General features: G+C 39.2%; 1 protein-coding gene across 1 annotated transcript; it reads right to left on the bottom strand.

Moving 5' to 3' along the window:
* Nucleotides 1-5,305: 5,305 nt before the first annotated feature.
* Nucleotides 5,306-83,350, bottom strand: TRPM1 (transient receptor potential cation channel subfamily M member 1). Its single transcript, XM_065641360.1, has 27 exons — nucleotides 83,228-83,350; nucleotides 47,582-47,661; nucleotides 46,574-46,769; nucleotides 45,166-45,379; nucleotides 43,279-43,403; nucleotides 42,421-42,592; nucleotides 39,126-39,300; nucleotides 36,889-37,012; nucleotides 32,647-32,719; nucleotides 31,698-31,798; nucleotides 30,847-31,020; nucleotides 29,661-29,795; nucleotides 28,658-28,708; nucleotides 27,005-27,145; nucleotides 25,727-25,756; nucleotides 22,978-23,267; nucleotides 22,251-22,479; nucleotides 20,638-20,760; nucleotides 20,161-20,292; nucleotides 18,027-18,155; nucleotides 17,226-17,477; nucleotides 16,358-16,532; nucleotides 13,790-13,810; nucleotides 11,962-12,106; nucleotides 9,727-9,926; nucleotides 8,456-8,588; nucleotides 5,306-6,578 (listed from the first exon to the last, which is right to left on the bottom strand). The coding sequence occupies exons 1-27, from the start codon at nucleotides 83,348-83,350 to the stop codon at nucleotides 5,306-5,308; spliced, it is 5,016 nt and encodes a 1,671-aa protein (XP_065497432.1).
* Between the last annotated feature and the right edge of the window lie 43,202 nt (nucleotides 83,351-126,552).

Raw genomic sequence — 126,552 nt, 5'->3', positions numbered from 1 at the left:
ACATCTCTTTCCTGAGTGTCCTTGATGAAGAACCAAGAGAAGAATATTTAAAATGTGATTATTTAGATAAAACAGAAACTTTGACAGTCTTGGCCAAAGATCTACAAAAACTATACAAAGGATTTAGTTTCTTGAGGTATCTCAGGAAAAAAAAAGCTGCTTTTTCAAGGCTCATCTGTGAAGTGGAAGTAGTATTTGCAGTGTGGAGATTTAATAATGTTCAACTTCGCTATGTTACCATAGAGTATTTTCCTTGTTAATCATCATGTAGGTATTACTTGCCTAGAGTTATTTGGAGCTATTCATTGGTATAATGTTCCACCTTGGCCTGGGCTATTTTACATAGCTATTGTGATAGTGACTATCAGATTACCTGTGCTCCTAAAATAGAAGCCAATTTTTTTCCATGGCCATTTCTGAAGGCTGTTGGTCTGCTCAAGTAATAACTTCCTGAGCATAGCAGTCCAATTAGTGCAACAAAAGCGAAAAGCTTGCATCCAGAATCTTACAGGATGAAGCACTGCAGTTTCGTAAGGGGTTTAATGTTGTAGAGACAAAAGAAAAAAATATGCAACTCCTTTTTTCATTAACTTTAGCACCAAGCGGAAGGCGATACAGGCATTTAAATATTTTGGCTGAACAACTGCAAAGAATGATTTAAAGCCTATTATCAAGACATACCTTATGTCCATTGTAAAGATACAGGGCATCAACCATAAAGCACCACTTTGTCACATCAAATTTTGTTTCTGCAGATAAGGCTAAAAGTTGAAGAAAGCAAAATAAGATTGCAGTTTTAAGGAAAGCTGTAGTTCTTAACTTCTCCAAAGGCTTGTGGTTTGTCACCTTGCAATCCAAGCCACTGCTGTGTACTGGTTTTTGACTACCACAATACCCCCGGGCCCTGGCACCAGCTGAAATGGGCATTAAAAGGCCCACGATTTGACTGAAGTATTCCGCTCAAGTGACCACTGCAGGCAGTAGAGCATTTATCTGCAGTGGCTGTAGTGAGAGGAAAACACCTCTAGGGCTAATGCAGCCTTGCAGCCCAGTAAATAGAGGACTGTCACTGCTCGTAACAGGCCACAGGCTTTATGCTGACTTCATAAGGCCTGAGGACAGAGGCTTGTCAGGACTGCTTTGTCTGAACTTGCCTTAACCTACCTCAAGCAGGTTTCGTTTGCGTAGCTGTGAAAGCAGTTTTTCTAATGACTAGGAAACTCAGGTGTAATTGTAGGATTTGAAGGCTAGTGAAGAAAAACAAGATGTAAAGTTGATAGCAAACATTAAAATGTCCATAAACAAGCAAAAAATAAGGAAAAATAAACCAACAACGTCATGCTCATCTGAGCAAAGGACCTGGGATGGTGACAGCTGGCAATATTTCCTCACTACCCCCATTGCAGCCACTGACCACTACACCCAGAGGATCAGTGCAAGTGTGAGCGTAACATCCAAAAAACGGGTGGATAGTAGGAAGTGTGCATATATTGGTTTTACCTTATTGCTTTTTTTTTTCTGTAGTACTATAATATTCTTTGCTCTCCTCTCTTCTCTTGTAATTAGATCTAGACTAATAATAATTCATATATTAGACTGTTAAAATTTGTTACACTAACAATAAATTTCCTGAATTTACATGCAAGGTGTATCTCCTTTTTGCTCATTACAAGCTTTTGAGTGTAACACTAGTTCAAATAGAAGCGACCAGTCAGACAGGACAGTGGTGCAGAAGTGATGTGCTGGCAATGGCACTACTAGGTGGGACCCCAGCAACGTGTCCAAGTGCTGATGTCACTCTGAAAACTCACCTCCTCCATAGCAAGTGCTTGGCAGCAAGCTAGCTTTGCGTCACTGGATTGACTACGCAGCACACTCGTAACGGGGCACTATCCTGTGGATCTTGCAGATCTAATGAAATAATCCTGTTGACATCCTTGGTCATGCACTCTCCTCATGTTCCTGTTTTCTCACAAGGCCTTACAGATAATCGTATCCTCTTTATTTAGAAGGACAGATACACTTTTTGCCAAAGATGATAGTCAAGCCCAGAACCTAGGAAAGCATCCAAAGAAGCAGTATGGAGAAATCATAGTTGGAAGGTTTCAGTGGCTACGTTAAAATTAATTACTAAAAAATGTGGAAAATGGACTTTTCTTGGTTCTCAGGTGTTGAAAATCAGTGTCTAAAATGGAAAGAGTGACTCTGCAATAGGAGAGGCTTGCAAGAGCGAAGTCAAGCTAGTCCCAGAATGATGCAATGTAAAAAGGGGTAATTCGTGGAATCAGAACCTGCCTATGTGAATATTACCGTTAGTTGCTGTGTTTAAAACATTTGCCTTGAGGGAGAGGGAAATGTCTGTATTTCAAGATACTATAAGGTGAACAAACTTCAATTACCTCAGTGTAATGTCTCTGCCTTAAAGTACATACTCTTTAGGCTTGACCTGGTTCAGACAGGTCAGGCACATACTGAAAAATGGTAAGTGGAATCCGCAGTGACACGGCTGTGGAGTCACCACGTACTTACCAGTAGGAGGGATGCATCTTCCTGAAAAGCAGCATTAAACACGCCTCTTCAGAAATGCAAATCATGTACTTGTATCCTCTCGGCATGTAGGCAGAGAGGTAAATGTGTTGATCATTATTCTGTTTAGTGTGCTCCAAATCTACTGTCAGTGTCCTATGCACATACGGAGCCACATTTAAATCTTATTAAAATGGCTGTATGTCTAAAATAACTCTGCCAGTGTCAGTGTAGTTAATTCACATTTAATGGCAGAGGGGTTACCATTTCGGTTCATGCTATTCAAGAGCACAGAAAACATCCAAGCCTTATAAAGTCATCACTGTATAGAGAACTTTATGGAAAATTACTGACAAATATTAAAAAAGAAACTTTGCTTAGAAAATGTTTGGCCCATGCATAAGAAGAAGCCCACTGCATAAGAAGAAACAGATAAGTGAAGTGGTTTGATATCATTATAGTGAAAAATTTGTTATACTGAATTAATTTCACATCTTTTTCATATGTTTCTTTATAAATATTTTTACATGAAGGAAGTAAATAAATGCAAAGGTAAAACGTTTTTGTTTGAAATCTACATGCTATCTGATAAATTTGCAATCTAAATGCTAAAAAAAACCCTGGTCAAACAGAGCATGATTTAACACACATTTTATAAAGACCATGTAACAAGAGGTATGCAACCCACTGTATTCCGTTCCAAAATGCATACTGCTTGTTTAGCAAAGTGCTGAAATGCTGCATCCCTTTGTGTCTGTTAATGACAGTTTCTGGTGAGTGTGCAGGCAAACAATAAAAAGGCATTATTAACCACAGATACAAAATGGCTATGTAGTTGGAGAGAATGGAAACACAGAAGTAAACATGCAAGTGAAACAATTTCAAATGTCATTCTGTTTTTACAAAATGTCAGGTTCCCTAAAGTTGACTAAAAGAGAAACCCACATGAAAAGCAAAATGTCGACTCTTGTTCTGACAACAGTGAAACCAGTAAACCTGCTAATACAACCACGCTAGCAAAAATCCATAGTAAACAATGACTGAACTTTCAGAAATGTCTATGCCATTACCATGATCATTCAGTATGGCAGCAGTACTTCAAGGTATAAGTATGGATGGAATATGAAACTATAATGCAAACAATAAAAGCTGATGCCATCAATGCATTTGTAGAGTCTTCCATCAGTCTCTGCATTTCAAAATGCTGTAAGCAGCATCATCAAGGGGGTACCAAGACCTACATACATGGAGCTGATGGTGGGGGAAAAAAAGAAATTATGTATTTTCAAAACAGTATATTAATAAAGTCCTGATGGTAAATCAGTTAAGCATAAACTTTTGACCAGTATTCATTGAACAAGTAACATGCCTTTAACTCATTTTCTTTCTTGTCTGTTCAGTGGTATGTATCCTCTGCAAAGAGAGGTGCTGAATATTTGGGAAAACAAAATTCCTAAAAGGTAACAGAGAAGAATGAGGAAAATAACATCATACTATTATGAAGAAAACTATCAAAACCTGGTACTTAGAATGCTACTGTTGGGACAGGTGTGCTGGGCAACTGTAACTATAGATGTGGATTTCCAGTGCTAATCATTGAGGAATAGAAAACACTTTTGCTGTAGAGACATTTTTCCCTTTGTTTTTGAAATTTACTGAGGACAATGCATAGAATTTCTGTTCTTATCTGGAAAATACATTTTTTTGTTTAGACTGACTCCTAGAAACTGTTCCTTGTTCCTCATGTGTTGTCATAATGAAATTGCAAAATGAAAGATTAATTTGTCACAGTAAATTTGCTTCAAACACAGGTTGGCTACATTTTGATCTCACCTGATCAGAATAACTTTCCTGTTTCATTTTGTTTTACCTTGTGGGCATCTAAAAAAAAAAGCCAGATTCTCACTCTACATGGACTTTGATGGTAATCTCCATTTATACAAAACACTAATGTGGATCTTGGATTAATATTATTCAAATCTCCATATACTTCATAGACTTAAAATCTCCCTAAATATTTTGAAACAATGATCTCTCTTTTTCAACAGTTTAAGGCTGTCAGCATGCTTTGGGGTTGGGAAAGATGTGATCCTGAAAGCAAGATTATGTCACTGAAGTTCAAAGACAGGTCAAGAATATGTTTACACATTACTTTCTGGGTCAGGTTTCTCCAAACATAACTGTATTTTGCTGCTCAGACCTGTTTTAGTGCACGAAAACCGCTATGTTGTGCCTTTCTGAAAGAGGAGCTAAGCAGCATGCGTGAAATCAGAAGTGAAAGAGGGGACTGCATAATTTTTCCTTGCCTCCAACATTTTTGTTTTGATCTGAAAAACACAATGGCCACAAAGAAACCAGCTGCATAAGTAAGGATAAAAACTAAGGCTGGTTAAAATTTTGTTCAGTTTAAGAAGTCTTCTAATGAAAAAGAAGAAAAAACATTTTCTAAATTATTACATTATAATATTGTCCTTCTTTCAAGCGCTTTTATAAGACCTTGTCAGTAAATGCGCTTATGAGAGAGGCTGAAATGGAGCAAAGGAAGACCTATACTGTTGGCATGTGTGAACTGTGCCTACTTTTTATCTGCCCCTGAGAGAATATCTTCCTTTCATCTGACCCAGCAAGCATTTAAGAACCAAACATATATCTATTACGTTTAAAATGAAAAGAAACAAATATATGTAAAATGCTTCTTTAGAAATTAAGTTAAAAATCTGTAATTCAAGTAGTCATGCTGCTTTCTTGACTGCCAATAAAATCAGGGCCATAAGCCACTTTAACATTCAGTTTCTGTGGATGCATTTTCTTGCCTAGCTTTCTGTTCTTCTGTTGCACTGCCAAATGCTACCACCAAATTAGTTACGCTGCTGGCATGTCCTGGTCTGTTTAATTTGTCCTTTACAGACTTGGCTTTCCGAGAATGGCTGTGCAAACTCTTTGACCGTACTGACGGGAACCCAGAAGTTCTTTCTGGCTTTACTGATAGTAAATTCTCTTTCTCAGCCTTGACAGTGGCAGGCATAGGGGTGTAAGAGGCACTCATACCTGCTTCTCCAACATCACTGTCATCGGTGTCCATCTGTAACTGTTTCTGCTCTGCTTGCCTTTCTGCTTCAGAGATAAAACCAGGGTATTCTGGAGGACGTTCCTGAGAAAGTTGCTGCTCAACTTCATATTTCCACTCTGTGGCCCATTGTTCAATTGTAGAAGGGCACACCTGATCCATGATAGTACTATACTCGGCGGTCCAGTTGTTAACTCCTCCAACCAGTTTCCCACTCTGTGCAAATATAAAGCTCCTTGACTTCGTCATAGTGGTTTGACAAGCACTGAATGTTTCAGGAGGAAAATAGCGCATTGCTTTAGATTTGTCCAAGGGATAAGAGATGGTTGCTTCTAACTTGGTGCGTTCTACTTTTAATTGAGTGTTCTGAAAATCTGATCTTGGTACTGACTGACTATTGGTAACAGCATTCATCTGGTTTATACTTTGAGGAACAGTTCCATCACTCTTGAAAATCGCCTGCTTTTCATCCCCAAAACCGGAACCGGAACAGGGTCTGGAAACATTCTGTGCAGTTTCTAATGTAGATTTACTGTAATCTGCTGTGGTGACTGCATTAGCACTAGAGGTATAATGGAGACCGGTGTGGTGTTCCGGAACCAGCATCCTTGGGTCTGCTCCATCTTCTTTGGTACCAATAGAATGGGCTTTTTTACGCAATCCCATGGCTGGTGACATAGGAGTGGTACTGTCATCATATATTAACTCATCACCACCAACATGGTATCTGTACATGCTATAGCCATCAGAGCTGTTAACACTGCTTTGCCTTAGGAGATATGCAGTATCACACTCAGACGAAGCCCGTGAACGTGCATATGTCAACTCAGATTTGTCAATACCTGCCAGCTTCTCAAGAGCATTCACCATCCGACCAGAGAGTTCTTCCAGCTGAGAGAGTCGAAGGTCAACTGTTTGAAGAGAAGCTTTCATAAAATGTTCTCTTTCATTCACTTCTTCTAGCCTCATAGACATATTTTCAACTCTGTTGGGTACAAAAGAAGAAGCATAGAACAGAAGATGTGGAATGGTGCAGTAACCTATTATAGGCACCCACCTACTGATTTGGTATAAGGCAGAATTTTGTGCTACAAATCATGCTTCACTCTTTTTTCCTATGTGTAGCATCAAAGGCATGTGCATTTTCTTGTTATCTATGCTTTCCATACACCATATTAGAGGACTATTTGCTCTTACTTGCATGTCAGGAGAGTACAAGAGTTGCAGCCCTTAGGGGTAGCCTACAATTAACACTTCTGCGTGTACCGCCCACTTCACATTCAGATGTCCTCTCACTGTGAAGCATTAATTAATCATATGAAAAGCACTTTCTAATGACATGCTCACAGGATGACTTAAAATAGCACCAAGGCATGTTGTAAAACAGTTTTTGTAGCTCCATGAGAGAGAACGTACGCTGGTGTGTATGCAATTACTTTAGCTCTTGAAATATCTTTCAATTATGTACCAGTTGAAGGGAGTGGAATTATTGCCTAGTTCAATTAAAATAATACTTTTTTCCGATTTTGTTTTATCATTTATATCATAATGGAAGCAATGGTACCAGAAGAATGCATATAGAAGTGATGCATTAGAATGTAACTTAGAGATCATACACTAGTAAATGAACTGTGGAAATTAAATTAATATTCTTTTGCACTCACACACAAAAGATGATGAAGCAAGAAGTAATGAGAAATAAGAAGCCATGAGAAATAACCAGATCTGCTTTGTGGCCATAGACCATAGTGAATCAGTGAGGCTTACCAGCCCTGCTTTATTCTCTGCCACAATACCTAGGATTTTGACAAATTGCCATGGATAAATGGTGCAATAAAAACTACTCGAATACACGTAGCAATTTCATTTACTTCTCTGTTCTCAAACTTCTCACGTAATAATGCAAGATGTTCAGGGTCTCCCTTCAAGAGAAAGATGTTTATCCATTTAAGAATTACATGGCTCACAGTGCTACTTCATAAGAAATGTTAAAAAAAAGGTTATCATACAGAGAGATACATATATACATGGAGTAGTTCATCATAAAAATATTGTAAGGTAGATGAAGGTGAAAGCATGTTTAAACTGTGTAACATTTTCATTACAGGGAGAAGTTTTCATCATTTCAAGGAAGTGACAAAAGACCCGGTCCTTTGACTGACTTAGAACTACTAACAGAACAGGCAGAGCCTTTGGGAACAGTCCTGCCAAGTGACCGACTAAAAAAGTGCTGCTGCCATTATCACTGTGTGCTTACACAGCAATATGCAAACATTACCTAGTCCTCACAATAGCTTAATGATTTACATGTGAATATTCCCTCTCTTTTAAATGGGGAAGTACATACTGAAAAGCTAGATGCTTTGTTCAAAGCTTCCAAGAGAATCTGTGGCAGAGATTAAAATTCAGCAGTTGTGAGTGCTGGACCCTAGTGCAAACCATAGATCCAAGGGAAGAATCCTCAGTGCTTTTGTCATTCAGCTCCAACATGTTTCTCATTGTTAGATGAGCTATTGGAAGCTCAACAAGTAGTAATTTGCTCAAACAGATAAAAAGGGTAACTCCGATCTTCAGATGGGTGAGAGGGGAAAAATTCCGCATGAACAAAAATGTTCTTACACCAAGGCTACCCAAACCAGCAGCCTCAGTGACATACCAGCAGGAATATCAAAAAACTTGCTCTTGTTAGAGATACACCTGCACAGATAATTACACAGGACTCAGATCAGCTTCTGAATGGGTGGTGGTTTTCTTCAAAATCTAAATCTTTTGTACTTTAACTTAACTTCGGTTATAATGAAGACACAAAAAAGCAAACATTGTTCCAGATAAGTGGTGTGGGGTTTTTTTTATAATAGGTACCTTTCAGAGGTAACTCTGATACGTTCATCATTAGATGATTGCTCCTCATCTTCTTTTTCCTGAAAGTATTCTTCTACACACTGCTCTTCAAACTCATACAGTTTTTTTAGCTCTTCATCATTCAGAAATAACTCTGTGCAAAACAGAAGAACAAAATATGAGTTTCCTTTTTCTGAACTTCTGGCAGTCAATTTAAATCCAATTTAGCAAATTATTTTGGACATACGGATACCGCAGATTCTACTCCTGCACTAAATGAACAGATGATTTTGTAAACAGGGAATGAGTACTTAGCCAGAGATGGCCGCAGCCCTGAGGGCAATGTGATCCATTATGATCATCATCTATGACCATCCACCAGGGGCTGTATTTTTTCAGTGACCTCTGCACTTTTTAATAGTAGTGCTATGCATCGAACAAACTGACTAGATTTTACAGGACAATCTCTGCCAGTTTGACTGTACCTTCATTCAAATGTTGTTCTGAAAAGGATGCCAGTTATAGGCAATAGATAATCTAATACAACAGATTGTTTCCCAGACATTCTCTGGATAACAGCTTCAAAACCTGATAATCATGTAAGGAAAACCCAAGCTCTTGGGAACATTTCATCCTTTTTTGAATTTTTCTCTTCATATTCAGAAGGAGTGTTACTTTTATTTTTTTGCCCTTTTTTGTTTTTTTTTTAACTCAGAACCATATTGTGCAGAAATAGAATTACTTACAAAATACGTTTACTGTGAAATGTAGAAATACGGGGATAATTGCGAGAATCTGATTATTTCAGTGAGTCACGTAATGAAAATAATCAACAATTACAGAGTATGTTAGAAGAATCCTCACAGTTGCCCTGTGAAACGACAGGTGAATCTCTAACATGCAGATGTGAAAGTGAGAATACTCTTAGACACAGAATCCTCACAATCACAGAGCTGACACTACAGATGACATTTGAAACTGTGATCCCTTCTTAATTTCCTGTTTGCCCTCCCCAACATACAGACTTCACCTAGAACTTGGTAAAAATGGATTAAGCACATGCCATCTCACTGTTCTAAGAAAGCATGTTAAAGAAGGTTTCATTAGCAGCACAGCACTGCATATTCTCTGGAGCTCAAGTGCTGTTAACTCGACGTAAGTTTTGTCCCATACTGTCTTCTGCAAATACACTTGACTGTCAACGTGAACAAAATAGTTCAGCATTGGAAAAGCTGCTGCTTTCAGCTAATATGGTGCAAAGAGGTTAATTTAGAGGAAGATTTTTTGCATACTCAGTCCCCTGTCACGCTCATCCTGGTCTCCTTCACCCTTCCTGCAGCGACAGCAGATTCTCTTGATGATTATGTAGATGTGGCTGAAGATAATCATTGGTGGTGGAAGGACAGGTCTGTCATGGAATGTCATGATCAGCTGGTACCGCTGGAACTTCCAGACTTGGTTGGATATTGATTTTACCTCAAAGAATGTATTGCTGAAAGGGAACATAGGTACAGTTTCTATTAGGCCCCTACTTATCATTGACTAAGTACTATGTTGAAAAAAGCAGCAGCTAAATAACATGAGGCCACGTTGACTTTGCTTGGTTCAGTTTTAAGTTGATGCTGCTGAACTTCCTGAACTGATGATTAACCAGATCTCAGGATTTCACTGCTCCTTCCGAGTGCAGCAAAGCCGAAGGTGCTCTGCATCCCTTATGTGCCACTCTGAACAAGTTTCCTCTTAGACTGTTTGCTCCTACTGTATAAAGTCCTTTAGGTGTTAGTGAAAAGAAACTTGCACAATTTATAAAGTATTTCTTTGAACACATGCCAGTCTTTGATATTACACAAAGTATTAAATCAATGCAAGATATTTTGTATGCTAAACCCAGAAGCTTCACATAGTTTGCCTTTAATATGCTAATCAGCTTGACCTACATAGACGACTTTTCAAGTTTTCACAAAATGTCCTAAATTCAAACTTTATTCACTCAGACTTGTGACTTGAAAACATAGTCCATATTCTTGTAAAGGAATTTGTTCTTGGAAGCCATGGCCTCATCATTTCTACACCAAAATTAAGTGCGTTATAAAGATGTTTTGTTTTGTAATTCAGTGGGTATGAAGGATTAGAAATGATAGTATTTGATCCAGAGATAACAATAGTCAAGGTTATGAAATACCAACTAACAGAAAGCAGACTTGCTGTTCTGTTTTAGATAAAGCTTTTCAAGCTATCTTAAAGTATGCTCAGACAGCTCACTCCTATGATGATGATATTGGCATTTCCTTTTTTATATTTTCTGTCCACTTCTTTTCTAACTTTCTGTGCTTTAGAATATCTACATTCACAAAAACAGTTAAAACATCTCTTTGAAACCAGAGGATTCTTGAGTACACATAGCTTTTGGTTTCTTTTAGCTAAGTACATGAAATTATTTACCAACAATAAATTACAATCTGCCTTCATTCTGTGTCTCCTGCATAGCAGGAATTCCTGCTTGCAAGCATGCTGGGATGGCAGGAGTTAACAGCATGACCTACTTCCCAAACTTCTGATTCTTTGGTGCTTCAGCCAATAATAGCTAGCATTGTAAGACTCTTCCCATTCCCTCTATCGATGTGACCAGCATTTGAGCACTTGAAAATTCATGACCTTTTAAACTACATACATCAAATGAAAGACAGGCTTTGTGAGCTGTGGATTTCTGGGCACACGATGAATTATTTTTGCGGTTGTGACAGCAGCTACCTATGCCAACAAACCCTCCAACACTTCATGTTTATGGGCATCAAAAGTGGATCACCGGGTGTGTTTGGAAGTCTTGCTAGCAAATAGATATTTCAATTCTTTTTTTTTTTTTTTTAACCCAAGGTCATGACAGGAAAAGCATGCAATGTCACTTTGGGTAGAAAGAACAAGCAGTAGAAATTTTAGACTCCAGAGAAATCTAAATATAGATTCCAGGAATAACATTAAGAATGTGCACAGTGCTCATTGCTTGGACTGGCCACAGATCTTGGAAACATGTAGCCATCCTTGGTTCAAGGCAATATAGACTCGTTTTCTGCGTCATATAAGAAGGACCTTTTTTTTTTTCTCCCCTAAATGAAAAGCAAAACGAGAAAACAAAAAGAAGAATAAGCCAGATTTTCATTCTGCAGCTCTGTCGCAGACTCATGTATGCTAGTGGTTACATGGGCTTCCATCATGCACATAGCAGGTTTCATGGATTCTGTTTTTCATCTTTCCAGAGCAATCTTGAGACCTGTCACTATCCACTAAATGGCAATTGGAAGCAGCCAGATTCTCTCATATTCATTACTGCAATTGCCGGCAAATTCAAAACAACCTTTCCTCCACTCTTTCCCAGTGTATACAGAATTCCCAGTACCTGCCAGTCACATTCATAGGGTAAACAGATTCTGAGTGCAAATGCAAACCCTTGCAAAATCAGATGATGGGCTCTCACAGAAACTTTATCTTGGCAACAAGAAAGTAATGATAGTGCATGATGATTTACATACTTGAAGACAGCAATCAGCAGGTTTACCAACAGAATATTTGCTACCAAGAGGTAACAGGCCATAATAGCAGGAGTGAGCCAGGCCCCTGGTATACACGGAGGGAGGCGTTTACCATCATCATCATAGAGATTGTCCCCACAAGGAGCTGAAGAAAAACAAGAAAATTATTTTTCACAAATTGCCTGATACTTAAAAACACTATTCACATTTATTTAATGACATATGCATAAAATTTGCCAAGCTCAACAAATTTTGTCAGTTTATTTCCAGTAGCAAATATGTATAATTTCTACTTCAAATTCTGCATCTAACTACAGCATACAAAAATAATTTCCCATACTAGTGAACAGAGAGGCACTTCCAACTTTACTGCTGAGTGTGGCTTTATCTTCAAATTCACATGGATTGTCTTTTTCTCACAGTAACAGTCTAGGACAACATCTTAATGTGGATACATATGTTTCGATACTGGAATTTAAAAAAATTTCCCCAGCCAAACTTGTGTGTGTACCATGCCCAAGATAGAAAAGGATTTACTTAGTGGTCCCAGATTGCTGAGCATAAAATTAAAATTAGACCTTTATCAGGGACCTGAGACGTTAATGGTCCTGACCAGCTTCGCCTGGGTGTACACCTACACACCTACGCAGACTTGGCCCTGCCTGAGCTGTTGAGTGTGCAGGTCTCAGCTCTGAAGGACCTTGGAGCTGTGTCTGTCCCTGGATGCACCCTTCTTCTGTGTCTGGCCATGTCTCCTTTTGCCCCTAGCTGGACTCTAGACTCTTACTTGTCCTGTCTGGGGCTGCTAATGGCACCAGCAGGTGGCCCTACTGCCACTTTCAGGCCAATTTCTGTTTGCCTTGTTTTTCACAATAATTCTAAATTTTAGATAAAATTTTAAAACAAAGAGATATAATTATAAAATCAAAATTATGTAGTAACAGCAAAATAGACTGTTGAGACAAAAAATGAGAATATTTATCAAACAGATCAATACAGATACAAAATAACTGCCTGAAGTAATCCTGAGAATACATACATTGTCTTGGGGATAGAGCTGTCTTGGAGCTGGATAAATGCAAGTGCAGTGCCAGTGTATCTGATTTCAAATACAAGGCTAACTTTTGGAACCATTTAGTAGCAGGTAAAGTGTTTATCCACCACAGGTTCTTTAGCTGAAATCTTAGTAAATACTAAGTCTGAGAATGAGTTCATTACAGATTTAGTTTACGTGACTAAACAAACCATTTTTTAAAGCATTTTGCAAAAAACTCAATGCCTCGACCTCACCTGAAAAATACTTCAAATTATTTGAAAACAGATCAATCTTATTTGCTGTGAACTGAAAGAGACATTTACGCTATGAGTAATAAAATATATTTTACTTGCTTTTCACACATCAGACCTACATTTTTCCTGTTTATCATAAGAAAACTGTAACAGAAAAGTCAAGCATAATATTATTCACAGAGACCAATGAAAATACTGCCGAAGAAACACTAACATTGTACTAGGTAATCAAAGGGATCGAGTTATACCATGACACTCATGCATCATAGTTTTAAAAAATTATTATTTTACTGTCAATGTATTATACTAGAAACAAGTCATAGCAACCACATAAGCTCAGTTAAAACTTCTGTTCTGCAATCTGTATTAAAATAAAATATTTTTCCTCTGCTTCAAATGAAACTATTACAGTAGAAAACCAAGATTCACACCTGAATATTGGATGAGCCCTATAATTAGAATGTCAGTATCTAGTGAAGAAAAAGATTAATGAATATATTCAGCTAAATGAGATAATCAGCTCTCCACATAGACTTACGATTAATTTCCATGGCATAGACTGAACAGCATTCCAAAGGAACGAAATAGAAAAGGAGGCAGGGAGAGAAAGACAGAAAACAACAGGAATATAGGGAGAAAAAAAAAAAGATTATTGAAAATACAGTTTTGCTGCCAAGAAAAGATAAGCAACTCAAATGTCAGAACAGTCAAGACATGCTTAGAAAGAATGTCTGTTAGGAATGCATTGCATTCTGCAATTTCCTTTTTGTGTTTTCCGCAAACGTTACATATGGCAGTGAATTCATGATATTAATAATAAATCACAAAATGCTTCTGGCAGATGATCATTTAAATATACATGATATTCCAGGCAAGTAAGCAAAACTGGTGGTCACCACAAACACAAAACATCTCAAAGTTATCACACAAAATCATTCATTTAACTATTATGGAAACGTTTCCTCCATTTCTCTCTTTTTCTTTTTCTTCTTCTTTTTTTTTTTTTTTTTTTTTTAAGAAGCACCCTGGCTTTGAGTCTGCCAGCTGTTTCTATTGAATAGCCATGTTTCCGTTAATAGTCATGATACTGATGTTATTGCAGCGTACAATACCATTAAAGCCCATTTTGACTACCAGTTTGGATACTTGCTTGCCAACCCCTAAATGGTGATTGCAAGAAAAACCACACTACTGAAAGAAGCTCAGTCAGGCTCCTCTAGTGTTTAAGAGTATGTTTCTGTTGAGTACTAGATGCCACTAACTTCTTGCTCATGGATATCTTCTAAACTGAGTGAACCTGACAAGAGCATCCTGAGCAAACTGTATCTGGACTTGTGTGTCTAGTCCTGGACTCCCCCATAGAAATCTGACATGGACATACTGGAAAGACTCCAGTAAAGACATTAAAAACCTGACTGGACAGTCCCTGAGCAACCTGCTCTAATTTACCCTGCTTTGAGCAGGGAAATTTGAATAGATGATCTCCAAAGGTCCCTTCCAACCTCAGCAATTCTGTGATTTGTGATCTTCATCTTTAGGTGACAGCCTGTCCTTGGTGAAGCTATTGACAAAAGTCCAACTACCTTGTTTCAGAGGGAAAATCTGATGTAATACCCTTTCCATAAATTGTTTGCACTCATGGGTCTTGGCAAAACTATGCATAAGGACTTGACACAGAGTCAGGTTAGACTGCCCATAGCAATCACTCCCCAAAGACTTCTGAGGTTGCCTTTGTGGTGTGTTTACAGAGAACCACAGAAAGATCAGAGTGAAAACTTCTTACTGAAAGCAAAAAGATCTTCAGAAGTCAATCCATAGACTTCTAGACATAAGAAATGTACAGAAGAATTGTAATGCAGTCTAGTTGTGCCAGCACAACTCCTTGCATAGCCACTTCTATTTCAATATTAAATCAACAACAAAACCACCCATTTTCAACTTAGCTTATGTTTAAGCTACTGACACAGCAAAGCTTCTGACCTGGGAAGGTTAGTGGAGCAAGGAGTCAGACTGAACTTGTGTAACTGGAAAGCCCAAACTTTCTTTTCCCAAAAATCTTTCACACTGCTGAAGAAAGATTACTAATATAACTGAGAAATGCCTGGAAGTACAAGAGAAGTTGGGAACACCACCTACCCTGAAGAGATCAGTATTGTTGGTGAGGTGTGAGTTTTGATTTTTAAAGAAATCATACTGTATACATTGGCAAGCATTTGTTGTTCAAAGCGAAGTAGGATTTCAATGCACATTATGAGGCACAGAGGTAAGGGATACCCTGTTACAGTTTATTCCTCCCCACAGGAGAATTAACCCACTTGAGAGATCCTTGGCTTACCCTGGCTCACATGCACTGAAACTGCAATACTAGACAACAAACACATACACGATGCTGAAACAGCAGCTTATATTATTTCAGATAAAGTACAAACTATGTGATACACACTAGAGGATGCCAGCTGCATGTTTGTCTCTACAAATTTCAAATATTAACACAAAACTAGCAGTAACATGACAGTTTTCATCTCCTCTAAAATACTGACTTGCTTTTTTTAAACTGTGCAGCTTTTTAATAAGAAAGGCTATTTCCACACCCGAAGCTAATCAAGCCGAATTCTCCTTTTTTGTTTTGTTTTTCCGCAGGTGTAGAAAAGAAGAACGTGAGCGATTCACGAAATGGAAACAATTCTGGAAAGTAGATAGATGTGTCAATGGGAGTAACATGTATTAGCTCATTGCCTGTGCTGTGAGCTGGAGATGAAAGGATATGTGTATTTCATCTCCTCTGCAAGGTATTTCTCTTTTTCTTCTTCTGTTGGAACTGACTATTAGTAAAACATTGGCTGAAAAGAAGGTTTCAGAATGATCTCTGTTGATCCCTGCAAGTAAACAGAACACTTAATACAGTTATACTCTTGGATAGGAGACTATTCCAGACTGTATCACTCTCAAACAGAAAATTGTTCAGTCTCTGGAGTCTGTCACAAGAAATCAACAACAGTATACTCATAAGGACAAAACACTACTTCCAAATTAAAATCATTAATTTGGATCTGATCATCTGCCTCAGAAACAGGAAACAGACTCTTACTATGAATTCTACTCTTACGGTCTATCTGGTCTGCGAACACCTCTCCATAGATCATCCAGTAGGGCATATAAAAGATGTTGCGAGCTAGTCTCCAAGAAGGCTCCTCATCTGGGTGCAGGATAGCTTGGCGGGCTACTCCAAAACTCATCAGAACCACAAGCATGATGACCACGAAGTAGAGCATGTCAATCATCTGCACAGAGAGACCACACAGAGGCTCTTACCATCACCAGGTAAAACAGTAACACCAGCATGTCTGTCTGCCAGCATGCAGTAAAGTAAATAAGAAAGTATCAAAAGAACGAACACATTCCCCCAGATAATTTTCTTGATATTATTCTTCGTATTTAACTGCTGCTCATGAATTAAGCATACATAAATATGCAGTAAAACCGATCATTTAAAGGAATACTACATTTATATTTAAAAATATTTAAAATGACAAAATCTTTGCTATCCCTATTCTCTGTTGCATCAAGTGCACTATGCTGTGTTTCAGCATGGACCTCTTCTGTGGCTGCAAAGAGGTGATATAATAATTGCTGTATCATCTCCTGCCCACAACTAACGGTTTTGTGATAATCCTGGTATATCAGCAATCTGTTATTGCTATGGCTTTGGGAGGCAGAAGGCAGGCAAAGTCAACACATTTCCACAGGGCAGTTCAAAAAATAAAATAAATTTTTTTTTAAAAATATTCCCTCTTGAATAAAGAAATTATTAGCAAGAGTATTGTACCTCGTGTGTCTGTGAAATTCACACAGCAACTTTTTCACAGCCTTTATTCAGTCCTACGTGGATGGAAAACCCCTTTTAAAAATCAGAACTGAATTTAGTTTCCCATGAAGTTCTGAAATACATAGTTTACAGCAGTTTAGGCACTAACCATCTTTCCAATCATCATGACGTAAGGTCCCAGATATTTGTTCACACCAAAGATATCTAGTACTCTAATGTACCAGAAAATAATATCTACGCAGTAAATCACTCTTCCATAACCCATGTAAGGCTGATTCTGTAGGCGAAGAATTGCTCCTATCATAAATACTGAAATAGCCACTAGGTCAGTAATATTCCAGTATTCCTGGAGCCAAACTTTCACTTTTTGGCTCAGCTTGCCAGGCTCTGACATCAGGATCTGAAATGAAAAAAAAAAGTAGATAAATAAATAAATAAATAAATACGTTCGTTTGGTTGGTTTTTTTTTAAATAAAGGAAAAACTCCAAGTTATATTTTTGAAGTAATGGTCATGAAAAAAGACCAATATTGTAATGTTCAATAGGTGTCTGAGACCCCCTCCACTTCTAGTAAAATTTGTCTCAAGCAGCAATATTTTTAGTTACTAGCAGCCAAAATTTCCTTTTCATAGAAACATAGAATAGTTTGTGTTGGAAGGGACCTAAAAAGGTCGTGTAGTCCAACTGCCCTGCCGTGGGCAGAGGCATCTTTCACAGATCAGCTTGCTCAAAGCCCTGTTGAAGCCTTTTACATTTTGAAAGAGAAATTTTAATGTATGGGAATGGGTTATAAATTAAACTCTCTCCAGCAATGAGCATTTTGGGACTCTGTGAAACCTTCTCTCTCATATATGGCTTCTCAACCCTCTGCACAAGTTCATGCCATTATCACCTCTAAAAGCAAGCTTTATTTTAAGGATTATGAGATGTTGGTATGATCGGACTTTACCTCTCTGACTTTCTCTAAAGCCAGAGTCACAATGTAGGAGATGACAATCCATTCCTGGACTGATGGCCACCGTTCCATCCGCACCAAGATGATATAATTAAATAGCATCAAGTATCCGAGGTATGATATCTACCAAAAAAAAAAAAAAAAGTCCTTTATGGACCTTAGGTGATGGATCCTGGGATCCTTCCACAGTTAGGCAGTATTCAATTACTTGAGATGACTTACACACACACAAATCAGTCTCCACTTATTTCAATTAGGAAGTTCTGGACTATTAGCTTAAGTCAATAGAGGTATCACTCAGTTTTCTGTAACTACTAGTGTAAATGGGAAACAGGTGATGCTGGTGTCTCTATGCCTCACAGCAGTGTTTGGTGACTGGCCAAACTAAAAAATTCAGAGATTTTGGAAGTCCAGAATTATTAATAAGAAACCAAAATGGATTCAATGACTTTCCAGAAAAAATACGTAAGCAGTAATAAACGAAAAGATTTTCCGGGGGAAAATGGAGTTTTCTAAAGAATAAGATATTAAATGTGAAATGTTTACCCACAGTCTCAAAACAGATCTCAAGCAGGATGGGGAGGCAGGGCTGTGAGCAGCACCAGCCAGGAGGGGTAGGGGAAATGAAGAGCCACAGAGGCCACCTGTTCCTCACCCTGTCATAATGTGGTTGAGACCATCTAGGCAGAATATACTCTTTATGTGAAGTCAGAGGCATGCAGACTTTAGATATCAGTCCCTACGACACCTCTTCCTATACTTGTCACTTAAACCCATCTGTGTGAACAGTAGGTTTGCAGATATTTTGCTTGCTTTAAGTAGGCCGTAGTCTCAGGAGCAACTTTATTGCTGAAGCCTAATTCAGTTAGAGCACAAAAGGCTGCATCACCATATCAGAGAAGAAACACCAAACAGTAGGCAGTAAAATCCTTTTAGCTGAGGGGCCTGCGTAATGCATGAAAGCACAGCCTGCCCTAACTGTGACATTCATATGAACATGTATCAACACCTACATTGAGGCCATGGGGAAAGATTCAGGTGTTGAAGACCCTTACTTGCATTAGAAAGATTTTCTTCTCTGAAGGAAGTGGGCCTGCTGCAATGCCCTCCCTACAGCTGCCATGCACACTGGCAGAGGCCACAGGCCTCCAGCAGTGGAAAGAAGGACAGATGCTGTGGAACATATGATCCAGGCAGTTGAATTATCTCATTAGTTGAAAAAAGCAAAACAACAATTTCAAAGCACTCTAAATCAGGCCCTTTGTGCCTGGGGCTTTTTTAATCTACTAAAATGTAATTTCTTTACACTGTGAAACCATGGTGAATATTTTCTTTGAAATGAAATATGAATTTTGCTTTTAAATTATTAATACAGGCAGCAGAAAGGCATCAGTATAGTCTTTAGTGATTATGATGTGCTAAAACGAAAACTTACATAATATTACAACATACTAAGTACTGGAAATTCTAACTTTGAATCCAGTATCCTTTTTACAGGGCACACACAAAATTTATGAGCAGTAGCATGAATACTTTTTCTGTTTTATTAGAACAGAGCTTAGCACCATATAATTCTTGCTGCACTAAAGAGAAAATGAGATGCTTGTCAAAAATAAAGCTTTTAGTTTAGATTTGTTTTAATTATTTAAATAAAAGTACCTCTTAAGTCTTAGCAGACTGGGATCTGTGCTTCCATCTAGCTTGCACTCATCTGAGCCTAAATGTCAAGAGAGCAAGTGGAAGCACTGGTACTTACGGCACTACTTCTTGGGTCCTAAAGCATATTGGAATGTAGAAGAGGAGCCAGAGCCTTTAGAAAGCAACAGAATCCAGCCTAGTTTGGACTGAGTGACTGGACTGTGGCGCTTGCACTGAATTTGGCAGATGATTAGCCAGACAGGGCCTCCTTCAAGGTGTGTAGATTTAGAGGCTGACAGCATAAGCTTCAGTTATTCATTCTGTTTCATTGTCTATGCATTTTTCTCAGAATAAAGGGAGTGCTTTACTCATCAGATTCCACAAACGTCAGTACTGTTTATTTATTACTTGGTTATTATTTTTACACTGGAATCCTTTAAGTCAATGTGCAAGAAAAACAATGACTATCGGTTTAATCGTCATGACTTACTGTGTAGAACCAAAATTTGACAATAGGTGCATTATAGAATTCATAGATCTTTGTTCCAATTGGAAGGCTCTTTTGTTTTTTCTTTCCATTCTCTTCATCTCCTTTTCGGGAGCCTGTATCCGCATTTGCATCCTGGAAGACCAAAGCTGTCAGTTTTCAGAAATATACAATAGTAAAAATAGCAGCTTTTCCTCAACTGCAGCCCCAGCCAACTGTTAACTACATGATGCTTCCTCTGAGCAACAGAGCTCTTTTTAAAAGTACAGAGATACAAATTACGTAAATCTGTGCAACTACACAGATAATTTACACACCCTAAGAATGCAGCCCCAAATACACTCCCAAAACTCTTCACTGATTTTAATCCCACAGAGGAAGTTGAGATTTTAACCTGAGGGAACTATAGCATAATCAGAGAAGTTAGAAAACTGAGCACTCTTGAGATATTAGAACTTCCCAATAATCTCCATTACTGACCACATTTTCCTCCTCCTTTTCTCTGCCTTCTTCATTTTCTCTTGATGTCTGGTAAGAATAATCATCGTAACTCCGAAACTCTAGGAAAAGGATGGTAGGAGGGAAGAGAATCCCCATTATAACCTGTACAAAAAGAAATAATTCAACTCAGATGACAATATTTGTTTACATTAATAGGTTGCATAACAGGGCAAATCCCATAAACAATATTTTCTTTTGTATAGTATCCAAGATACTCTGCTATCCTCAAATCTACAAAAATGAATAAGTAGTAGTTATGAAGTGTTGGCAATAAGGTCTTGTTGGGAAAGATGGGGCACCCTGGAAAGTTTCCCTTCTCCACGAATACACTGCAATTAAGAAATTGTGCTCCAGAATTAGAGTTGTGCAAAGAAATTCCATGGAATGGACACAGTGGTGGCTGGAAGAAGGCTTCAGGTTTGTTGCTGGAGTATATAGTTACTTTAGTTAGCTACTATAATTAGTTTTAATAATTAAAAAACTTGTGAAAGGTAAAAGAAGCTTTACAGATAGCACTGGCAGAGTTCTTTTACTACACGAGACTGCTGAGACACAGAAACACAAGCATGAGGTGCCCAAGTACAGGAAAAGGGCAAAGAAGAGAAGAATGCAGGTAATGAAATTAGAACATTAGCAGGTGGATTAATGCTTTTGAGAAAAGAAAGAAAATCAATAAACAGATTTAGAAAGCACCAAGATGCAATCTGAAAGGCAGGACACTAGCCTGAAGATTTTAAACAGGTTTAAGAGGGAGACATGAGTAAGCAGAAATAAACTGAGAATGACAGTGCAATGTGTGTGTCAGCAAGCTTGGGAGTATGAGCTGGGAAGACAGACATGGAAATAAGGAGGTGAGACTGAAGGTGGCACCATCACAATGGGCCTCCATTTGGGTGACAGCAACTGCATTATATAACAAAGAAAGGATTATATTCACATGAAAACACACACACGCAAATTCTGCTCTGCTTACTTAACATTGGCTCGCTCACATTTCTCTTTTGTGCCGGCCTCCTCTCATTACTCGTTTTTTTGTAAATCCAACAATTGGGAAATATAAAAATCAGTAAGAGAGACCAAATCATCAAATTACAGATGAGGGAAACAAAAATGACATAGTTTCACACAATGTAATTGCACAGATTTCACTCTTTTCAACATTGAGTCTTGACTCTGTATCTTCTGGTACAATATTTAGCAATGTAAGAAGCATGTGTTCATATCTGGTTCATTTTCTCTCTATTCCGATTGCATGGACCCCCAAAAGAGATCTTTTTGCTTGTATCCAACTAATTTTTAATAAAAGGTGTTAGGTTTTCAATTAACAGATCTCATTATTCTTTGAAAGCCACAACTTTGCTCTCAGATTCCAATCATGCTAAGCCTTCTATGGATTTATACTTTCCTTTCTCATGGGGTAATGTTCCTTAGATATCCTGAATTTGGAAACAAAAAAAAATAGCTTTAAAACAGGTATGTTCCTAAAAAATCTATAATTAGTGAGCCGATTTGTTCTATGCATATGCCATGTATAGTGTAGTGTTAACATGCAACAACCTATACCTTTGAAAACAACTGCAGAACAGAAATACCTTAAGGCCTGGGTTTTTCCGCATGCGTAGTCGCCCCATCCACATATCTGTTAAGAGCATCTGGCTGCATGTGTGAGCAATGAAGTCCCTGTGTTTAGCTGCCACAGCCAATTTCAGGCAGGTAGAATTACTCCAGTTTTTCAGTTCATAGGTCAGTAGTTTCATGGCAATCTGCTCATCATGTTTATAGGACTGATCCAAGAGTTCAACAGCCAGCTGGCCAAAATCTCTGGAAAATGCAAGATAAGTCCAGTGAAGTTTCATTTAGAAATCATTGTTTGCTTGCATTTGGGAGTTTTAATTCCATTCACAGGGGATCATGTTTTTCCACACACAAGAACAACTGAGTCTCAAGCTTAACTTGGGACAGTCTATGAAAGTTCCAAACAAATTTTTAATGACCAGAGAGAATTGGCTTAGACTGATAACATCTTAAGGCCAGTTGAGATATATCATCAGATACCCCTTAATTTATATGAATAAATCCCCAAAACAACTTCGTGAAATAAAACTAGCTAGTCTTACAGAGAGAGAAGCTCAAGAAAGACTGCATTCTGTAAGAAAAAATGTAAGTCTTCTGCTAGTGTTGTCTTCAGATTCTGAGACCACATTTTGGCTTGTTTACTGTTGATAAATAGGCTCTGAATGGCATTCTGTGAACTTATATTCTAGAAGTAAGTTGTACTTTACTAGAAGTAAAGCTTCTCAGAAAGTCAGGTCTACTAACTTCGAGTTGTTGTCCAGATCCTGAGAGATGTCGTCCACCAGCTCACTCTCAGAAGACTCATGGGCCATAGACTTGTACAGTTTACAGGCCACAAGTGCCTTGGCCATGGTTTCCTCCCCTCGCTGCCAAAGGAAGAGTGCCATCTTTTGCCGTTTCATCAGCACAGCCCATACCATCAGTTCATGAAAGGGATACTGAAACCGGCTGACTTCTGGGTCATCCACATCAATATCGATCTCTTCCTCCTTTTTCTTCTTCTTCTTCTTCCCTTTGGTGGGAGGCTCATCATCCTGGGAAGAAGAAAAAATGTTCCCATCAATTTTTAACAGCTTACCTGACAATGGCACCATGTACAGAACAAGTTTTGAGATGACATATTAATAGCTAAAGTTCTAATTCGTTTTTGCTGTTTGCTACAATGAATACCAATAGTGATAAAACTACAAAGAACATGTGACAGCGCATGCACTGGGTTAACACACACAGCTTAATATTTCATTCAGAGAACCGTTTCTTGCATACTTAATTACAAGTCACCCATCTTGGATTAGTAGAGTAGAACCCTGTTGTACTGAAGGCATCACTTTACACTGCATTGTAAGTAGATGTCTACCGCACGTGTAATTGCAAAAGTTGATCTGCAATGAATTAATATTTAATGAATTCCACTGCAGTGTCAATGGAGCTTTATCAAACCTGAATTCACTATGAATAGGTTCCACTATGATTTCCAATTTGATATGTCTGCATCTATTCCTGAAGAACAGTGCTGCTTATCTCACAGGTCTCAAAGCAGGTTCCAGACTGACATGCAGGTGGAGGGTGGTAACATGCACATGGAAGAGAAAGGCAGATAGTGCCCTTAAAAACAGCAAGATACTAAAGGGAGTCTTCACCTTTGAATAAGCAATCTCCTCTTATGTATGCAGTACAAATGGAAGGTATAAGTATCCAATTTCTTAAAGGGATAGAGAGGATTAGCCATTACTACAGGAACCAACATGGAAGTAACTGAAGGAAAGTACTGACAACGAAGCAGGATCCTGAAGGGAGAAAAGCCATGATTGGGAAAATTAGGGTTTAAATAATGTAGGAAGAACATTGCATATATAAGTGTAGACAGAGCTCATCATCATTGCAGACCTTGATTCCAATCTCAGAAGTGGATTGCAAGTAAAATTCTACATTCTACAAAACTAGTTCCCGTTCAAGCAAGCTCCATGATATGCACCTTTTTTTGACAATATATGAACTTAAATCCTATTTCCAAGTTCAGCCTCACACCTCAGGTTTCCAGAGATGACTCTTCAGCTCAACTATTAAGTATGTATTTCTATTCCCTCAGTTTTAAGAACTGCAAGTGATGACCTCTGTCTCCTATGGAAAATTCAGGGGTCATTAATTGCATGCACATAAAGAAAGTGTTGAGCATCTCTGAAGCACAGGGCATAAAATCTCAAACGGAGGACCAAAAATTAGGTCCTCTCCACACCAGGAAAATCAAATCAAAACAAAACCCTGGTTAAGAAAGACAAAGAGCTAAGGAGTCTAAACTTCCTGTTTTAGAGCTGCTAACACTGGAAAGGAAAAAAATCCCAAACACCTGGAATCACACCAATTTACTGACCACTTCAGGAAACGAAATGCTATTTTTTCTTTTCACCTTTTCTTTCTCTTGGAAGAAAGGAGTGGGCTACACCCACTGTCAAGTGGAGAGAACACTTCAGTTTGTGACACATAAAACATTTCTCACTGAAAGAAATAGGAAAATCAAAATGTTCTTTTGGAGAAGCACTAAGCAACCTCTGTATGATCACCGCTGGTTAAAAAAGGGCTGCACCTCTGAGGGGCTGAGCTTTTGGCCTTGAGCCATTTGAAAACAGGAAGCTGATCAGAGATTAAACATAACCTCTACTTTCTCTGTAGAGAAGAAAGCTGCTTATCTGCTTGGGGAAACAGAGGCTTTTGTGTGTAGATACAGTTCCCATCAAATGTACCACAAGCAACATGTACATCTCCTGTGTTTGAATACTATCACAGCATTAATAAAAGTATGCTTCACGGAGAAATGTACCTAGCCTCTTTGGGTAAATGCTTCCCTGGTCTATATTAATATTTTTGTTCAGAAACAAACTTTTAGAGTGAATTTTTAGGCAATATTCCAGACTTTATTCTGATCAATTCAAAATTTCTGCAGACACACAAGTAATCGAGGCAGGGGTTAGACTCAAAATTCTGGTTTACCTTCATCATTTACAAAGCATGGTGCCACCACGGTAGAAAGGATGTTTTAGAGGAGAGCACAGCATCCAACAGGTCATACCACCTTGTTTTTTCGGTCCAGTTAAATGTTTTCTCTGATAAAACCTCATTTGCGCATAAGTTATTACTTTCTGGTTAAGGGGAATTTGATCATAAGTAGCGTTGCTGGATCACATTCTCTTTTCCATATCATCGATGTTCACATCTGAATGATTAAATCTACAATATGCTCCGACATGGAATGTGTTATTAAATAATAGTGCTAAAAACTGCCTGAAGACTATTGAGCAAAGATTTAAGCAGCTCTCAAGACCCTACCCATAAAACAATGTCAGAAGTATTTCACAGGCTCTTTGCAAAATGGAAGATCCTGTCTACTTGGAATTTACTTTAAGCCACAGTAATAGTGAAAAAGCTAAGAGCAAGGGCACAACTGTACCTACAAATGCTCTGATAAAAACAGCATTTTACAATATATCCAACTTACCTCCATTCCTAGTAGTTTAAGAGCTTTCGGCTGAATATTAAAAATAGAAAGGAAAATCAGTTAGATAGGAGGGAAAATTCAAAGATCAAACAATGCCAAGGAAAAACACATTTTCATTTACAAATGTATAGTATTTATTATAAAACTTACTATTCTAAATAATTGTAACAATAATGGTACAATTAATCTCCCTCTTAATTGTATCTGCAGGAAGGCAATGGGTTAGAAAATATTTTCTGTCCTGCACTCAAGTGAAATATTTTGATTCAGATAGAACAGTTAAATGAATAATTCAATAATATACTGCTTTGAGAATTAAAATCACCACATTAGTCACAAAAGCTCGAAAAAAATAGTGCTTCTAAGCATACACAGGGTAAAGATACCTGTAGGAAACAGTAAAAAATAGAATAGGTCTTCAAGCCTCTCACAATTTCCCGTTGAAAAAAATCCCTCTGTTCTATTGAGACATCTCTGGTTTACATTTTATGTAAAAGGTTTATTTGTTTGTTCTATCAGATAGTACTACACTATACATGTATTACATATTGACTACAGAACACTTGGGCTTTGAATGGCCCTGGGGTTATTTGTAGGAATAGTTTCCTACTGTGTTTCCTGTAATTAGGCAGTGAAGCCTCACTTGATCTTCAAAGCTGAACCAAGCAAACGTATAAGCTAATGAAGAAAATTATTCTATTTGCTTTGGACAGACTTTTTAATAAAGCAAGGGCCATGCTTCATATTCTCAGGCTTGGTACATGACTATGAAATGCTTTACTGAGATTGCAGTGGCTTCCGTAAGATAAGATCTACACTCAGAGCAGTTCTGAGAGGTTCACAGCACTTTTCTGCATTCAGGCTAAACACTCTGCCTTACCCAAGCTAAGGTTACTGTTGGTTATAATCACTTGATCAATAGGCCTGGCTTGACCAATACAGTTTACCGGTGTAAGAGAGCTAAAAGGTCAAGCTACAGCTTCAAGTAGGAGTAAGTAAATATGCAAACCCCACGGTTAGAAATGCTTGGATTGTAAAGTACTGAAATAAGTGGAAATTAACCTCCAGATCAATGCATTTACCCCCTTTTGGGTCCTCCCATCCTTTAACATAGATGTTTTTACAGGTTCCTTATATAACTTCACTGCCAGAGTTCCAACTTCGGTCTTGCAGCATTTCTTTAAAATTTAACATGCAGTGTTCCACAAAGACAGAGGAACACAGCATTGTTTTTTACCATCAGCATGATAGCCACATCCAGAATAAACTCATTCTTACCCTCTTTGGTCCAAATAAATTATTATAAAGAGTCCGAAAACTTTTTCGAGTGTAGTTGCAGCGATAAGCTCCACCCATGAGATATTCAAGTACAAGACCAATATCTATTAGGCTGATATGATAATCTGGTGGAAGATTTCCCTACCAAAAAAAAAAAAAAAATTTAAAATAAGGACTTAGGTTAAGAAAACATACATTAAATTGCCTAGCTAGACATATCATGTTTAAATTGGCACATGGGTATTATTTACATCCACTGGTTTCGGTCTCTGAATATTTGTACAAAATTAATGATAACTGATTCACACAATGAAATTGGGGGGGCGTGCATTTTTTTTGTTTTGTTTTGTTGTTGGCAGTAATTCTAGTTGACAAATTTTCATTCAATTTACTTGTATAATGTGTCAGTGTCCATACAAGCCTGAGTTGTTTGCAAGGGTTATACTGATGAAATTAAATAACTTTGTACTGATCATCACTAATCTAGAATAAAAGCATGACTTAATTTCATGGTGGATATCAGGCATACTTTGCCTTTTATGGAAACTTATATTTCATCATAATATTACTTACACAGTTTTGACTGCAATGCAGAATATGATTCAGATTAATGTGGAGCCCATAATCAAAGAAGAAGGCAGACAATAATTCCCACTGTCACACTTAAAAACTGGATAGTGGTATTGACTCTGCTGGACTGTGCCCCAAGCTACATCCTACAACAATAACTGATTCTACAGCACCACTGAGCAGTTTCTATGGTGAAACAACTATATCCTAAGCAAACGCATCACCTCCATGTTAACCCAACCGAATCCCCGAGACTGCCGCTGAATGAGTGAGCCATGAAAATGCAATGAAAAGGAGACAGACAGAAAGCAGAATGCAGAAGAGCATTAGTAACACTCAAAAAGACAAACACTGAACAAGAAAAGTGTTAAACTGTGAAGCAGATCAATATGAATTATATATTAACCCGGTACTGCATAATTCCCACATCTAACCCACAGGGGAATAAATGGCAGTTTTCCTTGCAAAAAGGAACAGAGGCTATTTCACATAGCTAAATGTTACCAAATAAAGGTCCAAAGCCTCAAAGAGAGCAAATACAACAACAAATCTTACAATGATCCTATACACGTCTAATGAATGGATTTACATGTAATGGAAACAAACGAATAACAAATTTAGGACTTGTAGCACTGAGAAACAGAACAGAATTTCTCCCAAGTAAAGGTAGGATTGCTTGGGAGAGAAGTAACTAAAAAACACAGAAGGAAACAAATAAAAGGGAACAAATTCTGTGCTCATGAGTGGAGCTTCCCGTTAAACTAGCAGTCATTTCTTTTCTTTTCCTGCATCGGGAGCTTCTTGTAGAGAAGAAACAGTTATCAACCTAAATGTCTAATGATATATTACACTATTAGGAGCTTAACTTTCCTCTCCTTAGTTTTTAAATTATTAGCGGTGCAGTATAGCCATACCTAATTTAGACTGACATCACTGTTTGTCACAAGAACTAATTTAACTTTTCTTAACAGCTATCACCTAATTTCAAATGTTTGCTTTTCCCCGTGCTATGTTTGCTTTTACTGTTGACTCACGTGGTAAATATAATCATGCAAATGTAACGCTGCTGTTGGTTAAGCTTACCTTTTTCACATCTCTGACGAGTAAATGCAGCGTATTTGGTGGACCCAATCTCTGAAACAAAAATCATTCACGGTCCATTAGAGCTTCAATTCTGCAGGTTTTTTGCAAACACAAATGTAATAAATGATCTGGCATTGTAAACATAATTTTAGGCAACCATGTGCCATCACACTGTGCAAGCGTGAAAAGAAGGAACTGGGCTGCAATGACAAACACGTTTCTACCAAGAGCTGTGTAATCCCTTTCTTACAATCCTTTATGTGGTGATTCAAGTCACAGCAGTTTGTAGTATTGTCTGAATCTGTACTTGCTGCTGGAACCATAAGGGGACTGGAGGACTAGACTGAAGTTATATGTTGTATAAATGCTGCCCTAGAATACCTGCCTCTTAAACGACGGGAAGAAAAACAGTCTATAAATAGTTATGTTCCTGATTAATTTGCTGCGGGTTGAGTCAGGGAGAATTTGAATAAAAAAGCATCATGCTCTTTGGTTTTGGGGAAAACATTTTGCTTTGCTGGGCCACAAGGAAAAATGATACTGGCTTCTGCAATGTGCTAGGAATAAAAATTGCTCTGTAAGTACTTTACGGGCTTATTTCAATAATATTAAAGTATATTTACAGGAAAAGTAATTCAGATTTAAAGTAAATGATCACTACTGTCTGGTATTAAATTTTTACTATCTACATTAGTTCTTTAAGTGTTCTGAACATGCATTTTAAATATAACACTATATTTACAGGAAAAACTGCAACAGCTTCTGAAAGCTGCTGTAGGCTTATTAATTAGGAATGCGTATATGCAGGGAAAGAAGAGGACAATACATGTAGTAACAAAGCTCCCTTTACTGCTGTCTAACTTCTGTGTAGTGTCAGGGCTCAGAGCTTTTTGGAAAAACAAGCATATCCCAGAAGGAGAAGAAGAAAAAGGATAACCTGGTTACATAGAGTAGCAAAGACATCACAAGGTCACAGGGCATTTTATCATTTCTGCTCACTCACAGTATTATAAAGTTCTTCCAGTCGAGGAATGGTGAGGAAGTGCTGCATGTTCACTCCATTTTCAATAAGTAGTTTCACAAAGTCCACTCGATCCAGAACCAGTGCATCCAGCATAGCCTGCTCCAGGGAATTCACCTGAATGGCAGAATGGAGAATGTGAGACTATGCAAGCACAGAAGAGCTGGTTGGCCAACGAGCACAAACATTTTCACTACCGAAGACATTCCCAAATATGTTGATAAATCTGTAAGTGAAAAGGAATTTAGAAAGTGACACTTTACCCATGTGCAAGTCAATACAGATGGTAGAGTTTCCCTATGAGGTCTTGGGCGAGAGAATAGCAGAAGAAACCTTTAGCAACACAATTGTAGCTTTCAGTCATCTTCATTAGTATTTTTAACTAAACCAGGCATGCCACGCTTGACACATTATGTGAAAAAGATATTTACTTGCTCAACATAATAAGAACAAGTTAAAATTTAAGAAAAACACACCATATACAATTAGGAAAGACTGACATTATTTATCCTGATAACTCATATGTGTATCATCCACTCAAACTGCTGCCTCAGAAAAAAGGTAACACATAATGCCAAAAGACTCGAATCATTTGGGAAGAAGCACTTCCTTTTCCTTCACCAGCTCAGCTTTGCTTTCGGTCAGGAAGCCTCTTCGTATGAGTCTCCTCTTCATATGAGTCTCCTCTTCATATGATCTAAGGGGTTAGAACCCAGTAGGAGAGAGGAAGATGCCTCAAGCAGCAATCCCCTTGACACATGAACTTCAATCCAGACAATAGAACAATCTAAGCTACTGCAACTGGAAAATGAAGCACTTAAAAATGGAGATGTTTAAACTGTCTCCACTGGATAAATAACATGTACAAGGAAGGATTAAGATATTCACTGGTGTTCTTATTTCCTTCTGACAAGTGCAGGGAAGAAGATGCAGCAGATAAGCACTGCCATGTATGGTTGTGAGATGGCTGCCTGTGGTGCAGATGGGATGAGAGGGATTTCTGGTTCAAAGATGGAACTGCATCCCTGGAGAATCTACTGCTGATCTTGTGAGAACAGGTAAATGCGCATTCTGTAGAATGACCACGTGTATTTTCCTTCTCTTTTTGCCCCCCAGGATGAAAAAAATGAATTCTTCAACAGTTTTAATACAAATACTTTCATCTCACCCAGTTCAAGAGTTCAAGCTTTCTTGGGTCTGTTTCTTCTTCTGGCTCTTCTTTTCCTTTTCCTCCCTTTTTCTTCCCTTTTCCTTTCCCTCTGGCTGCTTTAGTCTGAGCTGCTGGAGATTTCTTTTCCTTCTCAGGAGCTGTACCATCAGGAGCTGTAAGGCTTCCTAAAGGCTGCATTTAATAATGTATTAGAAGTATTAGAAATCTGATTAATCATACAGTGACTATTTCATTGAATACAGTGCTGTTGAACTTGCTCCCCAGTGACCAGTTCTCATATGCAGTCAACTAAGAATGATAATTTCCTTAAGGACCTTTTAGCATAGCCACAGCTTTATACTTTTTTTAAAGCTGTCACATCTAATTTAGTCAATAACACTGAAAGACAAAGTAATGAAGTAGGTAGGCTGTGGAGGATTTCTCTTGCAAAATAAAATCAGTGCAAAAGGACCAGAAAGAGAGACTACTCAACTTCATGACACTTAAGTTTCGGTTCCGGATTAAAGTTGGTTTAAGCTTATTAGTCGTTTGGAGTCATTTTGGGGTGCCTCCATAACATTAAGGCCACAGATTGTTTCCAGTAAACATTTGTTTGTTTGTTTTCTTTCAAATCCCATAAGGAACCTTTATTTCACAGAGTTTAAATTATTGCTAAATATTTGCAAACAGCAGTATTAGGAAATTTCAAAATAAATAAGTCATTCTTAATTAATGAGATATCCTACATCAGTTCAGCATAAGACAGAATTCAATACTGTTTCTCATGCCAACAAAATCCAAGGTGTGAATATTCCACCACTTATTTTAAATTGTTAACAAACAGTATGACTAGGAAAACTTCGTCTTACAGGCCAGTGGTGTCCAAAGACAAAGATCTGGCTACGTGCAATGTCTACACGATTCCAAGCCAAAGCCAAGCTGAGCTGGTCTGGAGCAGATGCATTGGTACCTAAAGAGAAACACACAGATGTTTAGTATTTCATGCATGATGAAACAAGATTGGACAACCTTCTGTAATTCACTTCTCCAAGAATTAGAAAACAGCAAGTCTGAATCCATATCATACTACCATTAGAATAATTCTATCACAAAGCAGCAGATTCATCAAATCAATTTATAACATCTTCCACTTAACGCCATAATCCTAATTTCAAAAGGATTAACCAGATTATCTCCTTTTTTCCTTAAAGCTCCCATATTGACTTCATATTCTGAGGCTAAAGATAGACATCTAACTGTTCTAAAAGACTCCTCCTCTCAGCTCCTCTGGCTGATGCTGTAGATATTAGTATAGTAATTCCTCTATTTCTTAGCTGTAGTGATCCTATATTGAGCCTGTATCAACTACTATATATATGCAGACAGAAAACAGTTGTTTCAGCAAACATAATAAACTCTGAATAAATAAGGAACTAATCCTAAATTTTGCCCTAAGACTTAAAAAGCACAGTCTGAGACTTGGAAAAATCCAGATAGTCTTTTAATCTTCCCACCTTTTTTCCTAGCTTTATTAATATATGCTAGAACTTCAATATACTTCAATAAAATGTATTGAAATATCAGTATAATAGTTGTTGCAGCATTCTCATCCCAGGCTTTCAGGTGAGGAAAGCCACACAAAACTTTCAGTCTAGATTTTATGCTTCAAGCTATTCTGAACCTTAAGCCAAGCACGTTCGGGTTACTTGTTAGAATCCAAGCGTATAAATCAAAGACTTAAACATCAAGAGTGAACCTCAGACAAGTGTATGGGACTGTCTTCTCAGGATCAATTTGTGCATTGCTTTCAAAACCCACCTTTGAGGAGCGCAGTTAAGATAGACATCTCAATGTCCTGTTGCCCTTCAGACCCCATGCGGAACACAGTAATCTAAAGGACAGCATAAAACCAAACACACACAATTACAATACATGAGAGAGACTAAACACGTAGCTAGAAAAAAGAGAAGAATGGTGAAGCTTTCTTATTTTCTAAGATTTGAGATGTTTCAAAAAGTAGAGTTCCACTAAATCTTTCTTTGAAATGTAATTTTCTCAAAAGCATTTAATTAAATTATTTCATTAAAATTATCCTAAAATATTCCTGCATTGATAAATGTGACAAATTTGATGAAATTCTTCAATAAACCCATGGATTTTGAAAAGGGGTAACAAAACTGCTATGCCAAACTGGTTGTTTTCTGACAGTTTTATTACTTTCCAGTAGTAATGGAAATGCTGGCTTGGAAATAGAAATGCTCGTTAGCCAAGATAACTATCATAGCATTAATTTTATAGATGATAACACTTAACTATTTTTTAGTTGCAGGATATGCTACAAATTGACAAACAAAAAACCAGAATCAACTAATAAGGAAAAGCAGTTATTTCTCGTCACATTTGCTTAGTTGCGTCCATTACTGTTCTCTGATTTTAAAAATAGTAGTTCATATAAAGCTTAGCCATTTAACTACATATTAAAAGATTAATAATTCAAAAGCAGAATAACCTAATATTCTATGTTAATTAAGTTAATACTGAATGCAGACAAAAAACCCCAAATTCTTCATTTTCCAAAAGCAACGCTTCACAGCAGATGCTAGCATTAAGTACTGGGAATAGCAATTTGCTCAACAGTCAGAATAGATTTGGCATGAACACAAAGATACACGACACTAGAAGAGAGAAGAACTAAAGGAAAAATTTTATTAGCTAACAAGAAAGCTGACAAAATTATCAACAAATGCAAACCACAGGCCTGCTTAGGCTGCACAGTCAGTGTCTGAATTTTGCTGAGTAAATCAGGCCAGCTCTGATGCACATTTTAGATTCGAAGCAGTCTGAGGCAGCTGTTGGCTCTCTTTTCTCAATTAGTTTTTCTAGGAAGGCTGATGCTCTTACAGTCAGCTTATCCTTGTCATGCTTATTACCAGCCTGACTTCTGATGAAGGTGTATGTATGGAACTAATCTTGGCACTATACAAATGTAAATATATCAACAGTACATTTAAATTGCCCAGACAATCTAAAGACTTCACATTTGGAGCCCTTAAGTAAGATTTTGTATAATCAACAGGGCATGCTAGTAATGCTTCTGAATGCATAAGAAAAAAGCATGGATGGGCGCCTGTTTGATTGTAGTACAGACCTACGTTACTAGAAAATACAGCATTTGTCATATTCTGTTCCACGGGGCATTTGCAGCTGGATTAATCCTTAAAGAATTTAGTTCTGGCAAAGATATTTAAATATATGTTGCTAAAAATCATTTAAAATGGCATAATCTGGCATTTATGAACCCAAGAATGACGTAGTTTCAAAATCTCATAAAAAATCAAGGAACAGAGATAAAACTAAAATGGACCATCTCATCTTGCAGAAATCCCTCCCACACTGAAGAGAATTCAGCATCAGATGTAACAAATCTTGGAGAGAAATCGTTGCAGAGAATGGAGGGAGAAGGGGAACACTACTAAGAGGAGAGGCTTCTATGATCATGTATAGGAGGCAGGAAACTACTTGTTGGCATTTAAGTACTCAGGTGTCATCTTGAAATGTATAGATATGCAAGCAAGGACTTCCTTGGCAGCTGAGATCAATATTATAAACAAAAGTCAGAGGCATGAGCCAATGCCCAGTATAATCTCCAGAAAAAGGCCAGCTTTTTAGAGAGTGTGGAAAATACAAAACTGGTAGAAAGTCTGCAAACAACCTCGCAATTGCTTGACACAGATTCCCATTCCAATCCTATGTCATTTCAATTGTCATAGGAGACCTTCCTGAAAGCATTAATCTCCTTCATAACATAAACTTCCTTTATATTCCTAATTCTTTGCTAGCCACCTTTCTACTGATGTGAGACTGTGTTGAAAAGTAGAACAGGACATCTCAGAGAATCAGAGTTCATTCAGTGAATATGATGAACTGGTTTTCTGGAGGATTTTTGTGCTCCTCTCTGTTCCTCAGCTAGAACATCAGAGATAATTCTAATCTGATAAAAGTGATCTCCTGTTTCCAGTGTTTACTTTAATTGCACAAGAGTAATGCCTTGATTGGTACTTCACTGGGAGCGGTTTGTATAAAAAGAGGACTAGCACAAAGCTTGATGTACAGATTTCAGGAAGTTTATTTGCATTATGATTAGTACCATTGTGCTGAGTTCAGGTCTGTATCCCATTACTCTAAGTGGGGATCAAGTGGTATCTTTCTTGTGTTAGCCCTTCACTCACTAATAATATCAAGTCAATATCAAACTACATGACAGAAAAAGATGGAACCAGAAGCATGGTAGTGTATGGTAGTGACAGCTCTAGCAGAAAATGGTGGGACTGTTCATGTTCTCTGGTCTCTGTGTGTAAATCAGGTCAAATGCTAGACAATTTGATTCAGGTCTTCCAGAAACACTACTACATAAGAATCAATGGCACTTATATAAGTAACATACAGGCACTGCTCCCCTCTTTCACAACAATGCACCTGACCTCAAGCTCAAACTAAAACTAAATCACTGCACTGATTATGAAGTAAATATGTCAGAATTTAGGCTTAGATTAATAAAAATTACATTGTATTAATTTTCTTTGCTCCAAATCTGGGACTGGAAATGCAAACACTGGCAGCTACTATATGCAGTACTGCCATGGCAAGTTACAGGCAAATACTCCAGGGAAAAGACTTTTTTTCCTCCCTTGCATCATAATTCTTCTGGGTACCACAGCAGGATTTATTATTTCTCATTGAACAACTAAACAATTACTTCTAGAAATATAAGAACACTCCTCACTGAAAAGAACAAGAACTGCAAGGAATGCTACATTCAGTTTATTGTTTATTTAAAATATTAAGAATAAAGTTTCAAATCATCTACTGCAGATAGTATTAAACTTGAGAAGACCAGAGTTATAGTTTGACTCCAAGCTGACCCAAGACAGAAAGTGGAGGCTTCATGGAAGGAAAACACACTTAGTTGTAAGGGAGCACGAAAAACTATTTTTCTAAGAACTTAGAAAAAATTGCCTATTTCTCAGCCTTATGAAAAAAGTTTGTTCTGTCATTCAAATAGTTTCTTTATAGCTGCTCCTGTTATAGGTCACTTCCTTAGTTATACAATTAGGCATCCTGAAGAATGAAACTGCCCCATATTTCATGCTTAAAGTCAATTGCGGTTTGGTTATCTGATCCCCCACACACAGTCTGAGGAGAAGGCTGTGGTAGTTCTCTCTTGTTTCTATCTAATAGAAATATGCAACTTTAGCAAGAAAGATAAAATTATCAGCCATACCGGTTCTAGTTGTAACTAAAAAAACATCCGAAATTCATCAGACTGTTCATCTGCTATTAAAACAGCTGCTTATGATTTGTATGGCAGAATGAAATGGAATTATCCCAGGACTCAACGGAGAGGCCATATTTACAAAAATTCACTAAGAATTATTCAAAGGAAAATAGTAAAAGATTCATTTTGCCTGCAAAGGCACAGGCACAGTGAAAGCAATTTCAAAACATTATTCACCCTTTTTTCTGCATCTGGCATACGGCAGACAGGCAGGAACCTGACTGAGTGGTACAGTACAGCACAGGCCTGCAACAAGCCAGGATCAAGCAAGGCTGGGATCTTCAAGAACGTTTAATGTTTCAGTTTCTCTTGAAAGACCTGAATAGCCCAGTTTACGGGAATGAAAGGCTGTTAAAAAGTAAGTACATCAGAAGACCAAAACTGTGCTGATGCAGTCTGAATGCTTATTGCTCCTAGGAACCCATTCTTCAATTATCTTCCCTCTATTTTCTGCAGTTGATCCTGATTTTAGTGCATCTGTCTCAGTGTCTTAATCTGCCTTGTGAAGTCTGTGAAAAAAGACTCCTATCAGCTTACACAGGAGAAGAATCTGAAATTGGTTTTATAAACTTTCCAGAAGACAAAATCCCTTTCTTGGCCTATACATATGAATGAATGATTGTGTATATTTATGGAGCTATACGGAAAGAAAAGGAAAAAAAAAAGGTTAAACTGTAACCCTGGTAACAGTAATTACCTTTGTGAACTACTTTTAGGACACTTACAAGTTCTTTTTTTTTCATGCACTCCATAAGAATGACGAACAGCTGATGAGCTTGATTCCTGTTGTAGTTAAAGGTTTTCTGGATGGTAACTAGAAGCTGGTCCCTAAGTGATTCACTTATTATCCTAAATGAAAAATGAGACACAAAATTCATTTCCAGAATTAATATATATTCAGAAGGCCTGCTATTTAAGAAGCAATTTTTCATCCATCAGTGCAATGACTTCATTTCGAAAATAAATGAAAACATATCTTTGCATTCAGTAGAGGTGAGGAGTTCGTGAAGAGGTAACAGTAATCAGGAAATTTGTACTCAGACCAGCTCTTATGCAACTCAGTACCTCAGCACTGATTTAAAAACTGGCAGGGAACTTCAACTGTCCTTTCACCCTGGAATATAATGCAGTTAGCTCTTATTCCTGTTATATAATATAGACATATTTTTGTTAAGACGTTTGGTCTTCAGGATTTCAGCAGTACACCTTACAGGGCCCCTAGCTTTGCCTCTAAATGTTGCAAGGCCCTTTGCATATAGTTAAAAAACCAAAAATATTTCACACTACTGATATGTCACCTTAGTAATCTTGGTTATCCTCTTAAACAGAGGATTTAAATTGCTAGTGTATCTGAAACCTCATAATACTCACCTAAGAAATAAACAAACCAAAAGATTATTTTAAAAATTATATTGAAAACATTCTAGAAAGGTCAGAAATGTTTGATCTCTCAAAACAATCAGAAACAGAGCCCTTCAATCTTCATCAATTTACTAATAAAACACATATATTTTCAGATGATGGCAAACGTTACCAGTAGGCATTCAAAGCAGTGAGACAGCTGAGCCTGTGAAATGCAGTAAAACTCACAGTTCAATGTGAGAAAATGATTCTTTCAGACAGCAGGGCTGACAAAAAACTCTCATTACAGACCTGCCTTACCAGATGAACACATTTATCTCATCATAATTATTGGAGAGGAAAATTTGACACTGCATCATATGCACTGGGAGAGAAAGTCATGCAGTGAGCAGATCTCAGACAGACTATTCTTGATAAGCTCTTTCAATTACGTATGAGCTGATAAGAAGGAGGAATGAGAAAGAAAAAAAAAAGTAATTTGATGTAAGGTAAGGATGCTTGGTTGATAGAAAGGAAAAGAAAGTTTCTGAATCATAAATACCATTGACAGGATTAAATACACACTATGTGTAAACATCAAAAAAATTCTCCTGCTCACCCCGTTCAGCAAATAACATCTGCACTGCTTGACAATACTAGTTGTCTGCTTAGTGTTTAATCCAACTTCAGTCAAAGAAATCAAGACAACATACTAGGTTTTTGCCTGAATCTGGCTACTAAAGATAAAATCCTGATATTAACAATTACAATGGGGAATGTATGTTACTTGACTGGGAGAAGCAGTATTTTCAATTACTAATGCAATACCCTGCTTCCACTTGGAGTATTTGTCAGAGCAGATCTTTTACTCTGCAGAGCAGATGAGCTTTATGCTGCTAGTATAGGCTATCTTCTTTAAACTAACCATACTTTCTGTCAACCAAAGGGACAGACAATTACCAATAAAAATAAGAGATTCAAAAAAACTTTGGGTTAGGAAGGATTTTTAGAGATTCATTTGGGCAATGGACAGGAGGGCTATGGAGCAGAATACTCCAGACAAGATCCTCCACTCTGTTCATGACATCAGGCAGCACTGCCCTGAAGAACCATCATAGATGCAAGAAATAGCAAAAGAATGGAAGGAAGCATAACATTTTTTCAGCTGGTCTGGCACTCTTGGAGAATGAAGCTCATTCACACAACACATTAGAATCAGACAGTACAAATTTTGCAAATACATACACTAATTAACCTCAGTCCTGGCCTGAGAAAAAAGTAATTCTTGGGAACCACTTATTCCTTGCTTCTCACACGCCCAACCCAGCACCAAGTATAGTGCAGCAAATGTTGATGAAGCTTGTATGACAGTGTGCTGCACTGAGAGTAAGCTTATTTCAATGGACCATCAAATACATTCCAAGTGGTAATCATTTCTACTCATTAATGCCAGGGCTAAGATCAAACAAGCAACAAAAGTTGACTGACAGCGGAATGCCTCTGTTAGTAGCATTTTGTCCCTGAGGTGTTTTTTTATGAAGCTTTAATGAAAACAAGGCATATAGTCCTACATTGTTCTCCTGAGCAAGACGCAGCTTTGCTGAAGATCCCCAAATCTTACCCTCCTTCTTCTGAATACTTGTGTGCAAATGACAGAATATCTGATGCTCGACCACTACCATCACATATCACAACAGGGAGAGGGGGTTCTTCTTGTAGACACTCTAAGACAATGGAGATCACATTGGGACCCCCTTCCACTATGAGCCCAACTACAGGAACACCTTGTCCCAGCCCTGCAAAAAAAGAGAGGAACAAAAAAAAAGAAGCGTCACTGTAACTTAGTTTAAGAGGTTGAGATATTACGACTGGATGTGATTTCTGTGTTACAGCATCACTTCGAACCACAGCAGTTAGGAAAAATGATGGCCATTTCATGGCCAACACCAGGAAAAATGCCTATATGCTGTTTCATAGCCCCTAAAGGAAAACAGTTAGATGTCTCTCTGCCCTTGCTTTTCCACCAGCTCCATACTGATAATTTATTCACTCAGTGTTGCTGAACTGTTTGTAATCTCTTTTGAGAGACACTATGTACAGATAAAACAGCTAACAGGATACTCCTATTACTTCATTAGCTTCGCTGTTACTAGGATGGCTCCCAGCTAGCGTGTCTTTGATGCTTTAACTTCATTGGTTACCTATAGGAAGTCTTCAGTAAGGTGACATACAGCTATGCTCTTTCCTAAGATAAAAAATATTAAATTAGTGTCTTTTTCATGAGGCTGAAATGGCTGGCCGATGGAAGAGACGACAGCTGAGCATCCCTTTGCTGTCCCTGCCTCACTGTGATCTCCAGGCATAGGATGACAAAGGGAAGCCCACAGGTCACATGGTCTCAGTAGCCTTGGTCACAAGATACTTTGGGGGAATGAACGACAAAACATTACCTGAAGGCTGACTAATCCTATTATTATAAGCATTTTAATTCAGTTCTTGATCTGTAAAATGACCAGTGCTTTACAAAGAAGATGCACTTTTTTATATAGCTGAGAATGCGTGAAAGAGTTCGTATTTTAAACCGTCATTCCTCTCTGAAGAACAGGAGCATCATGCACAAGAACAGTGGAAGCTTCCTGACATCCTCCTGTCAGTTATACCCCAGCTCTGATAAGGAGGAGTCACAGAGCATGGGCCAGCCTGGATGTCCATGAAATCCTTAGTGATTTCTGCTGAGATTTCCAGAAGAGGCGCCTGCGCTTGAAGTGATCAAAAAGAAACGAAACAACTGCCTGTATGCTGTTACTAGGAAGTGTGCTACAGCTCTTCACAGAAAAGAGTTCTGTAATTTCTGTGTGTTTTCCCAACTTTGCCTTTCTCATAACAAAAATCACCAAGCACTACTTAAATCAGAACCAATATCCCCAGCCCCAGTGGTATGAAAACAAATGATACAGAACATCTTGCCTCTGGGCCCTGACTTCCTTATCTTCCAAGCCAGTCCTGCCTTTTACAGTCTTAAACTCTCCCAGCACTTCTGCAGAAGACAAAGATGAAAAAAGCATAGCTGACATTAGCTATTGCTCATGGAGCAATTCAAACAAAGAGTGTTGTAAAAAAAATTACAGGCAGTAATGTTTCCCAATCAGAATCAGGATAATAACTGAAACAGCAAATAAAAGTACAAAGCTAAGCAGGTGTCTTTAATGCCCAGAAGTAAACATAGCCGTTGAAAAAAAATTTTTTTTTAATTGTTACGGGCATTGACAGCTCTCACTCGAGACTATACAATAAGTTTTCTAAATGATAAATTAAATTAGAATTAGGCATCTAAGGGAGCATTTTCAATACCTATAGGTGAAGGTAGCTGTCAACAGGTTAAAAGAAAGCATGTGCATTACTGGCTCCTAAGTAGATCTCAAGTAATTACAGTTGTGTAAAGGTTTTTGTTAAACTACTCAAAGTTATTAAAAGAAACGTAGATTACTTCTTGGGCATAACTGATGTCCAAGCGAAACACTGATGTTAATTAGGCAAGAGCAGGCATGAGTTAAGTTTGAGTGGTATTATAAGAAAAATACCAAACTAAGCAGTAAACATGGGAAGTTATTATGGATATTGTTAAATAACCTTTATTGCTGTGAGAGCTAATGATGGTAAACTACTCCTTAATAGATTTCTAAGGTATTTAAAAAAAAGGTCAAGGTGAGGGTTCAGTGTTAGGGTGCACAATCCTGTCTCCACACTCAAAGGCAAGGGGCCATTTTGGTGAGCTCAGTTTCTGAAGCTTACTGTAGGCAAAAAGCAGCACTAAAGACTTCACGGAACATTTAGATCCTTGTGGCTGATACCTCTAATGGCACCTTTCAGCTTTACTTGCTGCTCTACTTCAGTTTTCTGCCCTACCCATAAAAGCACCTAAACCCTATTAGAAACTTTTGTAGAGTTCAATGCAATTGTCATTCTGAATGTTTTTTTCTTATTTATACAGGCCTACAGAGGTTACAATGCCATCTGCAATAAGTCAGAAAGGCAACTGGTAGAACTGATGTCTACTCTCCTGTAGCTCTTCATTGAAGTGTGGATCCAAAAAACATTAACTTTTTTTTTGGACCATTTTTAATTAGGTTGTTGTGGCCTTTTTTTTAAGTCGATGGAAAACCACAGCTACTAATTTTTTAAATTTGCTTAATCTTTAAAACAATCTTTTTTCCACAAAAATGTTAATGAAAAAATGCCTTTTAAAATATGTTTTTTCTACACAATACCAAAAAGAACTCTACAAAGTCGTTTTAGAGAGGCTGTAACAACTGATGAGAATTTTAAAACTGCACAAAACTCTAAATATGAAAGTACTGACGTGAAATTATCTTGATAATGGCTTTATTAAGTGTCAAAATCCCAGCTGAGTTTCTCTGGAAGATCAAAGAATTTTGAGTGTGACATTTCAAATGAAATAAATTCATATAAACGAGAAAATGAAACGTTAGTATGAACATTTGGAATCAGAAACCACTGAGCTGCACAGGATTCTTGTAAACAGGAACTGTACAAACTCATCCCATTTTGTGTATTTACTGACGCTTCTGAATTCTAACTAGAAGTGCACAAATTCTTTATATTTCCCTTTTCTTACATTCTTACTGATTTGAAGCTTCTCCTTGCTGTTATTTGTAAACTTGTCTTTCTCCGTTTATGCAATCCTTACTTTTCTGGGTTTTCCATGCTGTTAGATGTGAGTTCCTTCACCCCTTGTCAGATAGCTTATGTTTTAGTTCAGTTACACAGTCCTGATCAAATTCCTGCTAGAAAGAGCTGGAAGAAGCATTTCATTTCAATACCCTGAAGTATTTCAAGCCCTTCTTCCCTCCCTTCCTTTAAGGTGTTATATGTACAGTTTGCCCCACTGTACTTACGTGTGTTAATTTTCTGGAGGGAAATGTGTTTTTCCAACTGACGTCGTAACTTTACTTCAGCTCCGTATTTACCTAGCGTGCCATTATCGGCCAGGATGAAGTGGGTGTGGGAACTGTTGAGCACAGAGAGCTTACTTAGAGGGTTTGACATGGTTTGGTAAATCCGTGTTACCTGTGTGTCAAAAGAATAGACACACTTAGATTAGAACTAAGAACTAAATGTGAAAATCCCCCACACTGCCCACCAGACACACATGCCTGATGAGGAAACGAATCAACCTGATCTTTACAAGCAAAAATAGAGGAGAATTAGAAATTGAGCTTGCTTTCAGATTCAGAAATTGAGCTCTTCACAGCAGTGTTTCCTCTGGAGGACAACAGTCACACCTGTGCATTCTCCTGCATGTTCTCCTAAGCTCATTAATGTACTCTCCTTGGTCACACACAGTGTTACATAATCCTCTTCCTGCACACATTCTCATTTGGAGTTCCTAGTTATTAATATGCCACTGCAGAGTGCCCATCTACAAGAAATGCCAGTCTTTTACACATAGAGGCACACATCCATGATGTACAGAATTCTCAGCATGCCACATGGAAGTTAGAGCCTACAGCTCTGTCACCACAGAGGGGTCTCTGCTATTGAAAGCAATGGAAACCTCACCAGCTCCATATTTACTCTGAGGTCATATATGCCAACCTGACAAAGACATTTAAACAACAGATTTTCTTCAAGAAATTGTTAAATTCCAGCTCTTAGGCATGCTTTAAAAACACTGAAAATATTTCTAGTCCAAAAAGGTGAACAGTTACAAAGCTGACATTGCAAAATACACAGGAGTTTCCTTAAAGACTTACATCTTTTCCTATCAGGTCTTCCTTGTTTTCTACAATGCCCCATGGTGCAATTCCTATGGCACATATTCGTCCTCTGGATTTGGAAGAATGATCTTTCAAGGCATCTCCCACATGACGAATGACACCTATAGGTACAATTAATTTCATTCATTCTTGACATATTTGAGAGAACACTAAACAACAGAATTTTGGTTTTGCCTCTCACAGAGCTGCCTGCTTCTCTGGATTGCTTTCACTACTAAACTGTTACCTCTACTTTACAAAAGAATGTGCAATGCAGACAAACGTATGCTTTGATTTTGTAACAGTTGCATGTAAATCCTATTGCCTTCTCACATCCTTGTTCTGAATTCAATGAAGTCTTTGAAAGACTTACCCAGTTACTTAACTTGCCACAGTGTAATCTGCACCATTGTCTGGAATTATATTAGTCATTGTACACAATGCTAAACATACACGGAATGCTATCACTGGGATCTGAGCAGGTGAAAACACTAACCCTACAGTTATCTAAGAAATACTTTTTCACTTAAAAATTATTCTGAATAGCAATCACCACCTTCCCTTAAAGACATTAGACCTTTGTTGTAAAATGAAAGTCAAAGGAATTCATTCTTATCTTACATAGTTTTCTGAGAAATAACTTGATATAAAGATTTATTTCAGCTAAATAAAGACAATGTTATAGAAATATTACAAGGAAAGTGTGCATCTGATTGTTTTCTGAAGATCCCTCAGAATTTATATTAAGATAAATGAAATTAATTAAAATGCAACTGGTTTCGAAAAGTAACAATATATAGGGAATCATCACAACAGCTATTTTTCAACTGTCTTTCAAATTTTGGAAATCATATCAGACACCATTTTTCTGAGAGAATCCAGCAAAAGTGCCAAAAACCTCCTGGTGGAGTTATGTGGAGTTGCTGTACAACTGATGTTTTAAACCTAAATCTGTTTCAGGTGGCCAGAAGACCAGAGGATAATGCAAACAGGAGATTGCAATGTCTTCAAGTAGAGACATTTACAATTGACTTCAGGTTTGTCCTTCAACATTACAAATTTACAGTCATTAATTTAAGAACAAATACCTTGTATAATTACAATACAGAGGATGTGCATGCGTGGTGGTGGGTGATCCCATGGAGACAGTGACTCCGGGACATGGCATTTAAGGTGGGTTATCAATTAATCACTAACTCTCAAGAGAGATCACACAGCCTGAAGGTTAACTCAGTCCTTGGCTGCATGAACAGGGAACTGTCAAATAGAAGCAGAAAGGATGCTTTACTTCAGGGATTAAAAGCTTCATCAAACACTGTCTCAAAAATTACAGTGTCCAAAATGGAAGACAAATGTTAAAAAACTAGAGAGAGTTCAAAGCAGAGGTATGATAATAACTGAAGGACTGGAAAACATGCTTAGCGTGAGAGTTTTATGGAAGTCAGCCTGTGAGGTTTGACAAAAATACTGTGTATGAAAACATGCTTAGGAAATATACTTTTAGTAACAGAAAGATCTTTGTACAAAAAAACAGTAAGAAGCTAAAGACAGGCAAATTTGGAGTAGGAGATTTCTTAACTACAAGGATAACCAACCACTGAAAAAAAAAAGTTATTATAACTAGTGGCAGATTCCTTGCTACTGAAACCAAGGATGAAATTTTTTTTCAGGGGAAGCACTGAGTAACACAAATTCACATTGACCCAGGAAAATCTTATGGTCTGGGCTGGGTGGGAGATTAACATAAATGATTACAATGCTCCGTTTTTGGTCTAGTGGCTAATGACTCATTCATGTAGACTTAAATCTTCTGCCTGTGGGAAAGATTAGTGAATGAACATCACTGATTTCTTAAGTAAACGAAAAGTGCTGGTAATCACTTACCTGTACTGACACCTCCAGTGAAAATCCAAGCTCCTGTGGTCATGGCAGCCTTTATCAGACCTTTTCCAAATACTTGCTTTAATTTAGGTTGCATTTCAAAGTTCTGGAGGCCTCCATGGACAGAGATTAAAAGTTTGGGCAGTTCCAGTTGCCAGTCTTTCACCATGAGATGCAGCAGAGAATCTGGTTTAGTGTCATATGACACACGGATATACTGCAAAGAGCAATGTGTAATATTATCACTCTGTCTGCTCTGTAAATTGTCTATTGGCTGAGCAAAGAATGGTTATATTAAGCCTTCCATTTTCAAGTAACACATCATTAAATTTCTCTGCTGCTAATGCTTAGAAAAAATAGGTAGAAACCTTTCGCTTTGCTATTGAGAATTTACCATTCACTTCATGATTTTTAAAAGCACCACTTTTCTCTATTCACCTGCAAATCTGACTACAGTCAAGTGATCCTAATCTCTTATTACAAATCTGCATTGTTGGAAACCACCTATTTAAAATGACTGGAAGGTGTCTTGTATTGTTCCCAAAACCTCTGTTTGACTGCGAGAGAAGCAGCGACTTTCAGAAGAAAGAGGAGGCTTAAATTACGTTTTATCCCATTCGCTGTTGATGTACACATTTCTCGCTCTGAAGCAATGATTTACATGCTTCCCAGTTTAGTTCCACCATTGTGATTTCTTTTCAAACTACCACTCTGTTAAAGAACACTATGAAATAAACTCATGTTTATTTCTGCTTTAAAAAACAAACAAACCACCACTAACAAAACCCACCAGCCTCTCCCATACATTTTGGACAAGTTTTTGCAGTGTGGTTGTCTTAAATGGCAGTGTCGGCAGTGTCAGCAGTGAGATAAGAAAGCAAATGGGCAAAGAAACAAATCCAGGGTTAGATTTGCTCAGAAGAGAGGTACCAGCAAGAGATTTTTTTGCAGAAGTTTGACTTGCTGTTACTTCCATTGCTAAGAAAACTCAACTGTCCATTTTCCAGCTTTGTCAACCCTCCATCTTCCAGGAAGGCAAGACCAATTTCTATTTTTATTAGACTTCAAACCTTAGAAAAAAAACTGTATCTATGCTGGGCTATTTGGCCCACAAATCTAATCCAAACAGATGGAATCTTAGGCATTACTACATGCAGCTGCCTCCTTAGTTGATACTTAGTGACAGTAACTTCAATAAAACTGTTGCAATATATTATAAGATGTTTCCTAAGTAGGCATTACTTTTCTCTTGTCTTTTCTCTGCCTTTTTTAGCATCTTGTCTATGCTATTCTAAGACAGTAAAGAGATCCTCTTTGATTTCAATGGATTATGCACTGAGCTAGAATCCTGACACGTATCTATTAAGCTAACATACCAGATGAATACCTTGGAGCAGCCTATGCTCCTTACCATGGCCTTATTTGAATGTCCTCCTCCCTGGAATTCAAGGTTTCCATAGGCATCAGTTGGGTATGTTTGAGTGTGTTTACTGACGGACCATTTCTCTGGCTGAGCTTCCACTTGTTTTGTTTCTTCTCCATTTTTATTAGCTGTTATACTTGGAGGAGGTGGGATATGTTGGTTAATGAGCTGGCCACAGCAGCACCTGTAAGTTAAAATTTGAAGTGACTTTGATTACAGTATCTTCAATATTGGGTGGTGATTAAAAACAAAAAAAAAAGAAAAAATCAGAAATTAGATTTTCAACTGCCCATGCCTTGGTTTACATGAACCATAGAAACACCTTTTCTAGGTCATATCTGCTGTATTTGCCTAGACTCAAGTGTCAGATTTACCGGCCCACCAGTGTTTCTTAACAAGCAAAGATAAAAAACTTCACTTTGTGTCTATAATACACTGGAAAGCTGTTATACGCTAAAGGACAGGGAAGGAGAAAGAATGCAGAACAGGTGCTGTGATCATCTGTCTCTTACTCCAAAGTGACAGCTACCATGTGACATAAACTGTTATGGTATTCAAAAAAGCTGGACCACAATTTAACTAGACCATGCAGTAGCAGTAATATTAATATTTGGACTAAGAATTCCAGTCCCCCTGTATAGTATATCATTGGTAGTGTCATATCAACAGTGAAGAATGGTACCACTTGCTTCACAGTGCACATTATTGCATCCTTGCTTTCAGAATTCAGTATGAACTTAAGCTCTGGTTTTCAAAGCCAGGAATTAACACCTCACTGCCTCCCTGCTGCCCAGCCTTACCGTCCCTGTAGGACATGCTGCATGGCTTTGTACAGTTTTGAGTGCAAGCAGGTCTTGCACTTTTGTTCATCTGTCATCTTCTTTTAAGAGCAGTGAGTAAACTGTGTCTCAGTTTCACATGTCTAAATCCAAATCAAGTCCAGTTTCTTCAGTATTAAACTTTTCTGTTGGCCAAAACAAGAATTTCAAATGTTACCTGCTAATGTCTTTGTTGTTGGCAATTACATAGATGCATTCTCTTTTTGAAAAGGTCTTCTCTATCCAAGCCTTTTGACCCTTAAAAGGGAGAAAAAATAAGAAGCATAATGAAATACTTTTGTCTTCTATTTTCAGCTCTTTTTAAAAACAAGCACTGAATTAATTAAATTACTTTTAAACACCATATACATGTTCTTGTGAAGCAAGTAGGTGATGTGAGTTTTCCAGGACTTGCATAAAATTCAAACCTTGCATATGTGTAAAACTGAAAGAACGTTTGACAGAAAAAGTACAAGGTCTTCAGGTACGGCATGTCTGTGAAACAGGAGGAGAAAAACAACCTTGAAGACAAAATAAAATTGTGTTGGCTTATTATACTGTGTTTGCAAACCAGAAATTAGACCAAGCTCACAGCCATTTTAAAAACAACGATGTGTAGGCAAGCTAGAACAAAATCATAGATCAGTGCAATGCAGTTAGAAAGTCTGTTGCAGAAGTGTAGTCCAGTTGAGTTTGGGAACACTGAAGGGAGTGAGTTCAGAAATAGCTGCAGGCCTGAGTGAGAGGCCTATCATTGTGAGTGTATTTAGTGGTGAATTTAGTAAAGTGAACTCAAAAGCAGCCTTTTAATTTTTAAAGGAATAGAGATTGTTAAAAAAAACATTAACAATTCAATGACATCAGTAACTTTGCCTTGCTGATGAAAGCTGCTGCTTCTGAGTATGAATTAAGGAATTATGTCTTGATTCATTTTTCAAGTAGCAAGCACATGTTGTAAATTTTGCTTTAGTTTCCTCTGTGGAAGTGAAATCAGATTTTTGCAGACACGAAAGCTAAAGATGACACAAGAATTTCAGGGTGCCTTCTACAACAACAACAACAACATTTCCTAGAGAAAGAACTGAAAATCTTGCTGATTTCCTAACTGAAGAAAGTCAGCTTCAGATTTCTGTCGGATGAATGCTCTGTCAGCCTGTGTGGTAATAGCTTTGAGACTGGACTAGCCCCCGACGTGCTGCACAGTCTATAGCATGATGAATCAAGGGTGTGGTAGTTGATCTTTTTTTCTTATGTGAGGCAAGAGCTGCCTCTGAAGTTCCTTCATTGACTTGTTAGTTCCTGTCTGGCTTCTTAGTTTCCTTCATTATTTCTCAAATAACAGGAGACTACTTGAAGTTCCCTCATTGCAAATTGCAAACCCAAGCTTCTGCTTCGTGAAGAAGTCGTCCATAGCCTGTCCAGGTACATAACGGTTTGCCTTGTTCAGTCGCCTCTGAGCCAGAATGCTCTGATGGTCAGTGATCTGGGAGATCCTGCACTTCTGCTCCCGCTCTGACATACTGATTTCCCAAGGCAGAACCACCTCATTTTGTTTCAAAAAGAGCTGTTCAGGTGCTCACAGCACCACAGAGCAAGGAAGAGTTCAGACCTTATTAGACAAAACTTTACGTAACTTACCATGTTACCTGCTTCCTGAATGACAAGGCATACATTTCAGCATTTAGCACAAAGAGCTTGATTATGTAGCAAGTTTTGAAGGAAGAGAGTATTAAATTTAATATCTAAAGTCTGTGACTTGGTCAGCTTTCCTGCCTCCATACATTCCTTCTTCAAATGAACCTAAAAAGCCTTTGTTCCCCCAAAACATTTTAAAGGTTCTTTTTATACACTTTCACAGAATCACAGAATGTTGGGGATTGGAAGGGACCTCAAAAGATCATCTAGTCCAATCCCTGTGCCAGAGCAGGAACAACTAGATGAGGCTACACTTGGGGCAATGCTTTTACAGGATGACAAGTTTTAGCAACAGTATTATTAGAAATAGAACTCAGAAAATGCTTTAGTTTTATAGTATCAGAGGTTAGTTAGTTATTGAGGTGCAGTTCTAGAAAACTACAGAAGAAAACACCCAAGACAGGGACATCCATGAGATTCTGTGGTACACGGAGGTGGGGGGTTACATCAAACAAATGCCATTTACCTGTTCAGAACCAGATTTTGATAATTCACAGGTATTCAGGCTGTTCAAATTATTCAGAGAGCCAAACCCAGCTGTTTGATTGGAATTACACTAGTTTTTCAAAATTAATCCAAAGCCACAGTATCCAAATTCACTATTGTTTTACTACTATGTCCAATGTTGTTACTTGTGCTTATACACATCATACAAACTTTTGACCTTTAATGTCATAAAACAAGCTTAACAGGAACCTGTTATGGAGGTTACCTTATCTATATACTTTTAAAATTATATATTTCAATTTTTAATTAATTTTAAATTAATTTGGGTTTTATTATTTTTTGGTATATTTTAAACATATTCGCTTTTTCCCCTGAATAAAATTTTAGACTTCTGTGTGGTCTGTGATAACTCCTTGACTGATACAAATGCCGAAATCAATCCCACAGTCCAGGAAACACTCTTCAAAATATAAATTATAACATATGCTGCACATTTAACTGTTCTGTAGAGAATACTGGAAAATGCAAGCTGGAAATATCAAAACAGCTTGGATTTTTTACACCATGTCATTGAGTACTGTTTTACCTTATTCCTTGTAGCTTACCAAAGAACAGAGTTTCCTTCGCTATTTTGTGTGCTTCACATAAAAATGGTTAATTAACCACTGAATTAAGTTACAGAGTTAATACCTGTGTTTCGAAGGAAGCTTTTGCATTTTGGTATCTAAAATGAGCTCTACAATACAGCTGAGCTCTCCGCTACGCAGTTGTTCTTAAAACCCTGGAGGTCTGTTATCTACTACCGCATGGAAAAAACCTGACATACACCCAAACCCCCATCAGAAATCAGTCACCATAGGCACTACAGTTGGACAACACATTATGCTCCACTGGCTTATTATTCTGTGCTAATGAGAGGAAAGCAAAAGCAGGCATTACAGATCAGCGAAATAAAACCTCAGCACATTTGGTCGGCCTTTGAAGTTTCACTGCTTTTGTCTATTTAATCTGCTTAACTAAAGCTTCATTATAATCCAGTGCAAATACTTGAACAGAAACATTCACTGTCAGAAAATGGGCACTTTCCCCACTTATTTGATACAGATTCTGTACATTTCTCTCTCTGGATTGAAATCTATTTTGTTTCTTGAAGAAAAATATAAGTACCTACACTGTCTCTTGTGAGTTTGAAAAAAATAAGCACTTTTTAACCTCCTTGGAATGGATGAATTGTTAAATGACTGTGACAGATCAGTGACAGTTTTCAGACCAACAGCCAGTGGGAGTATTAGGCTGGCAGACAAATAATTGCTGCCTGCAAGATTATGGCACTAAAAAACACTGCATGTTTTCCATTCACCTCTAAGAAAAACAAAAAAAGCAAGATCCCAACTTGTTGATAGTACCGAAGTTCAAACCACCGGCTTATTGCAAATCCTGAATGTACTAATCAGAATGCAATTTTGAAAAAAAACCCACATTTCAGAAGTTTAGTGGCATATTTGTTCTCCTTTATGAAAACTGACAACAAGTCTCTAAATTATGACAAAACCAAAACAAAACCACTGCTATTTCTTGGTCTTCAAGCTAGAAATCCATGTGCTGCCAAGAAACAATATTGATTAATACTGGGCTTATATTATTCCACTTTTGTTAGTTCTCTGTAGCATTAAAAGAAGGTATCCTCCTGCAGAAACCATTCACAGACAAAAGAGCTAGTTCTACAAAGACAAGCTGTTCTTGACTATCAATAATGAACTACACTATTTGCTGAGAAATATGCATATCTTAGACTGCAGACATTCAGTACCTGAAGAAAAAAAATTCTCTCAGCACCACACACAGACAATTCCTGTTTGCTGCTAAGTTAACATTAAACTATATGTATTTCACTTCATATACAGGCAACCATTCAATGAACAAGTACTGGGCCTGAATTTCAGGCCGTACTGAAGCAGATCCCACAGCTCTGTTTCACTGCAGCTTCAATGGGCTCTGGACCGACGCACCTCTGGTGAAAATCCAGAGTGGGAATCAACATAGGAGAGCAAAGCCACTTGAAACCTAGCGCTACAAACTCTTACACACTATTGTGCTACCTGAAGCTGAGAATTTCAGTTGTCATATATCTCTGTAGGGCAGCAGCAACATTTAATGTCTGTGAATCATCATAATGATAAAACTACGACTGAAGGAAGTGAATGAATTTTGGAGGTGAACGGAGGCGGTGATAAGAGTCACGGTGTTGTTGGAGCAGATCCAAAGGCCAAACTCAACCAGATCTCAAGCCAATGCAGTCAGCCCTCTCAACTGCCATGATCCGCTGAGAGAGATGCTCCACACAACAGGGACATGTCTTTGCTGGATGGCTTGGCATGCCTGACCCGGTCACAGGACGGGATGGGGCTTTGGCCTTATCTTGCAACAAGAGCGCGCTGGCTGTAGGACAGCTCTGGCACCTGGAGCCCTCCCAAAGAGCAGCCGCTCCCCAGCTGCTGTGCTCCAGTGAGGCTTTGCCTGGCCCAGGCACAGGTGCTCAGCAGACAGGCAGACACGCACACAGCAGCACTCGCTGCACGTAGCCGCGCACAGTGGCCAGACACAGCAGACAGGGCCTGGCACACAGATGCAATGGAGGAGCAGGCAGGGGACCAAATGAATGAGTGTCATGCATAATGCAGGGTTTGACAAAGCTGTTCAGGCTAAATCAAGCACAGAATAATACGAAAAAGGAGTTGGCTAGGCGGCAGAGCTCACATCTGTGAAATAATACAAATGACTTTCACCGACATTTGTTAAGATATGGACTGATTATTATCATTTATGGAAACATTCAGCTGTGACCCTGTTTATACCATCTTACCCACATTTATTGGTAATCTTCCTTTAGCTTGTAGTATGCCGCAAAAGGTGGTAACATCAGGGAAGTCAGATCTCGACTGTGTTGCTCAATTATTTCATTAGAATGCTCTACAGAATTAAACTGGGACATTTATGCCGGATTTGAGCAAAGAGATGTTTGCTTTGATGAGATAGTGAGAGAAAGAAGTAAGCTGGAGGTGGAATGAAATTCATACTGTGAGTGTGAGCACGAGCATGGTGCGCACACAAGTCCATTCACCATGTAAACAGGTCCTTTGTAAATGCCATGAAGGTCATCACATTCAGCTGCTGTTAGTTGACAGAAAACAAATAAGGACTCTGCCCAATAAAAAGCTGGGAGAAAAAAGGACTAATTTTACCAGCAGAATCCCTCTTACCTGGAACTTAAAAACTGATAGTAGAAAGACTTCTATTTCATGCTGCCTTTAAATGTAACACGTCAATTACACCATCCATCACTTTCCTTCACCTTGAAGGATGAGTTTTTCCAAGTGCCCAACTAATCAAACTTTCAGGTGATTAGTTCTATCCAGGACAATTGTCCTCCCAATAACAGTGTTCTTGCTTGGAGAAGAATATGCCCAACTATAAGAGAAATGTTAATGGCCAATTTTGTAGCCATTCACGAACTAGTAAGAATTTACTGAAATGCTTTCAATTACTAAGAAATACAGAGCACAAACCCATAATGATATTTTAAATTTGTGTTATGTCTCTAGGGAGCCAAAGCCATGAACAATGTCCCCAATTACAGAACACAGTGACAGCCTGTGAATCTAAACTAAATTTCCAAACCTCAGGTTTGCATGAGCCAAAAATATCAAAAATACTTATTTGTACAACTGATAATGATTTTAGTAATTATTAGAATACGAAGTACCAAACAATATCGAATAGAAAGAGGATCTTATACTGTTAGCTAATAAGTATAGCATCAAGAAGAGATTTTTAAGAGTTGTAAGATTCTTTCAAATAAAAGATTTCAAACTGAGGTCAGAAAGCACTCCTGCTGATGATGTGGAAAGCAGTGAGCACTGCTATGCTGCAGAGAGAGCTGTAATGAGCTTTCATGCCTTCATTATGCTTTGTGTTCCTGGCCTGCTGGTGAGGCACACAGCAAATAACCGCTAAAACAAGAACAGCAATTTTCTCTCCTTATTCATTAACTTAGGAACAGAGTTTGCGAAGGGAAGTAACAAGCTGTCTTTTCAAAGTTAACACAATTCTGCTGCATCTCTTTGAGATACACAGCTCTTCCCTAGAGGCTTAGAGATGTGAAAAACAGCTACAGCCTCAACACCACAGACCTGGCTTGCTCTGACATGGCTGGATATACCCAACTCAGGCACGAAGTCCATGGACGCACATTAGTAAAAGGTGTTGGATGAGCTCAGACATGCTACTGAGAGGCAGGCACGGCTGCTTGGGCACAGCTCCGCATTAATGTAACTATACAGCTAATGCAACTAAAATAAAGCAACCAAACAACCATTTAGAGAACACAGCAGGACAGCCTGGCTCAGTGCTTGCCTGCAGAGAACATACCTTACATAGTTTTGCAATGGAGAAATTTTTTTTGCATGGATTTCAGAAAGAAACTCATTGACGAGGTTACTCACCACACCCACCACATTTTAAGGTAGCAAAAACCATTCCTGCAACAGCTCAGCCCCATCCCTTCCTGTACCAAATTTCAGGGAAGATATTTTCTAATAAATGTTAACAATAATGTGCACTCTCCATTTGTTACCTGTTCCAGTTCTGTTATTAACTTGCTAAATCCTCCTCTTGCCTTTAGCCTCTCTGTTCTAGATGTCAGGGAGATGAGGAACACAAATATCTCTCCGTACTCAGCATACTTTCTGAGATCTGTCCTGAATTTTTTTCCAAAAAAAATCCTTCAGCCTGCAGACATTCCATATAGACAGTTTTAGTCCAAGTTCTTAATGAGCGGCAGAGTTGTAACAAACACAAACCAAGATGCTAGGATGGGAAGTATTGAGCAACTTTATGGGTAGGGGAGTCATCCCTGCCTTCAAGTAACCATTCTCAAGAGGCCCAAACATAGCAGAGAGGATGAGCAGGGAGAGACAGCGAGCAGCCTTGAACATGATGCTAGACTGATAATTACTAGTTTGTTCTGTACGATAATTTGTTACTAATACTTATTTGAAGATATAAGATGACCCTGGTATCTAGCTCTGACAAGGCTCAGGAATGATTTTTGTACTGTAACAATTATCTGCCTGTCTAACATAAAAACTCTTTGCTAGATACAGTTTTAAAGGAAGCCAGGACACTCCCAGATTATGTGCACGTGGGGTATTTCTATTAAACTACTCGTAACTATGAGCCTTTAATACAGGGTATTCTGATCTGAAATAGAAAAAGGCTGTTAACATGAAACCCCATGTGATTCAACACCCTCAACAGAAGCTCTTCCTTTGTGAAATACATCAATACTTATGAAATCATAATCAACGTAACAAGTTACTTCCCTCCTTACAAAATGAAGGCTATGAATAGTTCTAACTGAAAACTACCCACGTGCTTAATTGTCCTGGTTATTTGTGGTTTAGAAACTTGTGTCAATAAATGTTAATTATACATGCAAACAAAGACTAACCTGCGCTCAGTGATGCCGACGCAAAAATCCCATTGAATCGGACTCAAATATTGCTTCTATGTGAGAAAGAGCTGGGTCATTCAAGTCCACATTATGGAGAGTAATGACTGTTAGAGTAGAAATGATAAACAATGTGCTATTTGGAAAAGAGTTTAAAAACATAAGCACTTCTTTGATGTAAAAGGTTACAAGTTACTAGTTCAGAGATAAGTTCCATAAAACTTCTGATAAGCTAGTTAAACATGCTGATTTTTCACGCATGAGGTAATAGTATGGTTTGAGACCTTATAATCATTTTTCTTTAAGAAATAGGGCAAACCATGAGTGGAAAACATTTTAGGAGAATGACTATATGTTGTGTTACTTATCTACAATTGTTTGTTCTAAATGCACAGTTCTAACTAGTACTACTTGAAGTGCAATGTGCACCAAACAAGTAGGCTTGCAGAATTTATTATACTGACATTTTTAAAATGTGGTGAAATAAAGCCACTATTTAAGGCATACTGCTAGGCATGTTAATAAAAGACACTTTAAAATTACTACAAAGAAAAATTTTTATGTTCACAATATAATACAATACATGTGTATCTCAGAGGTGTCTAAAAACTGGAGATGAGGAACAAACATATATTTTGAGAAAAGGTAACAAAATATTTACTTCTCTCTTCTGCTTTCTGTAAATATGCACTCTTTTTGCAAGTCTATATGTAAAATACCAGTTAGCCGATCTGTCCCTTAAGAAATTTACCTTAGTTTGCAGTATATTAAGTTTTCCTGAAAACAAGATTCTCCAGGTAGAATTCTGTTATAGATAGTTTGAGCTTTTGAAAATGTGCAACATGTTGTGGCTAATTTTACACTCAGGAAAGCAATTATTTTCCAGGCATTAGCTAATATGTAAGCTTTAAGAGAATACGCCACAATCAGCTGCATTTTATACTCTGCTGCTTTCTGTCATTTTCAAAACAGAAAGAATTTCCAACTAATTTAACTCCTGGCTTGCAGAGTTTGCACAGAGTTATTCCTTATAATCTTTTAGAAATCATTATGAAAGTATTGGAATTCAAGATCTAAATTATTTTCTGGAAATGCTAAATATGTATGTTTAAAATATATATTATGTATTCCTGAGAGTTGTCAACATACATTGGGAACTTTCTGAAAACCTGAGTACTTCAGGACTGAAATAATTACAAAGGGCAGGGCAATGAGAGATTTCAAATTAATTTATAAATAAAAACCATTTTCAGAAAATTTGGTCAATCTCCTTTTCAGTCCTCACCCATCTAAAATCCTCAAAGCTGTGAGTGGAAAGAATTAATAGGCACCATAGAAACAGAAAACAGTATCTCCAGCAATGGTCCTGGACTTTTTTTTCCATGGGTGTGCAAACACATTGTTCTTCTCTAAAGAGAGAGAATACATCCAGCTTCAATAGACCATAGTACAATCGAGGAAACACAACACAGGAAATACTCTGCCTGTACTGATATACAGTCTCATTTACAGTTGTCAAATGTTATATATAACTCATTAACATATTTGGCTTTAAAATGTCAGCTGAAGTCTACTATTTGAATTAAAACAATAGTGGGGAAAAATTATGATGAAGGTTTCAGTTTACTGGACTTAATCCATTATCAAAAACAGGGAAGAAAAATTTTAAAGCCTGAATTATGGGAGTTGAAGGAGACTCGAACAGGACAAAACCCGTGTTCACGGCTGTCTCTGTCTCGATCGGGGAATCCAAGGATATTCCCTCCTAGAGCTCCTGTTCTTCTGCGATGTCCCTCCTCATGTCCCCAGCTGCACTACAGCAGAAGGGGCAGGAATGACAGAAGAGTGGATGGGAGCATCATTCTTTGGAGTTGTCATTTGAAGAACTAGCTGGGTAAGAAGGGCCAAAACTGAGCTTCCTTGGCTCCTCAATCATCTGAAAGATTGGTATGTAAATACTCAGGAATCTTGGTGAGGGAGTTCTCCTAGAGACTTCTCATCTCAGAGCCCAATATGCTTTATGGCAGAAATGTGTGACTTCAAATGACAACAGCAGCACTGTTGACACAAATGCTGCTGATAAATGTTTGTTACAAGTCTTTCACTGGGAAACCCCCTTTACTGGCAACCCTCACTGGGGTAAGGAAAACCACCATAAATTATGCCCTTTTCTTTTGTAAGACTTCCACGATACCTGAGCTACCATCGGGCTTTGATAAACTCAATTGGAAACAAATGCACACAAAAAGAGGCTTGCTTATCAGAAGGCTTGTTGTCAAAATTAACTCCAGAAAATACTACTGCCTAATTTTGAAAACTGAAAACAACCCCAAAACAAAGCAAAGTCCCAACCTACAAAACACGCAAAAAAGCCAGAACTCCATCTCCATTTACTGCCGAGGTGGCTCTCAACTAGCATTCAAAACACTGAAATATATAAGATATATTTTCAGCTAATTTCTCTTTGCCAGCATTTCTACAGCCTACTACAGTCAAGCAATTTTCTAATTTTGAAGTGGTTTGAGACACCTATTTTGGACTTGGAAACTCATTTTCTCTTCTTGCAATTCATACTTCAGGTTTCAGGTCTTTCAAAATAAATGAGAAATCTAGGAAGCAGTCTAATCAGAATACTGCTATTTCAACTGAATTATCTTTCTCCAATCAATCATAGGTCACTACAGAGCTTTTCAGTACAAATTTCAATTATGCACATCGATGCTAAAAAAGGTAGCAATGCAGAAGATGATCAGGAATGAAAAGAAAAATCATTTAAAATCATATCCTACCTGCTTGTCACTGGAAATGTTTCAGAGTTTGGAAAGATGAATTACATCTAGAATGAATAAATTGCATTTAACACTGAGCTTCTGTCCCATCTTTCTGTTTATTGTTCAGACTTCTCATTCATCTTACTGTTAGGACTTCCAGTCTCTCTGAAGTTCATGAGAATTCCCAAGGAGATGGGTTTCCACCACTTTAAGAAGAGAATCTCATATGATAAGCATGTGAGCAGCTTCTTTGTTCAAACCAATCTCATGACTCTCTTTGAAGGTAATCCTTTAGAAGTCTCATGACCCATCTCCCTGCCCAGAGGGTATTTTCATCTCATGGTGGAACAAGGCACAACAAATCTACTTTGATAGTGCCCAAATCTCCAATTTGTTAAACCTCCTTTCCTCTCTTCAAACAGTGGATGTACTTGCTGTAAAAATGCCGGCACTGCAGAAATGCTAAAGCAGGAGCTGAAACTTTTAATTTGAAGTATCCCCTCCCTTCTGCTAAAATATCAATGCTATTTGCATAATTGAGACAATTGGACATAATAGTTCTTTCAGGGGTCCTCATTAGATGTACAGCTCTACATTCTTTGAAAAGAAGAAAAAAGGAGGTCATACAGCATTAATTATATCTAATCCTTTTTAGAACAATTTGAAGTTGGGCAAAAAGCTGTACTAAAAGAGCTGAAGTCGTAAATAAGCCGTTCATTTTGTAACTTTACATATCACATGCATTTTCATACCCTGTTGCTTTTGTCAATTTAATTAATTCCTTTGCTGCAAAGGGCTGCTTTTGCATCTTCTCATACTTTAAAACTACCAATAGCAAAGGACACAGTGTGTTGCAGGTAGTTCTTTTTTCTGCTCTAACTTTCAAATATCTACCTTGTTGTGCTGGGTACCAACATAACGCAATAAATAAGGATGACATCTAGAATCACATCTAAGGATCACACTATCTAGAGCTAAAGGCAGCCCAACTCCTTTCTTCTGCTGTGCTGCACTGTGCAGACAAGTGGCGTGCTAGACTCTAACCCTATTTCATTGTTCCTGTATCTGAATCACCAATGTACAGAACACATACCCATTTGTGACTGGCAAACAAATATTTTACAGACATAGTTTCAACTTCTGTCCTGCCCTAAATGCCAAAGCATGCAGCTGAAAGCTTTGGTTTAGAACCAGACCCAGCTTCTCCTAAGGAGACAAAGTTCCTGCTGACTTCATGAGAAACGGCAATGGGATATGGAAGAACCAGACATGCCTCTGGAAAACCACAATGCAAAAAAATTTTGGATTTCACTTCTGTTTGAGGAAATGGTAGACTTCCAAGAAAGCAAAGCACTAGTAAGAGAGCACAAAGTCAAAGAAAGTAAGCAACTAAGTTCATTGTGGGGCACAGCACTCCATTAGTAACAGAAACACAGAGCACTCCTTCATTTAGGGCATTTTTTACTTGAAACCTTCATCCAAAGTTCACTAAATTTAATGAGAGACTTTCTGTCAATGTATGCGACAGACACTGAAACAGGGCATATCACAGGTGTACTCCACAATTGCATAAATTTCTTTTTCTGTGCTTTCAAAGAATGTTGCTAGTTCTGACCTCTGAAATCACATCAAGCTTAAGTTCTGGCTGTTACAGAAGCTGTCTGATATCCTGTTCAAGAAAGGGATTGTCTTGAAGACACTACCCACCATTCTTGAATGCTGAGCATAGAAATGGAGGACATACGATAAAGTGAACAGATGTTTATTTTTCCAGCGAAAGCCAGATTTCATACATAATGGCCTTTATGGATGTCTCTTCTACCTGGAATGTGGTGTACTCTGTGAGCTAGGGAAAGTTGACCTCCTGCACAAACTGCAACAAACACTATCAAAGATACATAAGCCAGAAAATCTACACCAAAAAGGTGATTTGGGCACCTAACTCCCTTCTGAAAATGCAACTGAGACAAGCAGCATGGTATGTTTTATGGCTAGGTTCTCCATAGCAACAGAAGTTTAAAAAAGTAAATTCCTTTTTGCTTATGAAAGAGTTTTCCTTGGCCAGCCATTATGTGAGAATGCAGGTTGTATCTACAGTACCTGCATTTGGAACACAGGACACATTTCAAGAATGAATACTAGAAACATCACACTTGTGAGCTTTGTTGTTCCATTTGTTAGCTCAAGCTGCAATGACAGAAATGTACACCTGAGAAAGTAGTCTCTTTTAAAATCAAATCCAAGTTTTGCTGACCTTTCCCCTAACGGGATTTCGAGAGGCATGCAAGCCCTGCCAGTGTATCCCTCCCGTAACTGCTCTGGCACCTCAGTTTAATAATGAGACTGATGAAAGATAAACAAGCCATGTCTGCTACCCAAAAGGACAAATATTGTAGCTGTTAAAGTGTTTAGTTTAAGGTGAATGAGATCAAAGTCCCCGTTCTACAAACAATAACAGCATTTTCCTCACTTGCTAGTGCAAATAAAGAACAAGTTTCGAAAATTTTGAAAAACACAAATTTCTGACTGGGTGTTTTGAGGAAAGCCAAATCTTTTCAGGATGCCTACTCTCTAATGAGAATTTTCTAAATAGCAGTTCAAATAACACAAGGTATAATTCTATACATATTAAAATATAACAATAATATAGATAATAATTATATAATAGGAATTAACTAGCATATTCCAAGGGTGGGGTGGGGCAGGGAACAGCAATGTAAAAGCAAATGGACTCAGACACAGTGTGTGTAAAATAAACCTTAACCAAGCTGGCTAAAAACCTAATCAATGTGCACTTCTGTTGTCAAGGGCAAACAGCATTCTGTCTGCTGTGCTTACCATCTGAAATGCCTATGACAAAATTCTGCATGGTAAGAGGAAGAAATCACTAGCATTTAATTCCAAATATATGATTCTGTCAAGTTCAGCCAAAGTGCTCATTCAGAGTTCAAAGGAATAACACACATGAGTGAAAAAAATTACATTCTCAGAGAAAAGGCCACTACACAAAAGACAGGTTTCATGGATGCCTGCACTCATACTATGAGAAGGCTCACAGCACTTGGAGTTTGTTTTGTGACATGGCTTAATATAAATGCACTGTGAAGGAAAGGGATAAAGATATGCATCTCTGCTGCCCTCACTGTGACTGTCTCAAAAAAACCCACCCTTCCTTTTTGATGGTACTCAGTACCCACATGCTTGCAGGGAGTAAGCGGGAATGAAAGACTGATGAATTTAGTTTTATCCATTTAAACAATGCCTTCACATACAATATAGAGGCATTAGTCCATGCCAAAAAAAACTTTATTCACATCCCTCACTGTGAACTCATGCTCTTATTACCCCCGCCACCAAAAAAAAAAGCTTGCTTCGCTGATAGCAAACAACTTCTCTTCAAAAAGGAAAAAGTTGTTATGGTTTACTTACCACTGCTACAAATCTAATACCTGGGTAATGAGTTATGTTTATGTATGGATAATTGAAAGCTTAGTAAACGTAACTGTTTTTCCAAGTGATAAGTTTCAGCTGGCATGTCTGATGGCTCACTCACTGAATGCAGCTAATAGCATTTTCTTTACAAAAAGATAAAATACACTCTTCCCTGATCTGATGCATTTGCTGGTCTCTCTCAAATGTGTCTTTATCAATGGCACCAAAACAAAGACAGACAACATGTAATTTCCTTTCAGATACTTACTGTTCTTGAAACTACTCCCCTAATAAAAGCAAATTAATTCACCTAGTACAAAGGAAATACTTTTCCCCTCGTTTTCTTCTTCTGTGCTGTTTATGTAGCGTTCCCTGAGATCTAACAAGCCATGTCATGTAGGGAGTAGTGCATTCATATGTCAAAAGTAAAATTTATGGATAGCAAATGTAGGAGCTGAAATTTGAAACACCAAAACCCAGTGTAAAAAGATAAAATGTTTTAGATTTTTTCTGCAAAACCATATACAAAATTGTACATGAGTACGAACTGAGCTAGACTACATGCAAAACACCTAAGGAATATATTGTAATCTTCCTCGTAGTCATTATCAGACCAAATCCAAATATGAAATGTCCCAGTAAACTATAAATGCAAAGATCATAAAGGAGTGAAAAATAATTACATTGTAACATAATTCAGAAAATGTTGAAGAAGGAAGGGGTGGGAGCATCACAAAAAACCAGTACCAAAATCCCCTTGGGACTTGAGTTCCAACATTTGAGAGGAATCAAACAGTACTTACAAGCCAAGCCTGTTATCATAACCGAGACAAACTGCAGCTCAAAGAATCCCATATTTTTTCATGGCTGAATTAAATCTTGAACCAATGACTAGGATTTCACAGAATGCAACACTACCGGACTACTGAAACTTGTGATGAGCATTAATAAAAATGTCACAGATTTGGATGTCAGAATAGATGAGAAATGACACGATAGCAATCTGCCTGTGTAGAAAAATAAGCTAGTGAGACTCAGTCGGGAATGGACAAAATGAAAGGCTGGATTGCTCGTGACAAGCTTGTTCACATGAAAAAGGAGTAGGGTTATTTAGTTATAACCATCCTAATAAGACCGTTTTGTAGCAACAAAATTCATGACCATTCACTGCAATGCTTTGATTGGCCACAAAGAACTCATATTATGAAGCAGCTGCACATATGAAAAAACAAAAGCAATCCTTGAACTACAGGTCTCTTAATTATTCAATTAGAAGATTCTAGAACAACACATATGACCTGATGCCACTATCAAACCTGCAACTAAATGGACTTTCTGAAAAACTCAAAGATGAAACACTGGAAGAGAAGAGTATCTTAGTGTCTTGGGCTATGATCACTGTGCAAGACTGAATGGGTGAACTCAATCCAATGTGTCTCTGGTTCCGTTTATTCTCCTTTTTGCTTGGAGGCAACAGTTAGTATTTCATCCAGATATACACTACCTGAGCACAAATGAAAGGCTTACATGAAATGATCTAGTAAGCTCAAACAAAGCATTGAAGTCAGTGACAGAACACCCAAGGCAGAACAACATTCTTGCCGAAAGAGACAATAATTTTTGCTCAGGAGTCTTTTCTCCTTCGGAGCCCAAGGTCTCACTGCAACATGGAACATGCTGGTGAGGTGGCTGTGGTACAGAGAAGGCAGGGCTGTCGTCTACCTTGCTGCATTGTGGGCTAAAACAAAGCACTTGTGGGCTAAAACAAAGCACTTGTGGGCTAAAACAAAGCACTGACTGTAGCCACTAGAGCTCCAAGAAAACCTGAGTTCATAAAAGCCAAAAAATAACCCCAAAGAATAAATAGTTTGATAACAAAATGATCATAAATCCTCATAATGCCAGTGATGAACTACTCGGGCATTCCGGGTGTTGAACAGCTAATACAAACAACAACTCAAAAGCCTTAAAGTACGATCGATTTTATATATATATATATATATATATATATATACACACCAGTATATATATATCAATATATAACAGTATAACTCACGAACAGAAATGGTGAGAAATGGCTTTGTTCCCAACCTGATTCCTATAAGCAAGCTGCATTTATTGAAATGTGATAATCTCTGCCTAAAATGGGTTTTGATGTACAATGAAATTATCTGCCTAGTTTGAAGTACTATTATCTATTATCCCCAGCAAATTTATTATGACCTTAAGCAGGCTCTGATGAAACCATGCAGTGCAGCAGCAGTAAAAAATATGTTCTGCTCACTCCCTCCTTTGTGTAAGTTCCCAACCTGCAATCCACTGAAAACACGGAATTCCTGTAAAAACACATATTGCCTCTTATGCAGGGAATGAATGCCTTTAGGTGGACAGGATTGTAAAATAATTTCGATGGTTTCTTTCAACTTTGGTATATTATCACTGCAATTCTTCTCTGGATGACATACATGTGTAAGTAAACAAGTGAAATAATTGCCATCTTTACTGCCCAGGTTCATCTCTGAACTCATCTCATTCCTCTAGTGGTTAGAATTTGAAAGAGTACTTTTAAAGCAGAACAGAGGAAAATTGACACAGCTTTTTTAATCTGGTACTCATGCAAGAAAGGCTGCTCCATCCTGTTAGAAGTATAAGGGAAATTAGTTCTTTTTGGCAAGACTTCATCCACTGATAAATGTTTTTGTAATTCAGCCAAGTGCCATAAGTACTACTCCTCTCTCCTGGATATGCTTTCAAACCTCACATAGCAACAGTGGCAACTGTAGATGTTTCACAATTCTCCCTCCCTCCCCACTTTTCTCTGTGTTTGAAGGGGCTTTACACAGAAAACACAGCAACGAACTGTGTGTTCTGCCTGAACACAACTGACATCAAAGACGAGCTGTAACAAAGAAGCAAAAACTGCTGATCGCTGAGGTCAGCAACACGCCAAGAGCACCCATGCTGTCCCCTCCACAGGGGACTGAGCGCTTCAGTTCCTCTCTTATCTGGACTGCTCACATCCAGGTTTTAACACCGAGGCATCTGCTTGACTCTGGATTCTGTAAACACTTACACACATGCTTAATTTTATAGCCATGAGTAGCCCCCCTGATTTCCACAAAACTATGCCATACATAGAAAGATGTTCAAACAAAGTCAATGGGACAATTCAGGAGCTCAAAGCTAAGGCTGCGTCTAAGTATGCACAGGATCGAGAGTTTTACAATGGCATAAAGACAATACTTTGTGCTTCGCTACCAGTGTTCATCTGAACAGTTTAATGCACAAACACGGATTGTTGTCTTTAGCCTTACACAGTAAACAACTATTTACCTGCTCATAAAATTTTGTGAAGTTAGTGTTACTCCCAAGCCGAAGAGCTTGTAGGCGTTCCGAAATCATGGAACACTTGAATAGAAATCTACTGTAATAAATGCAGGCCCTGCTGATCAATACATGGTTTAAGATAAATTAAAACCACAGTAAGTTGCTGAAATGGTATGAGGCACTGCAGCTTTCAGCTTCGTCAAGTGCATCATGTTCCCTCTAGAAACGAAAACAGAAATGCCAGCAAGCAGCAAATACTCCTGTTAGAGAGATTTTGAAGTTAGTAATTCTTCTAAGAATTCCTGGGGGTGAGGGAGGATCTCTATGTGTTATTTAGTTTCAGCAATCTTCAGCTGCACAATGACTAAAAAACAATTTAGGAATTTTCCCCCAGTATATTTAGTTTTACATTTTCATGAAAATATTTTTTCTGCTGACAAGTGTGGTAGTGGCTGAACAAGTGCAAGTGTTTCTGAGTTTCGTTATAGGTGATGAGACATAAGTCACCTTTAAACTTGCATTTCCAACCTTCTCCTCAGATTACCACTTAGATAAAAGAAACGCATGGGTTACTATACCATTATTTCACCTTTGCAAGTCAGTATGAAAATATCTATAGACAATCTTCTGCCTTTCTATTCAATATATTCTTACCAAGTTCTCTTTGATAGAGGAAAGCATGTTGCAAATATGACAGCCCCAAGCTTTACTATTTCCTTCTATAAACACTGTGGTAACTTAATGTACTTGGTGATTCAGTACACATCAACAGCTACCTGAGCACAGAGTAACAACCTAAGCTTAATCCTTACTGCCATTCTAAGAACATGGTAATATGCTGAGCTTAGGCTTTACTACCAGTCTGCCGGAGAGCTGTGCAGCAGAAATATACAGCCCCTGTGCACAGAGGTGGCTGGAGAGGAGCTGTAGTTGGTGGCAAACAGAGCAGCAGCGTAAGCTCCAAGGTGCTTCAGCACACAGCTCTAACTGCAAAATATTTACAAAGGATAGAGTCCAATCAACCGAGGTTTGTTGGAAGATAACCTGTGCCTCACTAATGCTCTAGGATAGGAACTGTGGATTACTTTTTAGTTTCCAATTTGACAGTTACGTAACATCACAGCGCCTACTAATAGATTTACCTGCTATACAGGCACAGTATGACAATCATTTTCTTGACAGGTGCAAATCTAAAAATACTGGAACTGGAACAACAACTGAGAGTGATATGGCAACTGAACTGCTTTCCAGCAGAGGAATAGCTCTCATCTTGTAAAGCATCTCTCTCTCTAACATCAGAGATGATCTTTTAATACCAGAAACAGTAAGTGTACCCCTCTGGTCCAGCCCTCCCAGCTCAATTTCAGTACAAATACAGTAACTTCCAAATTTCTGACATTTTCACTGGCTGCAGCTTACCAGGCATGTTTCTGTGGTTAGAAAAAAATAGCGCTAGGAACCTGCACAGTGTCTTTAAATAGGAAACACAACAGAATATTTTAGCCTTCAGAAATGATGCTTACTATGATAAAAGACACCTCTACAGAAAGAAAAATTGCTATGGATTGGCAGATGGAGAAGAAGGGCAACATCTATTTCTCCACAAGAACTGAAAAAACCAGCTGCTTGCTAATACGTCCAGCTTAATGAAAAATACATAGTACCTAAGTGTTAGTTTTGTGATGATCAAGAGCCAACACATAGAAAAAGGAAGTGATGAAGTTGCATCCTTTGGAAATGGCTTCTCAATACCTCTTTATTCCCTCACCATCATCACCAATAATGACTTTTCCTGCACAGCGATTTCTGCAGAAGCAGGACTCTCATAACCATCACATCTCTCTGACTACAGGGCTGCAGCCCAGCTCCATTTTAAGTCTCCTCCTTTTGACTCAACACTGAAAGGCAACTGTGAGTACTTACTTTTTCATATCACTCATTAAAAAGCCATATTGAGATCAGCAGTCATATTACTCCATACTTATCTTTCTAAACATCTCTGCAGTTTTTAATACACCTGAGAAGCAGAAACGCCTGTGGTAGTCCAGTAAGCCACAGGACAAACAACTGAAAATGAAGTTCGAAGTAAAAACCAGTCTTTACTCATAATTATGGAGAATGTTTAATTAAGCCATTGGGAAAGCCAAAAGGAGAATATCAGAAGTAAAAACAAACAAACAAACCAACCAACCTAAACCAAAAACCAAACCAGGCCCATCTGTCTCTCAGATTGAACATCCTGCCTGGACAAAACATGCAGCTGGATGAACAGGAGTTGCCTAGAGCCAAGCTTAGCCAAGACCAGCACTACAGAGGTTGCTCTATGGGGAATTACCCTTCCCAATAATACCCTTCGAACAAGAAAGAGGTGCTTTTAGTTACATGAGCCTCAGCACTCCTCATTACTCTCAGGCTATCTGAACATATTTCAGAGGATTTTTCTCGAATTAACTCTAGTCCCTATGCACTGAATACCCAGCAGTACAACCAGTGTGCACTGGTGTGCTGCAGGCTGAACCTTCTGGTTTCATTTCACCTACAAGGAATCAGTGCATGCCTGTTAGACCACTCCACACTGTGAACCAAAGCAAGGGAAGCGGCAATGTGTAGGGGATTTACTTCACAAACATCCTCTTGCTCTAAACTATAACAAGTGTGATGTTTGTGCTCAGCTACCCAAATTGCTCCTGTGGTTTAAGAAGAAAAAAAAAGGGAGGGATGGGGAACACCACAATTCTCTTTTTTTAGAATGAAAGACAATTTACTTATTTTACTTAGTTTTCTTACACACAATACCTAAACATGTGTTATTTAAATAACATGGATACCAGTAAAAGCAAATTAATATTGCTGCCATGAAGCTTGAACTTCATGCTGTAAAACTGAATTGATAAACATGCCTGTAATAAAACAGAATAAAACTATTCACACTAAGGAGTGTTTATTTGGTTTCTGAGCTGGTTTTAGTCAAATCAGAACAACTTTATAAAAGAGGAGACTGTCACCCAGTCACTGGGTTCTACTCAGGTACCTCTTCAGGTAATATATTCACTTTGCACGAAAACACACTCAGAACCCCCAATTAAAAGGTTTCCTCTTATTGCCCTAAAAGCTACATCTTTAGTTGCTTAGTATACTAATATAGCTCTAATTTTTTAATGGCCATTTACTAACTTAAACTGATACTGAACAGATGTATAGTTTGCAGCAAATTCAATTATTCTCAATGGAAGACTCTTTCTAATGGAAGACTAATTCAGATTCTTCCTTGTGTTGTGTATACCTCTCTTTACTACATTTATTACTTTGTTCACACATCTCATAGAGGCATCTATATAAATTGTATAGGTATATTTAAATTATGCCAAAAGACAAAAAAATGCCTTTTCAGGCAGTGGTAGCAAGCATCAGTGTGCCTATTTTACTGGCTTTGCAGGCTGGAAGTTCCCATGAAAGATTAGGCAAGGTGATTTTTGCCTTTCAGTTGCAAAGCTCAAGCAAAGCTGGATGCTCTCAGGATGTGTTGTCAGCACTGTTTGACTTTGCTGAATGCGCGGTTCCATGAAACTCTGATTACTACAGACTTACAGCTCAGTGGCATAAAGCATTGGCATGAGATTTTACCTTTTTTCCATCAGCAGTCATTCAATAAGGGTACGGGGCGGGGGGGAAATGGCATTCTAAAACAAGTGTCATATAGGAAATAGACACATATTATTTAAAATAATGCCAACAATCTTCACTTTATTTTATCATAGTGCTATTTCAGGCTTATCAGTGAACAAACCTGTGCACAATGGCATGGGTTTGTTTTGTCAGGGAAAAGACCAATGAAACATTCGAGACTCTTCTTCTTTTTAAAACAAAACAAAACAAAGAAACCCAAGAAAGCAATATGCTTGATTTACAGCTACAGGCTGCAGGTTAAATGAGTCCTTCAAAAAGGAAAGGATTATGATCAGTGCATTCAAGCACTGAAATACAAGACCAAATAAAACAGAAGCAGAATGCAAAGCCACAAGCAGGAGCTGATGAAAGTGCATTGTAATTCAACATGCTCTGCTGCACAGCTGAATTACAGAGACCAAACATCTCCTTCACGTTTACAACACAGAAAGGAGGGATTTGTAACACTTCTCTTCAGTCTTTTCTTGTGAATAGCTTTAAATATCTAAACTATTATGTGATTCTCCAAGAATGAGCTGTTTTGTATCAGAAACAGCAACAGTGTAAAAATGTCACCTGAGAACTTCTTGAAAGTGAATGCATATTCTTTTCACTGTAAATGAATCCAAATGGGAGCCAAGATTCAAACAAGTCACTTAAGCATTGTACTGAGATTCTCATGGAGAATACTTATCTACACAGAGAACCAGGTTTAGATTACCTTCTAATATACTTACTAGACATTTTAGCAGTTACTTGCTAGCAGTTACCAGAATTTTTCATCATCCATCCAAACTATTTATTGCTTTTAAGCGCAAAAATGGTCATTCTTACAAATACTCATTTTGGTCCCTCAGAGAACAGAGAATGCTGACGGCAATTACTGCAGCAGAAATTGCTAATGTGCTCATTGCTGCAGCTGCAGGCTGCTTTTACATACAGGGAGCAATCATCATCTCAGTTCTGTATTAAAACTGACGTTCGAATTCCTTTAGTGTCACTCGCAGAGATCACAGCTGGTGGAGAAACGTAGCCATGAAGCCTATGATCCTGCCAGCACCAGCACTGACTGAACAGAATGAATCCATGACTGGGGAATTCCAAAATGGTTCTGTCTGTCCAGCTTGGTTCCAAAAGTTTCTAGCATTACCTGTAGCAACAGCACCATAACTGAAAATTCTGCAAATAAAGATGATGAGTTTGCATGCTTTGATGGTTGAAGTGCAATTCTTTCCTGACAAGTTGGGGTTGCCTTTATTCTTCAGTCATATTTTTTACATGGGGAGCAAAATAATTAACATTTGATGCATTAAGCATTGACAGGTGCTGTGATGAAACTAGGCAAAACTAACAGACATAAAAGGCTGAAATAGAAGTCGCTGTATTTAAAGATGTGCTATGAAGTCAAATCCTTCACTAAATTCATTATGATGAATTCCTGATACACAGAAAAATGAACCTTGAAATAACAGAAAATCAAACCAATTCTAAGAAGACGTGGGACATGCTTTTTGATAGAAAAAGTTATAAGTATCTGAATAAACATGCCCCAGTGTTCAGACCTGCAAAGCATTTAAAACTACTACTTACTACTCAGTGGGAGATACGATGTATTCACAGCTTCCAAAACCAAGATATTTTTAACAGGTTCCTCTACATGGATTTAAAAGCCTGATGCAAACACTCATTTTGAAAAATGTTGGTGTTAGAAGCTATAAGTCATTAAAAGCACAACCTTGCTGTATAGTTATAGGCAACAAGGATAAGAAGAAATATTGTAACAGACAATATTAAGAAACATTGCTTTACGTATCAGGATGAATTTGTATCTACCACAGATACAAATGCGAGTGAACTGAATAGGATTTCTAAAGTTGCAAGGAAAAATAAAGCCATGAATATACACCTCTATTTTAATCTTCTACCTTGAACACTTTGTACTTCAGAAAACTGAAGTTTTCTACTGAACAAGAACAAATCCCCAGAAAAGCGGGGAAAAGAGAGGCAGGATTTATTCAGAGAAGGATATTAAAAATAAAAAAATGTGCCAAAACCACTTGGCATGAGAAACATACCAGCTGTACTTCACTAATCCACGGCTGATCCTTGGAAGGAATCACAAATCCACTCAACCAGCAGGCTGAGTGCCATTTTATTGGCAAGAATCAAGAACAAAATGGAATCAAATACATACTCATAACACTGGCTATTAAGAATTTGGCCTGGGTCTGATAAAGTACGTATTAAGGATTCTTTGCTTAATTCAGCCACAGAAAATGAAAAAGTGAAAATAGAAAGACTAAATGTAGGAATTTGCTGGAAAATAGTTTCATTATTACGACCTCACTGCTGCAAGACATGTACCTGCTGAACTGGCCCCAAGTCCTGCACTTGGAACTGTTTCAATGAGAGTCAAAAACGGAACATGACACTATGAAATACCCAGATGTGTTTCTTTCTGTTCATGGCTGAGGCACACTGCCACAATAAACACGGAATAATCTGTATGGTCAATGTCTGTGCTGTGCCTGTACCTGCTGACAGCTACAGGGTACCACCAGTACCTGGTCTGGCAGGTGGAGGGAGGTTGTTTTTGTGCTTCTCTTACAGTAGTATTTACTGTCAGCAGAAGCTGTCGAATCCACACATTTTCAACCCCCCCTACAACTTCCACATGTCTTTCAGTCTGAATTACACTGTATTCCACAGCTTCATGCATTTACTGTAGCTTTTGTACCAGCTCAGTACAACTTTGGCAAACAGAATCCTAGACACAGTCAAAAGTCTAAACGCATCACTTGTTTTGCTAATGACCTTTTACAATAAACACATCTCAAAAGTAAGTTTAGTACTATAAATGACATAAACTGAAAAAAAATTACAGAAACCATAAAACAGTGCAATCTTGAGCTGGTTCAGGTTATATTAGATAATATTATAGGTAATTCCTTTTTTCTCATGCTTACGACCCTTCGATCAATATGTGAGCTTTTCTCAGCATCAGGAGGGTGAAGGGAGAGAGAAAGAGCACAGGGAATGAAAAAAGAAAAGGCAATACAACCTTTGCTTTCGGTTCCTGTCCACAGTCATGATAAAATAGCTATATGATGACTGCTCGATTAAAAATTAATTGCTGCAGTAATTTAAATATATGCCTTATTTAATAATTAATGTATGGTGATTAAAATCAGACTATTCACTAAAGTCTTATTATAAGGTATACTCAGAAAAAGATGCATGATCTTTATTGTATTATTAAGGGCAGGGAGAGGGATTTCATTGTATCTTGGAGAAGGAACTCTTCCTGTCGTATCTGTCTTATGCAACAATTGGTGCTTATTTTGTTTCACTACTAGAGAAAACATGATTTTGGTGTAAGACTTCATAGTGAGGTCCTTTCTAAATAGCATAGCTCTATCTAGTGGTTGATAAATCCAAGTGCATCTGAACAGGAAGGTCTTAGAAAGGTGACACTTCCTTATTCTGATCTACTGTCATCCACCTTGCCTAAGCCTGGAAATACACCAGGAAAGGTTGTACTACTAGCTAAATCCTATATTTATATACATTGATGGATGTGATTCCATGGAGAGTTCTCCTCGTAATCAACACTTTTTGCAATACAATTTGCGGGGAAAAAAACAGGGGCTCCAATCCTCATTCAAGCTACATCTATTTCTCCACATATTGTTCCAGAAAGCAACTTGAACATAGCTTCATTATTTTGTGCACAGGAATTAAATAAGTGTACAGCCCAGTTTTCATGTCCTTTCCAACTCATGTTTTATCTAGCATTTCTGCAATGATGACACAGGTGAAACAGAAAAGTTTCACTAGCTATGTTTTCATTGTAAATAACTCAAATCTGCTCTAAATTAACTTGTATTCTAGCAAAACAATAAAATACATTTGATGTTTTGTGTGCCTGTCCATAGAAAACAAAACCACTTATCCTTTGAAGAGCAATAATGAGAAGTTTCAAACTGGCATGTATAAACTCATAAAAACGTAATATTAGTAGAATATTTTACCTTATCAACATGACAATTATTTGAAAATCAAAGCAAAGTGATTTGACCAAGCTAAATACATCCCCCAGTCTTCATTCCATGAAAATTTCATAGCTTCTGTTCTCATTTCAGAGAAAAAAAATCAAGTTGACAGCCAGATTTACTGACTTGCTCTTGTTCTTGATTCAAGCATAGTTTGCTAATGAACTAGGGCCACAAGATTAACAGAGGTTAGTGTGGACCATTTCACATTATTTTCTACCGAATGAAGTAGTAGTAAAATGTTTTCTAAATGCTCAGTGAGGTGCCTGAACACATGTACCCTGCACCAATTCAGATGCATGGTGTATCAAAGACATCCTCCCAGAACAGGCATCCTGCAGGCTCTCATGAAGACCTCTCTGCAGCTAGAGGCCTGAGGGGATGGGAAATGGCACTAACTGCTTAAGTTCAGATATCTCAGTTGTGTCCTTGTGCATTCCTCCTAATAATGCTCAGTTACAGAAAATAAAGATAACTTGGCTCTCCCTCAGTGCTAGCAAAAGTAATTTCAGGACACTGTAACTTAAATGAAAAAATATTTACAAATCTTACTGACACAGAGAGGTGAATGTCAGAAAGGTCAGAGATTGCATTAGTGGTTTTGTTTATTCCAACTACTAAAACTTTATCAACAGGAACACATCAATGCCATATGATTTTTTATGGGGGAGGCAAGTAATGCTTAAAATTAACTAGCCCATAAACTGGACACTATTCAAGAATGTATCGGACCAGCCGTTTTTAAGAAGCCAGTTATTTCCCTTCCCATGATTTCCGAAACACGGTACACAACGGCAACACTAATGCAGAGCTCCTGGAAGACAGCCATTCCCCCCGCTCTGCTCCTCAGGCTGGCTCTCAGCACGGGTTCATGCATCCAAAGGCCCAAACAGATCAGGACGCATATACACTTACAGCTAAATCTCCATTCAGACCCTGCCTTGGCTGCTCACATCTCTCAGCAGTCAAGCAGACAACAAGAGGCAAGACAAAGTGCCAAGACACAGAGATAAGGCATTCTGAGTCACTGGGATTGTGTGTGTGGCAGGGGGGAAACCAAAACCAAAAAATACTTCAGATGAGATTAGTGTGATACAGAGCCTGGCTGCCCCTGGTCCTACACAGATCCCTCTTCTCCCAGCCTTTTGGTATACCAGGAGATCAACTTGCATCAACCAGTTGACAGCAGAGCTACCATTAAAACAGACTAAAAAGTAGTGTCACTTTATGCCAAGGTACTTCTGAGAAGGTAGAGGCATTTCTCTGGTAAATTAACTATTCTGAAGACAGATGGCTGATACAAGAGTTCGGGATTCTCCAGGATGAAAGTCACTACTAAACAGCCAGTGTTTCAACACTCAGAGCTTGTAACTTCGGAAAACACACTTTTCAAGCCCTCTGTTCAAACCTAGGCCTGACAAATACAGACAAAACCATGTCTGATACACTTCTGAGAATGTGAAGAATAAGGATTTTGTCAGGAAAGCTCAACAAATTGTGAAGTGAAATTAGAACCAAATACCAACACTGCTACAAAATTCAGCAGCAAAATGAAAAGGTTCTCAAATTTGGCTACTAAGTATCAGGTTAAAGAAATCTTACCCAAACATGAAAGACTGTTTTCCAAAATTAATGAGTTCAAGCTGGCTTCAAGGCTTTCCATACAACTTGCAGCTAAGCTGTAGAACTCCTTGGTGAAGGATGCTGTGGAGACTAAAAGGCAACAACGTAACTTCACATCAAACTCCTCCAATATTACCTCTGGTTCAGACAATCCCTACCTTAACTGTTGCTGGACAGGTGTAAACTCTGCAGGAGAATAACTACATGTGCCCCCTGTTCCTACAGCACTGGACAACGCAGATTTCTGGTCTGACCCAGCACAGCTTCTCTTTTATATATTCTCACAACTTACCACTGAGTTTAACAGGACATTAAACAGAAAAATCTTGTCAGCTCATAATCAGTAAGCCCAGTTCCCAACTGGATTTTCAGTCTTCCGCTTTATAAGCAAATTCATCTCCATAACTGAAAAATATTTGGGGGCTTCAATAAAACCTAGGTAAAATATTAAGTGATTAAGATGTAATTTCAAAACAGCACACCCTGGGCTATGAGCACTGATCCAGCTAATCACATGCTGATTAAATCTTTTCAAAAGCTTTGGAATTTACCCTTTGCTCTTCAGTTCCAAGCTATAAAAATCACGACCAACAATGTAGAACTGGACAAAGACATTTACTAATTAATGTGAACATCAAGACAAAAACCTAATGCATTTCTCTTCACCTATCAATCTCTGTAAAATACATTAATAAACCAACATAGAAGTTAATGATTTACTGCCGAATTGTATTGGGAATAGTCTTGGGTACTGTGTATCATAAACAAGAGAGGATGAACCCCTGAACAACTTATTTCTTCCCTTTTTCGTGAAAAAAAAAAAATGTAATACATGACCTGCTACAGACAAAAATTGGGAAGGAGAGAAATAAAAATCAGCTAGGAACTCTGGAAATAAAAAAGGAAAAACATTTAAATGTCTATTCTCTTTAAAAAAAATTCCAAACAGTACACTTAGTAGAGCTTAGTAACCACTGCTTGCTTCCCACTGGTAGAGGCTTAAGCCATTCAGCTATTAATCACATGAAAGCAGATATTAAGGAATATTAATCCATACCAGCTGTTACATCTTTTACTGTGCTATTATTAGAGATTAATCTTTATAGAACAAGGCTGCCTTTTCATGTCATTTCCAAGAGGACATCATACAAGCTGATACTGTTTTACAACACGTCTTCATAAAGGGGATGAAGAAAGTAGGAGATAATGACTACATGGTGAAATGACATTCAACTTCATCCTTCAAATCTAAGGCAGTTACTTTTGGAAGAGACACTGTCACTGTAATCAGTTGATTAGTTAATTTTATTGTGACTGTAAAAATTGCTTTTATAGCAATTCTATTTACATCAAAAGAAAAAGGATATTCTCTTAGTGATACTGAATGTTCCCTTACAGAAAGTTCAAGGCCACGTAACTGCCCATTTTCAGTGGCAGGAAATGAACATATTTAAAAACATCTAATATGATCCAGTTGCTAGAGCCTTAATGAGGGATACTTCAGATTGTAACAGAATTTTAACAAAATAGAATCGACACTGTGAGCATAATATTTCCTAAAGAAATATAAAACCCCTGTTAGGTGAGACAAGTTTTTAGAGGAGCAAGTGCTTTTACTGTTGGATACAGTTCATAGATGACTGCATCTGCAGACTCTAGACAAACTCCTATTGGATCACACGTTGGTGGAATGCTATTAAAATCACAAAAAGTATCATACTGTTCGAAAAAGTAAAATTACTGGCAGAAAAGGCCAGTGTTCTCCATTAAAGATTATGAGATTACCATTAAAAATAAGCTTCTAATCAGTTTCTTGAGTTTTGGATGAGACTGTACAAGCTGCACTAGGGAAATCAGTTGTCATAGTTACAGAAAATCTACATTCTCTATACCTGCAGTCTCCTCATTTTGTTAAATGCAAAATTCTTTTCTAATTATGTTGCAATTATTCATCAGGGTACCTTTGTTTTTCACTCATGTGGACTTCAGATTGATTTTATAGACTACATGCATATTAGTTTTATAGCACGGCCTAAATGGTGAGGATGAAGCTCTTTAGTCTTGAGTTGAACCACTCACTGTTCTCCCATTCTTCCTTGCAATTCAGACAGTATCTCCTCACCAGCCACCACCCTTTGACTCTCCTCAGTTTGCAGAATCCCTTCAGTGGCTCCCTTTTCTCAGTCTGCCCATATTCTGTCTGCACAACCTGATCTGCTTCAGCTGGTCAGCTGCCCCCTCCACAGCGCTGCCTGAACCTGCCTCTGGCATTGATAACCTGGCATGTACAACTGCCTTTCACAGTCTCTGCTACCTGGCTTTAATCTTTTCCACCCTCATCTTCATCTGCTGATGAACCAGCTGTTATTTATTATATGTAACATTGGTTCTGATGCCTTTTCCTCTCCTCTCAAAAGAAGAACATTAAAATTCTGCTATTTCACTCTCCATTCCACTTCCCAGGACAAACTGCCTTTCCCATTCCTCCCTGCTAATGCCTGTCTACAGGACTTCTCCCATCTACAGACTGGATTGGTGGCCAACCCTACAGTGACACTTCTGCTGACTAGTGTCAATAATTTGCCTGTTAACAACAGGGAAAAGTACAGGGCAGACAGAGGTACTCCCAACACAAAAGATAATGTACATATTAGGAGATGAAACTGGGGTCCAAATGTAAGCCTTCAAGCAGTTTATCTCATTGCTTACTTTTTATTTAAATTAACAGGGTTTTGTTGTGGGTTTTGTGTGAGGTTTTGCTGTATGCACATACCATCTGCTCCTGCTGGATGTCTGCAGTGTATCGACTTGTAGAGAAGGAGCTCAGTGCAATGCCGCATGCCCAGCTACGCTGGGTGACTCACATCTGCAGAATATAGACTCAAGTCCTTATGAACAATTCCTGACAACAAAGAGATTCCTAAAAGCCATACCTTAAAAAGTTTGTCTTGGGAAGAAACTTACAGGATTGTCAAGAAGAACGTCATGGACATGCCAAGGAGAACCATTGAGTTCTACATTTCAAATTGGATAAATCCTCCACTATACTAATATTGTTTCTTTTGGTGTGTCACAGTAAAACAAAGCCTTAAAATTCACTTGGCCAATTGTGCATCCTGCTTAGAGCGTTAAAGGATTTATTTCCCATTCCTGTTCTGATCAGCTGGTACTAACACATACTCTGTTACGGGCTGTTTTTCACAACGCTCTTATCTGGTTTGTTGAAGGACGTTAAGATACCAAATCCACACTAAACTGATTCAGTGTTGATTCAGCAAGGCAGTTCAGTAAAACTGCCAGTAGAATGCTCTTTGTAAAACACCATGCACAAGTAAAAAAGATTTGTCAAAACTGGACAAATTTATATACCCAACTGTAACATTTTTCAGTATCTTTTAAGAACATGGCTACAGCACTAATTGTCTTGCGATAGTCATAGATTATTCTAATTTGACACTCCCTTCTTTCATTAAACAGAAGAGTACAGGCTGTGCTGTTGTCTCTAAATTTAGGAGTCTATACCAGAGATCAAATGCTGCTACAGTACAGTTTTTGTTTGTTTGAGAAGGGGCAACTGACCACTTGTTGGCCTGTTGTCCAGACACAAGTCTGCCTCTGTTTTTCTGTAGGACCATAAGAGTCTACCTGGGACAACAGTTTGATTATTGACCCAATATTATTTGAGCACTAAGAAAGATACAGAACCCGCTCTGCTCTACCAAGGGAGAAATAAATTATTATACCTAAGCTATTTCCTCACTCCCATCACTCAGCTGACTCTCCAAACTGGAAAAAACACGGCAGTGTTATCTCTCGAGGCACTGAGAAAATGGTCAAAATGTTTGCACAAGGAGAATTTCTTAGAGCAGAAATTTTAGGAAAAAATATATTTGAAACTCTCAAAAGAAATGTGTATGAAAATTATTTCACTGTTACCTAGTGATCTATCTAATCACAACTGTAATATTAACCAGTTGCAGACAACTGTTCCATTTTAACCCATAAGCTAATCTTTTATAAACCATCAAAAGGTATGGTAATTTGAAGGAAACCACAGCTTCTTGACAAACAGTTTAGGAGCAGAAAGTAAATTCATCCTGTTAATACTTCTTTTTCTTATTTGAAGTTTAATATAGTAGTGCTGTTGAGATTTCCAAAGTTGTCTAATGTATTTAGATAAAATATAAATGTTTTTAATATTATAAAAATATTTTTTTAGACATCACTGTTATTTCTTATAACACATTTGATAGCCAGGAAGAAGACAGTGATGTGAGCAATAATGCAATTAAATGTATATTAGTGTCTCTACAAAAGCTGAAATCTGAGCATCTGGATGGCTTTTACTGAGTATATCCTTATACAGACAATCACAGAGAATTTGCAAGCATGGAAGAATTATCAGCAAACAGAAATAACATGAAGAGAGAAGCTGTTTCAATAAAATGGTTTTCTCTTCAGAGGAACAGAAAATGCGTCATAGTAGGTACATCTTAAAAGACATTTAGATCAAGTCAATGGAGATAGTAAGCAGAGATGAAAGCATTGTTTAGTACTACAAAAGTAACTCCCAATAGTGCAAATGACAGACAAGTGATGTACACCCAGATAAGCTGCATCCTTTTTAATAAACTGAGATGTTCACAAAAACCAAAACACAGATGTAAGCGTGCAGACACACAAGCATACTCCTTTTCTTAAACACTGCCAGTTTCACATTTCGTTTACAGCATCCTCTGTTGAGGTAGAGAATTACGCCTCTAATTGCAGAGCAGGTAGCAACAGGCGCTTTTGTAAAACTGCTCAAGAAGTAAAATGTCATCGGCCTCTAGAGCACTGCTGTCAAAAGCAGAGGAACACACGGGAAAGGTAAGCAGAGTACAGAACTGAGCAGAGATACTTGGCCATTTTAATTACTCTTGCTACTCAGCACCACTGCAGTAAAAATTGGGAGTTAAAATCATGGCCCAGGACCACACACTGTTACACACTGCTCGGGAAAAGGGCTGTGAGAGCGGTAAAAGGGAAAATGGTTAGAGTGGCAGGTGAAATTTTCATTATAAATCTCTACACTTAGCTACCTCACATGGCTTTAACCATTCCCCGCCCAGGTTTTCCAGATGTATCCCAAAGCACTACACCCCTACCAAATACACACATTCAAGACTAGTTTCAAACCCTGTCTTCAGCTCTATCATTAGCAAAAGTTTATGTTTCCTACAAAACATTCTCAAGCACAATAGTACCCAGATTTCCTGCCCCAAGATGTCCTGACTCCCAGGGATGATCGCTTCCACTTGCCCGTATGCTGACAGTGTGTTATTCACCTCAAAGAGCCAACTAACGGAATTTCTCAGCAGAAGTAACACTCCCAGCCCACTACATAAGCCTAAACATCTATTTTTTTAATCAACTCTAGAAATAGTATTTTTCTCATTAAACATTTTTGTTCCCAAAATTAACATTAAATCAAATAAACACCGAAAGAATGAGGAAGACTAAAACAAGAAAGCCATGAAGGGAATTCACAGCTTTTAAAAGACAACAGTTTTTTTATCACAGAATCACAGAATGTTAGGGATTGGAAGGGACCTCGAAAGATCATCCAGTCCAATCCCCCTGCCAGAGCAGGAACACCTAGGTGAGGTTACACAGGAAGGTGTCCAGGCGGGTTTTGAATGTCTCCAGAGAAGGAGAATCCACAACCCCCCTGGGCAGCCTGTTCCAGTGTTCCGTCACCCTCACTGAGAAGAAGTTTCTTCTCACATTTAAGTGGAACCTCTTGTGTTCCAGCTTGAACCCATTACCCCTTGTCTTACTGTTGGTTGTCACCGAGAAGAGCCTGGCTCCATCCTCGTGACACTCACCCTTTATATATTTATAAACATTTATGAGGTCACCCCTCAGTCTCCTCTTCTCCAAGCTAAAGAGACCCAGCTCCCTCAGCCTTTCCTCATAAGGGAGATGCTCCACTCCCTTAATCATCTTTGTGGCCCTGCGCTGGACTCTCTCCAGCAGTTCCCTGTCCTTCTTGAACTGAGGGGCCCAGAACTGGACACAATATTCCAGATGAGGTCTCACCAGGGCAGAGTAGAGGGGAAGGAGAACCTCTCTGGACCTACTAACCACCCCCCTTCTAATACACCCCAGGATGCCATTGGCCTTCTTGGCCACAAGGGCACAGTGCTGGCTCATGGTCATCCTGCTGTCCACCAGGACCCCCAGGTCCCTTTCCCCTACACTGCTCTCTAATAGGTCATTCCCCAACCTGTACTGGAACCTGGGGTTGTTCCTGCCCAGATGCAAGACTCTACATTTCCCCTTGTTATATTTCATTAAATTTTTCCCCGCCCAACTCTCTAGCCTGTCCAGATCTCGCTGGATGGCAGCACAGCCCTCTGGCGTGTCAGCCACTCCTCCCAGCTTGGTGTCATCAGCAAACTTGCTGATAGTACACTCAATTCCCTCATCCAAGTCATTGATGAATATATTGAACAGTATTGGTCCCAGAACTGACCCTTGAGGCACTCCACTAGATACAGGCCTCCAACCAGACTCTGCCCCATTGATCACAACTCTCTGGCTTCTCTCCTTCAGCCAGTTTGCAGTCCACCTCACTACCCGATCATCCAGTCCACACTTCCTCAGTTTTGCCGTGAGGATGCTGTGGGAGATGGTGTCAAATGCTTTGTTGAAGTCAAGGTAGACCACATCCACTGCTCTGCCATCGTCAATCCACCTTGTTACGTCTTCATAAAAGGCTATGAGGTTGGTCAAACACGACTTCCCCTTGGTGAAGCCATGTTGACTGCCCCTGATGACCCTCTTATCCTTGATATGTCTTAAGATGGCACCAAGGATAAGGTGTTCCATCACTTTCCCAGGGATGGCGGTGAGGCTGACCGGTCTATAGTTGCCCGGGTCCTCCTTCTTGCCCTTTTTGAAGACCGGAGTGACATTTGCTTTCCTCCAGTCCTCAGGCACCTCTCCCGTTTCCCAAGACTTGGCAAAGATGATGGAGAGCGGTCCAGCAATGACTTCAGCCAGCTCCCTCAGCACCTGTGGGTGCATCCCATCTGGACCCATGGATTTATGGATGTCCAGATTGCTTAACTGGTCCCTAACCCAGTCCTCATCAACTGAGGCAGACTCCTCCATTGCCCTGCCTTCCTCTGGGGCCTCAGGGGTACGGGGCTCCTCAGGACAGCCTCCGGCAGAGTAGACAGAGACAAAGAAGGCATTCAGTAATTCTGCCTTCTCTGTATCTTCTGTCACCAGGGCACCCACCCCATTCATCAGTGGGCCTACATTGCCTCTGGTGTTAGTTTTATCTGCCATGTATTTGAAGAACCTCTTCCTGTTGTCCTTGACCCCTATATATATATATATTATAATCAGAAGACAAACCTTGTTAAGAAAAACAAAATCTGTACTGTGCTCCTTCTACCTTACACTTGATTAGTCTGACAAGATTAAACCATTTTTATCTAGGTATTTTACTCTGACTTTATTCCATTAAGGAAGTAAAATTCTGTATGCTTTGCAGTATCAAGATAGGCTTGGGGACATTAAAAAAAAAAAAAAGCTGACTGCGCCTGGGGCACTAGGCCTGCATTATGGATTTTCTACTCCGATTTGTCACATTTAAGTGAGGCTAGACATATAAACCAACATTTTAAAGGGGAAATCATTCTCTTTAATTTCCTTTATCTTTGTTTCTCTGTATTATTCAATAAATAGAGTTAATACAACAGACTATGAAACCACTGGTTTCTTTGAAAAGTCATTTGGTTGATAAAGCAAGCAATATACAGTTGTTCATGAAATGGAAGCGTCTTGCAGGAGAATCTGTTTTTTCACACTATTTGTACACAGCCATGAGGCACCTGAGAAGCAACTGTGCAAGTAATGGGCAAATTTAAGGCAAGTGACACTCTTGTGAAGTATTAGCTGACATTTGAATACACCACCTTGCTTTATATCTATCAGAGGAGAACAAAAATGAACCCACTACCAATGCTTTAGAGCCTTCAGTTTTTCTTCTGTTTAGGCTTGGCTCTGGTGACAAGAGGACATTATAGCTGAAGTATTCTTTTTTTTTTTTTCCCTAGCACTCCATGACTGTAATAGGGCCTGTAATATGGGCATTACATGCAACTTGACAGACTCTTTAGCAGAGAAAAGGGGGAGGGTCCCCAGTTAGTACATAAAAAACATTGCTGTAAATGACTTTATCCCTAGATAGTGCTTGCAATTCACCTGGTGATGGCCCATGACCATCCATCTCTGCTGAAGAAGTCCCCCAAACCTAGACATATTGTTCCTTGCCTTCACAGATGACCATAGCCAGTATTTCACAACACAGAGAACAACTTTTTTTAAGAGGGAACCATTTTAATACATATAATACTTAGTTGCCCATGTGTCAGTGACTAATTTCCTCTAAGATGCTGCCAGACCTTTTTCTCTCATTTACGTTCCTTCCGACTTCCGTTCACCCCTTGCATTAGAATCTGACTCTAACACCGTGATGATCAGCAGAAATTAGAGTGTTGGAGGGGCTGGAAGAGAAGACAAAAACTATTGCTTGTTATTCGAATGGAGTCAGTTTGTAAAAGGTCAGTAGAGTTGGAATCTAAGTAATCCTGAGCTGAAGTCAGTCTCCGTTTGCTCCAAATGAATCTATCAATCCATGGACAAAAGATGTAGTTAAATGCCCTTCCAAGCTGAAAACTGAATAAAGAAACAAATTCGTAATATTCATCCACACATGCAAGCTTATGAACAGTGAGCATACACATTACAAAGCAATCACCTCGTGTCTTCTTTCTCCCCCCTTGTCTTTTTCATTCATGTACTACACAGCACATGATCTAAGCACAAACCCCATTTCTCACAGAATCTGACATAGATGCTCAGTGAATCACATCAAAAGGCTTTATACACCCTAGCAGTCTTCTCATTGATTGTATCTAAATTTGGCATGAACACTAAGTATCAATAGTCATCAAAATAGGATTTTGACTATGCATAGGAATAATTAGAGGCTAGCTCTGTTCAGTGATATTTAACCCAAAGATCCTTAAGACAGTGCGCTTGTGAAAGAACTCACTTAATAGGAATAAAATCCATTGCCAGAACCATTGCAATGGACATGACTGATACCTCTGAGACTTAAAAGAACACAGAAGGGAAGAGAACTGTTGTCATTTATAATGGTACTAGCTATTAAAAAAAAAAAAAAAGGCAGTGTATCTGGGTGTTTCCCTCAGACTGTACTACTTGGGTAATTGCAGACTTACCTTTTGTGATCCAGATGCTGAGCCCTTAAATGAAGTGCGTTTGAAGGAGCCACTCATCCTGCGTAAGGAACCTGTGAACTTTCCTCCTTTTCCTTTCTTAGTCCCTTGGCCCTTACCCTCCATAAGGGACCTGCTACCCCAGCACCAAAGAAAACTCTGATTTCAGTCATGTAGTCTGAGCAGTTTTTTTCCCAAAGCCCACAATCATTAAGTTACAGATTAAATAAAAAGACAGATGCATAAAACAAAATGAAATCCAAATAACGAGACTCCTGTTCTGATACGCACTCTGTCACAAGTGTTACCAGCCAGCTAGAAAAACAAGGCAATACACAGACACAAACTGCTGTCCTCCTCCCTCTTCTCTACTGACTCTATAATCAGGCTTAATGCACACAGCTTCTGCAAGCTATGGTTTTTAATGGACAGAGATTTAATAAATGGTGATTGAAGGTAAATCTACTTTAGAAACAGCAGCCTGAAAGGTTTTTATTTGTGCAAAGCACTGGGCAGTCAGATGGAAATTATTTTGGTATCAGTAGAAAGGCACATGAAAAGAGTAGATGGTCCTCAGCAGACTACAGGTTAGAGGCTTGGTGGAATTCTGAAGCATAAATGCTGATGGCAAGTGGGGCTACAGCAGGTCTTGGGATGAGAAAGACAAGGTTTTAAAAGCAAACAGTCCACGAGATCACAAGTTAGATTCTAATTAATTAGGGAATATGAGTTGTGGCAAATAAGGTGTGGTGTGTATTATCCTCCTGAATTCTTATCAACATCTCCATTCATCTGTTTTTTACTATTCTGCCTAAATATGCAGAGTGAAAACAAAAGGAGGCAGTTAGGAGAGAATAAACAAGAAATGAGGAAGAGACAAGGTGCTTTAAAAGAACAATGCAATTATTATTGACTAGGAAATAGCTAGTTGGCTCCAGAAGACTTGCCTTCTCAGACATGAGCCAAGAATCTGTTAGAGAGTCTGGTTTGGAAAAGAAGATGGATGAGAATAGAGAGAAACTAGAGACACATTTCAGCCATTCTAAAGCTCTGCGTCCCTACAGACAAGGAAAAAAATGCAAAAGTTTTACATTTTCAAATTCTGAAGAAGCTTGAACACACTTCACGAAATCACAATGTTTCTCCTTGGCAGTACGATAATTTTCCAGGCAAAGTGCATTTCTTATTTGAAAAAAAAAAGTTTCTAATTTTTCAATACAGAACTTGACATCTTTCTTAGGTCTGAATAGCTGCAACTCAAACAACAAAAAGCGTTTGGAGAATTTTACACCATTTTTACAGAACTCTATTTAAAATATCTTGTGCACAGCAAAACTGATAGTGGGAGCACCATGCCTTCAATTCCCTTTGAAGCTTCAGTTATACACTGCAGTACATTATTGTTTTTTTCTCAGTTATAGGTATTAGCCATTAAGTACTTCAACAGTTCTTAATTCTTTAGTTTCTATCCCTGAAATGAAGTGTAGACAGAATATTGTTCAGTGCTGGTTACCTACCATGAGAATGAGCACACTGGAGGTCACTGGGGACTGCTGTCTGCTGGGCAAAGAAAGTTGACTTCTTTTTCTGTAAACCACATATCCTCAAAGCAATGCTGTAGTAACCTAGGCAAAAGCATATTTGGATTAAAAATGTCACAGTTTACACTACAAAACTCAGACAGCATGTAACTGGCAGGTGACATCTATACAAAAGAAGTTCCATTTAGTCAATTCCACACTTAAAAAACTCAAAGGAAGACTGTAGGCCAATTTATGGTACTTTTACTTCAGCATTGTCTGTTTATCCATTCCAAGAGTTATTTAGTTATTTAGCAACTGTCTGTCCCCTCTCTCCTTCTCTTGCAAGAAGAAAAGCAGGTTTCAAGTGAAATTGGGCAGATCATGAGACGTGGACAGAAGAGAAAAGGTAAAGAACCTCTGCTTGTGCCACTGGGCCTGTAAATCAGTACCGGTGTTACCACCCTCACATATTAGAAATAGCCTGTACTGATCATATAAACAACAAAATGAACTCCTGTAATCTTAATCCCATAACTTGCCTAGGGAGTAGGACCTGCAGAACCCCACCAGGTGTCTTTGCCACCTCACTTTCAGGGGTAGACTCAGCTTCCCTATACTTGTAGAATCATAGAAAAAATTAAATTGGAATTACTTCTGAGGCCCACATAGCCTGACTCCCTGTTCGAAGGAGAGACAACCTAAAAGTTGGACCAAGTGGTTCAGGGCTTTGTCCAGCTGAATGGTGAAAACCTCCAAGGACGGTGTTTCCAGTCACTTTGGGCAACCTGCTCCAGTGCTCAATCATTTCCCACTGCAAGGGACTTTTTCTGTACGTCCCTTTGGAATTTCCCTTGCTGCAACTTACAGCCACTCTTTCTTCCTTCTGCATTTCTGAAAAGAATCGGGCTCCACCTCCTACGAAATACTCCTTTACTCAGTGGAAGACTGCAGCTAAAGTCCTCCTTAGCCTACTCCTCTCCAGGCTGAACAAGCCCAGCTCTTCCAACCTATCTTTACATCAGTGCTTCCATACTCTAATCTTCCGGATGGTTCCCCCCGAGACATTTTGCCATCTCTCTCCTGTACTAAGGGGCTCCCAAAATGAAGACAGTACTCCAGATGCAATCTCATGAGTGCCAAACAGAGGGAATATTTCCCTCTTCCTAACGCAGCACAACACACAGCCCTCATTACTACAAGGGCACACTGATGACTCATCTGCAACTTGCTTTTCACTGGGATTCCAGGTCCTACTAATGCATGGGCTTTGCATTTGCCTCAGTGGAATTTTTAAAGTTTGTTTCAGTCAATTCCTCTAGCTTGTTGGAGGAACACACACCCCACACCCCCTCCCTCCTTGGTATTGCCGTAAATTTCTATGGGCACACTCCATGTCCTTTTCCAGGACTTTCAAGGTGCTACACTGTATCAGTCCCTTCTGTATCACAATATTATAACTAAAGAGATATATTCAATCTGAAAACTAAAAATTAAAAGAATGCGTTCATCTCAGCAGTTTAGAATTACTGTGCTGAATTGAAGCACAGCAGGATAACTTGGAGGCTGGTGGGGAGGTGTCTTAAATCTTGCTGTCTTAATAGAGCATCCTTAGAGACATGAAAAGAACAGTTTTACAACAGGTAGACGTCCATTTAACTGCAGGCTGAGGCAGCTGAAGACTTCTGGCATAGACAGGGCTAGTTTTCAGCTGTTTTCCTGTTTCCCGTGTGGCTATAGGATCAGTAGTACAAACAGCAGAGCAGTCCGTGGTTGGATGGACTTAACTTTGGGGGGCTTAATGCAAGTATTAGTAGAACTAAACCCAGGCACAGGTAGTTTCTTAGCTTCTCATGAACTTGAGAATGCAGGAGCACTGCTATTACTGTGCAGAAGAAATAAGAACACAAAATCTGAGTTTCCATAAAAGCAACATTTTCAGTAAAACTACTGAGTTTTAGTTTTGTGAGAAAAATAAGAATGTTGCCAAAAAAAAGGTTTCAAAAAATACGGAAGCTACTTCTGTGGAGAAAAAAAGTTGTACTTGTGAACAATATTTCTTTAGCCAATGGCATAACTAGTGGGCTAAAAACTCATCTAGGTGAACAACGAGTAGATAGTTCATGGGCTCTCATTCACTATAAGCAGCAAAGCCATTTGCTATTTATTTGTCTTCAGAGCCCAATTCAACACAATATTAAGTTGTCTGTAACAGATACTGACGGAAACAGATGAGAAACGTCACCAGATCTTGGACAGCATCCTAATGTGCAAAATCATACAGCATGAATTACAATTGGAAATTACTGAATCGCTATAACAGGAGTAAAAACCTCTTCCCTCTCCTATGCGTAGAATTTACCTCTGGAATTGATGAATTTAGGACCTGTATCTGCCTGGTTACTTTGAAAGAAGCACAGGTAGCACCTGTCATCCTTGGACCAGGTGAATTTCTAGTCTCATTGCCTTTGGTGGTATGCAAAGAATCAAAGAGAAGAAGCTTGTAAGAGAATTATAAAAACCTGAATTCAGTCCAGCAGTTCGTAGAATACAGGCCACGCAGAGCTGGAGATCCGCAGTAACTGGTATGAACAACAGAAGTGTGCCAGCAGCTTAGTCATATTGTCCTGTGTTACTCCAGATACAAAGCTGAGTCTTTAAAAACATTCTAGGATTTCACATTTACTTTAAGGATAATGCCAACAAATTAATTACAATTATGTTAATTCAGTCTCAGCATACCTATAAATAACTTCCCTTTTAGATAGACAGAAAAGCAGAACTCTTTCCAGGCCTCACAGTCATAGTAACACAATAAATTAGATGACAGAAAGGATTACACTGCACTTTATGTGATTATTTTACAGACCAGCTTTGCTGCAACTTTCTCAATTTTCTGTGCATCATAAGCCCTGAGGACGACTTCTCACTGGACTCAGACTTGTGTATGTGACAAAGCACTTCTGTGTAGTTAATTAAAATACCTATCAGCCTAGACTGACAAACGATAAATCATACTAACAAAGTATTTACCCCTGGATGACCATTACCATCAGTTTGCCTGAATAATCAGGTCAAGATTTTTTTCATTTTCCCCATATTTTCATTATTTTCCAAGTACTCTGCTTACACCCAAACAATTAGATGTAGTAAATAAAATGCCTTTAAATATTTCCTATTAAATACAGTTTGAAATGGCTTTCTCCTGTGCCTAAAACATGGATGAAACTGTCTGTACATTAATGTAGTTACTTTTGCCCTGTGAAAAAAACCAGAATGCCAGCAACAACAAACTTGAACACCGAGAGTCTGTTGTGCTGGGCAGACTGGAAAAATGCCGGGGGCCTTGTGCGTGTCAACAGGGTGCCCCTAGATCCAAAATGCAAAAAGACTTATTTCAGAAGCAGAACCTTTGCCACTGGTGGTGGTCATCTACTGAAAATGAGGTTCATGCCAGGTGAATTTAATGTATATTGTGCAAACATAAAGAGCAATCAGCTTCAGCCTCACCATCTTAAAAGCAAAGGGGGTTTTGACATAGATTTCAATGAGGATAGGATCTCGTGACAGTAACAAGCTTTATTTTTCATTTCAGCTGAGCAAAAAATTGTCGTCATTTCAGTAATCAGTACACCAGTTTTTTCAATGCAATACTGTGGTCTCAAACAAAGCTAGTTAAATAAATCCAGAACATTTCCTTATCTACTAGTGACTAAAATAAAGGCTGAAAGAAAGAATGTCTTTTAGCTAATAATAGAGAACTAGAAAGGGCGGTGAAGAAAAAGAGATGATGAATTAAATCATAAGCAAAATGAGTAATTTAAATACAAGTGAGCATTGAAGCCTTGAGCCTGCACCTCTAGATACTAGCCCACAAAACTCCACTGATCTCAGAATGGAAAGAATGAGCCTGTAACTCTAGAAGGAAGTAGCTTTATTTCTGCTTCCCGCCACAAGACAACATCTTCAACTGGTGTCAAAAGCCCGCTCCTTGCTTGGGCAAACAAGGACCGTGTGAGTGGCAGGCACGCTGGAACTCTGCTCATATTCAACATACTAAATAATGAAGTAAGGTTTCCTACTGTGCTCCATCATTCCCAAGACGGAGAAAGCAACTACTTCTTGTTGGGAGATAATTGAATTGCTATCAGTTCTAAAAAGGGGGAAGGACAGACTTCCATTAGATGCTTTGTTAATGTATCAGTTTGCTTATTCACAGCATTGAGTTCCATTGTGAAATTCCAAATACATCGTTCCTAGTGCAACATCCATTTGGTATCTTGAATGGTAAATACCTCCATGATTTGGCAACTTGATTCTCACTTAGAAATAACACTCTTTTTTTTTTTTTTTTTTTTTTTTGTATCACCAGCTCCACCTGGTGGATATTCTGCAGAATATATTTTCTTAAAGGGAACTAATAGGATTTTCTAAGTTTCGTTTATCCTCCCTTTACAAAAATAAGCATTAAAATGTCTAATATTTTTTTACATTATATTAGCATGTGGGAAAGGTCAAATATGCTGAAACGTTAATCTTTATTAGCAATTAGTTGCCCAGGAGAGGTATGAAAATCTCTCTGTAAGAAAATTAATTTAATTGGCCAGTGATCTTTTCCTAAACCATAACATACAGATATTGTACACAATCATGTTTGCTCTGATTGTTAAAATTGCTTTGCAAATGAGAAAAATAAATAAAATACATAGGTAAATTTGGAACAGTTAGGAATAATGGCAACTGTAACCTAGAGAAGACCTGGAAATGTGCATATGCAATACATTTTGATGCAAGTAGAGCAAGACAACATGAGGTACGAATTAGCTGCAAGATAAAAGTAAATATAAGGTGTAGAATAGGTTTAGAAGTAAAATAAGGAACTGAGAATCAGACATCTTCCTGGGCCTGGCCTTCTAAGGGACCAGGTACAAGTAACTCCATATCTTTAACACTTGGTTTCTCTATTTAAAAAAAAAAAGCAGCAATCATATATAGCTGTGCAAAGACTCTTAATTCCCTGATATTTGTAAAATCATCTGGTGTCCTTGGGTAGATGCAAGTATGATTATTGTTTGGCAAGTGCTTGAGCAAATAATCCCTACATTGTTACAAGAACATTCTCAACTGTATTGACAAACCCATAGTTCTTCACAGTAGTAAGTCCAAAAATTTTGCAAGATGTTCAAAGTACTTTACCAACATTGCTGAAACCTACCAAAAGAGAAAGAAAGGAAAACATCAGCTGAACTTTCAAGAGTATTCATTTTAAAGGGTTAACTACACAAACCGAACATCTCATTTCAGAGTTCACGTATCACCAGAAGTAAAAAAAAAACAAAAGAGAATAAATACAAATATAATAGCATTGATCCCCCTTCTCTGCATTTTAACTCTAGCACTTAAAAGTCTCTATTTCAGCTACATTTACCTATCATATGCAGTCAGGAAACACAACTCTGTAACCTATCACACATCAGCAAGCAATGAATCAGCATCTCCTAGATGGTCTTGTCTGGCAGAGCTTATCACCTCTCAGTGTATTGCTCGTCCTACATATTCTCACTGCTTAACTCACTGAGTCCTGTGACACTCCAGTGAGTTATAACATTATACTGGATGTTTCCCGATTGCAGTGTTTTACCTTCTGTTGACAGATATTTGTTAAGAAATGTGCATGAAAGTAGTGAAACTTAACTAAATTGAGGGAGATTTTAAGAAGCCAATAAGGAGAAAAATTAATTGCTCTCATCTCCCTATTAAGCACTAGATAAAAATGCAACTGTGCTTTTTGCTGACAATCTCTGTAGAAGCATAGGGCAAAACCCATGAGGCTTTTATTCGTTTCCTGGGTATTGCCAGCAAGAGTTACTGTAATGCTCATGCTAGAGAAAGCCAAGCTCTTTGTCCGCATACGCTCCGCTCACTCACAGACCGCCAGGAGCACACCTCATCCCTTTTATCTCTTGATTATGACCTTAGCTCCAGTTCATGCGCAGTGGTGAGATGTGCCAAGTTAATCGTTAGGAGCAAAAAGCTTCTGGGCAGCTACAGATCACTACTCTACCAGGACCATCTAGACACAGCAGTCACCAGTCTGCCATGCCCTCTTTCCGTGAGAGGCAAACAAAAGCTGGCTGTGACAGACCTATTACCCAGGTCTCTGCCCAGAAGCAACTGTACAGAGAATTCCCACCTTTATCAGCTCTTTCAGTTACAGATTCTCTGTTTCTGCTAGGAACGTTTACCACAGTAATATATTCCAGCTGACTAACTCATGTCACACCGATCTCCAGAGATCTGACAGATGATGGTAGATTTTCTTTGCTACTTCCTAAATTTCAATGTGACATTGACAAAGGGATATATAATGGGGCGAGGACTTATCTTTTTTTCCTCTTTCATAGTCTCTCTCCTAACAGTTTTGTCATTGGCATCATACGAGTTAGCCATCTTTCTCTCCTGACTATAAAGTCTCAGAGACACCGATAAAGATAAAAACTGGTCCAAAACACACACGCAAGAGTCAAATGAGCAAAGCAAGACAATAAAAAACCACAATCCCACCTGACCTTGCAGTAATAGGATTCACATCAAGATTAGTCTATGTCAGAGATTAAGCCCACTGAAGTAAACTAATCTTTCTGCAGTCAACTAAGACTATATGTTTACTCATTAAGCTGGGAAAACTTGGGAGTGTAAAATGTACACCTATTGGAACAGACCACCTAGACTGAAGCTAAGTGAATGTTTAGTGTACTTACTGCTGCGTCACTGACCTTAAGGTGACTTCAGAAAGGAAAAGTTCTTTAAAAGGTTTTTAAACTAGACGGTGTGATTGAGGAAAAAAAAAAAGTATATTCAAGTCAGCAGAGCTCTTACAGGCTGTACTGATTCACATTTTGGCAGCCAACTTTTTGCCTGAGCAAAGCACCACAGACAGCTTCCAGAAGAGAGAAATTCTGCACATCGGCACCAAGACACCTTGCAGGCAGTGGGACAGCCTTCCCTTGGCTGGCAGAGGAGTCTGCAGGGAGCTCTGAGCTGTGGCATCTCTGAGAAGGAGTGGCACAACCACTGTGCTACTCTGCCCATGAACACAGCAGCTGGTGACTCTGCTTAACTGCAAATGTACCAACCCACTCCTGTCCTGCCATCAGTCCCTTCCCACAGTGATCACCGGAGCACCACACTACAACATGCATGTTCCCTGCTGAGTACCATCAAACTATTAGCGCCATCAGTAGTGGTATTTGTTCATCTGCATCTGGGCAATAAGGTACATCTGGGGGCATTTTCTTCCTCATAGGAAGTTCCTTTCTAGTGCATACATCACAATGCTTCTCTAGGAAATGTATTTACCAGTCTGCACACCTTTAGGAGCTGTGCATTCTCCCATCTCAGTCCAGGCTGCTCACAATCCTTTTGTACATTTCCTTCTCATCTTCACCTCTATTAATTAAAATGTATTCCAGGATCTCTGTTTTGAATTTTCATCAAAATATCGACATCTGACTGAAAGGGGGGAGTTGGGGGAATTAACACAGAAATAAAACATGTTTTGGTAGTATTTCCTCACAGGCCTTTGGTTTTCTACTTCATGGCAACAATCACAGACCAACATCTCAAGATGACATGGCACCAAAACCAGGCTGTGAAAAACTCTGGATAATTACCACTGCAAAAGCACCAGAATAGTGAGGTCCTTGCATGGGAGAGTAACAGCCTCTGTCACCATCATTTTACTGCTGCTCGTTTAACTTACCAAGCCAACCTACTTTGATACTCATTTTTTAAAGAGCTCCTGGCTCAACAGAGACAAAAGTGCAAACTTTAAACTGAACATACCCACTTAGTGTTTTCATAGGTACATACACATATATCCAGTCAATATATTCCTGCTTATTAGTCTACTCGAAGAAGCTTTCCCCATATGCCTTAAGAAATTCCATCTTCACATGCTACAGGACACCAGAAGTGCAATGAAATGAAGTCATCAAGAAATACTTTGTGAATAGACAGTGTCTTGAGAGCAAATTCATAAATAATTAAGTCCAAGACCAGTTTAACAGAAGATGAAAAAAACTTCTTGACTAGCAGAAGAAATTTCAGTTCAGCAAGAAGTACTACTGTGTTTCATGCTGTACAATAGAACATGTTGCTTTTTTTCTTTTTTTCTTATCAATTACTACAGCTTTCTGGGCCCAATCCTACATACCTTACACATGTTTAATTCCCCACATAAAATTTACCATACTTCAGAAACAAAAGCAGTGCATATTTGAAGACTTAGGAGAGATTTAAGCATAGACTGGCTTTATGCCGGCCCTCAGCAGTAGGCTGAATTCCACCTTTAATGAAGTCAGTACAAACTAGGCTTTTCCAGGATCTGCAGGATTGGGCCTACTGTTAAATGAGAAAACTTACACTGTTTCACTGCAGCCAAGTAATTCGCAGCATATACACATTTTAATCAGAATTTTGACATATGCTTTAGTAGGGAATAAGCAGATAAAATAGGAATCAACCAAAAGGACAAAACAATGCAGTTATCACATGGTTGTATACCTGTGACGTAAATCCACTCAAATGATTCCATTTAGTTCTTTGCATGTGCAGGCATTAATCACCTCTTTGTTCTGTATTTGTCAGTATCTAGCTCAATGGGGTCTGTGCCTTAGCTTTCTGGAATCGTACCAAAAATATTTAAATCAGTACCACCACATGCTTAAGGTTTTTGTTTTTAATCAAATCCATTCAGAAAGTAAGTGTACATTACCTTCTTGCTCTCCATTACTCCCACAAGATTCTGCTAAAAATATTAGTATTACAAGGAGAAAGCACACTCAAGGCAGTAATATTTTTGCATCCATTAACAGGATTATTATATCCTAATAAAATTCAGGAAACTGAACACCAAAGGTCTGTTTTGTCAGGAGACATCTAGTTGTAACTGTGAATGAAAAAAAAATCCCAAACTGAACAAGTTAAAAACATGGCAATACGGCAACTTGGACCATTAGTATTTTTAAGATGAAAGCTTGGCCTCAACTTGATGCAAAAGGTTTTAAATTAGTTGTGATGGAAGTCTGACAACTGGCTTGAAATGGGAACAAGACTTAAAGCAACCATTTGTAGTTTTGAACACATCCATAAGCAACTACTCCTGATGACTGAAGTCCTGACTGACTCCATTTTCAGACACTTACCCTGACGATGCATGACTCTTGCTTCCTTAGCTTAACCCACACTTTATCTGAGATGTCCTTGCAAGATAGATTCTTGAAAGAACCATGTTTGCTCACAACTTACTTTTGAGCTTTTAATTTCCAAACTTGTGTGGTCTGAGGAAAGGGTGAAGGCACATGTCAATATCATTCAAATGGGTCTTAGTAGCAGAAAACTCTATATCAAGCAAGATTACTGCAGCAAAATTAAAAGGAAGTTTCAGGTAGAAAAGCACTTGAAGAATTTCCCATTGACACCTCTGGAACTGGTAGGTAGGGCTGCAAAGAGAATGTCTCAGCTGTGTGTTTAGACTTATGACATACATGGTTGCATAAATACCTAGAAAAAGAGTGAGTCCTCAGAAACTAAAACAGATACAAGCACGACAGACTGAGCTTTTATTGCTGCCATCGAGATCTCTCTGGTTTGGCTGACAAATAGGGAGCTGTTCCATTCACATTCACTAGTGCTTCCTGGCTGCTGTGCACTGATTCAGCTCTGCCAAACTCCCAGGCTCTCATCTCAGGAACAACACGGTGCAGGCGGTTTCTCATTCAAGTCACTCAAGGCCCGGCTGGTGACTACGCCCACTGCCAAGCCATTTTTGCAGCCACACAAGCAACACAGACACGAGAAAAGCTACTGTATCAATCTAATTTGATTTTCTGTTATGTGTTCATCTCAAAAGAAGTGTGACCGTATTAGATTCCAGTGTGGCTGGTAAAATGAGATGAACTGCAAATGTTCAGAAATCTATCCCTTTGCTTCAGGTCAAGCAGGACTGAAAAGATAATCATGACAGTGTAACAAAAATAACACCAATTACATAAAATTAGTTAATTAAAAACCTTTGCCTTGCATCTTGCTTACAGCATCTGCCACTTTTCGTTCATCATCTATTTCTTTTACTGTTCTATGTATCAGCAATGTTTTCTTCTACAAATATGAGTATTAAAGAAACCCCAACTTTGATAAAGCATTTAATAAGTACATATCAAAATATATTTATGTAACTCTATACTTTTTCCTCAAGCATGTTTCAGATGGCTAAAAATTTACTTTTCATTATTCATTTTGAAGACACAAAAAAGAATCCCTGTCTTCTTTTAAATACAAGAAAAATTACCTTTGATTAGATAACATATTTCAGGCATATAAAAATGTTATTGTATTAAAAGAACAGCTCAGATTTAAACTACTTAAAATGAATTCAAGTTCAAATGTCAGAAGGCACACCAGAAGAGATAACTACCACTTAGGAGAGAAACCCAGGCAGCTCTCATCTCACTAAAGGTACAATGAGCCTTTTCAGCATCCTGCTTTGCAAAAGACCTTTGACCCAAGTAAATGGTCACTCAAACAATGGTAGAAAGACCACATTTCTCAGTTGCACCCAATCTGTTAATTTACCTTACTGTTTTCCTTAAAATAGAAAAATGAGAATTACATACCTTGTCAGACTTGAAGAAAGCACCATATCCTTGGGATGTATATTAGTTAGACACAGTAAGACAATGTTTAGTTTAAAATCAAAGTATTCTCCATAGCCCTTAGCATGCAGAGGTTCTTTTAGCTCTGCTAAAGGATGTGCAAATGTCTACTTGGAGTATTAGAAAAGGCTAATTCCTAATTCCATCGACTAAGCCTGCTTGCTGCTATGGACTACTACAGGCTTTATTCCTATTAGAGACTTATTGGTTGCCCAAGGTGACAGTGCTGTGTCACAGGTAATCGTGAAAGTGATATGGTAAAGGGTTTCTAAAAATGTAGCTGTGAGTAAAAAGATCAAAGTACTAAGTCTGTAGCCTTTTAAGCCTAAAAAACAAGCAGGTAGTTACATTTTACTTGTCCAATATTAGCTGATATGCAACCAAGTCACATACCCTTTCCATTCACAAGCCAAACTGTCACTCGAAGAATCAATGACAGCAGCTTGGGGGAGGCTGATACTACTCAGATGACAGCAATTATAAAACAGGGGAAGGTCAAGCCATGTCAGAATAAGGAATGTTTGTGTTCATTTTTCAATTTTGGGTGTAGGGCAATTTATCTTTTCTAATTGTGTAACTTAGAACCAGGCTGATTACCAAACAACAGAACAAATCCTAGGAGGGGTTAACACCCCTAAGTGCCACCTACAGCAGGAACAAGAACAATGGTATTGATTGGAGGCATGTTGTTCGATGTTGCTTGCTACTTTGAAAAGAAACTACTACCTAGCAACCTAGCTGTAATCATAATGAAATTCTCATGAAACAGCTGAAATTGTCATTATTCAGTAAGGCATTCTCCAAGACATATGAGTACAGACATGGAATTTAACAAGAGTTGTGTGTCACAACTTGTTTGTATTTCTGTAAGGGAAATTTTGTATTTTATGTAAATTTTGGCAAAAATCTAAATGAGGTATTTTTGGTTTAGGTTGACTTCTACCATCCTGGAGTATGTTGTTTAAACAAACTACATTGTGGCATTTAGCTTCAGGTAACATTGAATAATCTGTGCTCACCTGAACTACTGCATTTCATTATAGGATATGCAGCTGGCTGCCTATGTGTCTATTGTCCTTGCTGGCCTGTGCTAAGTATATCCCATAATATAGTATCTCATCTGGCTGAATTGATAGGATGTCTTCTGGAAGCCACAAGAACACAATGGGACAGGAGTTACCCATGATACTAGCCCTGCCTGATGCTTTTGGCTAATATCTCATTACAAATGAGAAGTAATAATTAAAATATTGCAAGTGCACATAATTGCATCACAGACTGCAGACAAATAATTCTATTTTAGAAAACACATACATTAACTAGTAATCCCATTTCGATCAACCTTAAATTTCTCCTTAACTTCAGTAAGTCCAGTGTGTCAAAATACTGCAGAAAATTAAAAGATCATGAAACCTCACACAGCAAAATCTGTAACTTGCAAGTAACCATCCTCAGTCAGTATTCAGCATTCAACTTTACAAAGTTAAAACTATTACATTGTGCAGCAATTGTATGTACTGATGCTAATCTTTAGACATTCCCCTGATATTCTAATTCCTTATGCTTCCGTTAGAGAATACAACGTGCACCACGGAGAAACTTGGAATCATGAATAAATTATTTAGAAGTTTTCCTCCAGCTATTCCAAGCAGCAATCTGTGCAACCATAACAAAAGAGAAAGAAAGGAAAGAAAATCTCTTCTCAGCCATTCTTTCCATGGCTTCTCACTTCCTCCTCTCTGGTTTCAGAACACCGACGAGCTCTCAGATACAGAGACATCTGTGTTATAACAGCAGTCAAGGCTCTTTTTTGGTGGGAAGTACCACCATGCCCATGAGCCACAGCCCCCATTTTTTGCTTCTTTTCCCCCAAAGGATGTCTCAGGAGAGTTTAGTAAAAACGAGAACTTCTTTAAACATATTGAACACCTGCACCAGTAAAATCACATTCTTAGCTGCAGGTATGTGGCTTAAATAAAGCAATCTTTGCCGGACAGACTTGCCAGATAAGAAGCTTCCTTGTGAATAAACTTTTCTTTTTGCTTTTTTTGTGAGGGGAAAAAAAAAAAAAAGGAAAGAGAGGAATTTAATGGGCAGATGAGTTTCCACAGAGATGTCAATAGAGTTGTAGGAAAAGTTCTCAGAGTCTACCAGCTGTTACTCTGTCAGTAGCCATTGAGTTCTTGTCTGAAACGCACAGAACAGCACATTTCCTATAACTGAAATTACTCTGTGGTCTGCTACTTCGGAAACAATGCTTCAGTTTCCATAACTGGGAAATCATTTAAAATTAATCTACTTTGTAATTATCAGCCTCAAGTAAACTGCCTTGAGAGTCTCATTTTCTGCACAGCAGCACATTATACTGTTCTAAACATAATTGGTTTCAGTTGTTTTGTGTGTCCTAAAGCAACTACAGAAGTCATAACTAATGCAACTAAACCCAAACCTTTAATTATTCTTTACATTTTATGTGTTCTGGAGATGGCTGTTCCCCATCTGGTTTCTCACAGTCTCGATGACACACACCAAGTCCTTCTGGTTTAAGTGCATTTCTTTTTTTGAACAGCTTTCCTGTGTCCCTACATCATTCACACCATCAGGCTCCAGCAGATGGAGCTAGCCAGCCATTTGTTTGGCTTAGATATTAATACAAGGGAAAGATAAGCATCTAGTCATTAGACTGTACTGCTACTGACAGCACTAGCTCATAAGAACTTCTCTTGTGCAAATCAAATATTGCTCTGTGAGTTGTTCCTCTTGCAGCAAAATGATGGGCAGCTTCTTCTCTACTCTCCTACTTCAAATCATTGATCTCATATCAGCACTTTGCTTATCCCCTCTCACAGAAGCACGAAAGATAAAGGCAGACATGGAGAAGGCAAGATGGCTCTGTACATTTCTTTTCATGGTCAAAGTCACGGTTTGCCAGGGATATGAATTCCCTACTTAAGCAATTACCAGTCCCAGATGTTACTAAACTGCAAAAACATGGATCTATCTTCACCTAAAAGGAAGGTGAAGTGACACATTTCATTTAGACCACTCTGGCAGCAGCTCAAGCAAAAGAAATAGGTCAGAACACATAGGTGTCTTGCTGGAACTCCAGAATAAGACTCGTGAAGGAGAGGAAGATGATGGGAGAGAGAAGATTCATAAACTCAATTTGCAGGGGGATCCTGACCTTTCTATTCCAGAATGAGACAAAGTTTCCAGTACTGAAGAGGAAGTAACATGTTCACTGAAAGCTCTTGTTCCTTGGGTGCATCCTCAGCCACAGTAACCATTTCCTTAGGATGCTGGCTAACAGTGCCATAAGTCACAAAGAAACAGTAATAGCAAAATCTAGACAATAATATATTAAGCAAGCAGATAAATATTATTAAGAACAAGCTACTGTTACAACAAAACTACATTTTACAGGACCAAAACAAGAATTCTGGCTAAGAACCCACCGTCCCTCTAAGTGACTCTGAGACAAAGAAAACTACCGAAACCAGAATAATACCATTAGCAGTATCTTGTTAGAAAATTAGACTTACAGCTGGTAATAAGAGACTCTTAAAACTATTATTACATTAACTTCTAGAAAACATATAAGGAGATTTATAGCTACCATAAAAGACATAAGCAGTATGAAGCCCAGGCATTAAAGAATGTTGAACTAACCTAAGAAATTCAAGATTTTGACTGAGGCTCTGCTTTTAACTGCTCAATTTAAAAAAAAAAAAAAAAAAAAGAAGAAAGAAAGAAAGAGAGAGAGATATGAATGTTCATTTTTGGTTTTGCTTAGTGTTCAAGGATTCTCAGATTCAGAGAAAGCCCAGCCACCACTCAGCATGCTGGACAGAAAGGTAATTAAATAGGTTAAGACCCCCAGACCCTCAGACTTCTCCCAGAGCATTTGCCATTTCCCAGTAAAGCAATTCAGAACATTCCAGTTCCCACCCTGGCCCATTAATCTATGTTAGGAACTAAAGTTATGAGGACGGATTCTCACCCATACTTTAGCACATTTACCCAAGGTAAAGGGGCCTGAGAAGCCTGAAGTCAGGTACAGCACAATATGCTGGCAGCTTCTGAAGACTCCAGTGGCCGTTCAGGTATACGAGGTCTCACAGGGCACAATGTTGCTGACCTATGTCAGACATGAGATACTGTCTACATACTGTAAATACTCCCAGCTGCTGAAGCTGTCTAGAATCATAAAAGTGGAAAAGTAATTTAAGTCGCCTTCTCCCTTGCTAGGCTGTGGGTCTTGCGCTCTGCTTCTTACAGCAATGTTACAGTATGGGCCAAAATTGACATTCTAAAAACACATGACTCTGAATGAAAAGGCAAGCTGACTCTTAATAAAAAAAAGAAAGAAAGAAAATACTGGCAGTTGGATTCCCAAGCTGGCACGTTTGTTCAACAGCGCTAAACAGAAGCCTATTGCAATAAAAAGTTTTACTGTGACTATTACTGGAATTACTAAAATTAGAACAAGAGGAAAAAAAGCATCCTCATTTGAAGTGGTTAGTTTCATTGTTTTATGATTTCAGCTACACAGCTAGCTAACTGATGATTTTGGCCATCAGCTGTGGCTTAGATGGGGTATTACCAATGCTGGCAGGCCCACTTAGAGGAAACAGACTGCACCTTTTTGTATATAGCTCGTAATCCAGAAATGAACAGGCGACTGTGTGCAAAGTCTGGGTCTCCTGATCTCACACTGATGTCAGCTCCAAATCCAACATTTCCTCCATTTGAGTTCCTTAAACACTGGCCTACTTTCCATATTTGTATTCAGAACTAAGACACTGGAATAAACACAAAAATACCATACAGCAGGTCTTGTGCAGATCAAGATCTTTGTTCCTACTGGGATAGGTGGGGTTTTGTACTTTAATTGTGCTGTTAAGAAGTTAACATGAGTCACGGCCTCTCCTCTTTCCTGCCTTTCTAACGGCCTTGTACTAGAACAGCAGGCAGTGTGTGTGAGGGGACTGTGGTGTAGTAAAAAGAAACTTGAAGAGTCCCCACAGAGATACCAATGCAGCTGGTGATGTTTCTGATCTTGATTTAGAATGACAATACATAAGAAGCTGCATTGCTAATAACAACAATAAGAAGGAAAACAGATAATACTAATGAATCCCAGAGAATCCAAATTAGGAACTAAACAAAAGTACCCCAGCTAATCTCTTCTGAGTGCTGGCACTCCAACAGTTATTTGATTGCCAAGGCAGAATAAATAATAAGACAAAATTATTTTTTTAAATTAATCTCTTGGGAGAGGGAAGTAGGAAAGGAATCTAAGTTGTCTTTGTGGAATGTTGTCAGATGAGAATTAAAATTCCAGTCTTTACTGAGGCCTCTGCTGGAATGTGCAAAACACTGGGTACATTCCCCTCATGCACATACACACTTTGTGTTTTATTTTTCCATAGCGTGCTGCTTAAAGGCTCACAGCTGCATTCTTACTTGGTTTCTCAGTAATCTGGGTACATAAACACAGTGACAACCAAAGCTGCACTCTTCAGCCCTGGTGTCTTGCCTGAAATAGAAGCCATTTCACCCAGGACTGAGATACATCTCAAGGTCCATGCTGGGACTAGGAGGAAACTACTCTATGGGATCATCCTGAGGTTTAGTCTGCTGCCTCCACCAAAAGCTTATCCAACATGCTACCAAAGATGGCTTAACAAATCCTCATTGGTCAGCACTGGGACAGTGTCAGGCCTGACAGAGCTCTAATTTCACTTTCAAATGGTTATGCTCTAAAATACCACTGTTAATATTAATCATCTATTACACTGTTGATTGCAGTTGTTACACAAAGCACTTACCTTTCATAAACAATAGAATATTCTTGCCAAGGATAGGAGAGGAGGAGGAGAAGGGAGATGAGATTTTTCTCCCCATGATAGTTTCTCAGAAAATGTAGCCTGAACACCACACACAAGGAAGGCCTATAGGGGGCGACAAACACATCCCTTCACCACAGAACCATTCCACAGTTCACAACAGAATTCTATAAATGTTTTTCTTAATACCAAATAAACAAACTATACAGGCCACTTATTGTAGACAACTGTTCAATAAATCACACAATAACATTGTGTGATAATCAAGTCAGATGCCAATTATTAACTTTCTTTACAGTCCTTTCCCACTAAAATCAAAGGCAAACTTCCAAGAGAAGTGTAAATGGAGACTTGGAGCTGGATTGATTCAAGTATTTTTTCAATACATGCCTTACAATGCAGACAATACTTTAAAAAATGTCACTGTATACCTTAATCCCATTTGCTTTGCTGAAGATGAGTGAGATCTGCAACTCATGAAAATCCCACTAAATATTATCTGAATTTCTAGGAGCATAAATATCTCTGAAGAAATGCATTCATGCATGAAATCCACCCTGTGTTGGGACCAGAAGAGGATTTTACCAACTCTGTTGGGAGCTAAGGTATACTGAGGCCTTGTGATGCAATGAGCAGGAAATCTCAACCTGATCATACTCTTCAGGGTTGCACACGCCATGTTATCAATTAGTGTTAAAACTCAGATGCTAGAATGTAACTCCAATAGGCAAGAGGAATACAATAGATCACAGTACAGAGCCAGGCTGTGCACAGCAAACAGCAACTCGTTGCAGACTCCGGCCAAAATTATGTTCCTGGAAGCCCACAGTGCCAAAGGAGATTCCCCTCATATGGGAGCTTTCCAGAAACTACAAGGACTGTCTAGTTTGCAAGGGCTGGCGACACAGAGTCCTGCCCATGTGCCTTATCACTAATTGGAATGAGTTGTTAGTCACTAAGTGCAGTTTGTTGGGCTCACTGAGGGCAATTAGGCCAACAGTCAAGTTTAAATTTTAACTCATAGACACAAAATGTTGCTTTTCTAAGAATAGTTCAAGTACACTTCAAATTACACAAGAAGATCTCTTTTTTTTTTTATGGAGGAAGAGCTTCTTAGTTCCTGCAGCACTGAGCATATCCAAGAAAGCACTGTGCTCCAGATGACTGTCACCAATTAACAACTAAACCAATCAATGAATTCCATGAGCACAGACACTAATGAATTCAGTTTTCTACGGATTTGCATCTTATGGTCTCATTGCTGCACGATAATACACGAGCTCATGATACAGTCTCCCTCTCATACAAATATTTGGTCTCCTTCATCCTATTAACCTGCTTAACCTAGTTTCAGACACTGCTTCCCTGTTAAAGCCAGCCAAAATTAGCCAGGGGAATCTGCAGTAGACAGACAAACAGTAAGGTTGCAGTAGGTTTCCCTGCTTTAGGAATCTAGGCTAAAAATAATCTATCCTCTGAACAGCTATTGTTAAACTACTCTACTGTTAGGAAAGATCAGGAAGATAAAATTCTTAAAATTCTGAGTGTGTCTGTTTTTACTCCCTGTATACAGAAATCAGACTAAATTCTTTTCTGCAGGCCAAACTCCAGTCAGCCTAGGAAAATATAGATTTTGCTGGATCTAATACTGCTTAGTGCCAACAGAACATGGCCTGAGTCACTTCCAGAGAACAGTCCCCAAGCCTGAATTCCCAAACACAAACAGGCCTACTCATTTATTTGGAAAGTTAATATTTAACAGTTCTGACCTCAGTTACTGGGACAGCCTGTGTTTCCTCAACACAGCACAAACAAAAGCAACTTGCTTCATGGGAAGACACAGTGGAGTGATGAGATTTTCACATTCACAAAATTCACCCATCTTCCTTTTGGCTGTTTCCATCCACACCTTAAAAAGAAAAAAAAAAGAAAAAAAAAGTCAGGGAGAGGATAAGCTTTAAGCATCGAAAAGAATAGTCAATTGTCTAAGACATGCCCACTTACAAAGCTAGGACTGCTAATAAATTATTTTAGACTTGGGTAAAATCATTTCACTTCTTTGTCATAATGTCCTTGTTAAATGAGGCAATACTATATACCATCATTTCCTGCAATGTATTTTTCAAAAATTATTTGTTATCTACAGAATTTTGAACATGGAAGTGGCCAGAGTGAACTAAACATTATTATTATTACATCTTCAAGAGCAGAAAACTGAGCAGATTTGACAGGTAGTTTGAAGCGCATGTGGGTACATATTTTCTAGCCCACGTATTCACTTTCATCAGTTATTTAGTTTTCTTAAGGGCGTCAATAAAACTGCTTACATTTTTCTTGAACAAATCTGGTACTTAGAAAGCCACTTATTTAATGGCTTCATGGGAACCTTAAATTATTAAAGCTCATACTTGGAAAATCCAGTTTGTCACAACTTGCAAGCTTGATCTTTCACTTTCTCATTACATAACTACTTGTTCATTACCCACTGAAAACAGTAGAAGCCTTTTCAGTCACTTTACATCAGACTCTTGCAACAATATAAAACCTCACTTAAAAATAAATAAATAAATAAATAAATTAGCCCTGATTCCCTGATTTACATTAGCAAAAGTGAAGGAAGAGTTACAGACTACAATCAGAGCTAAATTAAGAATGGAAATTTTGCCAAACACAAAAAGGACGCTTAGCTATACCTATTATCACCATGTCCTACAGCTGCATTGTTCAATACACTGATGAATGCCAGGGACATGCTTTAGGCTTTTTAAAGCCAACATAATTTATAACCTCACACATTCTATTACTCTCTCACTAATATTTAAATGAATGCAACATCCCCTTCATTTAACTACATCATCATAGAGAACGCACAAATGAAAGATCACACTTCTAGTCAAGGTACAGTTATATGGGTGCAAAACCACTTTCACAAAACAGTCTAAAACTAATTACTGTTTCAGCTATACTAAAACCAAAAATAACCCACAGTATGAAGCCAACCTTTCCAAACCTGTATAAGTAGCTTTAAAACAAAAAATTATGAGAAAAATTTGTTCTTTGTCATATCCCTCTTGTCTATGTAAAACAGGTAAATTCTGACAGATATTGTTAAAATGTACCACTTCTTCCTGTGGTACTAAACACGTTTGAAAAGGAGTCCAGGACAGATCTTCAGCTTTCTCCAGAGTGGGATTAAAAGTGAAAGGACATGCGGCCCATTTTACCATCAGCTGTGAAATTCTGTCTTTTCATTGTTTTCTCCCAACTATAATCTTCTGTTTATGTTGTTTTCCCATTAAATATTTTCATCCATGACTCTGAAGAACTTATGCAGTCCCTAAAGCTTCTAGATTGTGAACTTGAAACACAACACATCATGAAGAGTAAATATGTTCCTGTCTATCAGCCAAAATGTTGTGACTGAGCAAACAGTACCACCGACCTCCCTTACAGTGTAGCACCAACAGACAGCTAGGATAAGCCCAAAAGAATATGCTGCCAACAGTAAGCAAAAGACAAGGGAAAGGAGAAGATTTGTTGGTTTTAGTAGCCTCCAATTGTGTGATTTTTGAGGAGGCTAAGTGAAAGACAAAGTAACTATTATTATGCTGAAATCAAAGGCAGTGTGGGTATGCAAAGAGATGAAGTCTGGCAGATCAATCAGACCTGCAACACAGGTAGTCATATTGCCACATGAAGCTGAACTAAGCAGTTAAGCTCTTTTTACACTCAGAAATACAGTTTTGTATCTCACCTTTACAACAGACAGACCATAAACTCCAGATCAAAATTGCCCATGCTTCAAAACAAATTCAGCAGATAAATCCCCTCTGGCAACATACTGAAACAACAAATCTCAGTATAGCGACTGATATTGCACAGCAAAATAAAGGTTTGTGGATATGTAGCCCTCAATTTATCTGGCTCAGCTGCATTCAATTTGCCAACTACTCAAAGAAAAAAATGACACTCCAGAATACGCATATACAAACAAGGCTACCCTTGAATGACTTCCTCATTTTGCCTATTCATTTAAGAAAGTACGGGGCACTCAACCCTCTCACCATTTTCAAACAACATTGATCTTTTTATCTGGTCTAAGAACCATGTAAGTTTTTTTGTTTGTATGATTCTAGGGACATGTATTTATTGGAAGAAATCCTGTCACGAGACACCATTAGTCTATTATTATTTCACATGTTGTGACAGAAGCCCATGTTGTAACACAGTGGGAATTTACTAGCAGACACTTTTGAAGAATAACATGGTGCCACAGTCTCAAGAGGTTCATAAAGTATTGGTAGAGCAAATCACCCCTCCAAAGAGCAAAGGGCAAAAGCATTACTAATGCACACTTGAGACTCCTGTTCTAATGCTGTGGTTTAAAGTGCTGAGGGCGTTCCTGCACTTAAGAGATTACTTTTGCTCTCTTCACCCCAGACACCCCCAAGGTAAACTCCCTCTGCCACTGGCTGATTTGTTATATATTACAGGGCCTGGCAACAAAGCATATGGGGATGAACACAGTGTTGGTCCTGAAAGGCGAGCAAATCCCCTAATACCCAAGAAAGCTCTAAAATGAATGTCTCAAAGACACTCCCAACTCACTTGAACTCAGTGACTCATGCTCATTTGCTGTAACACAGCTTTGCTGGCAGAGGCATTACAGCAACTGGCCTTATTTTCAATGTACGTCACACTCGGGCAGTTGCTGATCAGAAGGATATCACTAGTGCCAAAAGCAGTTGGATGGCAGAGTACAATTGTGCTCCAGGGTAAAGGAGGAGGGAAGCTGTTCTGCATAGTGGAAACGACCTGCTGCTTTTTGCATGAAGACTGTAGGAGAGCTGAAAAAATTGAAAGCATCAGATGTGGATACCTGCTCTCCCCATCTCATCTACTTATGTCAGTGATGGGGCATTGCTTACTAGATTAATCCTATGTTAAAAAAGACTCATGATATGTAAATAACTTGGGGGAGGGGGAACTGTTGCCACACTCCAGTGGACTTGGACTGAAATAAAGAATGTCACTTTTTTTCTGACTAACAGGGATATTTCCTGTTTTGCAAGCAGCACAGCCTCTTTTTTCTCTCTGATTACAGGGGATATACAAATACACTACACTGTGATACAGCCTTTACAGTGAGACTAAGGCTCTTCACTGCTTTTACAAAGTACAGTTTATGTGTAGTAAATGATAGCCCTCTATGGAAGGAAAGCATTCCATTCCTTTCTCCCCAGATCAGGGCGTGGGCGGACTGCTGAGAGAACACACGTCGGCGTTTTTCTTGCACGTTTTCCATCTACCAGAACGAAGGGAAAAATCTTGCCTTTGCAGTTAGAGCAGGTGGAGATTCCGGTGCCCAGCCCTAAACCCGTGGGAGGAGAAACACCGGGAAAGGGAGGAGGACAATGTTCTCCCTTCAGGAGAGAAGGGACAGGGCAGAACTGTACTGTTTCCTCTCCCCTTGCCCCACAGCGGGAACTGCACGAGTGTTTGTGGCTCTGGGGTGGGGAAGAATGGCCCATTTCTCCCTCACCGTCTGGGGGACGGGCCGATCCCACGCCCGCCAAAGGCACGCCACGCAGGTGACCGAAACGCACGCAAGACTGACCCCAGGCTCTGGCCCGACATACGGGCTCTTCCCTCGCCCCTCCGCCCACAGTCTCAGCCGAGAAAGGCCGTGGGGAGCCGGGCACGGCGCTGAGGCCGAACACGGCCACGCGTGTCCCGGCAGCTGCAGGCGGGCCCGCGCCAGAAGCGCCCATCGCGTGTCAGAGCGCGCTCCGCCCCCGCCCCTCTATTAATAGCGCCCTGGCGGCGGCGGGCGAGGCGCGCGGGGCACCCGAGGACAGCGGCGGCGCCCGCTTAAACGGGCAACGGCGCCCTCGCCGCCGCGGGTCTCCTCCTCGCGCCTGCCCGCCGGCCGAGCCCGCTTCGGCCCTCAGCCGAGACGCGCACCGACTGCGGGCCACCGCGCTCCCCTCTGGCCAGGGAGGCCGCCTCGCCGCCGCGAGCTCCGGCGCTTTCCGAGCCTCCCCGGCACTGCTGCTGGCGAGGGTTTGGGGGGTTTCTCCCGCGCGTCCTCCCCTCCCCTCCCCTGCCCGAGAGGCTGGGCTGCCTCTGCTAGACTCCCACATTGCTTCCCCCCTTGACTCCTCGTGTTTTAATTGCTTTAACGTTAAATATATTTCAGGCAATCTGATACGACTGAGCCTAGTAAACAAGGTTATACTGGAAATGGATATCAAAAGCATCCACATTTCACATACTCCCTCATTTCTAGCAGCGACACATGTAAAAAGGAATGTATCTGAAGACTAAGAAGCAAATTTCTGTGGTTTGATCTTTTCTATACCCGTACTTCCGCAAAAACTTGCCTAGAGTTAGGCCTGACTGAGTACCGCTTGTAGTGGGCTACATATGTCAGCAGTGGAAATTTCCACTTGGCTGGGTGGTGTTTTTGTCAGGAGGAAAGTGGCTGAAGAGGAGAGCTCGCCCCTCTCTCATGTGATCCTTGCTATAATTTAGAAGGTTGGGACAACCCAAACAAAATATCTTCAAAGCCTTAAGTGTTCAAGCCTCTTAGTTTCTGCTAAGGCCAGAAGGATACTACCCTGTATCTTCTGAATGCAAAACATAATTTAACCAAGGTAAAAATTTTACCAGACAGAAGAGCTTTGATCTTCTCAGCCACTGTCTGTACAACAGCAAGGGTGCAGGACACCTTTAATGTACACCTTTGAATTTGCAGATCAGCATGAATTTCAGCAGAGGGTCACCAAGAGGAGGAATCCATATTCTGTGAAAAGGCCTACAGTTATACTTAGCTATGCACCTAGCTTACCAGGAACCTACGTTAATCCCGTTTCCACCTCTCCCTCACTCGTGACAAGACAGAAAAACTTTGTACGCTATGCTCTGTCTTTAGGGCTCATGCAGAAATTATTGGCTGAAAAATTGCATGCTGAAAAATAATGCACCAAAGTTCACAGTGTGAAAAGTTAAATGCGGATGAATAACATATTAATGGTAAACACAACAGTGAATAGATGGATTACTGAGACAGGAAGTCTAAAGCAAGTCAAAACAAAAAATAAGTTACTTAGCCCAAACAAATTTGGAGGTAAACTAAGCCCCTACTTTGGGATAACATGATATCTTGATTAGTAAACTTATTTAGTCATGTGCATATGAACAGGTAACAGTAACAGAAAAAGAGGGGAAGAGTCCTTAAACAGGAAGGAAAACGAAAGCAAAAAGGGCTAAATTCTGTAGATCACGAGACAGAATGTGACCAAAGGAGGATTGGGACAGTACAGAGACAGGTGATACCAAGACCTGTCCTTTCACATGGCTGCTGATGGCCACTTGCCACCACACACTGCTAGACTTCTCAGATGTCCGGGTCTGGCAAGAGCTGTTCAGATTACAGTGCTACCTGGACCGTTACAAGGTTGCAGACAAGCAAGCTGGGTCAGTCTTCACACTGAACATGCTTTACACAGGGGTTTAAACATACTTCACTCAGTGTTGTCCCATTCAGAAATAGGAGGTTGTGCCTGGCAGCACCACATTCATCATTCTAGCCAAGCCTCAGGAAGGCAAAGGTGCTGTTTGCACCTCTGGATATGGCCCAGACCAGACCTCAGCTTTGGTCTGGGATACTCTGGGGAGGTAATGTACACACATTTTGCTTTAGGATCCAGACAACTCTGGCAAACGCATGTGCTTTTGGAAACAGTTGCTCCTCCTGTCAACAACAGCAGTTAGCTCATACAGACCGTGGGGCGCACCTGGGCCCATACCACCCCCCTGGGTAACTAAGCCTTAAATAGCTTCCTCCTGGGCCTATACAGATGGTATTCTTGGCTAGATTGTAAAAGAAAGAAGTCTTGGGGACTCCTATGGGGAACTGTATATGCAGACCATGTGAACCATGGAGCATGCATTCATTCACCTGATTACCTGTACAACCCTGCAGTCCATCTGTTGTAGTGCCAAGTTATTTCAAGGAGCATCTGCTCACTGACCATGACTAAACAATGAAAAATGATGGGATTAAGAAGACAAAAGCTAGAACATATGCTTAATAAAAACGAGCAGTCCTTCTTCTTTTCACCTTGACATCAATGAAAATCTTGGACAGACAGAGGGGGAGCTTTATAGTGCTGAACCTCCCTCACTATACTTTTGCAAGATAGAAAGCAATGCATGTTTATGATCTTCCATCACCTTTCCTCTAGCTCAGCTATAGCTGCTATTACTGGTGACATTTTGATTCCATATGACGCATACATCCAAATCTCTCCAAATCTCACATATTTGTGGAAGGCAGGATTGTACACACTGGATCTAGCCAACTCTCACACCATTTTGTTCTTGTGAGCCTCCAGACATGCAAAAGCCATGCATTACTCTTCCTTATTACAAGTTATTTTCACTTCTTAAATTCATGAATTTACATATGGAGAAAGCCAACATACCATGCTTTCCTCGTCCATGGTGGGTCCCTTCCAAGACCAACGCCATCAACAGGTGTCTAAGGTCTGCAACCTGTTTAACTCTGTGACATTTTCCAAAACATGCCAAACCCGTAGGTAGCTTAAGTGCTAAAGGAGGAATCTTAGTTCAGTTGTGCTTACTGAAAACCAAAATTTGTCTTTGTGTGGCTGTTCTGACAATTTCAGTCACATATATAGAAACATACTCAGCAATCAGTTGCAAACAGCAAGGGGTTAAATGAAAGCAGCCAAAAAACAAACCCAGCATGATTTATGGTGGGATTTTGGGTCTTCCTCAAGACACAACTTCCACAGATTCGAGTGAGAGTATAAAAAGGAGTATACACGTTATGCTAGTTATGCTATGAGGAAAACATACAAGTATATTCTCAAAGATGAAGCAGGCTGGACACAGCAAGTTCCATGCCTGTAAGAGGGAGGCGACATGGGCCAAAATGTAGCTAGGATAGTATTCTTCAAGATTAACTCTACCAAATGACAGGAGAGGAGAGTGGGTGTTATGATTGGCAAGAAGCATTCAGCATTTCTGCAAGAATCTTTTTGAGCAAAGAGACAATGACAAAAGTAATAGGAACAGCAGAAGACAACTTTGAATGGGATATCAATAGGAAAAAACAAACAAACAAAACACACACACACAAACCAACCTAAAAAAATACTAAAAAAGTCAAGGCAGTTTAGCAAGAAAAAAGACAAGATGTGTGTCTCTGTGTGTGTATATCTATAAAAAATAAATAAAATGAGCTACATGAGCTGTTTGGAGTCTGTCAAACTGATAAGAAATGGCTGACATTGAACGGAAATCCAGCAAGAGAACTTAATTCCTTAAAGTATTAAAGAATATACACAACATTCTTTGTTCTTCTGGTTTTTGATATCTATAAATAGTAGTTTGAACTGCAGTAACACCAAATTCAAATACCTCTCCATCTAATAAAGACCAGTTCTCAATATGGCATAGCATTACATGGCAGCATGGTTAGAAATGGTGAGGTTACCATCTTGTTGTAGGTGAGGCTGTGGCAGTTGGGATGAAAAGCCCAACATTTACCAGAGTGCTGTTCAGTTTTAGATTTCGCAATTTTGGGAATGCTAAACATAGGATATACAGACCACCTCAAGCCCAGGTGGAAGCTATTGAAGTTTTGTACTTGATTTAGCAGTCTCCAACTGGGCACCCAAAATAAAAAGTCAATAATGAATAAAAGGTTTTGAAATAGTTGAGATTAATGACTTGGCAAAGGCCAAACAGGAGATTTGGCATCTACTGGTTTTACTACCACCTTACTGGAAAAGCACATACAGCAGGCATAATCTTCAGTGGGACTTTACTGTTTCAGTGGCGCATTTCCTAGATTCAAATAACATAATGGACAAGATATGTCTATAAGCAAAAAGATGAATGGAAATAATATTTTAAAATTACATGCTTTTAAGAATGTTTCTTAAGAAGGAAATAGTTTTCCCCATCCTGAAAACATTATTCATGAGGCGCCATAAGGGCATGCTGCTGAATGCAAGAGTTTCACAAATTTCAATTTCTCCAATTTCATACCAAAGCAGTCTGTTAATCTTCCAGTGTTAAGGTCATTTAAAATAGAAATTGAACATCCAAAACCAAACTTCAAATTTCCTTACTGTTCTGACAGTACTGTCACAGCTTTCACGCCACGCAGGCGGGTTGGCCACTTCTTCCTGAACTACACCAAAGCCGCAAGTAAGCGATCCTGCAGACAGGCTGGTGACAAAGCCTGCAGTGAGGATGTGCACAATCAAACCTCCAGCAACTCCCACCTGGAATTGGAAATATCTGGGCAGAACAACTTAAAAACCAAACCTCTCACTGTATTAACACATTGCCTGGCTAGATAGATATGGCTAGGAAAAAATCACTGTTTGCAACACAGGAAGCCACACATCAACCTAATTCATACTTGCGCCCCAAAACTTAATCCCAAAGAAAAGTAAAATGTCACTTGGAGCTATTGAAAACACTTAGAAGACATTTTTGCCATGAATGCTAATTTCCAGCTCCCACAGATGAGATATGCTGTTAGGATTCTGCATAGCAGAGGTTGAGCCCCTAGAGAGCTATCTAGTTGCTAAATTTAAATAGAATTGGATTGTTTTACTTGCAACTTTTTGTTTCCAGTCTTGTACCTCAAATGTCTGATTTAAGTCTTATTAAATACCTCTCCAGCTTTCTTTGGGATTTGGGACAAAGTGAACCAAGGTGAACTACACAGTAATATGATGAGTTCAAGTAGTTTGGTTCTTAGGAATCCCTGGGGGATATGTAGCACCAAACATATTTAAGCGATCCAAGGTCTGAAAATGGTTTACTTTTGCACTGTACAGGGACATTGCACAGACTGATACTACTGAGGGAAAGAATTCCCATAACAAGCCCAAGCCCAAACCCATACCTGTCCTGTGAGGAAAATACTTCGGAGTTGTGGGCAAATCCTGAATCATCAGCATTAACTCAAGTTATGTATTTTGCCTAGGCATAGCACAGGTAGAGAGATCAGACAGACACAATATGACACTCTTACTAAATATTTCTTAATCAGTTCATATTATAGCAGTGCATATTACCAAGATGTGATCCTAATTAGGGTTTCTGCATGTCCTGTGCTATGAAACCGTTGGAGGAGCATGTAGATTAACCAACATATTTTTTGTAATATGCCGCTTCTTTCCCACAAACTCCATATCCCACAGGGGTTAAATGGTAAAGTAACAGAGTTAAAATAGGCGCAGGAAAGAGCACGAGACTTAAAAATAGATGAGCAATCCAGGAGGCAAAGATACAGGAAGAGGTCTCTCAGGCTGCAACAAGACCATGGAGGGCTTTGAAAAAAACCAAAACTTGAGATTCTTTACCTCAATTAAGTCAGTATGGGTTTTGCCATTGCCTTTTTACTGAGGCAGTACTTCATCTAGAGAGATCAACCTTGGATTTGATTTATCAAGTGAATGAAAAGCCAGTGTAGTAGGAGACAGTGACAGTCACAATCACAAACATTTCACTATTTATGTGGAGTGCAGAATGCAGTGGCCCTTGAAAGACACAGTTTGGCTTCAAGTCTGCCTTTATGCAAGCAAGTCTGACAGCTTTTAAATGAAAATATTAGAACAAGATATACTTTTGTTCTGCACAGATATGAACCTCTCCCCCTTGTGTTTTTAAGGAAAAGCAAGGCTGGAGGAAGCCTCACTGGGTTTGAAACCATGAAAGTTATTAATTTACATATCTTTAGTCTTAATGCAACACTGCAGCTGATTGCTTAAGGGCTAAGGTAGTACAATGCATGCTTAGACACAAAGAACAAGACAACTAACTACTTCAGCTGAATTTGCATACATTTTGCAGTGAAATTCTTCAGGCTCTTTAATCTACAAGTGACTGAACTTAAAAAAAAAAGTGTAACTATTAGTTACTGTAGCAGCAATTCCTCAAACACATAGTTGCATGTCTTGACACTGATGAAAGGAAGGCTGTTCAGTAGTTGTGCTGGGAAATGAACATTGCCTAACCCTGAAGAGTAACCACAAAAACAGAAAAACAAGTGTTACTGAAGCCGGTGTCTTCCTTCGACAGCACTAGTCTCTGACTACCGAAATAAAAGGATTAAAAGTCACCTGAGGGTCTACCTAACATTTAAGTAACTTTCTTATAACTATATAAAGCTTGCAGTTCAAGACTCACTTTCACCCCATAACCCTCCACCCCTCCAAAAAGTTTGGCTACTGGCAAAACAAAATATGTTTTCTCTCAAAACCTTTTCTACTAGCTAAACTTCAAGTTTAGCCATGATCCTGGCTGATGGAGACATGATGGACAGCATAACTTACTTGTCCCCAAAGAAGTAACTTCTTGCACATTTTGGACAACGAAGGAAAGGAGGAAATCTATTAAGAGAGATGGTCTTCCTCCTCCTGCCCCTATTTGTGTCATGTACTGGGACATGCACATGCAAAGGCTGAATTACTGTGCTACTGGTGCTTAGTCCCCTTCACGAACGAAGCTGCATCTGACTTTGCAGGCTAGCTTACTTTTCAAGAAGCAGGTTAATTTAGCCTGCTCTCCATTACAGTTGCTACCTCCACACTAACTAAAGAGCTTCTTGTGCAGACTATATTTACAGCCACCAAGTGATCACTGCCCATTTTACACTCTGATATGAGTCTTAAAATGTGTGTATGATCTCATCAGAGTCAAGCTGAAATAACTGCTTATTCTAATATTTGGGTTCATGAGCCTGGTAGACACAAGTGTGTGGCCCAAAATGGAATGCAGCTGGAATCAATTTAGAAAACTCTGATGAAGAATTTTGAAATGTTTCCTCAGAGAAAACCACAAAGTCTTCTACCAGTTAATATCCTTTACTATTAGAATGTTATGCTGGAGGATACGTGGTGTTGGCTCGAGGGGAGTGGAGAGGGCCAGAAATCAACAGAATCTCTCTTTGCCCTGATTATTTTTCAAGGGTTGGGCTCAGTTTATCTTTTCACTTTGAACTTGGTGCATAATCTTGAAAGAATCACCTGAAACATCATGAAAGGATCTCATCTGCCATATATAGATGAATGATCCATGAACCATATGTGACAATTTGCAGAAACACTGGACTTACAGTAAATGTGTGACAGTGCCTCAGAACATTTCTGTTTGAAATTCCCAACTGGAAATAAACAGCAAATATAACAAAAGAGCATCCCAGGAACTTACTTCCACAAGAGTATTATGCAAGCTCTTCAGAGGTTAATATTGTCTTTCCCTCAAGCCATAGAATGAGATGGTAAGAATGAGATTCACCAGGAGATCTAGCTTTTGGCAATAAAAAAGGAAGAAAACACGTCATGGGTTGAGCATGTCTTCTTTCAGTTGTGGCTTTATATTGCAGATTGGAGAGAAGAATCATGTCCCAAATACTACCCACAATTTAAATCCTAGGTCCCTTCTGGACGAGAAAAAGTCCATGAACATGCTCCCTCACCCCCATGTTTTCGGGGGTCAGACTCACTAAAATCACTATTGTAGTGTAGTGGCTGGAACAGAAGAAACAAATTTCTGCAGTAGGAAGTAAAGTTTGTAAAGTACAACACAGTAGTATGCTCCTCCACTCATTCAAAGCCTCATACAACAGAAGCAGCCCCAAGTTGACAATTCAGCCTTTATTAACAGGTAACTATTTCCATTGTTTATAGCTCATGCATACATGAGATGTAAGCATCATAAGTGCAACTGACTAGCACACTTCCAAAATTCAGCACAACAAAAAATTACCAGATGCTAATCCAATGGTGAATATGATCATACATAATGAAACTGGCCCATGGGAGAAAAAGAAATGTGAAAAAGAGAAACTGCGCTGTATGTTCCACTTTTAGCCAAGAGTAAAACTGAAGCAAATGGCAGGAATTATATGCTTGCTATGAGGCATGAAGCCAGAGCTAAAAGAATTGCCTCTATTCAGTGCCTCAGCTTTAGAAACAAGGAGTGGATAAACAACTAGACAATGGGTTTGGTGTACAATTACATTGCACTGAGTCAGAAGTGGTGGAGATGTATAGACCAGTACTCTTGGAGAACCGATACTTGCATGAGGATGAGCTGCACCACCCATCCCTTCTGATCTATGAGAAACAAAGAAACCTGGCAAAGATTGAAAAGCGCCCCCTACCCATGTCATGGGTACCACCTACTTCCAAAGCATTCAGAGAGTCCAGAACGCCTACTACAGTTCTGCAATGCCAGCATTAGACTAAACTGCATAGCATATTAAACATGGATTTCCATACTTTAAGGCCTTTGGCAAGTACAGTCTTCAGCCATGCCTTACTGCAATCATGACTGGCTACTTTATTCACCTATTTCTGTAGACACTGGCCTTTCTCCAGGTACTGCTGATGCTTTTCAAGCACACTGTGCTTTCCAGCAATACCCCTCATGTGCCTCCAGCAGCCATCCTGGGCCTCTGCAACAGCACAGTGCCTGGGCCATGAATGGGCTTGCTGCCCAGCCTGTTACAGCACTGCCAGCTGAGCACTCTTGTTTTATCAAAATGCCGCAACTTTGGCCAAAGTTTTCAGTTGCTCCTTAAACAAACTCTGAGCTCCAGGTCTCATACCCACAGTAGCTCATGCTACAGAACATAATGCTTCTTAAAGCTGGGGTTTGCAGTACCTGTGAGTTAAGTTTTCATTCTCCAGTTTCTAGCTGTGCTACAATGCATGTAATGGGAAAAGCCTTGTGTAGGTACCATCCACCTCCTTATATCAGCACCTCTTGGAAGGACAAGTTCTGGTTCAAAGCTGCTTTCTACCAGGAGACAACCAGCAATAGTGGATATCCAACTGCATGATCTAATCTACTTCCCAGTTACTAAGGTCAGCCTACTATTTCTTTCCACTGGCTAAGTGTTCTTAAAACTAGATACAAATAGTCATGTATAATCCGGAGCTTACTTGAGATGCTGTTGCTGAGCAGCGTTACACAAGAGGATTTCATGCAAGATTTCACAATTTCCTAAATTAGACTGTGCTGGGAGTGGAAGTAGACGATGGGGAGAGAAGAATGCAAATAGTTGATAGAATTAATTCAGTGTGACACGCAGTCAGAGCCATGCATCTCAACATCTGATTCAATTACAAACTTGAAACCAAGGATTTGAAACTTATTTTGCTTATTTTACAATCCTATTAGATATTTGTCACTAGATATATTTGCCACCTACTGCAATCCACTTGGAGGACAGAGGGAGAAAGAAAGGACCATATATTCTGTGAATACTGAAAAGCTCAAGCAGTAATCTCCAAAATCCTCCTCTTTGCATGCCATTTCATGCTCCTTATGTCTTACCTTTACTCTGCTACATGTACTCTCAGTTCTTCATTCACCTTTTATTTTATTCCTTTAACGTCCTCCACCTAGAAGGCCCTTCACTGAACAGTAACCTAGCAAGCACTCATAATGGCCTCTCTGCAATCATACTGACTACAAGAGCCAAACTTACTCCTGGTGAAGCATGTCACAAATGATGAAAGTACAGCCCTTCATGATCAAATGGCCCGAAATGCATTGTGCAAAGCTGCTGCACTATTCTGACTGCCAGCCCCTCTCAGAATGTCTCATCCTTCTTTCTCATCTTACTGCATATGTCGCTTGTTAGATAATGATAAAGATTACTTATTTTCACTTGTAGCAAGGGAAAAAAAATGCATCACAACCTGTAGGTAGGAAGTTACTCGGAGATAACTGTTCTTGGTTTTTTTGTTCCTCTGAGGTCTATGAATCCTAAAAAGAATGTTTTGCTTTCATTAGACAAATGGCTAGCTGCAAGCATTCCCTGCCTGTGGGCTGCCTAGGCACTACCCACACATCTGGGCAGAAATGGAGTCACCAGGTTTTAAGGAGGGGCCACAAGAGGGATGCCCGAGCACAAATCCTGTCCTAAGGTGACAGGTTCCTTTCGCCCTCACAAACATTTTAATATATCTGTACTGAAGTTATAGAGACCCACATGTTCAGTTGCCAGATACAGTCTGCAAAGTAGCTCCGTATCTTCCTCGAGGGCCCTAAAATCTGACAGAATAACCACAGTTTTTACGTTTTAACCCTGCCCTAAAATACAGACCTGACCCTTCTGTCACCTATGGCTGGGACCTGGCATGGGCAGGAAAGTGGGGGGAAAAAAACCACCACCAACAAAAACATTGGGGGAAGATGTCATGGCAACAAGCACCCACCACAAAGTGATTTCCACTTCCGCTGCCCTGATAAATGTCCATTTTCTTCTCCCTGACAGAGGTACCAGCTAATTAGGTAATGGGCAATTTCCATAAGGTTAATAAAAATCAAAGACATTTGTTCAGCCTTTCTGAGCCCTTGACTCACCCCACCTCTCGCTGTAGATAAGCAAAGCACCAGATGCTCTCCCTCCTCTCTTTGCCAAGAGCCCTGCTCTGAGAGCAACAAGCCTTCTTCCACACCAGCACTCACATAGCCAAACTAATACGCTTGCCTCAATGGAAAGCCAAACACTGACTGCCTGCTCCTTCTCTTCCTCCAAATCCACCACAGGCACACCCAGCTCTTTACAAGTCAAATGTTTTCCATTACTTTCTCTCCTGTCTGTCTCTCAGCCTCTGCCTCAGCACCTGCTGAACTGGGAATTGCCCGTGTCTCCTGCTCATTTTAATAGGAAGGTCTGGAGCAGATGCACTTTCCCTGAGACCATGAAGGCTACCAGCACTGCACTGATTCCAGACCTAAATGCAGGGGAAGTGTTAACTCATGATAGCTGCAAGGACCTAGAGACACCAAATTGCATGGCGTAGTAGAGAAAGGGGTACCAAGAATTGTTAAATGGGTCATTGATGGATGTTATTGAAATGTTTTCTCAACATCTTTATCAGATAATTAAATAGGCAGTCTTAGGTTATTTGTGGATATCCTACAGAACAGATGCAACAGCAGGATAAAACTCCACTGTGCTAGGTGTTCTTCTTCTGTCTCTGACCCACAGCTCTCTGTTTTGCAGTAGCCTGCTGGAAAGGTGCACTTCTGCAAATATTTATCAGACCTAAGTTAAACAGAATTATGGCAGAAAGGCAAGGAGGGTGTTAAAAAATAAATTGGAGAATTAAGGAAAGGTGACACAGTGAGCCTATTCCAGATGGCAGGAAATGATAGAAAGGAGATTCATAATAGTTTTCCCACTGAATGCAAAACTGTAGGACTTCCCTGTTCTCAATACTGCATAAACTATGCACAGGAAATATTCATACAAGGTAAACTGCAGTATTTGCTTAAGCAAAATTTACAATCAAGCTTTCACAGCCCTCCCTCATCTTGAGTGTCAAAGCATTTTTATTTACAACACAGAACATGCTAGTTAACAGTGTGATGCTTTATTGCTCAAACTCTGAGACACACGCCATAGTCTTTGTCTGTAATTGTGCCACTTACTACTTCTCCAAACCCTCTCTGTTCTTCTCCTGCCAAACACCTGCAATGGAAACCCATTGCATCTCTGCAATTAGTTCTCTCTTTACCTGTGAGGAAAGGTAGATTTTGCCTTAGTAAAATTTTGTCACAGTTTAACCCCAGCCAGTAACTAAGCACCGCACAGCTGCCCACTCACTCCTTCCCTGGTGAGCACAGATTTACATTTATTTTCTGGGTTTTAGTGTGCTTAACTAATAATACCTAGACGCTGCAACAGTTGCTTGTCTAATTTTTAATGTTCTCTCCATTGTGGTTATTCTGTCTTCAGTATCCTTCTTATTTATCAGATACTTTAATGTTAGGAATGAGGGTTGCAAGTGCTCTGCATGGCAGGTGCTGGATAATTGCATGTGTTCATCTCACAGCTGCCAGTTTTCTTCTGTCCAGCTGAGCACACCAGGGTTCATCTGAACCATGACTGTGGTCAACAACAGCCCAGAACAAGGGACTGCTTGTGCCATTGTGGTGACGGCAAAATGCCACGGGGCAGTGCTGGCTGTTTATCAATTCTTGATGATTTTGCATAGTGCAAGTGCTGAACAAAGCACAGTGAATGAGTGACATGATGTAATGCATTTTCCAAGAAACCTAGATAAAACAAAATAATAACAAATCTCTTCAGTAAGTGCTTTTTGGGGAACTAAGCGGGCTGTACTCTGCAGCCTCCAGCAGCAAGGGTGCTGCCTTTCTGATAATAATGTACTTATTCCATAGTGCAGAACTGCCATGCTGTGTCTAAGAATAAGAGGAATAAATTCATTATATAATCCTGTTCAGCTACTTATGATGTGTTTGTGTCCTTCTCCAGTAACTACCTAGTTTTTCAGTTGCACTGCAAAGGCTGATGCTTGTTACAGAAATGTTATACTAGCAAAATAAGGATGCAGGCTTAATTACTTGTTGCACTAATTAGTACACTGCCATGACAGCACTTGTTTATGAATTAGAAACCTGCATTTAAAAACTAAGTTAGATTTTATTTTCATTCTGTATGTTTTGAATGTTGTAACCTGCAATACCTTTCAGAAATAATCCCGTATGGGCAGTTCAGACTAGAATATGGTGGTGCTTAATAACACATGGAAATGCTTTAGTGATTATATGACAAAAATGCTAAATAAGACACTTAATACCATTGTTTGGATGAAAAGTGTTAATGTGTGTATTATGAGTCAGAGCACACACCCTCTAGCTCCAGCTCATGGAAGCTGAGAAGATAGCTTTGTATTTCAAAGTAGCTGCGTAGAGAGGGCTGACTCCCTGGCTCATCTTTGAACAGCAGGTTTTCTTTGGGCTAAGGGATTTCCCAGCTGAGAAGCCCTGCAGATCAGGAAGCAACAAGCATGCTGATGCAAAGGCAGTTAACAGCAACTGACCGTTAGTGAAAGGGCAGGTGAGCTGTGATTTTCTCTGTGCAGGAAGGAATCGAGGTTCAGCATCTGACAGCTTCTGATCAAACAACTGCCTTCGGAGTAAGGAAGGAGCTGAGCTGCACTTCTGTTTCTCTTTCAGTGGGAAGCTCATTTTCCCGGTCGGCAGAGACCACCCGTATCTGTTTATAACAAAGAAAAAACCCCGGGTTTCTACTCTTCATTCCAGTCTATTCTTTCCCACCAGGTGCTTGTCTTAAATGAGGCCCTGCTCTCCCACTTTTCTGCCGGCCACCAGTGAGGCTTTTTTACTTCTCACATCTGGCTTTATTCCTTGAAGCTGTCCTCCTAGCAGTGTTCCTGGTTTGGAAACACAGCTGTATTCAGTAAGGGCTCCCTAATTGCTTCCTTAAGGTCCACCAAAATCAGCAGTGTTTTTCTGAACTAGAACCTTGGAGTTTCTCACCCAGGCAGCGAGTAGAGCCAGTGGCATGACTCTGCACTGCCCAGGTACAGCTCAAATAGCAAGTACCACATACGGACAGACAGCATCCAGAGAACAAAAATATTTAATAAGAGTAACTGAAGCAAATAAATTCAAATAGGGAGAAAATACAAGGAAACAAAGCGGGCAGAGAAGGCTAAGTATGTAAAAAATAACAACAGCGGCGAAGAGTCATTTCGAGATACTCAGTCCAAGCACTGTCTTGAGTTTGGAGAACCTTCTTCTATCCCAGCTCTCTGAATTTCCCAAAGCTGTCTTCAGGGGATACATTCTATATGTTATAGACTTTGCTCCATCTTTTATGGGAGTTACTAGAAGGACTTTCTGCCAATAGCATATGACACCATTAAAAACACAACAAGCATTTTCAATGTGTCTTAGAGTCTGGTGTGAACCATGAGGCAAGGATACAAGGTTCTAAGGGGGCCTTTTCCTAACTTTGGAGCTCACTGCTCATAACCCAAAGGATTAGCTCCAATATACAAAGTGCCCATTGTATTCCGCACACATACTGTTCATGTATATTTCATGTATATTTCAATGCACTGTAGTGAGTGGCACAATTACAGATAAAGACTATGGAATGTGTCTCAGAATTTGAGCAATAAAGCATCACACTGTTAACTAGCATGTTGCATGTCGTAAATAAAAATGCTTTGACGCTCAAGATGAGGGTTGCTTTTAGAGACAAAGTTGGCCCTGCCTTAAAACCGAACAGGAGCCTTTAAAAACCCACAAACCTCTCATTTCCCTCAGACAGACCAGACACTTGGTACTTCTGCAAATGAAGGGTTTAATTCATCACACTGAGACTTAACAACCAAGTACAACAGTAGAAACAGGGGATTAAATGCTGTACTCTTTACTGGTTATCGTTTTCACAAACTATAGCTAGTTGACCTTTTTATTGCCTTTCTAAGAGGTTCCTGCCCCATTTCTGTCCCCTGCCTCCTGGCCGCAGGTGTCTGCCCTCTCATTTTTGCCAGAAACTGAATCAGCAATCTTTTTATGGCCTGTCTCTAACAAAAGTCTCCTCCCTTGTGGGTTGGTGGGAAAGGATGATAACTGGCAGTTACTGTTTGTGCCTAATGCATTACTGCCCAAGCGGCATTTACAAAGGTAACAGCGCTCTCTGAAGCTAAAGCAGGGGTGCAGTTAGGAGTCACAAAAGTCCTGTCATTATAGAAGTATATTAAGAAGTTGGTGTCAATTTCATTGTCTCTTGGTGGCACAAAAGACCCAGTGCTAAGAGAAAGGCAATAAAAGCTGCCATATGTTACTTTGCTGATGATAAGCTCTGATTTACTCCCTTGGTCAGCAATTTGCAAAAGAAGGTCTGCTGTGCCATTCAGAGGATGTATAGAGGCTTTGGTACCTGGCCAGGTTGGTCCTAGGGAATAAGGAGAAGGTCTGATTCTGCCCCTTAATCTGACCCATGTTAGCTTTCCCTTCCCATCTCAGCAGCTTAGGTGTCCATGCCATTCCCCTGCCCCTTGCTATTGCAGCTCCTCTCCACCGTATGAACAAAGGAGAGGTTCACACTCCCTCAGATGTGAATGCTGCATTGGGACCATTGGCTGGAAACCCTCAAATCCTTCTGAAGGATGGTCCCAACTCATGGTCTCAGCACTGCTGAGGGACAGATGTTCAAAAGCTGCATTTGGGCTGGGCGGGAATTAGCATCCCGCTCCATGCCCATGGTATTTGCCTTATAAAATAGTCACATATTCGGGTTATTTTCTGCTACTAACTAGAAGACGCTTATTTTTAGAAGAAATTACTCACAAACAGTAGGTTTTCCTGGTCATATCTGCTGATAGAAATGTCTGTATTGCAAATGGCAGTATGTCTAATCCCCGTGAGACAAATTTCCTGGAACAAAACAACAAACAGGTTGAGAAAAAAAAGTCAGAGAAAGAAAACTGAGGTTTTGGCTGTCCTGAGAGATCAGGACTATAATGCTGGTGTAAAAGGGTTTCTTATTTGTCTTTTAACATTGCTTGATAACTAGGAACTCAGGAAGAGTATGAGTCAGTGTGCTACAACTTGTGAGTTCTGCATTTTATGGGATGCTAGGATCTCCATCCTGTGGGCCTTCAACTCAAAAAAAGGCACAGATAAGACAAAAAAAAGCATGTGTGAAAACAAAACAAAACATAAAAACAAAAATAGGAAACAAAAACCCCTGGAGAGACTTCTTTCATCAGAAAGTACCACAAATCCTCATGAGAGAACAAAACAGGAGTACCTCCTGAACTAGATTCTAGGACCTCCCCCTCTCAGAACACAATCCCTCTCCAGAACCATATGTCGACTCTGGAACCCAATCTAGAACCTTCAAGTAAGTTAGGACACAATCTAGAACCCTCAAGCGACCCAGAACACACTCTAGAACCTTCAAGTGACCTGGAACCCAATCTAGAACACGCTCCAGAACATGATCTACAACACACTCTGGAACCCTCAAGTAAACTAGAACCTTATCTAGACACACATCCACTCCCACCAAACCAAACAGCTCCAGAATTCATACCTACTGTCAAAACAACTGCACCAACACCACTCTAGCTCTACAACCAACCAACCCCCAAAAACCAGCCTCTGGAATGGACTCAAACTCTGGGGCCCACCCAGATACTGCTCAGAGCCAGGAAAGGACTTTTCATCTTCAGTCATGAAAACACTTGAAACATGGATGCAATGTCTTCATTGGCACACTCTTCCATGTCTAGCTTGTTGCCTTGCTTTAGAGGACAGAGGGGTTTTTTTCAGTGAATGAGTTTCTGACATTTTTGTCAGCAGAGCTGGCTGGGACAGTGGAAGGGACTGTGTGTTTTACTGCAATCTCTTCTTTGATTTTGAATTTTATTTAATTTAACTTCATTTTTAAGGTACTTGTTTTATCTACACATCTGTCTCACTGAGACTGTCCTGAGGTCTCTAGCTTTTAACATTGAGTCATTCATAACAACATTTTCAGACAGCTTTTTATGGCTATTGTAGTGTTAAGCTTTATAGTACTGGACTTAGAAATGTTGGGATATGACTTAGCTGGGCACTTGCTGAGTGGCCCTGGTACCTTTCTTCAGAAGCCAGCAGAAGATCAAGTCTGTAATGACAGCTGACGTCGCACACTTAGATAGGACTGGGTTAAGGCTTTATTTTTATTGGAAATGTAGCTACTATTTTCATTTTGTATCTAGGATGGGCATTAAATTAAAAAGTGCAGCTGCTTTCAATTATACACTAATGTTCTGTATCAAGATAGCTTTCAGTTTTCATGGCATTTCTCAGTTGCCCTGCCCCCTTCTGCAATCAGAGCTTCTAAGCACTTGGGAATTACATAGGGATGGAAATTAATACATGTTATTCATTTGCCACCTCTTATACTTTGGTAGTAAAATCCTGGCATTGTAGAATCATTTGAGTCAGCGGTGAGCAGCAAGCACAGCAGCAATTACAAAGCAACCACGGGAGATTTAAACGCGGTGAACCAACGTGCACAGCAGTGGCTATGGTAAGAGCTGAGGCTGGGCACAGACTGGGGAGGTGAGAGAGAACATTTTGGTAGTTTTGAAGACACATTTCTGCCACTGTCCTCTGCTTCAGAGATATGATCTATCTTCTGCATCAGGAACTGACTCAGGGGAGGAGAAAATTCTGTCACATTAAATGATGCCATTGTCACCTAGTGTCCCTGAAAAACAAGACAACTTTCCTAAGTCTCTCTGCATATGACACATAACAAAATGTCTAGCACTGAATCCATTTAATGGAATAAACTATGCCATTAAAAAGTGCTTACTTTTCAGGTGTCAGCAAAACCTGTGCCCAGTGCCCTGTGGCTGGACATTTCTGAAAATGCAAGGATCAGATTTTCAACCAATACACAAAGGTATCACAGTTCTCATCCTAGAATGTGGCTTGGCTGGGCTTCAGAGTACCTTTTTCTAGTTTATATTAGCTTCCAACATGGATTAAGTTTGGGCATCTGTGAACTGCTACAGAGTAACTCATCCTATCTCAGTCAAAATAATCTGGGTTTTAGACATCTGTAGGCCTGGTAGTCAGGCTTCAGTGTGCAGGTATCAGGGTTATGGTAAAGATGAAGAGAAGTCATAACACTGTCATGAAAGTGAGAGATTCCAGCACAGTGGCTGAGGAGCAGGAGACATGGACCAGATGCAGGTCTTGTACTGATAGTCTGGATATAGTGCAAACATGGGCAATAAACAAGAAGAAAAGAGAAGCAGAACACAGCTTCATAAATGACTTATGTTCATAAGGAATCATACAAACACTGCATTTAAGAGAATACATGTGTTAAATACATAGGAGACAATGAATCACGGACTTCACAGTAATATAAGACAGTGGAGCTGCGTACATTCACAGATGAGAAAGAAAGCTTGGCTTAGCTTCTCGGGCCCTGTTTCAGGGAGCAGGGTTATCTGCTGGATTAATCTCCTTTGCAAAGTGGCAATAAAAGTTCTTGGCTGCAGAAGAACCGATAGTGGTGCCAAAGGAAAAAAAAATCAAATCTCATAAAGTGAGGCAAATCTCCCATTGCTGCCAAGAAATCCACAGCAGAGCAGGAGTAACTAAAAGCCCTGGGTTGGAACAGCCAAAATAGAGCACCAGGACACTAACCAGTGGAGACAGGATAAGGAAAAGAGACTGGTTTTGGTTAACACCAGTAGGCAACTAAGCCCCACATAGACAGTCCTTCACTCCCCCCACAGTGGGACGGGGGAGAGAATTGGAAGTGCAAAAGTGAGAAAACTTGTGGCTTGAGATAAAGGCAGTTTAATAGGGAGGGAGAAAAAGAAAAACAAGTAATACGAAAGCAACCACTCACCACCAGCTACACCAACACTCAGCCAGTCCCCAAGCAACAGCAACCCCTGGAAAATTCCCCCCAGTCTTATTGTTGAGCATGATATTGTACAACATGGAATATCCCTTTGGTCAGTTGGGATCAGCTGTCCTGCCTGAGCCCATCCCGGCCTCTTGCCCACCCCCAGCCCATACACTGCAGAGGCAAAGTGAGAAATAGAGAAAAAGCCTTGATGCTGCGTAAGCACTGTTCAGCAATAATGAAAACATCCGTGTCATATCAACACTGGTTTGTTCACAAATCCAAAGCATAGCACTATACAGCTGCTGTGAAGTAAACTCACCCAATTTCAGGCAGACCCAGTACAGTGACCCACTTGCAGACCATTAAAGCTGACTGAACCCTTTCAACAGTCACTATCCCATGGCACATTCAGCCCCCCAGCTGCACTTATGTAATGGTTTCCAAGGGAGGGGAACTCAGGCTTGGGTGCTTCATTCTGCTTTAATGAATCAATGAGAGGTGGATTTACTTTACCAAAAACTCAGCGAGCTGACTTGCACAGCTTACACAGAAGGCTGTGTGGATGAAGGATAGACTATGTAGCTGGTATAGTGACCTTGATACGAACACAGTCTAAAGATAGGAATAAAAGGAAAATTCGCTGCACAAAGGCCAGTAAAGTTGAAATCTCTGCTGATAAACATCTAAACATAGGGCACCCACTTTAACACCCCGTATTTGTGCCACAGCCCTGGGTAGCCCACTTCAGCTGGACATTTTGCAAACTCTTGTGGGTTTGGATTTTGCCACAGTGGTGCCATATGCTCTTGTCAGGAACAGGTGGCCAGGGCTCTCCTACCCTTGGGAACACACTTTGCAGCCCCGTTACTTTCAGTGTCTTGAAATAGGTCAAAGTTTTCCAGCTAAGCGCACATTTTGGGTCAACAGTTTGTTTCTTCAACTGCAGTCCTTAGGGAAAGCAAGC

The sequence above is a fragment of the Caloenas nicobarica genome, chromosome 10 (assembly GCF_036013445.1).
Source record: "Caloenas nicobarica isolate bCalNic1 chromosome 10, bCalNic1.hap1, whole genome shotgun sequence".
NCBI lineage: Eukaryota > Metazoa > Chordata > Aves > Columbiformes > Columbidae > Caloenas > Caloenas nicobarica.
The sequence above is the reverse complement of the archived record's forward strand: the minus strand, read 5'-3'. Positions and strand labels throughout refer to the sequence as shown.

Bases quoted from the DNA above. Each gene is read 5' to 3' on its own strand.
- TRPM1 (XM_065641360.1), bottom strand. From the start codon at position 83,350: ATGGAGGGTAAGGGCCAAGGGACTAAGAAAGGAAAAGGAGGAAAGTTC. The intron at 25,757-27,004 runs GTAAGAATGAGT...TTTAATATTCAG, and splicing joins ATTTATTTGGACCAAAGAGG to CCGAAAGCTCTTAAACTACT. The intron at 6,579-8,455 runs GTACCTATTATA...TGTACCCAACAG, and splicing joins ATCAGAGTTACCTCTGAAAG to AGTTGAAAATATGTCTATGA.